The following is a 144,179-nucleotide window of genomic DNA, read 5'->3' as shown; positions in this document are numbered from 1 at the left end:
GGAGGGTGGAGTAGAGATATTGGATAGAATAAAAACAGACAGAAAGGAGATACTAAATATGTTAGTATCACTCAAAGTTACCAAGCTACCCAGTCCAGGTGGGATGCATACTAGGTTGCTGAGGGAAGCTAGGATGGAGATAGAAGGTGGTCTGACCATAATCTTTGGATAAGGGAGTAGTGCTAGAGGACTAGAGAATTGCAAATCTTACACTCCCCATTCAAAAAAGGGGAGAGGGATAAATCTGGTAATCAGTTTAACATCAGTGGCGGGAAAACTAATGGAGACCATTGTCAAGGACATAATGAATTCTCACTTGGAGAGGCATGGGTTAATAAGGGATAGGCAGTATGATTTATAAAAGGCAAATTGTGTCTGACTAACCTGATTGTGTTCTTTGATGAAGTAACAGAGAGGGCTGATGAAGGTAATGCAGTAGATGTTGTATATATGGACTTTCAAAAGTCATATTTGATATTTCTTCTTCTTTGGCGATCTCTCGTATCGAGGATGACTTGCTTCCACATCAAAAACGGATGAGTTCACATGTGTTTCAATGAGGATCTGATATTCCAGGTTGTGAACTACATATTGAAGGCTGGAAGATGCCTGTGTGTGGATTTTTTTAAATGTGTGCTGGCCGTTGCACACCAGCCATCACACAGGCTTGACAGAGCTAGGTATTGGTCCATTGACATGGATTAACTCAGATGACTGGAGACCAGCTCTGCTGCACGTGTCTGGTGTGCACACATATCGCAGTGTGGGCTGGCTCGTGCTGCCCCTGGGCCCATGCCTCTTCTGGGCCCCGAACTCTTGCCTCTCCTGGGCCCCAATCACATTGCTCATGGGCTCTGATCTCTCTCCACTCCTCTGCCCTGGTCATTCATTGCACATCCAATATAATCTCTCGCAGCACCTCCGCGTTTTATATAGTACCACATAACACACTCATTTGAAAACTAGAAGTACTTGGTATTAAAGGGACGATGATAACTTGGGTATGAAGTTGGCTAAGGGATAGGAATGGTGAACGGATCTTTTTCTGACTGGAGGGAAGTATGCAGTGGGGTGCCCAGGGGTCAGTATTAGGACCATTGCTTTTCTTATATATAAATGACTTGGGAATTAATAATGGAGAACAGGGAAATGGCAGAGACATTGAACAAATATTATGTATCGGGTCTTCACGGTAGAAGACACTAAAAACATCCCAATAGTGGATATTCAAAGGATTATAGGGAGAGAGGAACTTAATACAATCACTATCACTAAAGAAGTAGTACTCGGTAAAATAATGGGACTAAAGGTGGTAAAGTCCCCGGGACCTGATGGCTTACATCCTAGGGTCTTATAAGAAGTGGCTGTAGAGATAGTGGGTGCATTGGTTGTAATCTACCAAAATTCCCTGGATTCTGGGGCGGTCCCAGCGGATTGGAAAACCATAAATGTAATGACCCTATTTAAAAAAGGAGGCAGACAAAAAGTAGGAAACTACAGAGCAGTTAGCCTAACATCTGTCATTGGGAAAATGCTGGAGTCCATTATTAAGGAAGCACTAGTGGGACATTTGGAAAAGCATAATTCAATCAAGCTGAGTCAGCATGGTTTTATGAAAGGGAAATTGTGTTTGACAAATTTGCTAGAGTTCTTTGAGGATGTAACGAGCAGAGTGGATAAGGGGGAACTGGTGGATGTGGTGTATTTGGATTTCCAGAAGGTGTTCGATAAGGTGTCACATAAAAGGTTACTGCACAAAATAAACGTTCACTGGGTTGGGGGTAATATATTAGCATGGACAGAGGATTGGCTGACTAACAGAAAACAGAGAGTCGGGATAAATGGGTCATTTTCCTTTTGGCAAACAGTAACTAGTGAGGTGCCACAGGGATCGGTGCTAGGGCCTCAACTATTTACAATCTATATTAATGACTTGGATGAAGGGACCGAGTGAAATGTAGCCAAGTTTGCTGATGATATAAAGATGGGTGGGAAAGCAAATTGTGAGGAGGACACAATAAATCTGCAATGGGATATAGATAGGCTAAACGAGTGGGCAAAAATTTGGCAGTTGGAGTATAATGTGGGAATATGTGAGGTTATCCACTTTGGCAGAAAAAATAGAAAAGCACATTATAATTTAAATGGAGAAAAATTGCAAAGTGCTGCAGTACAGAGGGACTTGGGAGTCCTTGTGCATGAAACACAAAAGTTAGTATGCAGGTACAGCAAGTAATCAGGAAGGTAAATGGAATGTTGGCCTTTATTGCAGGAGGGATAGAGTATAAAAGCAGCAAAGTCCTGCTACAACTGTACAGGGTATTATTGAGACCACACCTGGAGTACTGCGTACAGTTTTGGTCTCCATATTTGAGGAAGGATATACTTGCATTGGAGGCTGTTCAGAGAAAGTTCACTAGGTTGATTCCGGAGATGAGGGGGTTGACTTATGAAGATAGGTTGAGTAGGTTGGGCCTATACTCATTGGAGTTCAGAAGAATGAGAGGGGATCTTATAGAAACATATAAGATAATGAGGGGGCTCGACAAGGTGGATATGGTGAGGATATTTCCACTCATAGGGGAAACTTAACTAGGGGGCATAGTCTCAGAATAAGTGTCTGCCAATTTAAAACTGAGATGAGGAGGAATACATTCTGTCAGAGGATTGTAAATCTATGGAATTCTCTGCCCCAGCTGTGGTGGCTGCGTCATTGAATATATTTAAGGTAGACAGATTTTTGAGCGATAAGGGAATAAAGGGTTATGAGGAGCGGGCAGTGAAGTGGAGCTGAGTTCATGATCAGATCAGCCATAATCTTCTTAAATGTCGTAGCAGGCTCGAGGGGCCAGGTGGTCTACTCCTGCTCCTATTTCTTATGTTCGTACATGAATATAGTGAGTAATGTTTCGAAATTTGAAGAGATCCAAAACTTGGCAACTTAATAAATAGTGAACAGGATAGTCGCTGACCTCAGGAGGATAAAGATAGACTGGTGAAATGGTCAGACGCCTGGCAGATGCATCTTAATGCGGATAAGTGTGAAGTGATGTATTTGGGAGAAACAACATGGAGAGACAGTATAATCTAGTGGTACTATTTTGAGGGGGATGCAAGAGCAGATGGACCTGGGGGTGCACATTTACAAATCTTTGAAGATGGCAGAGCAAGTTGATATGGCAATTAAGAAAGCGTATGAGATACTTGGCTTTGTAAATAGGGACATTGAATACAACAAGGAAATCATGCTAAACCTTTACAAATCACAGATTGGGCCTCAGCTGGAGTATTGTGTACAATTCTGGGCACCACACTTTAGGAAGGATGTCAAGACCCTGGAGCGGGTACAGAGGAGGTTTACCAGGATGTTATCAGGGATGAGGGAGTTCAGTTATGTGGAGGTTAAGGGAAGACTTAATAGAGATACTCAAATTTATGAGGGGTTTTGCAAGAGCAAGTAGTGAGAAACTATTTCTGCTGGCATATGTGTCAGTAACCAGAGGTCATAGATTTAAAATAATTGGTAAAAGAACTAGAGGGGAAATGAGGAATTCTTCACACGGAGAGTTGTTAGGATCTAGAACGCACTACCTGAAAGTGTGGTGGAATCAGATTCCATAGTAACTTTCAAAAGGCAATTGGACATGTATTGAAGAGGACTAATTGGGTATGGGGAAGAAGTTGGCACATGGGATTATATTGAACAACTCTTTCATAGAGCTGGCACAAGCATGACAGGATGAATTACCTCCTTTTATGCTCTATGATTCTATGGTCACAAACACACTTCTGTTGTCTTTCATTAATTAGTAAATGTGTTGGTCTTGATCCAATGTTAGTGAAGAGCCTTGGGAAAGTAATAAAAAGAACCTTGAGATCATTTTGTGCAGAACTTAGTTAACAGGACTAAACATAGATTACAGAGAGAATTTATTTGTTTGTAATATTAATGTCTTCTATGACATTGCTCCTGGTAAGCCAAGAAACAGCAGTGTTATACCTTTTAACTTAAAATGCATTAATATATAATATGCAGTGTTTATGCTAACTCTTTCCTAATAGACCTTGAGGGAAACTGTCTGATGCAAAGTTGGCCTGTGTTTAATGTGACCTGTCTCTTAATGGCCACAAAATGTAAATGAGCAGAACAAAAATCTGATCTTGTACTTGCTCAGGGGGGAGTGCTCTGAATATATACATCCCGATGCCAATTAGAAGCTCATTTCTGTTGCTCCTCTCTTTAGGGGAGAGGCCAAGTTATGATTGTCATCAAAAATCAGGAGGAAATGACTCTTTAGTACTTAAACAATTAACAAATGGAAAGTCTTCTTCTGTTTTCTGAAAATGTTATCAAGCCAATCAAGTGAAAGTATATGTGCTATGCATGTGTGACTTTCTGAGGTGTGGTGGATGCACTCAACACAAGAATTTTAATGTATGTACATTTGTGCATCAGGCATTTTGTTGGATGAAAGATAAAGGAAATTAAGGTAAAGTTCTAACATCCTCAAAAAACATTTATAAATATTCAACCTTTGAGCATGTAGATAAGTGACATTTATTACTATCTAAAATAAATATAGTTTATTAATGCCTGAATCTAGTCATCAATACTGAGCAAAGAATTTTGTTTTAAATAAGCCATCAGTTTGCAAGGCAGTAGGTAACTAATGGGAGAATATCATTCCTTTTATTTTACGACTTAATAAAACTGACATTTTAAAAGAACTGTTCTATCAGTTCAGACAGGAGTCTGACTGGGAAAATTATGTCTTTATTATTTTTATATGCTATCTGTTGAACATGAGAAAATTGTATTATAAAGTTTTTCAAAATTGATTGCCATTTCATTTCTGTTCTTGAAAATCATTGGACCAGAGTTTGTTGGAGCATGCCCTGCTAATTAAAGTTGTCCGTGCATGTTTAGGTTTTAAAAACATTTTGCCCACAAAGTTGCTGGAAGTGCGAACTACTAATGGCGCAGCGAGGGCAACAGAACATCTAGTGAACAACCCACCAAACAGTGTATCTCCTTACCCAATGGGATTGAAGGATTGAGAAATAAACAGAGGAAGGATTGAGAAGGAGGGTGAAATAAAGAGGGTGAATTAAATGTCAAATCAAGTACAGAAAGAGAAATAAAGAGAGTGAAACAAAAATTGGATTGAGAGATAGAGACAGAAAGGGAAAAAAAACATGTAAAATTTGACACTTGTATAATCTCCCAAAATAATTTACAACCTGAAGGAATGTGACTACACTTTTAATCGCATACTTTCTGGGCTAGAGAGGTTGATTGTCAGTCATTATTGATGATCTCATCATACTGTTAATTACTAGACTTAACTCTCTGTGGCGGATTTAATGGGAAATTAATGTGAAAACACAGCTATTTCATGAAAATCACAGGGAGGTTAAGGCGAGATGCCATCTTCGCAAAGTTAATGGCAGAGCCACACAAATCAGCCAGCAATTTGTTCTGATTTGCAATTCATGGGGTAGCTTTTCCTGACTCCAAGCTGCTAGCCAATTTGTGCATTAATAATGGCGTATGTCATTTAATGCCATTATTTTTTCAGCCTGACTTCCATGAGAAGACAAGACCAGCCAATTCTGAATCTTCATTTAAATGGACTAATTAAAGTTCACTTAAAACACCATGAAATAATCTCCTGCACCTCTCCTGCAGTTACAGATTACTGTTGTGATATGATTTCATCGGAACTGCAGCCCTGCTGCATCTTGGTCAGTTAGGTTTCTTAGACAGTGAGTACTAGTAGGCTATTGGATTACAGATGCATCATTACTAAGCCCAGTCCTAATCATGGCTGACATTCACACATATGCACTTTTGATTAGAAGCTATAAGGACTTGTAAGAAGAGGATAAAGCCACTACCCAAACAAGCTTGTATCTTTTTCACCGATTAACCAATCTACCTGCCTTCTCACCAGATCCCTCAATCTCTTCTCCCACTATAAGCTATGTTTTGAACACATTTAGGATATTTTCTTCACTGGCCTTCTGTGGTAACTTATTCCACAAGCTTGTTACAGTTTGGTTGAAAACATTGCGTCTGATACAAAGATGGGAGGAAAAGCAATGCGTGAGGAGGACACAAAAATTCTGCAAAAAGACTGTGTGGGCAAAAATTTGGCAGATGGAGTATAATGTTGGAAAGTGTGAGGTCATGCACTTTGGCAGAAAAAAAAATCAAAGAGCAAGTTAAAGGGCCTGATAGTCTGCATCTCAGAGTACTTAAGAAAGTGGCCCTTGAAATAGTTGATGCATTGGTAGTCATTTTCCAACATTCTATAGACTCTGGATCAGTTCCTATGGATTGGAGGGTAGCTAATGTAACCCCACTTTTTAAAAAAGGAGGGTGTGAGAAAACTGGGAATTATAGACCGGTTAGCCTGATATCGGTAGTGGGGAAAATGTTGGAATCAATTATTAAAGATGTAATAGCAACGCATTTGGAAAGCAGTGACAGGATCGATCCAAATCAGCATGGATTTATGAAAGGGAAATCATGCTTGACAAATTTTCTAGAATTTTTTGACGATGTAACTAGTAGAGTGGACAAGGGAGAACCAGTGGATGTGGTGTATTTGGACTTTCAAAAGGCTTTTGACAAGGTCCCACACAAGAGATTGGTGTGCAAAATTAAAGCACATGGTATTGGGGTAATGTATTGACATAGATAGAGAACTGGTTGGCAGACAGGAAGCAAAGAGTAGTAATAAACGGGTCCTTTTCAGAATGGCAGGCAGTGACTAGTGGGGTACCGCAAGGTTCAGTGCTGGAACCCCAGCTATTTATAATATACATTAACGATTTAGACGAAGGAATTGAATGTAATATCTCCAAGTTTGCAGATGATACTAAGCTGGGTTGCAGTGTGAGCTGTGAGGAGGATGCTAAGAGGCTGCAGGGTGACTTGGACAGGTTAGGTGAGTGGGCAAATGCATGGCAGATGCAGTATAATGTGGATAAATGTGAGGTTATCCACTTTGGTGGCAAAAACAGGAAGGCAGAATATTATATGAATGGTGACAGATTAGGAAAAGGGGAGGTGCAACGAGACCTGGGTGTCATGGTACATCAGTCATTGAAAGTTGGCATGCAGGTACAGCAGGCGGTGAAGAAGGCAAATGGCAAGAGGATTTGAGTATAGGAGCAGGGAGGTCTTACTGCAGTTGTACAGGGCCTTGGTGAGGCCACACCTTGAATATTGTGTACAGTTTTGGTCTCCTAATCTGAGGAAGGATATTCTTGCTGTTGAGGAAGTGCAGCGAAGGTTCACCATACTGATTCCCGGAATGACAGGACTGACATATAAAGAAATACTGGATCGACTAGGCTTATATTCACTGGAATTTAGAAGAATGAGAGGGGATCTCATATAAACATAAAATTCTGACAGGATTGGACAGGTTAGATGCAGGAAGAATGTTCCCGATGTTGGGGTAGTCCAGAACCAGGGGTCACAGTCTAAGGATAAGGGGTAAGCCATTTAGGACCGAGATGAGGAAAAACTTCTTCACTCAGTGAATTGTGAACCTGTGGAATTCTCTACCACAGAAAGTTGTTAGATATATTTAAGAGGGAGTTAGGTGTGGTCCTTATGGCTAAAGGGATCAAGGGGTATGGCGAGAAAGCGGGAATGGGGTACTGAAGTTGCATGATCAGCCATGATCATATTGAATGGTGGTGCGGGCTCGAAGGGCCGAATGGCCTACTGCTGCACCTATTTTCTATGTTTCTGTTTAAGTGGAGAAAAATTGCAAAGTGCTGCAGAACCTGGGGGTACATGTGCATGAAACACTAAAGATTAGTATGCAGGTCCAGCAATTGATCAGGAAGGCCAATGGAATCTTGGCCTTTATTGCAAAGGGGATGGAGTATAAAAGCAGGGAAGTCTTGCTACATTTATACAGAGTATTGGTGAGGCCACACCTGGAATACTGCACCCAGTTTTGGTTTCCATATTTACGAAAGGATATACTTGCTTTGGAGGCAGTTCAGAGAAGGTTCACTAGGTTGATTCCGGAGATGAGGGGGTTGACTTATGAGGAAAGGTTGAGTAGGTTGGGCCTCTACTCATTGGAATTCAGAAGAATGAGAGGTGATCTTATCGAAACGTATAAGATTATGAGGGGGCTTGACAAAGTGGATGCAGAGAGGATGTTTCCACTGATAGGGGGGTCTAGAACTAGGGGACATAATCTTCGAATAAGGGGCTGCCCATTTAAAACTGAGATGAGGAATTTCTTCTCTGAGGGTTGTAAATCTGTTGAATTCGCTGCCTCAGAGAGCTGTAGAAGCTGGGACATTGAATAGATTTAAAACAGAGATAGACAGTTTCTTAACCGATAAGGGAATAAGGGGTTATGGGGAGTGGGCAGGGAAGTGGAGCTGAGTCCATGATCGTATTGAATGGCAGAGCAGGCTCGCGGGGCCGTATGGCCTACTCCTGATCCTATTTCTTATGTTTTTAATTTCTAATGATTTCCTATCTTATTTCAAAGCTCCGAAGGGGAGAAATCGGCTTCCTTTGCGTATCCCGTTAGCGCCTCCGGGGGCAATAATGGGGCACTAAGGCTTACCGACCAGGTGGGCGAAATCACTGACTCCTGCGAACTTCCATAGCGAGTTAGCACTGGCGCTAAAACCTAGTGCCTTGATCTGATGCCCCCCGGAAACCATGACATCATCCAATGCGCAGCACCCCGTTATCACCCGGGATGTAAAATTTGCTTCCGTCCTCAGCAGCATCGCCAAGTGTTAACAAATGCAGTTGCAGGAGGCATTGTAGCCTCGGCTGGCTACTTGAGGAGTGCTAATTAAAGGCAGTGGCGATCAGGTAGGCCAAAATGTAATAATGTCCCTAGTGTGCTGTATTTTGATTTTATTCCAGGCTGCAATTGATCAGCCCTGCACACTCTGTGTGCTTGGGGCTGCTATGCATGTATCACAGGTGCCATTGACAACCATTCCCAGCCTTAGCCTTCAATGCCCACACCATTGGACCTTCCCTCCAAGGGAGGAAAGGAACCTGTAAAACCAGCAACGCTGCATGAGCGTTGTGCAGCGCTCTGCTACTACCACCCCTCTCACTCCCTTTAGCGTTATAAGTGAAGTGGTAGTGCTTGACCTCGCGCTCCACTTACCTCTGGGAGCGCAAAACCAGAAGTTCCCGTTGGAGTGAATTGCGTAGTGCCCACAATAATTTTGCGCTCCAGCAAAAATTATCGCCCAAATGGGGTGCTGCACAATTTCTAGCCCTAACTTGACACTGAATCCTTCACCATAGTGAATAGTTTGCTTTGATTATTTTTCTTGATCTATCCATTTCCTGATCTTGAAAACATTAACTGAAATCTCTGTCTTTTCAAAGAAAACAAGCCCAACTTGCTCAATCTTTTGTCTCAACTTAAATTTATAAAAGGGCATAAAGCTAAGTATAGATGAGGGAGGCCATTCATCACATGTATCTCTGTAGAAACCCACAGTCCCTCCATCACAGCATTCAACTGCTTCGTGAATGATTCCTGAGTATTGTGTTCACTGACCTACTTGGAAGACTATGCCAGCTCTTTATTACTCTGTGTGAAGAAGTTCTTCTTGACATCAATCTTGAACTTGCCTTTTACTTGTCTGTACTTGTTTCCTTGTCCTACAGTTTTGGTTTAACTTGAAATAGTGCTCCAGATGAACTCTTTGGTTCACAGAGACAATGTGAAATCAATCAATATATTAGTCAAATGAACTGAATAGGAATGTTCAGAGTTCACCTAGAGTCCAGAAATCTATCTGTCTCAGCCTTGAATAGACCTGAGCATCCACAGACCTCTGGGGCGGAGAGTTCTAAGGATTCATGGCCCTCTGGGTGAAGAAATTCCTCCTCATCTCTGTCTTAAATGGCTGACTCCTGATCCTGAGACAGTGCCCCCTAGTTCTAGACACTCCTGCCACGGGAGGCAACCTCTCAGCATCTAACCTGTAATCCCCTTTGGAGCCTTGTATGTTTCAATGAGATCACACCTCATTATTTTGGACTTGGGAGCGTATGGGCCCATTCTACACGCTATCTCATCATAAGACAGCCCTCATCCCGGAAATCAATCTTGTGAACCTTTGTTACACCGTCTCCGAGGCAGGTGTTTCCTTTCTTGGATGGGGAGACCAGGACTGTGCACGGTACTCCGGATGTGGTCTCAACGGGGTCCTTTTCCAATTGTAGCGGGACTTCCTTGCTCTTGTGCTCCAACCCCTTGAGATAAGGGACAACATACCATTTGCCTTCCTTATTGATTGCGTACAGAGGGAAGTTGAGGGGAGGCGGGGGCGGGGGATGGAGATGGAGGGGAGAGTGGTGGAGGTGGGGGGTGGAGAAACCCAGGGTGGGGGACAGGAGGGGTCACATTGCAGCGGAGGTCTGGGGGGGCAAAGTGTGTTGGAGGGGCGGGCCTGGGGGCTCTGTGCCTCGGTGCGGGGAGTGTTCAGAGTGGGGTGGACGGGTTGACTGCGCAGATGGCGGTTGGTGGATGTGGTGTGGTTGGCGTCGCGGGGGCGTGGCTCCGGGGTGGCCGGGGCTGGGGGCTCGACATCCGGGGGTGTTCGGCATTTGGGAAGGATTCTCACGGGACGGGGCGGGTTGGGTGCGGGGGGAGTGTTCCCGATGTTGGGTGGGTCCGGAGCCGAGGGGTGGGGGGGGGGGGGCGGGGCATGCTCTTGGGATGGGGGGGTGGGTTGTTTGGGGCTGGGATTGGGAGAGACTTCTTCACTCGGGGAGTTGTTGGCCTGTGGGGTTCCCTGCCGCGGAGAGTTGTTGATGCCAGTTCATTGGATGTGTTCGGGAGGGAGTTGGATGTGGTCCTTGCGGCTGGGGGGGTCGGGGGGTGTCGGGGGGGAGGTGCTGGGGTGGGTGATCAGCCATGATCTTGTTGAATGGTGGTGCAGGCTCGAAGGGCCGAATGGCCTACTCCTGCACCTATTTTCTATGTTTCTATGTTTAATTTGGAAGCAGCAAAGATGAGCTGAGCACAATGAAAATCCTTACACAATTGTTCAAAGTACATCAAAATATATACTCAAAATTTAATCTACAAGTATTCAAATGCTTTTGATAAACCATGTTTGGAACCTCTCATTGCACTGAGAGAAATGCTGGGGCTATGATCTTTCTGGGCTTCGGACCAGGAAAATAAATCTTGTAGTTGGACTCTTCAGTATTGTTGTTGACAATTTGGCCAGTTCTTTGAGAAGTCAGAGCCATTTGTGTGTTATTCCAGGTCTCTTTCTGGTCGATTAAAAATTTGAAGAACAGTTCATCCAAACAAAGGGCTGAGGATTCAGATTATTTGGCTCAATTATCCCGAGTTAGTTGTGCCGTTTTTATTGAGCAGGCTGCTTTTTTTGGCATATGTTTAAAAAAAAACTGTTTCCCCAATCAATTTGCACCAGCGTAACTCAGTTAGTTACGATTATTTTAGGAACGTTTTTTTTCAGCCACCTGTGTAAATTCTGGCCATTTAGGCAAGTTTGGCCAGCTGAGAGTTACTCCAGTTCAGCCAGTGTATGTGGCCTCTGCAAAAACGCTTCTGGAGAGTTAAAGAAATCGGCGCAGGTAAGGAAATCGGCGCAGGTAAGGAAATCGGCGCAGGTAAGGAAATCGGCGCAGGTAAGTGCAGCAGATGGGGCAGGGGTGGGGGAAGCCTTTTGGTTGTAGTTAGCTGTGGGGACCGGGAACGAGGAGGCCATTCGACCTGGGATAGGGGAGGGGGAGCGGACTGTGAGGCCATTCGACCTGGGCTAGGGGTGGGACCAACATGGCAGTCAGGGATGGCGAGGGAGGGGATTGGCGGGGAGCAGGATTGGCAAGCCCCTCGGCCAGGGCTAGGGGCAGGGGAGCAGGACCGGCACCAGCAAGGGGCTCAAGGTTGGGGTGGAAGAACGGGACCAGCAAGGCACTCGAGGCTCAGGGCAGGCAGGGAAGCAGACTGGGAGGCCCTTTGGCCTGGGATAGGTGCGGGGATCAGCACAGGGTTTGGGCGGGGAGGAGAAGGACTTTAATAATTGGAGGTAAGTTGCTGCAATATATTTTAATGTGTTTTTAAGTTGATGCAATGTGTTTTAATGTGCTACAAGCTGGCTGTATGTTTCACTTTCCAGCCTCAGCTTGCATTGTGTCCCTGGTTACTATGGCAACCCCCGATCTTTTTGGCGCAGATCAAGGCTTCACCCCCAAAGCTGAAGGACAGGTTAGGCTGCGCCAAAATGAAGAAATCCAACCGGGAAACCTAGAACATTTTTTTCTGCGTACTTAGGCCCCAAGAAAACGAGCGTAACTCTTCAATTACACCAAAAAAAAGCTTTGGGGAAAATTGAGCCCAATCAGTTAATTTGCACACAGCAGTGTCCCACAAACAGATAAATGTATTGGCTGATTTTGATTGAGTGATAAATGTTGGCCAGCACATCAAGTGAACTCCTCTGCCTCCTTCAAATAGTTGGGATTGTTTACAAGTAGACTGGGCCCTTCAACTGGAGGCTGCCATTTTTGTTCAGTGTAGGAACTTGATCTGGAGAACTGTCTGTACTATTGTAGTATTGGAATTATGATTGATATTTATGGGTTAAAAATACATTCTCACTCTGCAGCAAGGTGCCTTTCTGATTTAGATGCAGGAAAGTATTATACTATGAACAAGGCAGAGCAACGTGGCACAGTAGGTCAGATATCCTGTTTATCCTAAGAAAGGTCAGCACTTTGATTTCTTGTACTGATAGCTTTAATTATATGAACTTTAAAACAGAACAAAACATTTCAGAACAGAATGCCTCCTTCTGTAGTTATTGGCCTGGATTTTGCAGTAAAAATGACGGTAAGGCTATCAGAGCTCACCATTATTAAAGTGTAAATTGGACAGCAATTTCTGGCGATCGCACATGCGCAGTTAAAGCAGAAACCAAAAAGATGCTGTCCGAGTTACCCTGCTCCTCCAGAAGCTTTGCTATATAGGTATCTCACTGAGAGACTCGGCATTAAAATACATGTCACGGCGTGAAATTGCTGTGCTTAGTGATAGCTTAGTGATAGCTAAACTCGCCAGGAAATGAATGAACCGAGTGTAATGTATCCAAGTTTGCTGACGATACAAAGCTAGGTGGGACAGTAAGTTGTGAGGAGAATAAAGCATCTGCAAAGGGATATAGATAGATTAAATGAGTGGGCAGTAAGGTGGCAGATGGAATATAATATGGGAAATGTGAGGCTATTCACTTTGGTAGGAAGAATAGAAAAACAGGATATTTTTTAAATGGTGTGAAATGTTAAATGTTGGCGTTCAGAGAGATTTGCTTGTCCTTGTGCAAGAAACACAGAAAGCTAGCATGCAGGTACAGCAAGCAATAAGGAAGGCAAATGGCATGTTGTCCTTTACTGGAAGGGGTTTGGAGTATAAGAGAAGGAAGTCTTGCTACAATTGTACAGGGCCTTGGTGAGACCACACCTGGAGGGACTATGGAGCGTCCTCCTCCGTTTCGACTGCCCCCAGAAGTTTGTCACCATCCTCTGCCTGCTACATGACAACATGCAAGCCGTGATCCTAACCAACGGATCCACCACAGACCCAATCCATGTCCGGATCGGGGTCAAACAGGACTGCGTCATCGTGCCAACGCTCTTCACGATCTGCCTTGCTGCAATGCTCCATCTCACTCTCCATAAGCTCCCCGCTGGAGTGGAACTAAACTATAGAACCAATGGGAACCTGTTCAACCTTCGTCACCTCCATGCTAGATTCAAGGTCATCCCATCCTCTGTGATCGAACTACTGTGCACAGTTTCGGTCTCCTTATCTAAGGAAGGATATACTTGCCTTGGAGAGGGGGGGGGGAAATTTCATCACTCGGAGAGTTGTGGGTCTTTAGGGAGAGGGAAGAGGGAGAGGGAAGAGGGAGAGGGAAGAGAGAGAAGGAGAGGGAAGAGAGAGAAGGAGAGGGAAGAGAGAGAAGGAGAGGGAAGGAGAGGGAAGGAGAGGGAAGGAGAGGGAGGGAGAGGGAGGGAGAGGGAGCGTGCGAAAGAGAGAGAGAGAGAGAGAGGAGGGGGGAGGTGGGTAGGGAGAGAGAGGGAGAGAGAGAGAGAGAGATGCTGAGTGAATATATTCAAAGCTGAGATAGATAGATTTTTGGACTCTAGGGGAATCGAGGGATATGGAGATCAGGCAGGAAAGTGGAGTTGAGGTCGCCGATCAGCCATGATCTTGTTGAATGGCGGAGTAGCCTCGAGGGGCCGTATGACCTACTCCTGCTCCATTTTCTTACGTTCTTGTGTTCTTATGAAAAAGTCAGGGCTTGTCCATTTCAGTGCAAGTACATTTTTAATGGTATTAATATGTCCTTACGATACAGTACAAATGCAAACGAGGCCCATACTGGAGAGAAGGTCACTCTGTGACCAGTAACCTTTATTTGCCAGCACTGAAGTGATGAAGGTGGGTGGAGCTTCCCCTTTTATACCTGAAAGTCCAGGTTAGGAGTGTCTCCCACAAGTTCACCACCTAGTGGTCAGTGTTCTCACGGTGTACAACCTAGATTACAATGACAGTTGAATACATGACATCACCTCCCCCCGCAAAGTCTTATTGGGATCACAGGTTAAGTCTCTCTGGTGGTTTATGCTCCCTTGTAGAGCACCTGAGTTAGGGCTCTGGTTGTTGGGTGCTGGCCTGAGTGTCTGATGTTTGCGGTGCCTCAGGCCTGTCCGGACTGCCCACAGTGACTAGGCTCTCCTCCACTTGGTTCCGGAGTTCGGTCACCTGTGGTGGAGTGAACTCTACATCGTGTTCTTCCTCTGCTTCTTCTATGGGATTGCTGAACCTCCTTTTTGTTTGATCCACGTGTTTGCGGCAGATTTGTCCATTGATAAGTTTAACTACCAGAATCCTATTCCCCTCTTTGGCAATCACAGTGCCTGCGAGCCATTTGGTCTCTGCAGCGTAGTTGAGGACAAAGACAGGGTCATTGACATCAATACATCGCGCCCTCGCAATCTCGTCATGGTAGTCACATTGTGACTGGCGCCTGCTCTCAACAATTTCTTTCATGGTGGGGTGTATAAGGGATAGAAACATAGAAACCTGGTTTTAAGCATCCTTTTCATTAGCAGCTCTGCGGGTGGAACCCCTGTGAGCGAGTGTGGTTGGGATCTATTCGCCAGCAGGAGGCGTGATAACCGGCTTTGTAGGGAACCTCCTTGGATTCTGAGCATCCCCTGTTTGATTATCTGCACTGCTCATTCCGTCTGGCCGTTTGAGGCCGGCTTGAACGGTGCCGTTCTGACATGGTTGAAACCATTTCCTGCCAAGAAGTCCTGGAATTCAATGCTTGTAAATTGACCAAGACGTCCGGTAGACCATGGGCGGCGAACATTGCCCGTAGACTTTCTACCGTGGCAGAGGATGTGCTTGAATTGAGAATGTCATACTCGATCCATTTGGAGTAGGCATCTACTACAACCAAAAACATTTTTCCCATGAAAGGACCTGCGTAGTCCACATGGATGCGTGACCATGGCTTGGCGGGCCAGGACCAGGGGCTAAGGGGGGCTTCCCTGGGCGCATTGGCCAGCTGGGCACATGTGTTGCACCTGCGAACACAAAGTTCCAGATCTGCATCTATCCCTGGCCACCAAATGTGCGACCTGGCAATTGCCACCTTCATGACAATGCCCAGGTGCTCATGGTGGAGTTCTCGGATGAACGCCTCTCTGCCCATCTGGGGCATGACTACTCTGTTTCCCCATAGTAAGCAATCGGCCTGAATCGAGAGTTCATCCTTGCACCTGTGAAATGGTTTAAATTCCTCAGGGCATGCCCCGTACATGGCTGCCTAGTCCCATTCAGGACACATTTCTTGACTCAAGACAGTAGCGGGTCTCTATTTGTCCAGACTTTGATCTGACGGGCTGTCACGGGTGAGCCTTCACTTTCGAAAGCTTCAACAGCCATGACCATCTCAGCCACATGCTCGGTAGCCCCCTCGGTGGTGGCTAGTGGGAGCCTGCTGAGTGCAACGGCGCAGTTTTCAGTGCCCGGCCTGTGCCGAATTGTGTAGTCATAGGCGGCTAACGTGAGTGTCCACCTCTGTATGTGGGCCGACGCATTTGCATTTATGGCCTTGTCGGCCAAAAGGGGCGTTAGGGGTTTGTGATTTGTCTCCAGCTCAAATTTCCTGCCAAACAGGGACTGGTGCATTTTTTTAATTGCATATACACATGCAAGCGCTTCCTTTTCTACTATCCCGTAGCCCCTTTCTGCATGGGACAGACTTCTGGAGGCATAAGCTACTGGCTGTAACTGACCCTTGGCATTAACATGCTGCAACACACACCCGACCCCATAGGACGACGCATCGCACATTAAAACAAGTTTCTTACATGGGTCATATAGCATTAACAGATTGTTGGAGCATGCAATTTGTTATGCTCCATTAAAAGCCCTTTCCTGGCTGTCCCTGTCATGTATCTCACACTACTGTACATAACTATATCTTACAATGCTATACATGACTGTAATTAGATATGACCTGTAACCACAAGCATACTTTACCACCAGGGGTGCACTTGCAGGAGACACTGCATACCTGTTCCACACAGGTATATAAAGGCAGGTCTCAGGCAAGTGAGGCACTCCAGAGCTGTGAAATAAAGGTGCAGTTCCAGAGTGACCTTGACTTCAGCATGTGCTTCGTGTAAGTCTGTACTGCAGAGTCAGGACTTTAAGTGGCGACGAGATACGGGATCACAGAATCCACAGAATGGCTACCAACGGCTCAGATGAGAAATACAATGCTGGAGACAATTGGGAGAACTTTATAGAAAGACTCCAGCAAAGCTTTGTAACCAAAGACTAGTTGGGCGATGATAAGGCAGACAAGAGAAGAGTTTATCTCTTGACCAGCTGTGGCTCGAAAACATACGCCTTAATGAAGGACCTGCTGGCACCCGAGAAACCAGCAAGCAAGTAATTTGAGGAGTTGAGCACACTGGTGTGAGACCACCTGAAGCCAGCGAGCAGCCTACACGTGGCCAGACACAGGTTCTACAACTACAGACGCTGTGTGGGCGAGAGCATACCCGACTTTGTGGTGGAACTTCGGAGGCTGGCTAGTTTACGTGAGTTCTCTGATGAACTAAGGAGAGAAGTACTAAGAGACTTTTTTATTGAAGGAATAGGCCACGCAGGCATATTCTGAAAACTTATAGAGACCAAGAACTTGACCCGAGAGGCAGCAGCACTGGTTGCACAGACATTCTTGGCAGGAGAAGAAGAAACGAGGTTGATTTATACTGCGGGTACGACAACTAACGAAACATCGGAACAAGGGGTTCACAGTGTGAAACAAGCCGTTACCCCCACACACAGACAAAGGCAGGAGAGCAGGCCTTCAACAGCAGGCAGTGGTGCCAGAAGCCATCAAGGGCCACATGAACGGCTGTTCACACCTCATCAACCCACAATGCGAGCAATCAACTACAGACTGAGAAAAGCTCAAGAGAGATCAGCCAGACGCAGCTCATCCTTCGGAAACAATGGAAGCGGTCTGTGCTGGAGATGTGGGGGAAGGCACTCAACAAGGGGGTGTCGATTTCAGCATGCTGTTTGCAGAAACTGCAACTATACAGGGCATCTGGATCGCATGTGCAGAAAAACAGCAGCTCGGCTGGTATACGAATCGGTAGGGTCGGAAAGTGGACCAGAAGACGGTGGGGACAGTGCCCGGGATACCGAGGTACAGTGAGACAACACGATCAATGTCCACTGTTCTTGCAACAAGATGCCTCCAATAATGATGAGGGCCCTACGCAACGGGATACCCATCAAAATGGAACTGGACACGGGAGCTAGTCATTCTCTCATGAGCGCTCAACAATTTGAACAGCTGTGGCCGCACAAAAGCAACAGACCAAAACTCTCAAGGATCGACACCAAACTAAGGACCTATACCAAAGAAACCGTCCCAGTCCTTGGCAGCACCATGCTCTCAGTCACACACAAAGGGACGGTGAACCAACTTCCCCTGTGGATTGTCCCCGGAGATCTCCCAGCACTGTTGGGGAGAAGCTGGCTGGCAAAACTAAATTGGAAATGGGATGATGTTCACGCCATGTCGTCAGAGGAACGGACCTCCTGCTCAACAGTTCTAAGTCGTTTTGAACATCTTTCAGCCAGGTGTGGGCACCTTCAAAGGGGCTAAAGTTAAAATCTACATCACACAGGATGCCAGACTAGAGCTGTGCCTTATGTGATGAGGGAAAAGATTGAACACTAACTGGACCTGCTTCTGCGGGAAGGCATTATCTCATCCCTGGAATTTAGCGACTGGGCAAGTCCCATCGTCCCTGTCATGAAGCCTGATGGATCCGTACGAATCTGTGGGGATTACAAGTCTACCATAAACAGAGTCTCCCTACAGGACCAATACCCGCTGCCCAGAGCGGAGGACCTATTTGCCACATTGGCTGGAGGAAAACTTTTCTTGAAACTAGATCTCAATTCTGCGTATATGACGCAACAACTGACCGAGTCTAAGCTACTCACCACCATCAACACACATTGAGGCCTTTTTATGTACAATCGATGCCCATTCAGCATCAAGTCGGCAGCTGCTATATTCCAGCGCAACATGGAGAGTCTGCTCAAGTCCATCCCGGGGACAGTTGTGTTTCAAAACGACATACTCATCACGGGCAGTGACACTGACTCCCATCTCCGCAATTTGGAGGAAGTACTAAGTCGATTGGATCAGGTAGGCCTAAGAATTAAGAAATCCAAGTGTCTGTTTCTCGCGCCCGAGTTTGAATTTTTGGGCAGAAGGATTGCCGCTGATGGAATCTGCCCAACAGAATCCAAAACCGAAGCAATTCGTCTGGCACCCAGGCCCCGGAATGTCTCAGAACTGCGCGCCTTTCTTGGGCTACTCAATTACTTTGGGAACTTTATGCAGAACTTGAGCACGCTGTTGGAGCCTCTCCACGTGCTACTCAGAAAGGGGTGCGATTGATTTTGGGGGGACGCCCAGGAACGCGCCTTCAATAAGGCACACAACCTTCTATGTTCCAAGAGTGTTTTAGCCTTTTTTGTCCCAGGTAAAAAGTTAGTTCTTACATGTGATGCATCAGCATACGGGGTCAGGTGCGTTTTACAGCATGTCAATGATGCGGGTAAATTACAACCCATTGCTTATACCTCCAGGTCACTTTCGCGGGCGGAGCGCGGGTACGGTATGGTTGAGAAGGAGGCGCTTGCGTGCGTGCATGGTGTCAAAAAGATGCACCAATACCTTTTCGGGGCCAAGTTCGCATTAGAAACCACAAACCCCTCACGTCCCTGCTATCCAAGAGCAAGGCAATAAACGCCAACGCCTCGGCGCGCATTCATCAGTGGGCACTCATGCTGGCAGCTTACGACTACACAATAAGACACAGACAACTGTGCTGACGCGCATAGCAGGCTACCCCTGGCGACCACGGAAGGGTCCGACGAACAGAACTGTGAGATGGTCATGGAAATCAATGCCTTTGAATCCACAGGTTCGCCCATGATGGCTCGCAAAATCAGAGCCTGGGCGACCAGCGACCCCACGTTATCCTTAGTCAAAAGATGTGTTTTAACTAGTGACTGGGCAGAGGCTCGCGATGCCTGTCCCGAGGAGATCGAACCTTTCCATAGGCGCATGCATGAACTATCACTACAGGCAGACTGCCTGATGTGGGGCAGCCGAGTAGTTATGCCCTTGCAAGGCAGAGCGGGAGCTCCACCGTAAGCACCCGGGGATTGTCCTTATGAAGGCCATAGCCAGATCCCATGTCTGGTGGCTTCGCATTGATGCGGACTTGGAGCTCTGCATCCGGCGGTGCACCATTTGTGCCCAACTCAGTAATGCCCCCAGGGAGGTCCCCCTAAGCCCCTGGCCCTGGCCCACCAAACCGTGGTCGCGGGTGCATGTAGACTACGCGGGTCCATTCATGGGCAAAATGTTCCTCGTAGTCGTCGATGCATTTTCAAAGTGGATCGAGTGCAGCATTTTAAACTCGAGCACCACCACCACCACTGTAGGGAGCCTTCGAACCATGTTTGCAACGCACGGCATTCCTGACATATTGGTCAGTGATAATGGTCCGTGCTTCACCAGCGCAGAATTTCAAGATTTTATAGGTGACCACGGCATAAATCACGTTAAGACGGCACCGTTCAAGCTGGCCTCCAATGGCCAGGCGGAACAAGCAGTGCATTAAACAAGGCATTATAAAAATCCAAGGTCCCACGCTGCAGAGCCGCCTGTCGCGACTGCTGCTGGCTTACAGATCTCATCCACATTCGTTGACTGGGGCTCCCCCCACGCAACTATTGGTGAAACGGACCTTAAAGACTAGGCTCTTGTAAATCCTCCCAGACATGCATGAAATTGTTGAGGCAAAGCGCTGGAAGCTAACTGAGTACCATGACCGAAATTCGAGGGGGAGGTGGAATGAGATAGGGAACAAAGTGTTTGTGCTAAACTATGGCAGGGCTCCCAAATGGCTTTCAGGGACAGTAACAGGCAAGGAAGGAAACAGGCTACTGGTTGTACAAATGGACAATGGTCAAACCTGCCGGAGGCATGTAGACCAAGTAAAAAGTAGATTCACCAACAACACTGCAGAACCAGAGGCAGACTACAATGTGGAACTCACACCACACCTGGTGGACAGACAGAGGGAACAACCTGAGGAAAGGGCAGTCTCAACAGACAGCCCAGGCAAGATACCAGCAATCATACTGATCGAAACAGACAGCCCAGGCGAGATACCAGCAATCACACTGAAAGAAAAACAGGCACCAAGGCAAACAACTGAACCACAACTAAGACGTTCCACGCAAGAGCATAGACCACCTGAGAGCCTAAATCTATATAGACAATAAGATCTTGGGGGAGAGTGATGTCATGTATCTCACACTACTGTATATAACTGTATCTTACCATGCTATACATGGCTGTAATTAAATATGACCTGTAACCACAAGCATACTTTACCACCAGGCTTGCACTTGCAGGAGACACTGCAAACCTGTTCCACACAGGTATATAAAGGCAGGTCTTAGGCAAGTGAGGCACTTGAGAGCTGTGAAATAAAGGTGCAGGTCCAGAGTGACCTTGAATTCAGCATGTGCCTCATGTAAGTCTGTACTGCAGGGTCAGGATTTTACAATCCCCCCAGACCCATCTGCGACCTTTGCGTAGGAGCATTTGTAGCGGCTCTAACAGCATGCTCAATTTGGGAAGAAAGTTACCAAAATAGTTCAGGAGCCACAGGAACGAACGCAGCTCCGTCATGTTGCAGGGTCTGGGTACTCTCTGGATCGCTTCCGTTTTGGACGCAGTAGGTCTGATCCCGTCTGCTGCTACCCTTGTCCCCAGGAATTCTACCTCTGGAGCTAGGAAGACGCACTTCGCCTTTTTCAGTCGCAGACCTACCCAGTCCAGTCTGTGTAGCACCTCCTCCAGGTTGTGCAGGTGTTCTTCAGTATCGCAACCTCTGATGAGGATGTCTTCTTGAAAAACCACCATCCTTGGAATCGACTTGAGGAGACTTTCCATGTTTCGTTGAAATATCGCGGCAGCTGAGAGAATCCCGAATGGACATCTGTTGTACTCAAACAACCCCTTGTGTGTCATGGTTGGGGTCAGCTTCTTCGACTCACTCACCAGCTCCTGGGTCATGTAAGCTGAGGTCAGGTCCAATTTTGAAAAAAGTTTGCCACTGGATAGCGTCGCAAAGAGGTCCTCCGCTCTTGGTAATGGGTACTGGTCTTGGAGTGACACCCGATTGATGGTGGCCTTGTAATCGCCACATATCCTGACCGACCCATCTGCCTTGAGCACTGGCACAATCGGGCTCGCCCAGTCACTGAATTCGACTGGCGAGATGATGTCTTCCCTCAGCAGGCGGTCCAATTCGCCTTCTATCTTTTCCCGCATCACGTACGGCACCGCTCTGGCCTTGTGGTGTACTGGTCTGGCGTCCGGGTTTATGTGAATCACTACCTTGATCCCTATGAAAGTGCCAATGCCGGGTTAGAAATAGTGAGTCAAATTTGTCCAGGACCTGTGAGCATGATATTCGCTCCACAGAAGAAATTGCATTGACATCGCCCCATTTCCAGTTGATGACAGCAAGCCAACACCTCCCCAGCAGTGCGGCACCGTCCCCCAGGACAATCCAGAGTGGCAACCTGTTCTCTGAATCTTTGTGGTTCACGACTACCGTGGCGCTGCCTAGCACCAGAACGATCTCCTTTGTATATGTCCGTAGCTGTGCGTCAATCGGCAATAATTTTGGCCTTCTGGCCTTGGACACCCACAACTTGTCGAATTGTTTGATACTCATCAGGGACTGGCTAGCCCCCATGTCTAGTTCCATTGATACTGGGATGCCATTGAGGAGCACTTTCATCATTATCGGTGGCGTTCTGGTGTATGAACTGTATATGTGTTCCACATGAACTCGCTGAACTTCAGCTTCCAGCGATTTCCCCCAGTGTCCATTTGGCCTCATAGGGCTTACATTGGGCCCGTCCTCCTCGTACATCAACCTGGCTGCAGGCTTCCTGCACATATGCGCCAAGTGACCGCTGATGTTGCAACTTCTGCAGGTATATTGCTGATACCTGCAAGCTCTGGCTGTGTGTTTGCCTCCACACCTCCAACATGAGCCGTTGTTGGAAATTAAGGTCCATTCGCAGTCGATCATCTCTGACTGTCTCTGTAACTGTCCTTAAATGCACCATTGACGGGTGTTGATGCCCCTTTCTGGCCGCATTGTCCCTTGCGATGGCATGAATTGCCGTTCAGCTAGCTATTGTCTCTTGAATTCCCCCTTTGGGTTCGACTACATGCTCGGGCATGTCCGATTGCCCCTGTCTACCTGGAGAACTATGTTTCGCATTAACAATGTTGACTCCCTGTCCATTTGCTGCATTTAAACCAAGATTTTTATCAAACATTATTCTGGTCTCTTCCTCCCTTGAGATAAATTTCTGGGCCATCAAAGCCGCCGTTTCCATGGTCAAGTCAGTTTCCTGACTTGGTCTTAATCAGTTTCCTGAAAACCCCAGCGTGCACGATGCCCTCAATAAAAACAAGTCTCGCAGCATCTCCGCTATGCATGCATCTGGGAACTTACATAGGCTCGCCATTCGCCGGAGGTCTGCCACGAAGTCTGGAACGCTTTGCCTTTCTCGCCGCCGGTACGTATAAAACCAGTGTCTCGCCATGTGCATACTGCTCGCTGGTTTAAAGTGTTCCCCGATCAACTTATTGATCTCTTCAAAAGTCTTGTCCGCCGGCTTCTCTGGCGCTAGAAGGTCCTTCATCAGGGAGTACGTCCTGGATCCACAAACCGTCAGGAGATGAGCCCTGCGTTTGTCGGCTGAATCCTGTCCCAGCCATTCTTTAGTGACGAAACTTTGCTGTAGTCTCTCAATAAAATCATCCCAATCATCACCAACACAGTACCTCTCGTCTGTGCTGCTAGTAGCCATGCTCGCGTGGTTTAAATCCCAGTTTCTCGTCGCCAATAATATGTGCTTACTATACAGTACAAATGCACACGAGGCCCATACTTGAGAGAAGGTCACTCTGTGACCAGATACCTTTATTAGCCAGCACTGAAGCGGAGAAGATGGATGGAGCTTCCCCTTTTATACCTGAAAGTCCAGGTTAGGAGTGTCTCCCACAAGTTCACCACCTAGTGGTCAGTGTTCTCACGGTGTACAACTTAGGTCAGTTTATACATGGATTACAATGACAGTTGAATACATGACAGGTGTGATACGTCTTAATTACTGCTAACAATCTCTCTGGCACTGAAAATTAACCTTTACAAGCGTGGGGTCTCATTCCTTCAGATTTTAATTGTTGGGGATTTTAAAAAAGTGATTATTTTTTTTTACTTTTTCATTCTGTCTCTTAGCTCCCTCTCTTAATCCAGTCTTTCATTTCCTCTCTTTATTTCACTTTTTGTACATGATTTGACATTGAATTAACAATTCGAACTGACACTTCCCGGTTCAGACTCTGCATGCCTCATTAATAATTCTTAAATTTGATTGGTTCAGGAGATGCCAGAGGTTATTTTGGTGAAAGGGTGAAATCAGGCGTTAAGTAGATGCTAATGGGGAAGTCCGCCTCGCCCTCTTGTCTCTTCTGTTTCTTTCTCTTGCAGCAGATGGTGCTGCTCTGTCTGGCTTCATCTCAGATTCTCATTCCTCTTGCAGACCAACAGGGACACCTACCAAGACGAATAGCCCCTTAATGATCCTCCGGTGGCCGTTCCTAGCTTACGCTTCAACTCCTTTACCAAACTGGCTTCCTGTGCTAATCGTGGGCTAAATCGCTGTTGCAACTCAAGACCCTATCTTGGCCACCTTGGAGGCTCTTTGCTGCCTAAAGCGTTCAGGGAAAAGTGCTCCCACAGAGTTGCTTGCCTTGTTCACACATGTCCCAGATTCCCTGTCGAGGGCGCTGCGCTGAATGGCTTTCCAATCATAGCAAGTTCCAGTGCAAAATCCCAGAGAAAGTCTGTGGGTAAGTGTAAGTGTAATGAATGGCTAATGCCGTTTGTTCAACGTTGATTGCAAGATCTGGGCCAATATGTATATTTTTTTGATGTAATGTGGTTATTTTACATTTCAAGGGCTAGTGTTCTTGTTTGATACAGTGGAAGACAGCCGTAAGAATCAGTGTGTTAATGTAAAACACATGTCATTCTCCCCAATGACTCTTCACTCTGTCAACACGACAATACATGGCACAGGTACAGGCTCTTGTTCTAAACTTTAGTGCTGCCAATGGCAGATAGCTCACACAGTACCTTCTCCTAACCATCTGTACATTCTGTTACTATTACACCATGCTTACTGTCAAGAAATTAATATAACAATGCAATTTCTTCCATCCCTTTGTCTCCCAGCAAGTGTTGTATGGGGCCGAGACATCACTTCCTCTGAAGTATTCATGAGAATGATATTATCAGTACCTCACTGTCTAACCTCTCAGATTGCACATGTACATCAGACCATTTGGTTTCATTTGGTGAGGATATATGAGGGACTAACACATATACAATGGAAGTTCTCATTAATGCTTATCATATAGCCCAGAAATCAACATGCAAAAATTAAAATATCATTGGTAAATTATATTCTGAATTCTTAGAAAGGGTACAGAGAATGTTTACCAGGATGTTACCAGGGATGAGGGACTTCAGCTATGAGGAAAGGTTGGAAAAGTTAAGACTGTTCTCCTTAGAAGGTTAAGAGCTGACCTAATAGAGGTTTTCAAGATGATCAGAGGTTTTGACAGACTGGATAGAGAAAAACTATTCCTTCAGGTGATTACCCTAATTTCCCTTTTGGGAATACATTCCGTTGTTTATGTGTTAGTCCCTCATAGAATCATAGGGCTACACTTTGCATTTTGTGCTGCCACCGCCTGTATCTCGGCGGTAGTTGGGCGATTTGAAGAAATGGATTCATCCATACCGCCCAATTACCGCCGAGATGTAATGCCTTCATTTTTACCGTAATCGATCCCGGCACTGGTGGTGGTGGCAGTGTGTGGCAGGGGGGGTTCGTCTTCCTCGTGTAAGGCTGGCTTGATCCAGACCGACCTTACTGTGCATGCGCAAATTCTTTTTCCTTTTTCTCTTTGTGTACATGTGCGATTTCACCCCCCCCCCCACCAAAGCGCATGCGCGTTTTTTTGTTTTGCGCATGCGCAATGTTTTTTCCCCCACATTTTGGGGGTCAGGGGGTCATCCCACGCATGCGCAATTGAGGAAGGGAGAGGTAAGGAGAGAGAGAGAGGAGGAAAGTTGTGTACATTTGACGGGTATTCTATTAAAATTAAAATGGCAGAATACTTAATTGTCACAATGGAAGTGGTGCCTGAAGCGAACGAGGGAGGGAGGAAAAGGGCAAAATGTTTCTCAATGGAAGCCCAAGCTGTGCTAATCCACGAGGTGGAAGCGCGCTGGGACTGATTGACCCGGGGTGGTTGTGGCAAGCCCAGCCCACGAGTATATCAGAGAATATGGGCAGAAATTGATGAGGTGGTGTCCTTGGTCACCCAGATCCATCAGAGGCCAGTCCAGTGCAGAAAGCACTGGAATGACATTGTTTCGGTTACAAGAGTAAGTCAAAACTTTAATAAATTTAATCATACAATGATTTAGTCGTTAAAATGTAAAAGTGCCATACTGTGCATTTCTTAATCTTGCTAAATTTGGAGTTATTATAAATGATATTATATTGTTTTCCTGTAATTAATAAGATGTGTTCATCATGCATAACTTGGAAGGTTATGGTGCATTAATGGGACAGTGTTGAAAAGCATTGGGGGTACTTACTAGTATTTGTGCAATTATATTAACCCATGGTTTTGTCATATTTTCAGAAAAAAATTGCTTTCAACCGAGGCGAACGTTGCCGCACTGGGGGAGGGCCAGCAGAGTTGCAGGAGCTGAGCGACCTGGAGGAGCGGGCCGCAGCCCTCACCCTGGTGCTTGTGGTGGTGCTGATCTGGTGCTGGTATTACATGAGTAAAGCATTATTCCTGGGATGTGCATAATGCATTAATTATACTTTACTGTAAAGCTTGTACCATTATGAAATATTATGAGAATGTCATGCAGTCACTGTAAATTCTGTGCATGTTCATTGCATGTAGTGTATCTCGATGAAATATATAGTAGTAATGTTGCGCCTTCTCATTCATGCACCATGTAAGCTATAAAATGTCACCTTCACCCTCCCTCCCTCCTTCCTCCCACACCCCCTCCTTCCCTCCCTTCCTCACCCTTCTGCTTACCTATTCTGTCTTGTTTTATAGCTGAAGTGCAGCCTTCAAACGCATGCTTTATCGGACAGGTCCAGTTATGACCACTTATCCCTGCAAATGCGTTGGAGGTAAGGTCTCCTCCTCCTCAGCAGTCTGCCACCTCTTTGAGCACATAATGCTCTTCAATAAACCTTCTTCCAGCTGCACGCTGCAGCATGTAATTAGTAGCCAGCATTGGATGAGAAATTACAGTCCCATTTTAAAAAAAAAAAGTAAATTCACTGTAAATTGTTCAAAAATTAATTAAATTTCATTAATCCTCCTCAAATTAAGGCAGATATTTTTATGACCCCCTGGAAATAAAAGTATTCCTGTAAAACAACAATAAAGTGCAGTAAAAATCGATTTAAGATTAACCTGCAATTTAATCCAGCTGTAGCTCTGATTACAAAATTGGGTCCACATCGTTGGGTCAGGGGCACTTAAGTGCACCCTTTTCATAGCGATATTGAGAGCAGGCATAATTCCGGGCGATTCTAAAAAAAAAATCCGAAAATAGCGTTGGGCGGTCTTGCGGGCGGTAAGCGGACAGTGCACGACATCCAGGAAGGAAAATTGATGGCATCTACTGGGTGGGTGGCTGGATTAACCGCCGGCGATCATTTGACCCTGAAAATCCCGCCAGCGGTAATCAGGCGATATATGGGCGCAAGTTTGCTTGTTGATCTAAAATCGGGCGGTAAGGCAATGAAAATGTTAAAAAGGGCACTAAATCGGGTGGTAATTGGACGATAAGAACGTGAAAGTCTAGCCCATAGAAACTTACAGCACAGAAGGAGGCCATTTGGATCATCATGCCTATAGCGACCACAACACAGTCATTGTGAAGACGAAGCATTCATCGTGTTGTGTGGCACTACCACCGAGCTATATAGGATAGATTCAGAACAGACCTAGCAGCTCAAAACTGGGCATCTATGAAGCGCTGTGGGCCATCAGCAGCAGCAGAATTATATTCCACCACAATCTGTAACCTCAAGATCCGGCATATTCTCTACCATTACTATCAAGCCAGGAGACCAACCCTGATTCAATGAAGAATGTAGAAGAGCATGCCAGGAGCAGCATCAGGCATACCTAAAAATGAGGTGCCAACCTGGGGAAGCTGCAGTATGCATGCTTAAAAAGTGGAAGCAGCATGCTATAGACTAGGCTAAGCGATCCCACAACCAACGCATCAATGAAAGCTTTGTGGTCCTGCCCCATCCAGTCATGAATGTTGTTGGACCATAGTGGGAGGAGGAGGCTCCATGAATATCCCCATCCGCAATGTTGGCGGAGCCTAGCACATGAGTGCAAAAGACAAGGCTGAAGAGTTTGCAACCATCTTCAGCTAGAAGTGCCGAGTGGATGATCCATAACAGCCACCTCCTGAGGTCCCCACCAACACAGAAGCTAGTCTTCAGCCAATTCGATTCACTCCACGTGACATCAAGAAACAGCTGAGCACACTGGATACAACAAAGGCTATGAGTCCTGACAACATCCTGGTTGTTGTGCTGAAGACTTGTGCTCCAGAACTAGCCATGCCTCTAGCCAAGCTGTTCCAGTACAGCTACAACACTAGCATCTATCCGACAATGTGGAAACTGCCCAGGAATGTCCTGTCCACAAAAAGCAGGATAAATCCAATCCAGTCAATTACCGCCCTATCAGTCTACTCTCAATCATCAGCAAAGTGATGGAAGGTGTCATCGACAGTGCTATAAAGTGGCAGTTACTTACCAATAACTTGCTCACCGATGCCCAGTTTGGATTCTGCCAGGATCACTCAGCTCCAGACCTCATTACAGCCTTGGTCCAAACATGGACAAAAGAGTTGAATTCCAGATGTGAGGTGAGAGTGACTACCCTTGACATCAAGGTAGCATTTGACCGAGTGTGGCATCAAGGAGCCCAAGTAAAATTGAAGTCAATGGGAATCAGGGGAAAAATTCTCCACTGGTTGGATTCATACCCAACACAAAGGAAGATGGTTGTGGTGGTTGTCAATCATCCAGCTCCAGGATATCGCTGCAGGAGTTCCTCAGGGCAGTGTTCTAGGCCCAACCATCTTCAGCTGCTTCATCAATGACCTTTCCTCCATCATAGGTCAGAAGTGGGGATGTTCACTGATTACTGCAGTGTTCAATGCCATTCGCAACTCCTCAGATTTTGCAGCAAGACCTGGACAACATTCAGGCTTGGACTGATAAGTGGCAAGTAATATTCACGTCACACAAGTACCAGGTAATGACCATCTACAAGATGCAGTGCAGCAACTCACCAAGGCTTCTACGGCAGCATCTCCCAAACCCACGACCTCTACCACTTAGAAGGACAAGGGCAGCAGGCGCATGGGAACACCACCACTTCCACGATCCCCTCCAAGTCAGACACCATCCTGACTTGGAAGTATATCGTTGTTCCTTCATCAAAATCCTGTAACTCTCTCCTTAACAGCACTGTGGGAATACCTTTGTCACACGGACTGCAGCAATACAAGAATGTGGCTCAGCACCATCTTCTCAAGGGCATTTAGGGGTGGGCAATAAATTCTGGCCTTGCTAGTGATGCCCACATCCTATGAACGAATAAAAAAAAAATGGTGGCTCTTTGAAAGAGCAGTCGTGCTTAGTCCAACATGTATGACCTCCCAGAGGACATAGATTTTAAATCATTGGCAAAAGATCTAGAGGGGAGATGATGAGAATTTTTTTCACTCAGAGAATTGTCGGGATCTGGACGTTCTACCTGAAAAGGTGGTGGAAGCAGATTCCATACATAATTTTAAAAGGGAGTTGGACAGATAATGAGGTTGAGGTACTTTTATTGGGTTATGGATAAAATCGGAGATGTGGGGTTAAGCACAACTGCTCTTTCAAAGAGCCAGCACAGGCACAATGGACCGAATAGCCTCTTTCTGTGCTGTAAGTTTCTATGAATCTATGATTCTAATCCAGCTTGGCATCCAATGGAGAAGTTAGGGTAATGCTCCTCTGGGGATTGACCAGGTAACTTGGTATTCCTGATAGTTCAGATGACAATTTGGCCATCTATTTAAGTAACTAGAGTTGTTTGAGTGTTCTGTATTTCTTCTCAATTGATTAAAATTTGAAGAGAATAATCTTTTGAAATCTTAGCTTTCATTAAAACTGAAGTAAAAATGAAAACATTTGTAGTACCAAGCATAACAGTGATAACTTGATGCAACTGCTTCACTGTTTTCTCATCTAGGTATCAGTGAGATATGGTATCTTATGAAATATTTTTCCAAGGAACATTTCCCTTTAAGATGGTACAGTACTGTACAAGGGATATTTTGATTATTCCTTTGCAGTTATGCAGCAGCACATGCAATGAAACAATTCGGAGACTGTGATTGCCAATTCAATTCAAATTAGAAACATTACCAAATTTCAATTGCTACAATTAAAACTGGCAGAAAGCCAAGAGCTGCGATAGGAATCTGAAACAACATCAACATTTCTTTGGTCATAATTTATGATTTTCGTCATCAAATAATGATCGGTCAACCCTATTCCAAAAACTGATGTTTAATATTATGCAACTAATGACAGTTCCCTCTTGTATTCATACAACTTCATAATTGACAACGAATGATAATCAGCTTACCAAAACAAACCCAGCATCTGTGGGAAATGTTTCATGTTCCAGTTATTGTGAAAAACACTGTAAATCTCAAAGGAAAATAATGACGGCCATTTCTAGTAAATCTTTACAGTTTTACTGGACTGCATGTCGGTCACTAGAGAGTCCTGGAATGTTAATCTTGCAATGTAATTTACCCTCTACGATCAGCCCCTGTGCCTATGTTATGAATGCGCACCAAGGTCACATCATTTCAGTTCCATTCCCTGTAATAATATGATTTAGTACACAACAAGTATTTCAGAGTTATTCTTTAGCCTAAGGCATCAGGGTGGAAGTAGGAAAAGGAGGGGAATGTGATATTTGTGTTATGTTTTGTTGTTGATGGACCAATGATTAGATTTATTAAGGTTGAAATATCTTTATATGTGTTGGCATTCAGCAGCTGACTGCTAGCTTACAAATGCATCTTACAGGCATGTTGACTTCTTCAGTTTGGATCTAACTGGTTGCTTAATTGACATTCTAGTGAACATCTCTCTATGATCATAAGTAAATTGAAATATTACAGTAGGGTTGCGGAAACTATGGCTAGTTTTCCCTATGTCAATTATTCCCCTGTTCGTCACAAGCCTATAGAACCTTAGGGTGTAGCTACTGGTGTGAAACCCTTTCTCTTCACACCCCATACAACAGATCCTTCCAGATTATTTACTTTTGCTCTGCCTTGTGTAAATCCCTCGCCAATAAGTCACACTGCAAAAGATCCTCAACCGAGACAACCTCCAGAAGTAAGCACTCTGGCAGCCATATCTCAGGAAACTGTTGGTAGATAGAAACATAGAAACATAGAAACATAGAAAATAGGTGCAGGAGTAGGCCATTCAGCCCTTCTAGCCTGCACCGCCATTCAATGAGTTCATGGCTGAACATGAAACTTCAGCACCCCATTCCTGTTTTCTCACCATACCCCTTGATCCCCCTAGTAGTAAGGACTTCATCTAACTCCCTTTTGAATATATTTAGTGAATTAGCCTCAACAACTTTCTGTGGTAGAGAATTCCACAGGTTCACCACTCTCTGGGTGAAGAAGTTTCTCCTCATCTCGGTCCTAAATGGCTTACCCCTTATCCTCAGACTGTGACCCCTGGTTCTGGACTTCCCCAACATTGGGAACATTCTTCCTGCATCTAACCTGTCTAAACCCGTCAGAATTTTAAACGTTTCCATGAGGTCCCCTCTCATTCTTCTGAACTCCAGTGAATACAAGCCCAGTTGATCCAGTCTTTCTTGATAGGTCAGTCCCACCATCCCTGGAATCAATCTGGTGAATCTTCGCTGCACTCCCTCAATAGCAAGAATGTCCTTCCTCAAGTTAGGAGACCAAAACTGTACACAATACTCCAGGTGTGGCCTCACCAAGGCCCTGTACAACTGTAGCAACACCTCCCTGCCCCTGTACTCAAATCCCCTCACTATGAAGGCCAACATGGAACAGAGTGAGTTTTATATTGCACATGACAGACATGACTGGCTAGTGACCTTATTGCTCCTGAGCCTAATGCTTTTTTTTCAACTGAAGATATAAAACATATCTTATGATTCCCCATGAGTGCCTAATCCCAATGTGACAGCACAAATACTTCCCTGTGGGGACAGAGATAAAATGGAAGGCCAGTCATCTCAGGATGCTTTTGTACAGCTTCTACGCACATGATGCTAGGAGACTCCAAACCATGCAAAAGGGAATATAACTTAAAAAGAAATAAACAAATTGTAAGTCGGTGCTCAATGTATATCCTCTATATCTGAACAGTACCAGTTCAATGGAAGTTCGGTGAAGTAGAGTTAATGGGTTAATATCATACAAAGTAAATATAACTGTGGACCAAAATAATAACCATAGCTTTGGAACATTTCTGAAATATAAATGCCTCAATCCCATGAGAGTCAATTGTTCAAATAAGATAAACAAGTTCCATCTGAATGTTATTACTTTTAAAATGTCAGCTATAGAGGGAATTTTATGCTGCCATCAACCAAACTGATTTTAGTACTAGAGACCACTTGCCTGTACGTAGTACTCTAGGCGAAGTCTCACCAACGCATATCATTGCCTTCACAAGAACACAAGAAATAGGAGCAGGAATAGGTCATTTGACTCCACGAGCCTGCTCCGCCATTTAATAAGATCATGGCTGATCTGATCATAGACTCAGTTCCACTTCCCTGCCCACTTCCCATAACCCTTTATTCCCTTATCGCTCAAATATCTGTCTATCTCTGCCTTAAATATATTCAATGACCCAGCCTCCACAGCTCTCTGGGGTAGAGAATTCCACAGATTTACAACCCTCTGAGAGAAGAAATTCCTCCTCATCTCCCTTATTTTGAGACAATGCCCCCTAGTTTTAGTTTTCTTGATGAGTAGAAATATACTCTCTGCATTTATCTTGTCCAGCCCTCTCATTATCTTATATGTTTCGACAAGATCGCCTCTCATTCTTCTGAACTCCAATGAGTATACACCCAACCTACTCAACCTATCTTCATAAATCAACCCGCTCATCTCCAGAATCAATCTAGTGAACCTTCTCTGAACAGCCTCCAATGCAAGTATATCCTTTCTTAAATACGGAGACCAAAACTGTACACAGTACTCCCGGTGTGGCCTCACCAATGCCCTGTACAGTTGTAGCAGGACTTCTCTGCTTTTATACTCTATCCCCCTTGCAATAAAAGGCCAACATTCCATTTGCCTTCCTGATTAATTGCTGTACCTGCATATTAACTTTTTGTGTTTCATGCACAAGGACCCCTAGGTCCCTCTGTACTGCAGCACTTTGCAATTTTTCTCCATTTAAATTATAATTTGCTTTTCTAATTTTTCTGACAAAGTGGATAACCTCACATTTTCCCACATTATATTCTATCTGCCAAATTTTTGCCCACTCACTTAGCCTGTCTATATCCCTTTGCAGATTTTTTTGTGTCCTCCTCACAATTTGCTTTCCCACCCATCTTTGTATCATCAGCAAACTTGGCTACATTACACTCGATCCCTTCATCCAAGTCATTAATATAGATTGTAAATAGTTGAGACCCCAGCACTGGCCCCTGTGGCAACCCATTAGTCCCTCTTTGCCAACCGGAAAATTACCCGTTTATCCCGACTCTCTGTTTTCTGTTTGTTAGCCAATCCTTAATCCATGTTAATAACTTACATTTCAAGTAAAAACTTACCTCAGCATAGGAAATGCAAATTAAACATCTGTTGTGTTCAATATTTTTGTATGTTAAGAGGGTTCAATAGCTTAATGATGCTTTAAAGTAAAACAGTATTCTGTTAGCATTGGGTGCAGCAGTGTTAAATTATCTTCAAACATTGGCAATGATTGGCTTAATATACATGAAACAGCATCAGCGATGTGATCTTGTGCAAGAGAAGTGGCTCTCAATGAGGAGGATCAAATATAATCATTTTGACAAATATAGCTTTGGAAACAAAGTAGCAGTCATGTGTTTGAAGTACCTTAGGCCACACTGGCTGTGATTTCCCTACCTCAGCAGGTCCAGTGTGGCCGGGGTAGGTGACGGGTCCTGACCTCGCTGTTAGCTTACGCCTGCTGTTGATTGGGCTTGTTAAGCCCGCCCAGCATGTTTCCCGGGCCAATTAAAGGAAGCAGGTCTGATGATGTCATTTGAGGATGCATCATCAGCTGGTTTCCTTAAAGGTACCATGTCCAAATTGATTTTGACAGTTGTGCTGTCAGTGGTCTACAGCACATATGGAGGGAGTCACAGCACACAGGGACGTTCTCTTTTCCAATGGGTGGACGAGACCTCCACAGGAGATCAATGCAGCCTGGTTGCACATTGCACAGGAGGACACAGGCAAGGATGTCGTCAGGAGGACCTGGCTGCAGTGGTGCAAACATTTCAATGATCTCAGTGGATCATGAAACGTTACTGCAAAGCCACACTTAACCTCATCTAGCTATGCCACTTATCACATCCCCATCACTCTGCCTTCCCTACCCTACTCCTGCACATCCTTACTCATACCAACTTATCTTGCACCTCCATCCATTCCTTTCTATCTACATTATCACTTCCCATCTCACTAGCTACCCCTCACACTCACCCTCATCCTTGTCCAATCATACCAACTACCAACACACAAGGCTTGGGTGTTTTAGCCAATGTTCATGTTAAGTTTCTGTCAATGTGGTGTCAAACATTGAAACTTTTATTTTCAACACTTTGCATTCTGGGACAGATTTGTGTGCATCTTTTGAAGTGGGCAAGTGAGTTGCAGTGAAAGGAATGGCTTGGGCATTGTAGGGATGCTTCATGGTGTTGATATGGAGTTGTGCCAACCTAGCGCATCATGTGGCAAGCAGGGTGTACATCGTCAAGTGAAGTAAATCTGGCCATGGTGAGACATCCCTGGCCTCCCGGCCAGCAATGTGCTGATTGATGCCTTACGTCCTGTGCAACATCAGTTGATTGTGGAGAAGGTTGGTGTTGGTGCTGCTGGTGTGCCTGGTGCTACTGGTGTTAGGGATGATTGTGGTGGGATTCTGAGGACTGAGGTGAGATAATTTCAAAGGCACCGATGCTAATGTAATAGATGGTAGGTGAACTTGAGATGACAGAAGCAACCCGTCAATGATGAGAGAGGTTGTTCCAATGAGGTGACACTGGATAGAGAGATTGCTCCAAAGACTTGCAACCTGTATAAAGCTCAATGTGCTTTTCATATGCAGTAAGCAAGAGCTTCTGATCTTGGAAAGTTAACAACTGCGAGTTGGGAGATTTATGGCATGTTTGCAGCTGTCAGGTAAGGAAATGAATTCATGGTCACACAATTCCTGACGTCCTTACCTGACATGATCCCTGAGCAGCGTGAATCTCGTGAACAACCTGGTAAAATGGTAAGTTCAGCTGAAATTTCTTTTTAATATGGTCATAATGACTTAAATTGCCTCCCTTGTTGTTGCATGTCGGGTCTGTTCAATGTTGACAGACTTGACACCTGGGAAAGGGCACCAGCACGCGACCACATTACTGCCTGGGACGCCAGGGATGGCCGCACCATGGCCAGATTTACTTCACTTGACACTGTACACCCTGGCTGCCACATGATACTCCAGATTGGTACCATCCCACACCAACATCGTAAAGTATCCCTACCCTGCCCAAGCCATTCATCAGCATTACAGGGGTCCCGTTATGTCTCACCATTCACTGCAACTCACTAAGCCACTTCCAAAGGTGCACATAAATCTGTCTAAAAACACACCAGGGCCGAAATTTACCCCCTCAGGTGTTTTTATCACCACGGTGGTTGAGGTCGCCTCTTGAGTGAAATTCTGCTCTTTGTTTTTTTTTCACTCGGATCTGGAAGTCGCTCTTAATGCGGGCGGATGAACGGCAGTGGCAACACCTGAGGGGCGGAAGTTGGGGGCGGTGCGGAGTGATTTGCAATTTTAAAACTCCGGCCCACTGGGCCACCAGAGAGAGTTTCGGCCGGACCAGCGGCCTGGCTCCCAAGAGTGGGTGCCAGGCTGCCTGTTGACGGCCCGTCCGAACCCGGGGGCATAATTGTCAGGCTGACATGCCAGTCGTCTGACAAAAAGGGGAGCCGCACCGCCACTGCAGAAGGCCTCAGCCTCACTGGACCATCGGGAAAAAACAGGTTTTTGGCGGGCCGAAGATTTTCACGGTCGAATTGCACTGTCGAGGGATGGTGGGGGGGGGGGGTAGATTGTCAGCGCGCACTGTGATGACGCACTTAACACAGATCAGTAGCAGCGGAGCAATGGGGGGATTGGGTCACTGCTGGGATAAAACGGGAACGGAATTTTGATAATGGTGGCCATTACATGAAAATTCGGTGCCCATTGCACTCCGCAGTGTGGCCGCTGCTAACCAATGTTAAAAGGCCTTGAGGAAAGTGGCAATTTCGGCCCCAATTTGTTGACAATAAAGATTTCAATATATGACAGCACATTAACACAAACTTCACATGAACATTAGCTAAAACACACAAGTGCCTACCCTTTTGTGTTGTTAGTTGGTGTGATTGGACTAGGATGAGCATGAGTGTGAGGGGTGGCTAGTGACTTAGGGAAGTGATAATGTAGGTAAAGAGGGATGGGTGGCGATGCCAGGTATGTTGGTGTGAGTAAGGATGTGCAGGAGTAGGGTAGGGAAGGCAGAGTGATGGGGAAGTGATAAGTGGCACAGCAGGATGAGGTTGCGTGTGGCTTTGCAGTATCGTTCTGTGATCTACTGAGTTCATTGAAATGTTTGCGTTACTGCTGCCAGGTGCTCCTGCTGACATCCTTACTTTCTGCCTTTCTGTGCAATGTACAACCTGGCTGTGTTGGTCTCCTGGGGAGGTCTCTTCTGCCCATTGGAAGGGAAGAGAACCTCCTTGCGTGCTGTGACTCCCTCCATAAGCATCTGGAGGGAGTACGGGAGAGCCTGGGTGCAGCTGTGTGCCTCTGTGCAGTGCGTGTCAGTGTTTGCAGCAGCTCAATGCTATAGACCACTAAAAGCACAAATATCAATATCAGTTTGCACATGGTCCCTTTAATGAAACCAGCTGATGACATGTCATCAAATGACGTCATCAGGCCGGCTCCCTTCAATTGGCCGGGAAACACGCTGGACGGGTCCAATCAGGGGAAAATCATTCTACACAGCAGGTTGGAGCCAGCCGGGATCTGCCATCGATGTTGCCTGCCACGGACCCGCCAAGGTAAGGAAAATCTTGGCCAAAATGCTTCCACTTGTTGCCCTGCCAGTATCCAACATGTTGCCTCAACTCCTGATGACTGGGTCTGCTCCTGCGCAGGTGCAGTTCGAGCAGTCTTTGGAGGGGCCAAAAGCATCTCAGCAGTCAGAGCAGGAATCTGAGCAGCCTGCCTCTACTTCTGCTGAAGCCACATGAGATACATCACATAGAAGCAGTAAGAAGCGTAAGTTAAAGCAACTTTAATTCACCAAGTGTATGTACATGGGTGTTTGACAAAATGTTATGTTGTTAAGTTTTCTTTTTTTATAACCGCACATAAAATGTATTAATTAGCACCATTTACACATCTTACACATTATTGCACCCCCAGTGTCAACTCACCCTTTCACTTGCTTCAAGATTAATGTCCATACATGACGGGACAACAACGACAACTTGTATTTATATAGCGCTTTTAATGTAATAAAACATCCCAAGACGCTTCACAGGAGCATTATCAAACTAAATTTGACACCGAGCCACATAAGGAGATGTTAGGACAGATGACCAAATGGCTTGGTCAAAGAGGTAGGTTTTAAGAAGTATCTTAAAGGAAGAAAGAGAGGTGGAGAGATTTAGGGAGAGGATTTCAAAACTTAGGGCCTTGGAAGCTGAAGGCACAGCCACCAATGGTGGAACGATTAAAATCAAGGATACACAAGAGGCCAAAATTGGAGGAGCGCAGATATCTTGGAGGGCTGTAGGCCTGGAGGGAGGGAAATAGGGAGGGGTGAGGCCATGAAGGAATTTGAAAATAAGAATGAGAATTTTAAAATTGTGGTGTTTCTGAGACCCAATGTAGGTCAATGAGCACTGGGATGTTGAATGAATGGAACTTGATGCGAGTTAGGACAAGGGCAGCAGAGACCCGATGGGCAGATGTGGAATGGGTAGATGCGTGGTTGAAGGAACGTTTTGTGTAAAGTGAGGTTGGGGTGTGGGGTGGTTGGGGTAGGGTAGGTAGTCGTAGTCGTAGTCGGAGTGCACTGGAAGATCTAATTTGTTTCCTTCTGTGAGCCACTAGCTGAACCTTCGAGCTTTTAGGGCATCCCAGGCAGCAATGTAAGCGGCTGGTCTGGCAATGGGTGCCCCATTTTCATGTTGCACATCATCCTCATCCTCATCCTCTTCAATATTCTCATCATCCAAAAATGATTGATATGTGCCTTGGTCTTCCTCCACCTGCAATCCTCTCTGCTGCGCAATGTTGTGCAGGACGCAGCACAGCGCTATCATTCTGGACCCCCTCACTGGTGAATACTGAAGGGCATCTCCAGACCTATCTAGGCACCTGAAGCGCATCTTCAACATTCCGATGGCTTGGTCGATAAGACACATGGTGGTCAAGTGGCTCTCATTGTAGCGCTCTTGTGGGGTTCCTCACAAGTGTCATGAGCCAAGATTGAAGGGGGTATCCCTTGTTATAAGAACATAAGAACATAAGAATTAGGCACAGGAGTAGGCCATCTAGCCCCTCGAGCCTGCTCCGCCATTCAATAAGATCATGGCTGATCTGGCCGTGGACTCAGCTCCACTTACCCGCCCTCTCCCCGTAACCCTTAATTCCCTTATTGGTTAAAAATCTATCTATCTGTGACTTGAATACATTCAATGAGCTAGCCTCAACTGCTTCCTTGGACAGAGAATTCCACAGATTCACAACCCTCTGGGAGAAGAAATTCCTTCTCAACTCTGTTTTAAATTGGCTCCCCCGTATTTTGAGGCTGTGCCCCCTAGTTCTAGCCTCCCCTACCAGTGGAAACAACCTCTCTGCCTCTATCTTGTCTATCCCTTTCATTATTTTAAATGTTTCTATAAGATCACCCCTCATCCTTCTGAACTCCAACGAGTAACGACCCAGTCTACTCAATCTATCATCATAAGGTAACCCCCTCATCTCCGGAATCAGCCTAGTGAATCGTCTCTGTACCCCCTCCAAAGCCAGTATATCCTTCCTTAAGTAAGGTGACCAAAACTGCACGCAGTACTCCAGGTGCGGCCTTACCAATACCCTATACAGTTGCAGCAGGACCTCCCTGCTTTTGTACTCCATCCCTCTCGCAATGAAGGCCAACATTCCATTCGCCTTCCTGATTACCTGCTGCACCTGCAAACTAACTTTTTGGGATTCATGCACAAGGACCCCCAGGTCCCTCTGCATCTCAGCATGTTGTAATTTCTCCCCATTCAAATAATAATCCCTTTTACTGTTTTTTTTCCCAAGGTGGATGACCTCACACTTTCCGACATTGTATTTCATCTGCCAAACCTTCGCCCATTCGCTTAACCTATCCAAATCTCTTTGCAGCCTCTCTGTGTCCTCTACACAACCCGCTTTCCCACTAATCTAAGTGTCATCTGCAAATTTTGTTACACTACACTCTGTCCCCTCTTCCAGGTCATCTATGTATATTGTAAACAGTTGTGGTCCCAGCACCGATCCCTGTGGCACACCACTAACCACCGATTTCCAACCCGAAAAGGACCCATTTATCCCGACTCTCTGCTTTCTGTTCGCCAGCCAATTTTCTATCCATGCTAATACATTTCCTCTGACTCCGCGTACCTCTATCTTCTGCAGTAACCTTTTGTGTGGCACCTTATCGAATGCCTTTTGGAAATCTAAATACACCACATCCATCGGTACACCTCTATCCACCATGCTCGTTATATCCTCAAAGAATTCTAGTAAATTAGTTGAACATGATTTTCCCTTCATGAATCCATGCTGCGTCTGCTTGATTGCACTATTCCTATCTAGATGTCCCGCTATTTCTTCCTTAATGATAGTTTCAAGCATTTTCCCCACTACAGATGTTAAACTAACCGGCCTATAATTACCTGCATTTTGTCTTCCCCCTTTTTTAAACAGAGGCGTTCCATTAGCTGCTTTCCAATCCGCTGGTACCTCCCCAGAGTCCAGAGAATTTTGGTAGATTATAACGAATGCATCTGCTATAACTTCTGCCATATCTTTTAATACCCTGGGATGCATTTCATCAGGACCAGGGGACTTGTCTACCTTGAGTCCCATTAGCCTGTCCAGCACTACCCCACTAGTGATAGTGATTGTCTCAAGGTCCTCCCTTCCCACATTCCCGTGACCAGCAATTTTTGGCATGGTTTTTGTGTCTTCCACTGTGAAGACCGAAGCAAAATAATTGTTTAAGGTCTCAGCCATTTCCACATTTCCCATTATTAAATCCCCCTTCTCATCTTCTAAGGGACCAACATTTACTTTAGTCACTCTTTTCCATTTTATATATCTGTAAAAGCTTTTACTATCTGTTTTTATGTTTTGCGCAAGTTTACCTTCGAAATCTATCTTTCCTTTCTTTAATGCTTTTTTAGTCATTCTTTGCTGTTATTTAAAATTTTCCCAATCCTCTAGTTTCCCACTAACCTTGGCCACCTTATACGCATTGGTCTTTGATTTGATACTCTCCTTTATTTCCTTGGTTATCCACGGTTGGTTATCCCTTCTCTTACCGCCCTTCTTTTTCACTGGAATATATTTTTGTTGCGCACTATGAAAGAGCTCCTTAAAAGTCCTCCACTGTTCCTCAATTGTGCCACTGTTTATTCTGTGTTTCCAGTCTACTTTAGCCAACTTTGCCCTTATCCCACTGTAGTCCCCTTTGTTTAACCATAGTATGTTCGTTTCTGACACAACTTCCTCACCCTCAATCTGTATTACAAATTCAACCATACTGTGATCACTCATTCCAAGAGGATCTTTTACTAGGAGATCGTTTATTTTTCCTGTCTCAATACACAGGACCAGATCTAAGATAGCTTGCTCCCTTGTAGGTTCTGTTACATACTGTTCTAAGAAACAATCCCGTATGCATTCTATGAATTCCTCCTCCAGGCTACCCCATGCAATTTGAGTTGACCAATCGATATGTAGGTTAAAATCCCCCATGACTACTGCCATTCCTTTTTCACATGCCTCCATTATTCCCTTGATTATTGCCCGCCCCACCGTGAAGTTATTATTTGGGGGCCTATAAACTACGCCCACCAGTGACTTTTTCCCCTTACTATCTCGAATACAGAGCTACCCCACCTCCTTTCCCTTCTTGTCTATCTTTCCGAATCGTCAGATACCCCTGTATGTTTAATTCCCAGTCTTGGCCACCCTGCAACCATGTTTCTGTGATGGCCACCAAATCATACCCATTTGTAATGATTTGTGCCGTCAACTCATTTACTTTATTTCGAATGCTGCGTGCATTTAGGTAGAGTGTTTTAATCCTAGTTTTTAAACCATGATTTTTAGTTTTTTATTCCTACTAGCCAGCCCTTAATTCTGTTTCCTGTTACAAAGCATTTTGGAATGTTGGACTGCCACAGTATAAAAGCATCATGACAGCTCGCAGGGAATCTGGCACACACCGGTATGAATCACTTCTTGTCTGAGAACACCTGCTATGTCGATTGATGGACAAATCCTTGTGGTTGAAAAACATCCTGGATGATCTGGAGGTCCTCAGATTGCCATATGTTTACAATCGATGGCACCCTGTACCTGTGGAAAGCCAGTCAGAGATACAAATCCAATGGCCTGCTCATTCTGACTATTGTCATTGCAGAGAAAGTTGACATCACTCACTCCCTGACAAGCAACCTATCCGTGACCTGCGTTATACAATTATGTGCAGCCGACTGAGAGACCCTCAAGATGTCTCTGATGGTGCACTGATGGGAGCCAGAGGAAAAAGAATTGAGGGCAGTGGTGACTTTTATGGTGACCGGCAATGCGTGACCAGGTCCAGTAGGAGCAGCTCCCACTTGAAGGAGGCTACAGATGTCTGAGAACACCTGCTATGTCGATCTGAGCTTGCAGAAGCATTGCTCTTCAGATAGGTCAAGGAAGCTGGGCCTCTGTCTGTAAAGCCTCTCATGTGGTTAGTGCCTTCTGCAAACTCGGCCCCTCTGTTGTTCTCCTCTCTCTGCTGCTGGTCTCCACCCTGCTGCTGGTCTCCACCCTGCTGCTGTTCTCCACCCTGCTGCTGATCTCCACCCTGCTGCTGTTCTCCACCCTGCTGCTGTTCTCCACCCTGCTGCTGATCTCCACCCTGCTGCTGGTCTCCACCCTGCTGCTGGTCTCCACCCTGCTGCTGTTAAACACCCTGCTGCTGGTCTCCACCCTGCTGCTGATCTCCACTCTGCTGCTGTTCTCCACCCTGCTGCTGGTCTCCACCCTGCTGCTGTTAAACACCCTGCTGCTGTTCTCCACCCTGCTGCTGGTCTCCACCCTGCTGCTGTTAAACACCCTGCTGCTATTCTCCACCCTGCTGCTGTTAAACACCCTGCTGCTGTTCTCCACCCTGCTGCTGTTAAACACCCTGCTGCTGGTCTCCACCCTGCTGCTGTTCTCCACCCTGCTGCTGGTCTACACCCTGCTGCTGTTAAACACCCTGCTGCTGGTCTCCACCCTGCTGCTGTTAAACACCCTGCTGCTGGTCTCCACCCTGCTGCTGTTCTCCACCCTGCTGCTATTAAACACCCTGCTGCTGATCTCCACCCTGCTCCTGCTGCTGTTAAACACCCTGCTGCTGATCTCCACCCTGCTGCTGATCTCCACCCTGCTCCTGCTGCTGTTACCATGGATAGTGATTGTCACCCTCATCCGATGCCTTATCGAAAACATCCATGGTGCCCCCCCAACCTCATTTGAAACCCTCCAAACTCCTGAACACGTCTATAATCACTAGAACTTGATACAAAATGTTTGCCAGAGGGAAGTGACAAAGCAGCTGTAAGCACTGAGCCTTTATTGATATTGGGCAATCTGAACTTTAAACAACCCCATGTAATGCCTCTCAATCCGACTCTGTTTTACTTGGGAGTTTCCTGAGCCCTAGGAAAGCCCTGCTGGAGGCGCTAAATGCAAACTCCTGTTGAATCATTTGAAAACCGCCTCATTAGCGTGTGATAATGAGCGAAATGTCTGTGCTAATGAATTCAAACACGCCTCCGTTACACCTGGAAGTGGGCGTGTTCGATGTGGGTTAGAGTTGGGTTTTAGAATTTTACAAATATTACCTTCCTACCCATTGGGGGTTAAAATGCTAAATTGTTTTCAACATGAAGAAATGAACATTGATTATATCACAGTGATTAAATGACATGAATTATTTTGGAACATATCAGTTGCACACAAATGGAAGAAAGGTTTGCCAAACATGTTTTCCTGAAAACTATGGGGGGAAATTACGGTTGGAGGCTTCCTTCGTACGAATGCTTCCGACCCCAAAAAATCTACCAAAATACCTGGTGGTCCCGGAGGAACATAAGATCCCGGTTGGAGGCCTAGATTCGCTGCGCAGCGTACGGTGAGATGTCTTTCGTACGTATGTACATGTTGGAGTCACGTGGGCTTGGACCACCAATCACTATACAGTATTCTCATTGATAAAAATAGGAACTCCGTTTGTACAGGCTCCCATTACTATCAATGAGAATATCCCCTAAAGCATCGAAACACAGCATAATAAATAAAAACCCTCACATATTTAAAATTAATTGTAATTAAATGTTTTAGAAAAAATATATATTTTTTGGAATGTTTTTAATGAGTTTTAATAGGGTTAAAAATAAACTTACCTTAATGGACAAAGTTTTTAATCTAAAGATGAGTGTTTAAATTAAATTTTTATATGTTTAGGGGTCACAGTCTGAGAATAAGGGGTAAGCCATTTAGGACCGAGATGAGGAGAAACTTCTTCACCCAGAGTTGTGAGCATGTGGAATTCTCGACTACAGAAAGTTGTTGAGGCCAGTTCGTTAGATATATTCAAAAGGGAGTTAGATGTGGCCCTTACGGCTAAAGGGATCAAGGGGTACGAAGAGAAAGCAGGAATGGGGTACTGAAGTTGCATGATCAGCCATGATCATATTGAATGGTGGTGCAGGCTCGAAGGGCCGAATGACCTACTCCTGCACCTATTTTCTATGTTTCTATGTTTTAGAAATGTTACGCTGGTAAAAGTAGACTTACGCCTGCTTTTACTAGGCGTAAAAGTTTGAAGGACATTCGCTGGGCAAGAGTTGGGCAAATAGCCTAATCACTGGCCCGTGGATTTCCTTAGAACATAAGAATTAGGAACAGGAGTAGGCCATCTAGCCCCTCGAGCCTGCTCCGCCATTCAACAAGATCATGGCTGATCTGGCCATGGACTATAAGAACATCCTTCTTCCGAGGAGGTACAGATTCTGTCAGAAGAAATCTTGAAGCTAGTTCTCGGCACACACGCATCGCGTCCCGAGAACCGGCTTTTGCGAGGCCTCGCTGGGTGCGTGCATGCCGTACGGACCCGGCGGAGGCCGCAATATTCGGCCCAATATGTTTGACTGAGTGGTGTCTTACTCAAAGACAAACTGGGTCTGTGATGCAATGTTTGGAAAGTCCACTCAAAACTCAAACTTCAATTTGACAACACAAAACAGGTTCCCACATAATTGCAAATAAGAAAGCACTGAATGAGACGGATTTTGTTGTAGAAATCATGGTGAGGCTGACAATAGTCATTGTCATTAAACTTCCAGCAACCGCACATGCGGAGTTAATCGCGGAAATCAAGAAGTTACTGTTCGAATTGTCTTGCTCCTCCAGAAGCTTGGCTACACTGGTATCTTGCAGAGAGACTTGGCACTGAAATACATGGAAGGGCGTGAAGTTGTTGTACCTATGTGATCGATACCCACTAAACTCGCCACAGAAAGTTGGGGCTTGTCCATTCCAGTGTAAGTACATTTTTAACAGTGTGATGTCTTAATTACTGCCAAACAATCTCTCAGGCACAGAAAATTAACTTTTACAAGTATGGAGTCTCCTTCCTTCTGATTTCAATTATTGTTGGAGATTTAAAAAGATAAAGAAAATTAAATACATTCTTTTAGCTTTTCCTTTCTGTCTATTATTTCTCTCTTAATTCGATAAGAACATAAGAAATAGAAGCAGGAATAGACCATTCTACAGGTACATAAAAAGGAAAAGAGTGGCTAAGGTAAATGTTGGTCCCCTGAAGGATGAGACTGGGGAATTAATAATGGAGAATAGGAATAATGGCAGAGACGTTGAACAAATATTTTGTATCAGTCGTCACGGTAGAAGACACTAAAAATATTCCTATAGTGGATAATCAAGGGGCTATAGGTAGGTAGGAACTTAATACAATCATTATCACTAAAGAAGTAGTACTCGGTAAAATAATGGGACTAAAGGTAGACAAGTCCCCTGGATCTAATGGTTACATCCTAGGGTCTTAAGAGAAGTGCCTGCAGAGATAGTGGATGCATTGGTTGTAATCTACCAAAATTCCCTGGATTCTGGGGCTGTCCCAGCAGATTGGAAAACCGCAAATGTAACACCCCTATTTAAAAAAGGAGGCAGACAAAAAGCAGGAAACTATAGACCAGTTAGCCTAACATCTGTCATTGGGAAAATGCTGGAGTCCATTATTAAGGAAACAATAGTGGGACATTTAGAAAAGCATGATTCAATCAAGCAGAGTCAGCATGGTTTTATGAAAGGGAAATCATGTTTGACAAATTGCTGGAGTTCTTTGAGGATGCAATGAGCAGAGTGGATAAGGGGAACCAGTGGATGTAGTGTATTTGGATTTCCAGAAGGCACTTGATAAGGTATCACATAAGAGGTTACTGCACAAGATAAAAGCTCACGATGTTGGGGGTAATATATTAGCATGGATAGAGGATTGGCTAACGAACAGAAAAGAGTCGGGATAAATGGGTAATTTTCCTTTTGGCAAACAGTGACTAGTGGGGTGCCGTAGGAATCAGTCCTAGTCCTCAAATATTTACAATCTATATTAATGACTTGGATGAAGGGACCGAGTGTAATGTAGCTAAGTTTGCTGATGATACAAAGATGGGTGGGAAAGCAAACTGTGAGGAGGACATAAAAAATCTGCAAAGGGATATAGACAGGCTAAGTGAGTGGGCAAAAATTGGCAGATGGAGTATAGTGTGGGAAAATGTGAGGTTATCCACTTTGGCAGAAATAATAGAAAAGCAAATTATAATTTAAATGGAGAAAAATGGCAAAATGCTACAGTACAGAGACCTGGGGGTTCCTTGTGCATGAAACACAAAAAATGAGTATGCAGGTACAGCAAGTAATCAGGAAGGTAAATGGAATGTTGGCCTTGTATTGCAAGGGGGATATAGTATAAAAGCAGAGAAGTCCTGCTACAACTGCACAGGGTATTGGTGAGGTCACACTTGGAATACTGCGTACAGTTTTGGTTTCCATATTTATGAAAGGATCTACTTGCTTTGGAGGCAGTTCAGAAAAGGTTCACTAGGTTGATTCTGGAGATGAGGGAGTCGATTTGTGAGGATAGGTTGTTTAGGTTGGGCTGACACACATTGGAGCTCAGAAGAATGGGAGGTGATCTTATTGAAACTTATAAGATAATGAGCGGGTTCGACAAGGTGGATGCAGAGAGGATATTTCCATTCTTAGGGGAAACTAAAACTAGGGGACATAGTCTTAGAATACGGGGCCGCCCAGTTAAAACTGAGATGAGGAGAAATTCCTTCCCTCAGAGGGTTGTAAATCTATGGAATTCTCTGCCCCAGAGAGCTGTGGAGGCTGGGTCATTGAATATATTTAAGGCAGAGATAGACATATTTTTGAGTGATAAGGGAGTAAAGGGTTAAGGGGAGTGGGCAGGGAAGTGGAGTCCATGATCAGATCAGCCATGATCTTATTGAATGGCGGAGCAGGCTCGAGGGGCCAAATGGCCTTTTCCTGCTCCTATTTCTTTTGTTCTTATTTGGCCCCTCGAGCCTACTCTGCCATTTAATAAGATCATGGCTGATCTGATCTTTCTTTCCCTCTCTTTACTTTGCTTTCTATACATGATTTGACATTTAATTATGTATTCTAACTAATATTTCCTGGTTCAGACTCTGTGCGTCTCCTTAACATTCTTCAATCTGATTGATTAAGGAGATACATAGCTTGTCCTGTTCACATAGGTTCCAGATTCCCTGTAGAGGGCGATGTACGAAAATGGATTTCTAATCACAGCAAGTTCCTGTGCAAAAGCCCATAGAAAGTCTGTGGGCAGGAGCATGTGTAATGAAAGGCTGCCGCTGTTTGATCGTTGTCGACCGCAAATTCCAGGTTAACATATCCTCTTATTTACACATTGGTTCTTCATACATCACCTTTCTGTTCATCTCATAAGATTGCTCCCCAGTTTGATATCCTTGTGATGAACCATGTGCCATTAAACAGAGGACTGTATTACATTCAGACAGTATGGTGTAAGTGCTTTGGTGGCTATCTGTGCACAAGAGCAGATAGACCCTCTTGTAACCATTCCTATTTTCTTCTTTGGAGTCAAAGAAGTCACACAATCGACGTGAGCAGGTGCAGACAGGCGGCGGTCCACCTCAGACCCTGCCATCACGGACATCGAGAAAAGATGGCAGGCATCATCAGCATCACTGATCGGGCAGCTGCCACTGGGGGCTCTGAACCCTGCTCGGAAACTGAGGGTAAATCCTGCACACTTCCTGGGCTGTGTTGGGGCAATATCAAGCACACTCCCTGGTCTGGGTTAGGGCAATGTCCTGCAGTATCTCTGGACTAGATATAATGGAATAGTGGCGGTCCTTCAAATGAGCCTGTGCTATGCGACCTTCCTCATGTCATCCTGCCCTCTCCTCTGTTGCTAACCACTCGTCTGTTGCTTTCTACTTCCAGTTGACCAGTCACAGGTGCAGCAACCCTCAAGGACCACTCCACGTCAGGCCATTGTCTGGAGGTGGAGGAAGAGGAGGATCCCGATGAGCCGACTCCGGTGCAGGATCATGTTCTACCACGGGCACTCAGCTCCTCTGAGGATGATGTGACGTTCTCGGTTCGACGACTCCTGGGACCAGTGGCATGCAGCAACACAGTGCTGGGGTTGAATCCCGCATGCCTATCTCCAGAGAGTGAGTTAGCAAAATTGTTCTGCTGACAGACAGGCAGACGTGGAACTTGACATGGTGGGAATGTCCAGGGAGAGCATCCAGGTCAGCCGTCAGCTTGATGTTTTGGGTAGGACTCCGGTGAGCATCGACGGTCTGAAAGCGACCATTATGGAGGTAGGGTCACAGATTGTCTGTGCGAGCCATGATACCAGCGAGGCCATCAATGCCCACACAAGGCTGGTGGCCTCGAGCAGTGACAGTGGAGTCCCGGAGAGTGTGGCGCGAACCCTTGCGGAATATGGCACATCACAGGCCATATTCAGCTTTGCTTCAGCTTGGGCAGGTGATGCAGTTCATGCCTGTCTCCATACTCTCTGTATTCCCCACTGTCACACCCAAACCACCTGTGACTGGCGACGCCGATGAAGAGGCTAGCCAGTCAGAAGCTGGGCCTTCCATGCCACGAGCTGTTCCAGTGCATCCTCAGATGCCGTCTCCATTATCTCTCCCCCCCACCCCCCCCCCCACTCCCCCCCCCTTGTTGCACGCCATCTTGATGCCATTTTGGGTAGGAGCAGCAGGCAAGGGAGGGGAAGGGGAATGACGGCAAAGGACAGTGGGAAAAATAATGGGGCAGGATATGGTGTTGCTGCATTATGTTGTTGATGCTGGATGAATTGTATGTTTTATGTTACAGTGTTAAGTTACACTGGATTATGTTTTGTTGATAATGTTGTTGAATTCATCATTATCATCATCATCATAGGCAGTCCCTCAGAATCGAGGAAGACTTGCTTCCACTCTTAAAATGAGTTCTTAGTTGGCTGAACAGTCCAATAAGAGAACCACAGACTCTGTCACAGGTGGGACAGATAGTCCTTGAGGGCGCTGTTGGAGCTGTCCATGAGGGTCCTGACATTCCAGGTCCAAACTTCATGTTAGAGGAGTGGAAGATGCCTGTGCATGAGTTCTTTTAACGTGAGGTGGTCGTTGCACACTAGCTACCACATGGACTTAGCTGAGCAAGGTCTTGATCCAGTGGCAAGAGGGTCCAAGACGACTGGAGACCAGGCACTGCTATATGAGCCTAGTTGCCTACGACAAGATGTTGGCCGCAGGCTCGGCGGTGAGTAGCGTTCTTGATGGTAGGTAGTCCGAGGCTTGGTTGGGGGCAAGCATTGGGAGGGTCGGTGGCCCACTGGGGTTGTTGAATTATCACACTGCTGGATGCAGCTAATTTTATTTTATTTAAGTCTCACAATAAAGGTTACAAAGTTTATAATGTTACGATGTTTAATACTTTTTTTGTTCACCTTAACCATTCTTGTGTAGTGTCTCATTTGCAGAATAAGAGGGTGAATAGTCAACATGGTGGTATAGAATGGCCAGACAACGGTCAAACCTGCCGTTCACTCTTCAAGCAAAGCATTCAATTATGAGCTGCCGACATATGGCTTTTGCAGCGGCGAAATCTCCATGATTCCTCCCCTGTGGTTGTGGTGGTGGTGGCATGGGTTCCTTTCCAGGCTCCTCTTCCTCGTCTTCCTCCTCCTCCTCCTCCTCCCCGGCTTTCTTCTGAGGTGGTTCTGCAATCCCCATTGGCAATTCCTGTCCCCTCATGATGGCTAAGTTGTGTAGCATGCAGCACAACACAAGTGTTATGTCCTTGGATGCTCTGATAATGACTCCATGAGCCAATGTGTTGTACTTGAACTGTAGTGACCTTAGTCCTTTATTGATAACTCCAGAGTGAGGATCACACATGGTGGCCTGCCTTTTATACTAGGCCAGGCACACCTGTACAGGTAACCTACGAGCTTCCCACTGCTGTGCCCTCTGTGGCACACCCTGTGATAATACAAACAGTAGCCATGTAGGATAAATGACATCACTCTCCCCCAAGCCTTTAGTGTAAATCGCCTCTGCATTGACTGTGCTCTGGGCTTCGCTCTATCTGGTTGATCTTTAGCGGGTCGTTTCTATCTTGGGTGAGTGGTTAGTGTTTCGTGTGTGTCCCTGACTACCCTCAAAACCATGGTCCAGGGTCCACGTAGATTATGCGGGCCCCTTTCTAGGAAAAATGTTCTTCGTTGTAGTGGATGCCTACTTTAAGTGGATCGAATGTGTAATAATGGCATACAGCACGTCCACCACCACCATAGAAGGCCTCAGGGCCATGTTCGCCACCCATGACTTGCCCGACATTCTGGTCAGTGACAATGGTCTGTGTTTCACCAGCTCGGAATTCAATGAATTCATGACCCGCAATGGCATCAAGCATGTCAGGTCTGCCCTGTTCAAGCCCGCATCCAATGGCCAAGCAGAGTAGGCAGTCCAAACCATAAAGCAGAGCTTGAAACGCATCACGGAAGGCTCCTTACAAACCCGCCTATCCCGGGTGCTGATCAATTACAGGATACGACCCCACTCGCTTACCGGGGTCCCCCCTGTGAAGTTACTAATGAAACGTGCACTCAAAACCAGGCTCTCCTTAGTCCACCCTGACCTCAACGATCAGGTGAAAAAGAGGCGTTATCTGCAAAACATGTACCATGATTGCGACATGACTAAACGACCCGGTGTTTGTGCTGAATCACAGTCATGGCCCCAAATGGGTCGCTGGCACTGTTTTAGCCAAGGAGGGGAATAGAGTGTTTGTTGTCAAATTGCTTAACGGACAAACGTGCGGAAAGCATTTGGACCAGACCAAATTGTGATTTACAGGTAACCAGGAACTACCGGGAGAGGACCTTGCCTTCAGCGATCCACCTACACACACCCAATCAGCAACAGACCTAGCTGCCAACCACGAGGATGATCCCACCATCTCCAACAGTCCAGTCAGACCAACAGCGCTGCAAGACAGCAGTGGCCTGACCAACTTATCCATACCAGACACTCAGACAATCAACCAGAGAGCAGAGAGTTCTGGATCGCCTCAACCTGTAACTAACTTGCATCAAAGACTTTGGGGGGGAATGTTGTCATATATGTATACTCTGTATATATACTATGCTGGTACCACTAGAGGGTGCAACTGTGGGAGGCCCAGGCAGAGGCTGTATAAAAGGCTGGTCACCACGTTGCTGCCTCACTCTGCAGTTACAATAAAGAGACTAAGGCCACAGCAGTTCAAGCAAAGCACTAGGTCTCGTGGAGTTATTCTACAGATAAGTAGAGACATGTTAACTCTAGTTCCAGAACTGCTGGATAGTGTCCAGGCAGTCTGATGGCGGCGTCGTGCCCAGTGCTGGCAGTGGGAATCCGGTTGGCTCAGGTTGCCTGCTCTTGGGGCTGTTGCGGTTGCTCCTAACGTCGGGCAGGTTCACAGATGCCTGTGACCTCCCTGTCCTTTCTTTGTGCCCTGGGTCGCTGCTGCTCCCTGAGGAGCTGTTGTCTGGCAGTGACTTTAATATGCACATAGATTGGGCTAGCCAAACTGGAAGCAATACGGTGGAGGAGGATTTCCTGGAGTGCATAAGGGATGGTTTTCTAGACCAATATGTTGAGGAACCAACTAGGGGGGAGGCCATCTTAGACTGGGTGTTGTGTAATGAGAGAGGATTAATTAGCAATCTCATTGTGCGAGGCCCCTTGGGGAAGAGTGACCATAATATGGTGGAATTCTGCATTAGGATGGAGAATGAAACAGTAATTTCAGAGACCATGGTCCAGAACTTAAAGAAGGGTAACTTTGAAGGTATGAGGCGTGAATTGGCTAGGATAGATTGGCGAATGATACTTAGGGGGTTGACTGTGGATGGGCAATGGCAGACATTTAGAGACCGCATGGATGAAGTACAACAATTGTACATTCCTGTCTGGCGTAAAAATAAAAAGGGGAAGGTGGCTCAACCGTGGCTATCTAGGGAAATCAGGGATAGTATTAAAGCCAAGGAAGTGGCATACAAATTGGCCAGAAATAGCAGCGAACCTGGGGACTGGGAGAAATTTAGAACTCAGCAGAGGAGGACAAAGGGTTTGATTAGGACAGGGAAAATGGAGTATGAGAAGAAGCTTGCAGGGAACATTAAGGCGGATTGCAAAAGTTTCTATAGGTATGTAAAGAGAAAAAGGTTGGTGAAGACAAACGTAGGTCCCCTGCAGTCAGAATCAGGGGAAGTCATAACGGGGAGCAAAGAAATGGCGGATCAATTGAACAAGTACTTTGGTTCGGTATTCACTAAGGAGGATACAAACAACCTTCCGGATATAAAAGGGGTCAGAGGGTCTAGTAAGGAAGAGGAACTGAGGGAAATCTTTATTAGTCGGGAAATTGTGTTGGGGAAATTGATGGGATTGAAGGCAGATAAATCCCCAGGGCCTGATGGCCTGCATCCTAGAGTACTTAAGGAGGTGGCCTTGGAAATAGCGGATGCATTGACAGTCATTTTCCAACATTCCATTGACTCTGGATCAGTTCCTATGGAGTGGAGGGTAGCCAATGTAACCCCACTTTTTAAAAAAGGAGGGAGAGAGAAAACAGGGAATTATAGACCGGTCAGCCTGACCTCAGTAGTGGGTAAAATGATGGAATCAATTATTAAGGATGTCATAGCAGTGCATCTGGAAAATGGTGACATGATAGGTCCAAGTCAGCATGGATTTGTGAAAGGGAAATCATGCTTGACAAATCTTCTGGAATTTTTTGAGGATGTTTCCAGTAAAGTGGACAAAGGAGAACCAGTTGATGTGGTATATTTGGACTTTCAGAAGGCTTTCGACAAGGTCCCACACAAGAGATTAATGTGCAAAGTTAAAGCACATGGGATTGGGGGTAGTGTGCTGACGTGGATTGAGAACTGGTTGTCAGACAGGAAGCAAAGAGTAGGAGTAAACGGGTACTTTTCAGAATGGCAGGCAGTGACTAGTGGAGTGCCGCAAGGTTCTGTGCTGGGGCCCCAGCTGTTTACATTGTACATTAATGATTTAGACGAGGGGATTAAATGCAGTATCTCCAAATTTGCGGATGATACTAAGTTGGGTGGCAGTGTGAGCTGCGAGGAGGATGCTATTAGGCTGCAGAGTGACTTGGATAGGTTAGGTGAGTGGGCAAATGCATGGCAGATGAAGTATAATGTGGATAAATGTGAGGTTATCCACTTTAGTGGTAAAAACAGAGAGACAGACTATTATCTGAATGGTGACAGATTAGGAAAAGGGAAGGTGCAACGAGACCTGGGTGTCATGGTACATCAGTCATTGAAGGTTGGCATGCAGGTACAGCAGGCGGTTAAGAAAGCAAATGGCATGTTGGCCTTCATAGCGAGGGGATTTGAATACAGGGGCAGGGAGGTGTTGCTACAGTTGTACAGGGCCTTGGTGAGGCCACACCTGGAGTATTGTGTACAGTTTTGGTCTCCTAACTTGAGGAAGGACATTCTTGCTATTGAGGGAGTGCAGCGAAGGTTCACCAGACTGATTCCCGGGATGGCGGGACTGACCTATCAAGAAAGATTGGATCAATTGGGCTTGTATTCACTGGAGTTCAGAAGAATGAGAGGGGACCTCATAGAAACGTTTAAAATTCTGACGGGTTTAGACAGGTTAGATGCAGAAAGAATGTTCCCAATGTTGGGGAAGTCCATAACCAGGGGTCACAGTCTGAGGATAAGGGGTAAGCCATTTAGGACCGAGATGAGGAGAAACTTCTTCACCCAGAGAGTGGTGAACCTGTGGAATTCTCTACCACAGAAAGTAGTTGAGGCCAATTCACTAAATATATTCAAAAGGGAGTTAGATGAAGTCCTTACTACTCGGGGGATCAAGGGTTATGGCGAGAAAGCAGGAAGGGGGTACTGAAGTTTCATGTTCAGCCATGAACTCATTGAATGGCGGTGCAGGCTAGAAGGGCTGAATGGCCTGCTCCTGCACCTATTTTCTATGTTTCTATGTTGCACAGGGAACTGCTGACTCACGTGCCTGGGCGTTGTTTGGGTTGGGCTCCTGGCTGGTCGCGGTCCCCTTTGGGAGAACTGTTGTGGGTGGCCCTTCGTTCCCAGGTATGGTTTTGGTGACGATGGGGTCTGGGGGCTGCCTCTTAGCACAATTTGGTTTTTCAGGCTCGTGGCGGTTGGTGCCATCTGGCGCCTGCGAGGCGGAGCCGATCGGGGGCAGAGTATCGATAACGTTGCCGTTGCCCTCCTGAGATCGCTTGCTCTGCAGCTTGTATTTTTTGCTGCTTGTGGCCACACTCTGTGGTGCATTACTCTGGTCCCAGGGACGCAGGCTACAACATTGGGTAGCTCGCTGGACCTGTGTGCTCCCGATGAGTGTTTGCCTGCTGCATTGACTGAAATCCTACATCGCACAACGTTTCATTACTTATTGTGAATAACCTGTAGCTCCGATCGCAATCGTGCGACTTTTCCTTGCTTATTGCATGTATACAACTCTGATCATCAATTATTCATTTTACATCTAACTCACAGTTGCTATTACATTGCTTTAAGTGTATGGAACTGTCCCTTTAAATGTGGTGGGTTGCAGGCCTCCTTTAGGAGAGCCTTGCTTTCTTTACCCCAATCCTCTTCTCCGTTTGGTGCCACGTGTTGCTCCATCAGCGCTGCATCTCGTGGTCTGGCCGCCGCCATCTTTTTCTTCAGCGCATCACCTCGTGGTTTGGGCGCCATTTTTCCTCCATCCACAATGTCGACTGCGGCGATCCTCTTCTCCCGGGTTCTGCCACTGAAGCTGGGGAGTTGCCTTTGGATCCGATTTTCTTCCTCCGAAGCCCTGCCACTGGAGTCTGGAAGGTGCGTTCGTGTCTTCTCAGCTGGATCATCTCCACGCAGTCGTGCTGGGCAGTCTGTGCCTCGGGTGCTGTGCTGGTCTGCTCTCTGGTGCCGGATCCAACCTCGGGTAAGGGTTTGCTTTGTCTCTGAGCACAGCGGACGTCGATTACTGGAGGGGTGAAGTTTTTCCATTTCCAATGGATCTTCTCCATCCACCTTCTTCCGAGCAGCATTGGTCCATCACCTGCAACAATCCACATAGGTAACTTGTGCACCGTGCCATCATGGAGTACCTTTACATCTGCACTACCAACTGGGATAAGTCCATCGGTGTAGGTGCGCAGCTTTGCCTTAACCGGGACCAACTTGAGTTGTTCAGCTTGATTGTCCCATAACCTCTCAAAGGCTTCTTGATACATTACTGACTGGCTCATCCCCGTGTCCACTTCCATGAAGACTGGAACGCCATCTATCTCGACTTCCATCCTCAACAGGGAACACTCGGTGGCGCAGGTAAACATGCTATATACCTCGTTGTGGGGCTGAGCTGCCTCTCTGTCTATCGTTTCATAATCCGTGCTGGATTCATGGCTATCTGCAGACTCTTCATCGACACAGTGAGTCATATTTCTCTTACACATTCTCTGGAGGTGGCCCTTTGTGCTGCAGCCTTTGCATACATAGATTTTAGTGCCTGCACTGGTGAGCCCTGTGATTCCCTCCACAATGCCAGCATGGGGCTACTCGGTTAGCCCCCCTCGGCGGACTCTGAGTTAAGGAACTCGGGGGCCTGTTCTTTCTTCCCTGAGAAGGTTTGCATTCTAAAATGCGCCACTCTGTGCACAGTACTTGCCGGGTTTGAGACCTGAGGATGAGTCATCTGCCTAGAGCCGCAGGTCGAAGTCATGAATGCCTGGCTCACAGAGATGGCCTTCTGCAGTGCAACTGTGGTATCCGCCAACAGTAGCTTAATGAGAAGACCCTCATGGCCAATTCCAATGACAAAAATGTCCCGCAGTGCTTCGGTGAGGTGGCCACCGAAATCACACGGTGCCGCCGGCCTCCTGAGGTCTGCAGCGTATTTTGGGATGTCCTGGCCTTCGGGCCATCGGTGGGTGTAGAACCAGTGTCTGGCTGTGAGGATGCTCTCCTTAGGCTTCAGTTGCTCATGGATCAGTGTTACAAGCTCCTTGTACATCTTGGTCGTTGTCTTCGCTGGTGCCAGCAAGTCCCTGACGAGGCCATAGACGGTGGGCCCACAACTGGTTAGCAGGAAAGCTCTGTGCTTGCCAGCCAGTGTGGCCGGGTTGTCTCCTGCTAGGTCTTTTTGCTGTGAAGAAATGGCCGAGCATCTCCACAAAGGTGTCCCAATCATCACCATCAGCGAACTGCTGCAATGTACTAAGGGTAGCCATTTTTGCGTGAAAGTCCATAATCTCGTCGCCAATTGTTATGTCCTTGGATGCTCTGAAAATGACTCCATGAGGCAATGTGTTGTACTTGAACTGTAGTGACCTTAGTCCTTTATTGATAACTCCAGAGTGAGGATCATACATGGTGGCCTGCCTTTTATACTAGGCCAGGTAACCTATAAGTCTCCCACTGCTATGCCCTCTGGTGGCACACCTTGTGATAGTACAAACAGTAGCCATGAGGATACATGACAACAATGAACTCAAAGACCTGCTGAGGGCCTTATTGCGGGCAGCCTCCAGAGTGGACCAGGCATCAGAAGCGCTGCTTGAGCACTCCAATTGTCTGTTCAGTGATGTTGCGTGCTGCCGCATGGCTCTCATTATAGCAATGCTCGGCTTCTGTCTGAGGGTTCTGGAGGGGGGGTCATGAGCCAGGTGGCGAGGCTGTAACCTTTGTCCCCGAGCATGCAGCTCAGGCCTTGTGGTTGATGCTGGAACATATGTGAGACACTGCTCTCATGCAAGTAAAGCATCATGGATGCTCCCTGGATATTGGGCATTGACTACCATGATGCGCGAGTATGGTCGCAGACGATCTGTACGTTCATGGAGTAGAATCCCTTTCGGTTTTGGAAAACCTCTGCATTCTGTAAAGGTGCTCGCAGGGCGATGTGCGTATTGTCAAGGGTCCCTGAACCTTGGGGGAGTCAGCAAATCATCCAAAGCCTACAGCCCTCTCACTTTGGGGCTCCCTGGTCATTGGAAAGTTTACAAAGTCGATTCTGCATGTGTACAGTACATTAGTCATCTGGTGAATGCAGCAATATGTAGCATGCTGCGAGATGGAGCACATGTCCCCCGCTGATGCTTGAAAGGAGCTGGAGGCATAGAAGGCAAGTGCTACAGTCATCTTCACCTCGACTGGCAGTGCAATCATGTTGCCATTGTTAGGCTGTAGGTCTGCCTTTATGAGCTGGCATATCTCTGTGACCTCCTCTTTTCGGAAGTGCAGCCTTCTAATACACTATGCCTCAGAGAGCTGAAGGTATAAGCAATGTTCCCTGTAAACTCTTAACACTGTTATGCCTGTTCCACATACGTCTGCGACCACTTCGATTACATTGCAAATGATCAATAATAAGCCGCCTTCCAGCTTGAAGCCTTATGAATATAACAGCCGGGATTACTGGCTCCCGACCTAGCATGGCCCCCATCTTTTAAAATGTCCTTTATAAAACAAACTAGAAACTCACAAACTTCACAATCAAAAGTATTTAGTAACGCAGCGTTCTTCTCCCAGTGCTTTTAATCACTCACAACTGTGACATTCTCCTCCGTTTTCAACATGGCACCATTAGCACCTGGTGCGCCCTGGGTCCAACTGGCTTTTCTGGGCGGGTTCTTGGGCAGACGCTAAATCGGGCGAAATGCTCGAAAGTTCCGCCCGGGGAGCTAGCGCAGCGATGCACAGTCGAAACAGCGGCAGGGCGGTAAGCTTTAGCGCCGTTGCAAACCCATTGATGAAAGTTCCGCCTGGGCACAAAATCTTGTGCGCCTCGTTTCATGCCCCCCAAAAAAAATCATTTTTGTGCCCCACCGAAGCGCTAAATGGGGCGCAAATCAGGCGAAAATCAAGCCAAGGGGTTTCTTATAATTTGTGAAGGTTTATTAGCAATATTGCTTGACTTATTCAGCTAACACTCCCACAACTTCAGCATTGTAGAAGTGTGTTTTAAATTATATGAACATGGCATTTTAATCTCACATGGAGTTATTATATTTAAAACCTTTACTTCAATCTGTCATATGTCATCATGAGTTTTCAATGAGACTGTAAATTAGATAGAGCAATCAATCTTTGTATTGTTCAAAGTAAAGATTCTTGCATTCAGATTTATTAGTATTAACAATGTGATGAAATTGGAAAGCTATGTCAGAATGAAATCTGTTACATTGCATTTGTATAAAAGGTGATGTATTTTCTAGAACACAAAGAATTTTTGACACCAACGTAAATTTTTGCATTGGCCTATCTTTTGGATGAGATTTTAAACCTAGGCACCATCTTCTGGTTTCAGGTTGATGTTTACGATCCTATGTCACTATGCAAAAAAGAGCTGGGAGTTCTTCTGGTGTCCTGGCCACTATTTCCCTCTCATCCAACACCATTTATCTCATTTGCTGTTTGTGGGACTTTGCTATGTGCAAATTGGCTGCCACGTTAGCCCACATAACAACAGTAACTGCATTCCAAAAGTAATTCCTTATTTGTGAAGTGTTTTGGGATGTCAACAGGACATTATATAAATGCAAGCTCTTCTTTGGATACCACTGCAATGTGTGAGACATAAAACTGTTCTTTAAAAATTTCTGTTCCTACAGATAACTTGTAACTCAAAATTTCAATATATGAAATAATGACTTCAGTCTCCCAGTAGTTCTGCAGGTTATAAACTAAATAGCAGAACCATAGAGACTCAAAACATCCCTCGGTTTAATCTCCAGTCTGTGTGGCATTATCTGATCTCAGCTAATGTAGCAATTTGAATATTAAAATAGCCTCAATGCCCCTGGGTTTGGGAAGGGAAAAGTAGCCAGGGTTTCTAGATCTGATTGCTATTCAGTAATTTCTACAGAAATGGTGCGTGGACAAGGGGTGAGGACATAATTATGCTTGGCTCTATTGACTTGCAGTTTAGTAGACTGCCAAAAATCATCATCAAGATTCATATATGATTAATTACCATTTGTGAAGATATCAACGGATGACTGGTGCCTAAATCATACCTCAGGGAAGAGTCAATGTCATCAGGAACAGAGGCGAGAAGGGAAAAAAGTTGGTGTCAGTGTGCAAGTGCTATGAGTCCTAGAAAAATGATCACAGAATGTGATTGTTACACATGAAGAAGCCTGATGGGAATCCTGCCAGGACCTTGCCATGAATGTTGAATGACCCGCAACCTGGAAAATGGGCTGGGGTCAAGGCATTGGGCAGAAGTCCTACCCTGATATATAGGAGCAAGAAAATGGAAATCCAGGACATAACGTCAAGTTAAACAATTCCCCAGAAGGCATTGCTAAAAAATATACAAGGATATCTTCGATGTCCCTGACCTCTAGAGCAACATTAAATCATGACATTGCCAAATACTCATTAAACAATTTTAGGGTTGTGAACTCTTAAATTGTTCAAATTTGCAAATATTTTTTACAGTACAAGCTGTTTTTCTTCTGTAAGAGGGATACAGCTGTTTGGAGCAAATATTGTTCACCACTGGCAAATGATAAATTTAATCCTAATGTAGAAACAACAAACGAGAGCCAGAACTCAATCCTTTGTGTAACTGCCACAAGCAACATTCTGTCCATTGCTAGGAACCCAGTACAAACAGTGGGATGAAATTTGACTTGTGGGTGATTGACAGGTGGAGCTTGCCAGCCATGCCGACTGTACCAACAGTGAAAAGGCAGCTGCAATTCTGAGGACCCACCATCATTTTAATTTGACAGGCAAGCTGCGGATGCCAAATGGATGCTCAGGCGCACCTTGCCAATTCTCAGCATGGGGACTGTCAGCAGAGACCTGCAGGTTGGTCCTCTGGCTGGGGCAGAGGGGAGGAGGCAATGCTGAGGTGGGACAAGACCGGGTAGTTAGCCTCCTTCTATATTTTTGTGAAACCAGGAGGCTCCACATAAAATGAATTTTACAAATTTGTCCGTTTCCTGATGGGAATACCAGTACACATGGACAGAGCGTGTATGTCACAAACTCCGCCCATGTGTTCCTTAAAATTGCAATTGGGATCCTCACTGTTATTCGGAGCCCGATTTGAATGGGAAAGTGGCCCAGCGCTTGTTTCAGGCAGAAGTGTTGGCCGCCCAGCAATAGGCCCCCTGTGGAAAATCTGGGGTTGACAGGGAGGGTAAGGCTACCATCCCCAGTTTTCGGCCCTCATCACCCCATTGTCAACTTTCCCAAGTGAAATCGACGCCAGTGAATTTACAAATCGATCATATTAGGAATAGTACATTTGAAACAAAAAGAGTCCAACATTTTCATGTAACTATTTACTGAAGAGAAGTATGACAAATTTCTAGTGAATTTGACTGAAGTGGATCTGATGGCCTCCAATTTATTCTTTCAGGAGTGCAAATATATTCTGTTACAGCACTAACTGTCTTTGAACCTAAATTCATATTTTATTGTTAAACTTTAATGTGGTGCAGAATGACTCAAACGACACATTCTATATTAATGCAGATATCACCCAGAAATGAAAATCACGAGCACAGATGTCCTGCGTGCAGCTTAGCGTGCAGTAGCTGTGACCTGTATTAGTAAGTTTAAGAGTCCTTCTCTGACCTCAGAACTGAAATAAATAAATGATGTTTTATCAGACAGCCACTGGTTTCAGACACGTTGGCACAGAGTTTCTTATGCACTTGGATTAAAATGCAACAGTAACAACTCGGACACTACTGCCACTTAGATACAATGAGTCTAACTATAAGGTTCCCTTTTCAAAGCATATATGGGCATGATATCCTAATAGTTATAATATAGTCCAGAGCTTTTGAGTTCAAATCCCACATTGGCAAGTTGGGAAATTTAATTCATTAAATCTGGTGTGTTGTGGTCTGGCACCAGATAAAATAACCTTGCTTTTAAGGGGGGCCTTCTCTGGAGCCCAGAATATAAATACCAAATCTTCTTTCTTGGACTCTTTTGTCTCGTATGTCTTGAAAATAATTGAAAAATCCAGCTCCTTCTATTTTTCTATTTTCTAGAGAAAATGATATTTTTTAAGTTATAAAAAGAGGTTAATTGTTGTAGGAACCCAACTGGTTCACTGATGTCAATTGGGTCCTTCAGGGAAGGGAACATATTAATTCTATCAGGTCTGCCCTACATTTGACTCCAGTAAGATGACTCTTAAGCCTTAGCGCAACCAAGTTTGTGTATGATATGAAGATATTAGGACTGTGGAGGAGACTGCAAGCAGATTACGATGCATTGGAGGAATGGGCCCATGCTTAGTAAATGGTATTTAACTTAGACAAGGGCAGTGTTATGCATCATCATAGGCAGTCCATCGGAATCGAGGAAGACTTGCTTTCATTTTAAGAGTGGAAGCAAGTCTTCCTTGTTACCGAGGGACTGTCTATGATGATGATTAACTTAGACAAGGGCAGTGTTATGCATCCGGGCAGAAACAATGCTAAGTAAACTTGCACCTTACAAGGAACAGAATTGAAGCCTATGGTGAAAGAAAAAGATCTTGGTATTTTCATGTATGTAGATGCTGTTTGTAGCCACCAGATGGTGTCATTGTTGGAGGCCACTGAGCAGCACGCACATGATGCTGCTCCTGTATAAAAGGCCAGCCATTTTGTGAGTCAGACACTTTGGGCCATAATAAAGCAGAGCCAAGGTTGTACCTTGTTCAGTTAAACAGTACTCAGTTTGAACCTTTATTGCATACATAACATTTGGTGACGAGAATACAAAAAACTTTGTTTGCAAAATGAGCACGATTGGCTTTTTAGAGCGACTCATGGAGGGAGAAGATTGGGAAGACTTTGTGAGCCGTTTGAACCAGTACTTCGTCGTCAACAAATGAAGGGGGTCGACGATGCAAATTGGTGCCGGGCCATGTTCCTCACTGTGTGCGGTCTGATAAAGAATCTACTCATGCCTAGTAATCCAACAGAGAAAATGTACGAGGAGTTATGTACATTGATACGGGAGCACCTCAAGCCAGACGACGACATCATCATCTCGAGATACGGGTTTTATACACACGTTCGATCGGAGGGCCAGAGCACGACGGAATTTGTTGCCGACCTGCGGCGTCTAGCGGGACTATGCAAGTTCGGGATGGTGTTGGCAGACATACTGCGGGACGACTTTGTTATCGGTATCAACCACAAGGTGATCCTGCACAAACTTCAGGTAGTGGAGGAGTTGGATTTAAAAAGGGCCATCCAAATCGCTCAATCATGTATGACGATGGGCAGGAATTTAAAGTAAATATCGGTGAAGAACCGAACCTCAGTAAATACTGTAAATGTGATTGATTCGGCGTTCGGCAGAGCAGCACATGGCAGGGCCTATCTGGCTGCGTTTGTGAAAACTGTGGCTGCTCAAATCCGCCAGCGGGAATGTATCCGACTTCTCCGTCTTGGCTTTGTGGGGAAATCATCGGCACCAGCAGTGCCAATTTAAGCAATATAGTTGCAAAGGCTGTCTGAGAGTGGGGCATCTCCAGCACAAGTGTCCGCAGATGAGCAAGCGAGCTGTGACACACCACGTGGAGGATGAGAGTCAGACTAGCGCGGATCCGGATTTGCAATCCGAGATGCCAGAGGAGGAAGTGTATAGACTGTACTCTTTCATAACCAAGAGTAAACCAATTTTGATTAACGTGAAGTTTAACGGGATACCAGTATCGATGGAACTGGACACAGGGGCGAGTCAATCGATCATGAACAAGAGGGCATTTACTAAGCTGTGGGATACTAAGACTGTGAGGCCCAGGCTGAGCCCTGTTAACGCCAAGCTGCGCCGTAAACCAAAGAACTGATAAAGGTGATTGGCAGTGCACAAATTAATGTGTCGTATAACAGTGCAGATCACTAGTTACCGCTGTGGATTGTTCCAAGCAATGGCCCAATGCTGCTCGGCAGGAGCTGGTTGGAGAAAATCAGATGCGATTGGAACGACATAAAGGCATTGTCGTCGTCGTTGTAAGATACATGTGCCCAAGTATTGAGCAAATTCCCCTCCCTGTACAAACCAAGTATCGGCAACTACACAGGAGCCAAGGTGCAGATCCACGTGGACTCAGATGCAAGACCCGTCCATCATAAAGCTTGGGCAGTGCTGTATATGATGAGGGAGAAGGTCGAAATTGAACTGGACAGATTCCAGCATGAAGGAATCATATCACTGGTCGAATTTAATAAATGGGCCAGCCCCATTGTTCCTGTGCTGAAAAGTGATGGCGCAGTCAAAATCTGTGGAGACGACAAGGCTACGATCAACAGGGTTTCAAAACAAGATCAGTACCCGTTACCGAAGGCTGATGATTTATTTGCGACACTAGCCGGAGGGAAGTCGTTCACAAAACTGGACTTGACATCGGCCTATATGACGCAGGAGTTGGTCGAGACGTCGAAGAGATTTACGTGCATTAACACCACACAAAGGACTGTTTATTTACCACAGGTGCCCGTTTGAAATTCGTTGAAACCCTGTGATCGTAGCCTTGTAGTCTCCACAGATTCTGGCTGTGCCATCACTTTTCAGCACAGGAACAAGCTGCAGCAATATTCCAGAGAAATATGGAAAGTCTACTGAAGTCCGTTCCCAGAACAGTCGTGTTCTAAGATGACATCCTGATCACCGGTCGTGACTCCAAGGAACATCTGAACAACCTGGAAGAGGTTCTACTGCATTTGGATAGAGTGGGACTCAGACTTAAGTGCTCGAAGTGCGTCTTCATGGCACCAGAAGTCGAATTCCTTGGGAGGAAAATCGCCGCTGATGGCATCAGACCTACTGACGTGAAAACCAAAGCCATCAAAAATGCACCCAAGCAAAATGCAGAACGTGACGGAGCTGCGTTCGTTCCTGGGTCTACTCAACTACTTTGGTAACTTCCTACCTAAATTGAGCGCCTTACTTCTACCACTGCACATGCTATTGAGAAAAGGCAACAACTGGGTTTGGGGCGCATTGCAAGACAGAGCTTTCGAGAAAGCCACCAATCTGCTTTGCTTGAAAAAGCTGCTGGTACATTATGACCCATGTAAATGTTTAGTTTTGGCCTGTGACTCATTGTCATATGGAATTGGTTGCGTGTTACAACAAACCAATAAGTCGGGGATACCTGTTGCGTATGCATCCAAAAGTTTGTCTAAAGCAGAAAGAGCCTACAGTATGGTAGAAAAAGAAGCTTTAGCATGTGTGTACGGTGTTAAAAAGATGCATCAATACCTGTTCGGTCTGAGATTTGAATTAGAGACCGATCACAAGCCGCTCATTTCGTTGTTTTCCGAGAGCAAGGGTATCAATACCAACTCTTCATCCCGCATCCAAAGGTGGGCGCTGACATTATCTGCCTTTGATTATGTCATTCGCCACAGACATGACACAGAGAATTGTGCCGATGCTTTGAGCCGGTTGCCATTGCCCACACCAGAGGTGGAAACGCCACAACCGGCGGATCTAATGTTAATCATGGATGCTTTTGAGAGTGAAGGTACCCCTGTCACGGCTCAACAAGTTAAGACCTGGACCAGCCAGGACCCGATTGTATGGGTGGTAAAGGGTTGCATCCTCAAAGGGGATTGGTCTGCCGTACCTAAGCAAATGTGCGAGGAAGCCAAACCGTACATTCCTCGCAAGGTCGAATTGTCTATTCAAGCAGATTGCATATTGTGGGGCAATTGAGTTGTAATGCCTAAGAAAGGGAGAGAGAAGTTTGTGCGTGAGTTACACAGCACACATCCTGGTATAGTGATGATGAAGGCCATCGGCAGGTCCCACGTATGGTGGCCAGGAATTGATTTTGAACTGGAAGCATGCGTGCATCACTGCAACACCTGCATGCAGCTCAGCAAAGCAACAGTGGAATCGCCGCTGAGTCTGTGGTCATGGCCATCCAAACCTTGGTCCAGGATCCATGAAGATTTTGGGCAGGATGTTTTTAGTGGTGGTGGATGCTTATTTGAAGTGGATAGAATGCATAATCATGTCATCCAGTACGTCCACGGCAACCATAGAGAATCGCAATGTCATGTTCGCGACACATGGTCTGCCTGACATAGTGGTGAGCGACAATGGGTCGTGCTTCACCAGTCAGTAGTTTCAGGAGTTTATAAAACTTAATGGCATAAAACATCTAAGGTCAGCACCGTTCAAGCCTGTGTCCAACAGGCAAGCAGAATGTGCAGTACAAATTATCAAGCAAAGCATGAGGAGAGTAAGCCAAGGGTCACTGCAGACCCGCTTGTCTTGCATACTGCTGAGTTACAGGACAAGACCCCACTCGCTCACAGGGGTCTCGCCTGCTGAACTCATGATGAAAAGAGATCTTAAGACCAAGTTATCTCTTGTACACCCGGATTTAAATAATCATGTTGAATACAGAAGACAGTCAACAAGGGTACCACGATAGCGCAACTGTGTCACGCGAGATTTCTGTTAATGATCCTGTATATGTGTTGAATTATGGTCAGGGTCCCAAATGGATCGCTGATAGTCAGGGCCAAGGAGGGCAACAGAGTATTTGTTATTAAGCTCAAGAATAGGCAAACTTGCAGGAAACACATGGATCAAACAAAGTTGAGGCACACAGACGAGCCAGAGCAGTCAGACGAAGAAACCGTCAACAACCAACCAACCTACCAGCAGCCTTCAGTGGACTCCAGGGTCATCAGTGAACCCGGAATTTCCATCACAGACTTGTTCAATAAAAATGGACTTGCAATTCCTGACATGGCTACTACCACCCCAACAAGTCAGTCATCCAGCTACCAGCCAATCCACACATTCACCCAAGGCCAGAATCGAACTGAGCCAGTCAACCCGGGAGCGTAAAGCACTGGACTGTCTCAACCTGTGAAAGACTGTGATAAGATCTCAGAGGAGGGTATTGTCATGTATGTACATACTGTTTGTAGCCACCAGATGGTGTCATTGTTGGAGGCCACTGAGCAGCACGCACATGGTGCTAACTGGTATAAAAGGCCAGTCATTTTGTGAGTTAGATACTTTGGGCCGAAATAAAGCAGAGCCAAGGTTGTACCTTGTTCAGTTAAACAGTACTCAGTTTGTACCTTTATTGCATACATAACAGGTACCATAGTTCATAACTCTCTAGCGGTTCAGGTCCATTGCCGTAAAACTATAGCTGAAGAAAATAGGGTCCAGGGCTGCAATCACAGAGCTAACCATTATAAAACAAAACATACTATTTTGTCCTTATACTAGATTTTGACTAGGCCTCAATTAGAATACTGTATCCAGTTTTGGTCCCTTCATAGGGTGTGTGATATTGAGACTTTGATAATGGCTCCTATGAGGCCACAAAAATGAGTCAGTTTAAAACAGCTTAGTTACCAGATAGGCTTAGGGAGCTGGGTCTATATACGTTAGTTGACTCATGAGTGACGTGTTTTTCAGCTCTTCCAGGAGACTATATGGCACTTGAGGGTAAGGAGTCCCTTAATATGCTGCATCACAACTGTATGTGACAGGCCAGATGGACCAATTGGTCTTTTCCCAGCCAACTTTTTTGTATGTGGTTAATTGGATCTCTTACCTTTTTTAAAAGCCCAAGATGGAGAGGAGAATGCTAGGTAATATAATGCAGGGGGTACGTTGCAGGAATTGTGTATAGTAGCAATGGGGTGTGGAGGGAGATTTAGATTGGTAACATTCTGGAGTCTGGGAACATGAGGATCTGGGAGCAGTGGAAAGGAACTACTAAGGGCCAGTAGTATTAGCAGGGTGGATGTTACAATATGGGGGAGGAGGGGAAAAGATTCCTGGGCAATGGGAGAAGTGGGAGAGAGGTGCTGGTTGAGACAATAGTGAGAGGGTATATTTGGAGGTTGATAGCACTGAGATAGGAGTAAGGGGGTGTGGAGCATTAGGGAGGGGGCTTGTTGGTATGGGATTAGTAGTACTGGCTTCCTGGAAGTTGGGAATGTTGTGTATGCATAAATAACTGACAAACTGAGCCAGGAATAATGTAACTTAAGTTAACTGTGCTTTTATACAACCCAAAAAGGAGTCCTCAAACCAGCATGAACCAGCATAATATATTAGCATGGATAGAGGATTGGCTAACAAACAGAAAACAGAGAGTCAGGATAAATGGTTAATTCTTGGGTTGGCAATCAGTAACTAGTGATAACTAGTGGGATACCGCAGGGATCAATGCTGGGACCCCAACTATTTACAATCTATATTAACGACTTGGAAGAAGGGACCGAGTGTAACGTAGCCAAGTTTGCTGACAATACAAAGATGGGAGAAAAAGCATTGTGTGAGGAGGACACAAAAAATCTGCAAAAGAACATAGACAGGCTAAGTGAGTGGGCAAAAATTTGGCAGATGGAGTATAATGTTGGAAAATGTGAGGTCATGCACTTTGGCAGTTATTATTTAAATGGAGAAAAATTGCAAAGTGCTGCAGTACAGCAGGATCTGGGGGTACTCGTGCATGAAGCACAAAAGGTTAGTATGCAGGTACAGGAAGTGATCAGGAAGGCCAATGGAATCTTGGCCTTTATTGCAAAGGGGATGGAGTATAAAAGCAGAGAAGTCTTGCTACAGTTATACAGGGTATTGGTGAGGCCACACCTGGAATACTGCATGCAGTTTTGGTTTCCATATTTACAAAAGGATATACTTCTTTGTAGGCAGTTCAAAGAAGGTTCACTAGGTTGATTCCGGAGATGAGGGGGTTGACCCATGAGCAAAGGTTGAGTAGGTTGGACCTTACTCATTGGAATTCAAAAGATTGAGAGGTGATCTTATCGAAACGTATCAGATTATGAGGGGGTTTGACAAGGTGGATGCAAAGAGAATGTTTCCACTGATGGGGGAGACTAGAATTAGGGCACATAATCTTAAAATAAGGGGCTGCCTATTTAAAACTGAGATGAGGAGAAATTTCTTTTCTCAGAGGGTTGTAAATCTGTGGAATTCGCTGCCTCACTGAGCTGTGGAAGCTGGGACATGGAATAAATTTAAGACAGAGATAGACAGTTTCTTAACCGATAAGGGGTTATGGGGAGCAGGCAGGGAAGTGGAGCTGAGTTCATGATTGGATCAACCATGATCATATTAAATGGTGGAGCAGGCTCGAGGGGATGTATGGCCTACTCCTGCTCCTATTTCTTATGTTATGTTCTTATGTAACAACTGTGAATAGCTCTCGCAATGTCCTAATGACCGTCCTGTGAGTTGTAACAAACAACTAGAGTGTGAACACAACATATTTCCCCCTTTTTAAAACAACAGTCTATGTACAGACAAAGTAATTGAGATAGCCAGGTTGTGTTCTGATATGCTGAGACCGGTGTGGAGCTTGCGGTGCTTGATCAAGGTTATCGGTTGAGAAACAGAACGGTGCCTCTGTTCCATCCCGCTGGTCTGTTGGCCTGTGAGTTGGGATCAGTCTACGAGCATTCCATCGAGTTCCATCATTGAGCTCGTAGGTGTGAGGGCTGAATTTCCGCATCTAAAACAGATCAGACGAAAGTGAAGATGCGATCTTATGACCACGGTTTGGGTGCTTAACTATGACCCAATCTCCATTCTTCAGTTAGGGCTTTTGAGTGCATCATTTTGTGTCAGTGTACGATTGCACTTTTCGTTGGCGTTCCGAAATCTGGGATGCGAGTGTCATTATCTTCGTGCTAGGTTTGGCTGGAAGTTTGAGAATGTCTAGTAGCCAGTGAAGATTCCGTCCAATTATGAGCTCAGCGGGTGTCTTCCCTGTTAGCGAGTACTTTGTCGACCAGTATGTGTGGAGAATGGTTTGAGCCGTTTTGTCAAAAATTTGGCCTGCTGTGAGGTTGGCTTTCAAACCCTCTTTGATGTGGTTAAAACGCTCAACACCTCCGTTGCTTTGAGGATTGTACCGAGCAGAAAGGCAATGCCTGATAGCATGATGAGTGAGGAAATCCGCGAACTAGTTGAACACAAACTGTGGTCCATTGTCAGTGATTATGACCTCTGGAAGGCCCCATTTCGTGAACATACGCTGCAGCATAGTGACGATCGTTGATGAAGTCACTGAACTTGTTGTAGCGATTTCAGGCCATTTGGATTGCAGGTCATGTACTCCAAGGTGCTGTGGAGCTGCTTCAACTGGACTGAAGATATCCAACTGAAGCTGTTGCCATGGTCTTTGTGGCCATGGGATGGGTTTCATTGGCACTGGTCAGATGTTTCTGGTCTTTTCAATCAGACTGCATGCTCCGCAGTGTGAGACGAACCCCTCGATGCGAGTGTCAATCCCAGGCCACCATACTGAATCGCGACAACTCTGCTTCATGCGGACAATGCCAGGGTGTCCATCATGTACCAATGAGAGAACGCGCTGTTGAAGCAACTTGGGAATTACTGCTCTATCACCACGAGCTAGGCAGCCATCATTCCAAATGGAAAATTAATCGCGAAGTCTGTGAAAGGTTTTCAGCTCCTCTGGAATATGCTTAGGCCACTCAGTCTGGAGGAAGTGGTACATGTGCTGGAGCGTAGCATCACACTGTGATTCGGTTTTGAGTTCGTCGCAGGAGACAAGGTTTCTGATGGACTGAGTGATGATTGACGTGACGTGTGTTGTCATCTGAGAACAAGTCAGCACCAGAGTCCGAAACCGGTGTCTAGTAGCTGATCATGTCAGCTACATGGTTGCGATTGCTAGCGATGTATTATACATCAAAGTTGTACTGATGAAGACGAGCTGACCATCAGCTAATTCGTAGTGGTCTGTGCCTAGATCCAGTTGAAGTGAGTAGCGTAGTTAACACTTGGTGATCCGTACGGAAGGTAAATTTCCTGCCACAGAGGTAGATGTGCCAGCATTCACATGCGTAGATGCAAGCGAGAGCTTCGCGTTCCCGTGTAGAGTACTTATGTTCTGCAGACGACAGCGTGCGAGAGGCGAAGGCTACTGGGCGTTCCAGGCCGTCAATCCATTGCTAGAGCACAGCATCCATGGTAGTGGCATTTTGATCAAAGTGCGTGAGGATAGGAGGGGATGTGATTTTCTCCTTAAGCGTGCTGAATGTCTGAGCCTGGGAATCTGTCCATTCCCAAGGGATGTCCTTGCGCAGCAACTTGTGAAGTAGTTCACCAATGTGCGTGTAGCGCAGGACGAACTTTAGATAGAAGTTTCAAGTGCCGAGGAATGATGAAAGTTCTTTGACGTGGTAGCCTCTTGCATTCGCTGGATCACGTCAATGTTGTCAAGTGTGACTCTGTAGCCCAGAAAGTTTATTTCTCCAGCAGCGAATGTACACTTATCGGCATTAAGTGTAATGTTATGTGTTGCAAGTCTAGCCATAACTGTGTGAAGTCGCTGATCATGTTCTTCCATTGTCCATCCATGAACGACGATATCATCAAGCAGATTGAGGGCTCCCTCTATGCCTGCTAGCATAGTAGTGACAATCTTCTGAAATGCACTTGGTGCAGAAAATAGTCGGTAGGGCATGCGTCAATACTGATACAGATCATCATGCATCATGAATGCCGTGAGCAGTTTGCTGTCCTCCTGAATTCTGAAGACAGTTCGTCGATGGTAGGAAGAGGTTACTTGTCGGCGATGATGGCCTTGTTGACCTCTTTCAGGTCGATGTATAGGTGGATCTCCCTATTTTTACGCCAAGCAATGACTAAGTTCGAGATACAGGGTGAGGAGTCGATGTTCTCAATGATTCCCTGAGATTCGAGTCGCGTTAATTCTGTGGATACTTGGTCATGAACCACGAATGGAAAACGGCGAAGTTGATGCGTAACCGGTTTGACGGAAGGGTCAACACGGGGACAATGGCAGAATTTTGTTGTCACTCCAAACCCTGTGAAATTAAAGGATACTGCTTGTCAAAGTCCACTGTGTACACTGGTGTGCTAGTTGGGTCGTAAACTTTGAACCCAAGCTTGTCAAAAAGGTCAACGCCCATGAGGCTTCGTCCCTTAGCAACATAAAAGGAAAAATTCTCCAATGTTATTCCCTTGTAGTATATCGGGACAGATAGGACACCAAGTACCTCAATTTTGGAGTTGGAGTACGCATGTAGAGTGGAAGTTGCGGGCTGCAGTTGACAGTGCGTGAAGTGGGTTTTGTGCACGGCCTCACTCAATATGGAGACTTTGGCTCCAAGGTCAATGAGGAGGCAACAGAGCGTGCCATCAACATTTACCTCACAGTCCTTGAATTAGCCTGAACTGATGTGTGAAATATCACTATCGGGGTTGTCCACATGTCGACACTAGCAAAATAGTTCATTTTACCACATGCAGAGCACATCTTCCCATGTGCAGGGCAGCTAGGACTCTTTGCTTAGTGTGATTTGTCCCCTCACTTAAAGCAGTGGAACTTAAGCCCGTGATCCATAGTGGGTGGCTTATTACTAGTCCTGGGTCTCTGCTGTGATTTCCGCTTTGGACGAACGCCTTGCACATGGGCTGTAGCTGCAGTCTGCTGCACAGGAGGAGCAGGGGATCTGATCGCTTTTGAATCGGAAAGCGCTGATTCGATTTGGATGGCCAAATTAGTTGCTTTGTCCAATGAAAATTTGTCATTCTCCATTAGCAAGCGTTCCCGAATATGGGTGATTGCTGTTTTCTCAATAATTTGATCCCTGATCATTTCCTCTGTGAGTGCTCCAAAGTTACACGTAGTGGCCAGTTCAGTTAATGAGATGATGTACTGTTTGATTGGTTCACCGTTCCCTTGCTCCCTTTTATAAAATTGGTATCTCTCCATCACAATACTTTTCTTTGGCCCAAAATATTTCTCTCGGGTGCTTACCATTTTGCCGTAGGACTCCGTGTCTTCAATTTGGCCAAAGATGCGTTGATCTTCAGTGCCGAGGCAGTGGATAAGTATTGCATGGCGGCGAGCTGGTGTTACGTTGTTGCCATCTAATCTACTCGTCATGATGTATGTAGAAAAACTTTTTATCCATCTCGGCCACGGAATTGGAGGGTCCCCAGGTGTGGAGAGGAAAAGCGAGGGTCGGGGGTGGGGGAGGTAGGGAGGTTAATTTTAATCATCCTCAGTGCCAAATGATGTTGTGTATGCGTAAATAACTGACAAACTGAGCCAGGAGTAATGTAACTTAACTTAACTGTGCTTTTATACAACCCAAAATGGAGTCCCCAAATCGACATGAACCAGCATGAGTACAGCAACCGTGAATAGCTCCCGCAGGGTCCTAATGTCCGTCCTGTGAGCTTTAATAAACAAATAGAGTATGAACACAACAGGGAACAGGAAGAGATTGCAGCGTGCTGCTGGCAAAAGTGCGGTAACAGAGATTTTCTTGGAGTCAGTTCAACAGTGAGGAATGGTGAGGTGGGGAGGGGCAGGGCGGCAGATGTGCTGGTGTGGAATAGCAGGAAAAAGCAGGGAAAGTAAGTATGCACAGGGCAGGAAGGGAACAGGAGTGGTGAGAGGGTGTGGGCAGGGAATATAAACTGTGGGCACTCCAGGTGGCTGAAAATGGAAAGAGAATTAAATCCTTCACAGCTATGAAGTACAAAAAAAGTATCCCCAGCTGTGACCTGGGAAAAATTATATTATTGCTGAATATTTTAAATAAAACAGGTTTCCCAGGTCACCAGCAGAATAACACTCCCCCCGCCCTCCCGCCCCCTCCCCACAATGACAAGAGCAAGAAAATTATCAAGAACATTTAGAAAGTGTGCTTTAAACATTTGCATCTTGATTTCTTCCCTGTATTGCAGTGGTATAATAGTACAGTATAGCCCAACATAATATAGCATAGAAATCAGCAGTCACTGCACAAGCACAGAACAGCACAACACAGCACTGAGTGACAAACAACTGTAGCTAACAAAACATCTTCATTTTTCACATTTAATTTCATGTAAGACAATAGTTGGGGGAGGGATGCTGCATGCTTGTAATACAGGGACTGAAATTGCCCCTTCTCTTAAGGTCTGTTACTGCCGGAGATTGGCGGCAACACTGTGGAGTGTAATGGCCGCCGATTATTTTGTATAATGGCCGCCAATTTGAAAATTCCGCTCCCGGCGGTGACCTGCTTCCCCCCTACCGCTCCGCTGCTGCTGATCCATCCCAAATGTGCCATAAGAGCGCGCACCACCGATGTTCCCCCCCCCCCCCCCCACCCTGATGACAAAATTCCACTGAAGAAATCTTGCTCCCGCCATGCGGTGCACTGAGGTTGTAGTCCTTCTAAAATGACGGTGCGGCTCACATTAAAGGGCAGGACCTACTACTGTAGTCGCCATGTTTTTTTTTGTCGGCCGCTGCCACGTCAGGCCGACAATTATGCCCCGGGTTCGGCCAGGCCACCAACAAGCAGCCTGGCACCCCCTCTTAGGTGCCAGGCCACTGGCCCGGCCGAGACCCTCCCTGGTGGCCCAGTGGACCAAACTTAAAAGAATCGTGAAGGCTCTCTCCTTTAAGTGAAGGGGAGAGCCGTGGTGACACAGCACCATGATGACGTCATCAGCACTACACTGATGACTGACAGCGGCGGACACTACACCCCCCGCAACTTCCGCTCCTCTAGAGTGCGAATTTCCACTTACCACTGCACATCCCGCCCCAATTATGACCAACTTCCGGTTCGCTGGAAAAAAATGTGCCAAAAAACAGGATTTTGCTCAGGGGGCCACCGCATCTACCGTGCCGGTAAAAACAAGAGAAACAGGGTAGGTGTTCATCGTTTCCAGTAGTGAGCAATTTTGGCCTCTGTGGTCAAATTACTTTATAAAGTGTTTTTTTTAAAATATGTTCCCACAGACAGAACAGACAAACATTTCTCCTTCCACATTCAAAGTCGGTAATGATATTCAAGTCCTGAGGAATCGAGTAATTGTCAGATCTTGACGTGATGCTTGGTTTGAGATCCCCGTCTGAAAATCCTTCCCTTCTAATACCCTGGAAAAGGAGTTTACGCCTTCTAGTACCCTGGCAGAGTGACAGGACCATCACACAGACACCACGAAAACCCAAGAGCGAGAGGACAGACTGAAGACGACGTCCCCTGTGTCCGAGAAGCCCCAGGAACCGAGGTCTGTGAGCAACTCGTCAAACTATCACCTGTTGTTCAGTATATCACACTGTGAATTTAATAAACTCATCATCTATTATTTGAACATCACCAGTTGCTGCCTATTTTTATGTCTTGTCTGAGAAATTTGGTCGCTGAGGTGAAGTCGACCCGGATGTTGGGGGAACCCTCTGCTGGCTATGAGACCGGGCTGGGGACCAAGGGTACGGGAGTGACATCTAGCCTGACCTCTGGTGTTTCTCGGAGAGCTGCAACTTGCGTCTACCTTGGTGCTGGTTGAGTTCAGCATGCAGGAGAATGTTATCCATTATTTAGACTGATGACAGAACCATGGACCTTTTTTATGGTGGGCCTAAAAAATGCAATCAGGCAAACATAAGAACATAAGAAATAGGAGCAGGAGTTGGCCATTTGGCCCCTCGAGCCTGGTCCGCCATTCGATAAGAACATGGCCAATCTGACCTTAGCCTCAACTCCACTTCCCTGCCCATTCCCTTTAACCCTTGACGCACTTATCGTTCAAAAATCTGTCTAGCTTCACCTTAAATATGTTCAGTGACCTAGCCTCCACATCTCTCTGCGGTAGAGAATTGCACAGATTCATAACCCTCTGATCGAAGAAATTCCTCCTCATTTCCATTTTAAATGGGCGACCCCTTAATCTGAAACTATGCCCCCTAGTTCTAGATTCCCCCACAAGGGGAACCATCCTCCCTGCATCTACCCTGCCAAGCCCCCCTCAGAATCTTATACATTTCAATAAGATCACCACTCATTCTTCTAAACTCTAATGAGTATAGGTCCAACCTACTTAACCTTTATCATAAGACAACCCCTTCATCTCAGGAATGACTTCACCCTCTTGAACCTTCTCTGAACTGCCTCCAATGCAAGTATATCCCTCCTTAAATAAGGAGACCAAAACTGTACACAGTACTCCAGGTGTGGTCTCACCAACACCCTGTACAGTTGTAGCAGGATTTTTCTACTTTTATACTCCATCTCCCTTGCAATAAAGGCCAACATTCCATTTGCCTTCCTAATTACATGCTAACAGTTTGTGTTTCATGTACAAGGACCCCCAGATCCCTCTGTATGCAGCATTTTATAATCTCTCCTGATTTAAATAATAATATGCTTTTTTATTTTTCCGACCAAAGTGGATAACCTCACATTTTCCCATATTATACTCTATCTGCCAAATTTTTGCCCACTCATTATCCTATCTATGGGCTCAATTTTGGCCATGACTTGCATCAATTTTTTTGGAGTAAGTTTTTTCTGGCGTAAGTTTAAAAAATCCCATTTTCCCCCCAAAGTCAGTTAGGTATGATTTTTTTTTTTAGGTCAGTTTTTTTTTCAAAAGGGGGCATTCCCAGACACTTATGACAGTTTTGGACATTTATGCCACTTTGGCCAGCAAAAACTTACTCCAAATGCACTTTGGTCAGCGTATGTGGCCAGCTCTGAAAAACCTTGCGGGCAGTGAAGAAAAAGCAGTGCACAATTGGTAGACATTAGGGCAGGGGTAGGGGAGGGAAGGGAACTGGAGAGGACCTCAACAACCAAGCACCAAACATTAAGGAAAAGCTCAAACCATTAATATACAATTTAAAAAAAGAAGTAAATCCTACCTTATCTTTAAAGTCTGCCCGGGAAAGGCAACGGGCCGGCCTGTGCGTGAGGCCATTCAGCCTGGGATAGGGGAGGGAAGACATGCACCGGAGAAGTCACAGCTGCTGGGCCGGGGCGTCTCATGGGGTGGGGGGCCACCGAGCGACCGGAGGAATCACAGCTCCTGGGTCTGGAGGTCTCATCTCTCCCCCCACCCCGCCAAAATTCTCCTCCTCCCCCCCCACCTCCCCCGCCCAAAACTCTCCTCCTCCCCGCCCCCCCCCCCACCTCCCCCGCCCAAAACTCTCCTCCTCCCCGCCCCCCCCCCCCCGCCCCCCCCCCCATCAAAAGTCTCAAGCACAGCCACACAAGCACAGCCACTAAATAAAAAATAAAAGCAAAGTCCTACCTGCCAAGGAACTCAGTGGACCGGCCGGCCGGTGCGGGAGTCCACTCGGCCGGGGATAGGGTGCGGCGAAATTGGGCATCCCTTTGGCCTGGGCTAGGGGCTTCGAGCATTGGGTCCTGCTCACAGCCCACAGGACGTGTTGGGAGGGGGTCGCAGAGCAACAGGCCAGCGTAGGTGCCGGCAGTGCTTTCTGTGCTGGCCTGTTGCTCCCCACCCCTCCCCTTCAGCCTCCATGCCGCGCCACGACTCCGGGGACTCCAAAGAGTGGCCAGGATGGGGCCCCTTTTTTCTGGCACCCTTTCCAGCGCGCAAAGTCATCGCGCTTCAGGTCAATGTTGGGCCCATATATCCCTTTGCAGATTCTTTGCATCCACCTCACAACATGATTTTCCATCTATCTTTGGCTAAATTTGGCTAATTTACTCTCCGTCCCGAGGTCTGGAGGCCAGTGCAAAAGAAGTGGCAGGACCTTGGTCAAGTAGTTAGTGTAAGTAATATTTTCATTTTTCAGTGAAATTGCAATTTGCAAATGTGATCAGCTGTATGTATCCCACCCAGCTGAGAGACACCCTCTCTAAAAAGTTATATTTCCATCTTTGCGGACAAAGGTGGCACAATACAAAAGGGAAAGAACTCGAACAGGAGGAGGCCCAGAAAATCTGCACCCACTGACACCTTTTGAAGAGAAGGTCGCTGCTTTGATGGGTCTTGCCTGGAGAAAAGAAATCACCACTGCACAAGCTGGGCTTACACTCAAGGCAGAGGGTAAGTACTGCAAATTCCAGACTAGTTTTGCTAATTGTTAAGTACTGCACCGGCTAGCCATGCTTCGATTCATGGCAATGTCTCGGCTGTGTGAGCCTACTCATGCCACCCACCCTGCCCCCTCATCTGCAGCTAACCATTTTTCTGTTCTGTTATATTTTGCAGAATTTGTGGCCAACTCTGATGCTGCAGAAGAAGGTTCAGATGAGGACAGGCCTAAAGAGGAGAACATCTTCCAATCCCACCTTCCAGACCAAGAGCAAGGAGGTGAGGGGGAGGTGGAGGGGATGGATGAAGCCCCATCTCTTGTACTCACTTTGGAGGAGGTGCAGGTGCTGCCTATTGAGTTGCTAGCCCCTTCCCTTACTAGTGGTTTGAGTGTTGGTGGGACATTCCATGGTTTCTCATCATCCAGGCTGGGGAATCCAGTGGGGTGCAGCGAGGCACGCCCAGGGCCCCACTATCTGAGGCTGCGAGTCCCAGTGGGAGGCAGCAAGGCACACCCAGGGCCCCACCATCTGAGGCTGCGACTCCCAGTGGGGTGCAGCGAGGCACACTCAGGGCCCCACCTTCCGAGGCTGTGGGTCCCACTGGGATGCTATAGAAACATAGAAACATAGAAAATAGGTGCAGGAGTAGGCCATTCGGCCCTTCGAGCCTGCACCACCATTCAATAAGATCATGGCTGATCATTCCTTCAGTACCCCTTTCCTGCTTTCTCTCCATACCCCTTGATCCCTTTAGCTGTAAGGGCCATATCTAACTCCCTCTTGAATATATCCAATGAACTGGTATCAACAACTCTCTGCGGCAGGGAATTTCACAGGTTCACAATTCTCTGAGTGAAGAAGTTTCTCCTCATCTCAGTCCTAAACGGCCTGCCCCTTATCCTAAGACTGTGTCCCCTGGTTCTGGACTTCCCCAACATCGGGAACATTCTTCCCGCATCTAGCCTGTCCAGTCCAGTCAGAATCTTATATGTTTCTATGAGATCCCCTCTCATCCTTCTAAACTCCAGTGCATAAAGGCCCAGTTGATCAAGTCTCTCCTCATATGTCAGTCCAGCCATCCCTGGAATCAGTCTGGTGAACCTTCGCTGTACTCCCTCAATAGCAAGAACGTCCTTCCTCAGATTAGGAGACCAAAACTGAACACAATATTCTAGGTGGGGCCTCATCAAGGCTCTGTACAACTGCAGCAAGACTTCCCTGCTCCTATACTCAAATCCCCTTGCTATGAACGTCAACATACCATTTGCCTTCTTCACCACCTGCTGTACCTGCATGCCAACTTTCAATGACTGATGAACCATGACACCCAGGTCTCACTGCACTGCCCCTTTTCCTAATCTACTGCCATTCAAATAATATTCTGCCTTCGTGTTTTTGCCCCCAAAGTGGATAACCTCACATTTATCCACATTTATGCCATGTATTTGCCCACTCGCCTAACCTGTCCAAGTCACCCTGCAGCCTCTTAGTGTCCTCCTCACAGCTCACACCGCCACTAAGTTTAGTGTCATCTTCAAATTTGGAGATATAACACTCAATTCCATCATCTAAATCATTAATATATATTGTAAAGAGCTGGGGTCCCAGCACTGAGCCCTGCGGCACTCCACTAGTCACTGCCTGCCATTCTGAAAAGGATCTGTTAATCCCAACTCTCTGCTTCCTGACTGCCAACCGGTTCTCTATCCACGTCAGTACATTACCCCCAATACCATGTGTTGTGATTTTGCATACCAATCTCCTGTGTGGGACCTTGTCTAAAGCCTTTTGAAAGTCCAAATACACCACATCCACTGGTACTCCCTTGTCCACTCTGCTAGTTACATCCTCAAAAAATTCCAGAAGACTTGTCAAGCATGATTTCCCTTTCATAAATCCATGCTGACTTGGACCAATCCTATCAGTGCTCTCCAAATGCGCTGCTATTTCATCGTTAATGATTGATTCCAACATTTTCCCCACCACCGATGTCAGGCTAACCAGTCTATAATTATCCGTTTTCTCTCTCCCTCCTTTTTTAAAGAGTAGTGTTTCATTAGCAACCCTTCAGTCTATAGGAACTGATCCAGAATCGATAGACTGTTGGAAAATGATCACCAATGCATCCACTATTTCTAAGGCCACTTCCGTAAGTACTCTGGGATGTAGAGTATCAGGCCCTGGGGATTTATCGGCCTTCAATCCCATCAATTTCCCTAACACAATTTCCCGCCTAATAAGGATATCCTTAAGTTCCTCCTTCTCACTAGACCCTTGGTCCCCTAGTACATCCGGAAGGTTATTTGTGTCTTCCTTTGTGAAGACAGAACCAAAGTATGTGTTCAATTAGTCTGCCATTTCTTTGTTCCCCATTATAAATTCACCTGAATCCGACTGCAAGGGACCTACATTTGTCTTCACTAATCTCTTTCTCTTCACATATCTATAGAAGCTTTTGCAGTCAGTTTTAATGTTTCCAGCAAGCTTCCTCTCATACTCTATTTTCCCTCTCTTAATTAAACCATTTGTCCTCCTCTGCTGAATTCTAAAATTCTCCCAGTCTTCTGGTTAGCTGCTCTTTCTAGCTAATTTGTGTGCCTCTTCCTGGAATTAATATTATCCTTAATTTCCTTTGTTAGCCACGGGTGAGCCACCTTTCCCGTTTTATTTTTACTCCAGACAGGGATGTACAATTGCTGAAATTCATCCATGTGAGCTATAAATGTTTGCCATTGCCTATCCACCGTCAACCCTTTAAGTGTCATTTGCCAGTCTAATCTAGCCAATTCGCGCCTCATACCATCAAAGTTTCCTTTCCTTAAGTTCAGGACCCTAGTTTCTGAATTAACTTTTTCACTCTCCATCTTAATAAGGAATTCTTCCATATTATGGTCACTCTTCCCCAAGGGGCCTCGCACAACAAGATTGCTAATTAGTCCCTTCTCATTACACATCACCCCAGTCTAGGATGGCCAGCTCTCTGGTTGGTTCCTCGACATATTGGGCTAGAAAACCATCCCTAATACACTCCAGGAAATCCTCCTCCACTGCATTGCTACCAGTTAGGTTAGCCCAATCAATATGTAGATTAAAGTTGCCCATAATTACTGCTGTACTTTTATTGCACACATGCCTTATTTCTTGTTTGATGCTGTCCCCAACCTCACGACTACTATTTGGTGGCCTGTACACAACTCCCACTAGCATTTTCTGCCCTTTGGTATTTTCTGCCCTATGAGCCACACCCCTGGTGAGGAGGGGAAGGAGAGCTCGACCGCACTCTACTGAGGTGCAAGAACTAACAGATGTGGTTCAGATGATGGCAATGAGTGCGGAGAGCATTGACCTTACGTGATCATTCCTGGACATGATTAGCGGGGTGGGTGATGAGGTATCGGGACTGTCCGGAGAAATAACAACATTCTCACGAGAAATGGGAACGATGTTCGGGACCATGAGTGAGGGAATATCTCAGTCAGCTGAAACCATGTCCGTGAACATGAGGGAGAAAATGCCACAGGTAGTTGAAACACTCTCAGTGGACATGAGGGAGGGAATGTTGCAAGTAGTTGAGACATTTTTGCTCAACATGAGGGAGGGAATGTTGGAGGTCGTTGAGACACTGTCAGGGCGCATGAGGGAGGGCATGTTGGAGTTAGCTGCTGCAATAAGGGTATACGCCCAGACCTCGCACGCATTGACCGAGTTAACTGCCACTCCCACTCCATTCCCCAGACCAGCTTCTGAAGAGCCCCAAGCTGAGTTCTCCTCATTGCCGCCTGCCCTCCCCAACAGGTGCGCACTACCCAAGATCTTAGAAAGAATAAACTTAGTACCAACTCGAGAAACACTGCGCCACTGCCTGCGGGCAGGAGTAGTGGAGTCACCAAGACCAAGTGCGGCGGGCAGTCTTAGAATAAGGTGGATGAGAGATGGGTGCCGCCTTACTTTGCTGCTGTTGTTGTTGTTATTGTTACTGTTGTAACTGTTGTTCTCAAGCTAAAAGTTTTTGGTAAGTTATGTAAATTTACAAATTTAAAGTTAGTAAGTGATATTAAAGTTTTTAAGTGATCTTAACTGAAAACTTTAAAGTTTGATACAAGAATATTTTTATTAAAGTTAAGTTAAGTACAAATGTTTGTTAAACATTTGAATAAAATATATTTTAAATTATAACTGAATCAATTACATTATTTGTTCCATTATTAACTCAAATTTTGAAGTAAACAAGAATCATTCCTGTTATGTCTGTAATGCACTTATGAATTGTCATGTATCTCACACTACTCTATATAGCTGTATCTTACCATGCTATACATGACTGTAACTAGATATGACCTGTAACCACAAGCATACCTTACCACCAGGAGTGCACTTGCAGGAGACACTGCATACCTGTTCCACACAGGTATATAAAGGCAGGTCTCAGGCAAGTGAGGCACTCGAGAGCTGTGAAATAAAGGTGCAGGTCCAGAGTGACCTTGACTTCAGCATGTGCCTCATGTAAGTCTGTACTGCAGAGTCAGGACTTTACAGTGGCGACGAGTTACGGGATCACAGAATCCACAGAATGGCTACCAACGGCTCAGATGAGAAATACAATGCTGGAGACAATTGGGAGGACTTTATAGAAAGGCTCCAGCAAAGCTTTGTAACCAAAGACTGGTTGGGCGACGATAAGGCAGACAAGAGAAGAGCCCATCTCTTGACCAGCTGTGGCTCGAAAACATACGTCTTAATGAAGGACCTGCTGGTACCCGAGAAACCAGCAAGCAAGTCGTTTGAGGAGTTGAGCACACTGGTGAGAGACCACCTGAAGTCAACGAGCAGCCTACACATGGCCAGACACAAGTTCTACAACTACAGATGCTGTGTGGGCCAGAGGATACCCGACTTTGTGGCGGAACTTCAGAGGCTGGCTAGTTTATGTGAGTTCTCCGATGAACTAAGGAGAGAAGTACTGAGAGACTTTTTTATTGAAGGAATAGGCCACGCAGGCATATTCCAAAAGCTTATAGAGATCAAGAACTTGACCCTAGAGGCAGCAGCACTGGTCGCACAGACATTCTTGGCAGGAGAAGAAGAAACGAGGTTGATCTATACTGCGGGTGCGACAACTAACGAAACATCAGAACAAGGGGTTCACAGTGTGAAACAAGCCGCTATCCCCACACACAGACAAAGGCAGGAGAGCAGGCCTTCAACAGCAGGCAGTGGTGCCTAAAGCCATCAAGGCCCACATGAACGGCCGTTCACACCTCATCAACCCACAATGCGAGCAATCAGCTACAGACTGAGAGAAGCTCAAGAGAGATCAGCCAGACGCAGCTCATCCTTCGGAAACAATGGAAGCGGTCTGTGCTGGAGCTGTGGGGGAAGGCACTCAACAAGGGGGTGTCAATTTCAGCATGCTGTTTGCAGAAACTGCAACTATACAGGGCATCTGGCTCGCACGTGCAGAAAAAAAGCAGCTTGGCTGGTATACGAATCGGAAGGGTCGGAAAGCGGACCAGAAGATGGTGGGGACAGTGCCTGGGACGCTGGGGTACAGCGGGTCAACACGATCAATGTCCACTGTTCTTACAACAAGACGCTCCAATAATGATGAGGGTCCTACTCAACGGGATACCCGTCAACATGGAACTGGACACGGGAGCTAGTCAATCTCTCATGAGTGTCCAACAATTTGAACAGCTGTGGCCGCACAAAACAACAGACCAAACTCACAAAGATCGACACCAAACTAAGAACCGATACCAAAGAAATCATCCCAGTCCTTGATAGCACCATGCTCTCAGTCACACACAAAGGGACAGTGAACCGACTTCCCCTGTGGATTGCCCCGGAGATCTCCCAGCACTGTTGGGGAGAAGCTGGCTGGCAAAACTAAATTGGAAATGGGATGATGTTCACGCCATGTCGTCAGAGGAACGGACCTCCTGCTCAACAGTTCTAAGTCGTTTTGAACATCTCTTTCAGCCAGGTGTGGGCACCTTCAAAGTTAAAATCTACATCACACAGGCTGCTAGACCGGTCCATCACAAGCCTAGTGCTGTGCCCTATGTGATGAGAGAAAAAATTGAACATGAACTGGACAGGCTTCTGCGAGAAGGCTTTATCTCACCCTTGGACTTTAGCGACTGGGCAAGTCCCATCGTCCCCGCCATGAAGCCTGATGGATTTGTACGAATCTGTGGGGATTACAAGTCTGCTATAAACAGAGTCTCCCTACAGGACCAATACCCGCTGCCCAGAGTGGAGGACTATTTGCCACATTGGCTGGAGGAAAACTTTTCTCGAAACTAGATCTCACATCTGCGTATATGACGCAGGAACTGACTGAAGAGTCTAAGCTACTCACCACTATCAACACACATCGAGGCCTTTTTATGTACAATCAATGTCCATTCGGCATCAGGTCAGCAGCTGCTATATTCCAGCGCAACATGGAGAGTCTGCTCAAGTCCATCCCGGGGACAGTTGTGTTTCAAGATGACATACTCATCATGGGCAGGGACACTGACTCCCATCTCCGCAATTTGGAGGAAGTACTAAGTCGATTGGATCAGGTAGGCCTAAGAATTAAGAAATCCAAGTGTCTGTTTCTCGTGCCCGAGGTTGAATTTTTGGGCAGAAGGATTGCCGCTGATGCAATCCGCCTAACAGAATCCAAAACTGAAGCAATTCATCTGGCACCCAGGCCCCGGAATGTCTCGGGCTACTCAATTAGTTTGGGAACTTTATGCAGAACTTGAGCACACTGCTGGAGCCTCTCCACGTGCTACTCAGAAAGGGGTGCAATTGGTTTTGGGGTACGCCCAAGAACGCGCCTTCAATAAGGCACACAACCTTCTATGTTCCAACTGTGTTTTAGCATTTTTTGACCCAGGTAAAAAGCTAGTTCTTACATGTGATGCATCAGTGTATGGGGTTGGGTGTGTTTTATAGCATGTCAATGATGCGGGTATATTACAACCCATTACTTATGCCTCCAGGTCACTTTCGTGGGCGGAGTGCGGTTATGGTATGGTTGAGAAGGAGGCACCCACATAGGTGTACGGTGTCAAAAAGATGCACCAATACCTTTTTCGGGGCCAAGTTTGCATTAGAAACCGACCACAAACCCCTCACGTCCCTGCTATCTGAGTGCAAGGCAATAAACGCCAACGCCTCGGCGCGCATTCAGCAGTGGGCACTCATGCTGGCATCTTATGACTACACAATAAGGCACAGACCAGGCACAGACAACTGTGCCGACGCGCTTAGCAGGCTACCCCTGGCGACCATGGAAGTGTCCGACGAACAGGACTGTGAGATAGTCATGGCAATCAATGCCTTTGAATCCACAGGTTCACCCATGACGGCTCGCCAAATCAGAGCCTGGACGACCAGCGACCCCACGTTATCCTTAGTCAAAAGATGTGTTTTAACTGGTGACTGGGCAGAGGCTCACGATACCTGCCCTGAGGAGATCAAACCTTTCCATAGGCACATGCATGAACTATCACTACAGGCAGACTGCCTGATGTGGGGCAGCCGAGTAGTTATGCCCTTGCGAGGCAGAGAGGCGGTTGTCCGGGAGCTCCACCGCGAGCATCCGGGGATCGTCCTTATGAAGGCCATAGCCAGATCCCATGTCTGGTGGCCTGGCATTGACGCGGACTTGGGGCTCTGCGTCCGGTGGTGCACCATTTGTGCCCAACTCAGTAATGCCCCCAGGGAGGGCCCCCTAAGCCCCTGGCCCACCAAACCGTGGTCGCGGGTGCATGTAGACTATGCGGGCTCATTCATGGGTAAAATGTTCCTCGTATTCGTCGGTGCATTTTCAAAGTGGATCGAGTGCACTATTTTAAACTCGAGCACCACCTCCACCACTGTAGAGAGCCTTCGAACCATGTTTGCAACGCACGGCATTCCTGACATATTGGTCAGTGATAATGGTCTGTGCTTCACCAGCGCAGAATTTCAAGATTTTATAGTTGGCCACTGCATAAATTACATTAAGACGGCACCATTCAAGCCGGCCTCCAATGGCCAGGCGGAGCGAGCAGTGCAAATCGTTAAACAAGGCATGCTAAAAATCAAAGGTCCCATGCTGCAGAGCCGCCTGTCGCGACTGCTGCTAGCATACAGATCTCGTCCGCATTCGTTGACGGGTTCCCCCCACGCAACTATTGGTGAAATGGACCTTAAAGACTAGGCTCTCGTAAATCCTCCCAGACATGCATGAAATTGTTGAGGCAAAGCGCCAGAAGCTAACTGAGTACCATGACCGAAATTCGAGGAGGAGGTGGAATGAGATAGGGGAGAAAGTGTTTGTGCTAAACTATAGCAGGGGTCCCAAATGGCTTGCAGGGACAGTAACAGGCAAGGAAGGAAACAGGCTACTGGTTGTACAAATGGACAATGGCCAAACCTGCCGGAGGCATGTAGACCAAGTAAAAAGTAGATTCACCAACAACACTGCAGAACCAGAGGCAGACTACAATGTGGAACTCACACCACACCTGGTGGACAGACAGAGGGAACAACCTGAGGAAAGGACAATCTCAACAGACAGCCCAGGCGAGATACCAGCAATCATACTGAATGAAACAGACAGCCCAGGCGAGATACCAGCAATCACACCGAAAGAAAAACAGGCACCAAGGCAAACAACTGAACCACAACTAAGACGCTCCACGCGAGAGCGTAGACCACCTGAGAGACTGAATCTATAAAGACAATAAGACCTTGGGGGAGGGTGATGTCATGTACCTCACACTACTGTATATAACTGTATCTTACCATGCTATACATGACTGTAACTAGATATGAATATGACCTGTAACCACAAGCATACTTTACCACCAGGGGTGCACTTGCAGGAGACACTGCATACCTGTTCCACACAGGTATATAAAGGCAGGTCTCAGGCGAGTGTGGCACTCGAGAGCTGTGAAATAAAGGTGCAGGTCCAGAGTGACCGTGGCTTCAGCATGTGCCTCGTGTAAGTCTGTACTGCAGAGTCAGGACTTTACATGAATGACTCCACGAGGAAATGTGTTGTACTCAATCTATAGTGACCTTGGTCCTGTATTGAAAACTCCAGAGTGAGGTACAAGCATGGTGTGCAGCCTTTTATACTGGGCCCTGCCACCAGGGCAGGAAACCCCCGGTCTCCACCAGTTGCAACCTCTAGTGGTGCCCGTATGTATATACACGGTGTAAACCTTATTGATTGTACATCAGGTAAACAAGTCTCCATCTTATGCAACCACACAGTGACTACACAGAAAGTACATCCATAGTCTGCATATACATCACTCTCCCCCAAGTCCTTTGTGCCAATTACCTTTGCATTATGTGCTCTGGCTTAGCTCTCCCCAGACTTAAGTGCCAATAGTCCTTGCACCTTGGCTGTGCTTTGGCTTGGCCCTCTCCTTGTTAACCCCCAAGCACTTTTGCCACAACGTTGGGTAGTGGTTACCAGTTTGGATAGTTCGATGATGCAGTGGAGATTCCAGTGGGTTCTGGGTGTGATCCATGTGTGTGTCCATGGCAACATACATCCATCCCCTCTGCCCCCCCCCCACACAGCAAGATCATGCAGCAGGCCCGTTACATTAGCATACAGGATCGGACACAGTGCAAGTACAAAGAAAGAAAGAAAGACATTTTTTTTTACAGTTTGTATTGTGACACCTTGGTTCAGTGACTTACATTTGTTACGTTTTACGGTCGTGCGCCAGGATTGGGTAGATTGCAGTCATGGTTCAGTCATGGTCAGTACTGAGGTAGCAGTACAGGTATGCGAGGACGCAGGTTCCAGAGCAACCGGACGGAGTCCTAGTCATCTGATGGCGGCGCTGCAACCCTGCTAGCGGAGTGGGCTTGGTTCGCTCACCTTGCCAGGACTCAGGGCCTTTGCCGTTGCCTAGTGGTGGGCAGAGCCACAGCTATGTGTGTGGCCTCCCTGTCCTCCTTTTAGGGCTGCAGAGTTTTCTGCCTGCTCTCTAACGGTGTTGGAAACCTGGCTGTTCCAGGTCCCGTTTGGAGAACTCGTTGGTTCTGACCTTTCACTCCCAGACATGGCCGAGGTAGCAACTCGGTCTGGGGGCTGCGGCGTCCCCAGCCAGGTGGTGGACAACGGCGGCCGGCTACGTGTATTGGCGCCGTTTTCGTTTCCGGGTCCATGGCGAATAGTGCTATCAGGTGCCTGCAGCGTGGGATAGACCTGGGGCAGGGTATCAGGATCAATGCCTTCACCCTCCTGAGGTCACTCGCTTGCTACTTTTGGGGACACTCTATTCCTGACATCTTGCAACAACATTTTATTCTTTATATTCATAATCGGTTCGTTACATTGATTGCCATGCATACGATGTCTCTTTAAGAGAACCCTGCTGGCTTTACCCCAGTCAAATCTTTTGTTGGACACCACGTGTTAGTCCCTCAGCATTGCACCGCGTGGTCTGGCTGCGGCTATCTTTTTTTTCAGCTATGCTGCCCCTCGCTGCAGCAGACGAGGTCGACTGCCTTGATCCTTCTCTCCCGCGATTCTGTCACAAAAGCTGGAAGAGTGCTTGTGAATTCAATCTTCCTCCCCAGGAGTCCTGCCACTGGAACCAGGAAGGCACTTTTAGGTCAATCCGGTTGGATCATTGCCACGCAGTCGTTGATATGTCCTTACTATACAGAATAAATGCACACGAGGCCCATACTTGGGAAAATGTCACTCTGTGACCAGTCACATTTATTGCCAAGACCTCAAGAGACTGAAGGTGGGTGGAGCTTCCCCTTTTATACCGGAAAGTCCAGGTTACGAGTGTCTCCCACAAATTCGCCCCCTGTGGTCAATGTTCTCAAGGTGTACAACTTAGGTCAGCTTTTACATGGGTTGCAATGATAGTTGAATATATGACATCACCAGCCCCCCAAAGTCTTATTGGGATCGATCACAGATTAAGTCTCTCTGGTGGTTTACGCTCCCTTGTAGAGTGAGCGCCTGAGTTGGGGCTCCGGTTGTTGGACGCTGGCCTGAGTGTCTGCTGTTTGAGGTGGCTCATTAATCTCTTGTGTGGGACCTTGTCGAAAGCCTTCTGAAAGTCCAAATATACTACATCAACTGGTTCTCCCTTGTCCACTCTACTGGAAACATCCTCAAAAAATTCCAGAAGATTTGTCAAGCATGATTTCCCTTTCACAAATCCATGCTGACTTGGACCTATCATGTCACCTCTTTCCAAATGCGCTGCTATGACATCCTTAATAATTGATTCCATCATTTTACTCACTACCGATGTCAGGCTGACTGGTCTATAATTCCCTGTTTTCTCTCTCCCTCCTTTTTTAAAAAGTGGGGTTACATTGGCTACCCTCCACTCCATAGGAACTGATCCAGAGTCAATGAAATGTTGGAAAATGACTGTCAATGCATCCGCTATTTCCAAGGCCACCTCCTTAAGTACTCTGGGATGCAGTCCATCTGGCCCTGGGGATTTATCGGCCTTCAATCCCATCAATTTCCCCAACACAATTTCCCGACTAATAAGGATTTCCTTCAGTTCCTCCTCCTTCCTAGACCCTCTGACCCCTTTTATATCCGGAAGGTTATTTGTGTCCTCCTTAGTGAATACCGAACCAAAGTACTTGTTCAATTGGTCCGCCATTTTTTTGTTCCCCGTTATGACTTCCCCTGATTCTGACTGCAGGGGACCTACATTTGTCTTTACTAATCTTTTTCTCTTTACATATCTATAGAAACTTTTGCAATCCGTCTTAATGTTCCTTGCAAGCTTCTTCTCGTACTCCATTTTCCCTGCCCTAATCAAACCCTTTGTCCTCCTCTGCTGAGTTCTAAATTTCTCCCAGTCCCCAGGTTCACTGCTATTTCTGGCCAATTTGTATGCCACTTCCTTGGCTTTAATACTATCCCTGATTTCCCTTGATAGCCACGGTTGAGCCACCTTCCCTTTTTTATTTTTACGCCAGACAGGAATGTAAAATTGTTGTAGTTCATCCATGCGGTCTCTAAATGTCTGCCATTGCCCATCCACAGTCAACCCCTTAAGTATCATTCGCCAATCTATCCTAGCCAATTCACGCCTCATACCTTCAAAGTTAGCCTTCTTTAAATTCTGGGCCATGGTCTCTGAATTAACTGTTTCATTCTCCATCCTAATGCAGAATTCCACCATATTATGGTCACTCTTCCTCAAGGGGCCTCGCACAACGAGATTGCTAATTAATCCTCTCTCATTGCACAACACCCAGTCTAAGATGGCCTCCCCCCTAGTTTCTTTCATAGTAGGGTGTATAAGGGATAACCTAGTTTTGAGCATCCTTTTCATTAGCAGCTCTGCGGGTGGAACCCCTGTGAGCGAGTGTGGTCGGGATTTATTGGCCAAAAGGAGGCGTGATAAGCAGCTTTGTAGGGAATCCCCTTGGATTCTGAGCATCCCCTGTTTGATTATCTGCACTGCTCGTTCTGCCTGGCCATTTGAGGCTGGCTTGAACGGTGCCGTTCTGACATGGTTGATTCTATTGCCTGCCATGAAGGCCTGGAATTCAGTGCTTGTGAAGCACGGGCCATTGTCGCTGACCAAGACGTCAGGGAGACCATGGGCGGCGAACAATGTCCGTAGACTTTCTACCGTGGCAGAGGATGTGCTTGAATTTAAAATGGCACACTCAATCCATTTGGAGTAGGCGTCTACTACAACTAAAAACATTTTTCCCATGAAAGGACCTGCGTAGTCCACATGGATGTGTGACCATGGCTTGGCGGGCCAGGACCGGGCGCTAAGGGGGGCTTCCCTGGGTGCGGTGCCCAGTTGAGCACACGTGTTGCACCTGCGACAGTTCCAGGTCTACATCTATCCCTGACCACCAAACATGTGACCTGGCAATTGCCTTCATTATGACAATGCCCGGGTGCTCATTGTGAAGTTCTCCGATAAACACCTCTCTGCCCTTCTGGGGCATGACTACTCGGTTTCCCCACAGTAGGCAATCGGCCTGAATCGAGAGTTCATCCTTGCGCCTTGAAATGGTTTAAACTCCTCAGGGCATGCCCTGTACGTGGCTGCCCAGTCCCCATTCAGGACACATTCCTTAACTAAAGACAGCAGCGCGTCTTTATTCATCCAGACTTTAATCTGACGGGCTGTCACAGGTGAGCCTTTGCTTTTGAAAGCTTCAACAGCCATGATCATCTCAGCATCATGCTCAATTTCCCCCCTCAGTGGTGGCTAGTGGGAGCCTGCTGAGTGCATCGGCACAGTTTTCAGTGCCCGGTCTGTGCCGAATTGTGTAGTCATAGGCGGCTAACGTAAGTGCCAAGCTCTGTATGAGGGCCAATGCATTTGCATTTATGGCCTTTTTATCGGCCAAAAGGGACGTTAGGGGTTTGTCATCTGTCTCCAGCTCAAATTTCCTGCCAAACAGGTACTAGTGCATTTTTTTTACTGCATATACACATGCTAGCGCTTCCTTTTCTACCATCCCGTAGCCCCTTTCTGCCTGAGACAGATTTCTGGAGGCAAAAGCTACCGGCTGTAACTGACCATTGGCATTCACATGCTGCAACACACACGCGACTCCATAGGACGATGCATCGCACGTTAAAACTAGTTTCTTACACGGGTCATAGAACGTTAACAGTTTGTTGGAGCATAACAAATTGCGTGCTCTATCAAAAGCCCTTTCCTTGCTGTCCTCCCAGACCCAATCGCGACCTTTGTGTAGGAGCATGTGTAGCAGCTCTAACAGCGTGCTCAATTTGGGAAGAAAGTTGCCAAAATAGTTCAGGAGGCCCAGGAACGAACGCAGCTCCGTCGTGTTACCGGGTCTGGGTGCTCTCTGGATCGCTTCCGTTTTGGATGCAGCAGGCCTGATCCCGTCTGCTGCTACCCTCTCTCCTGTGACAGTTGGAACTGTTGCTCTCCACCCTCCCGTCCTGCGACAGTTGGAACTGATGCTCTCCACTCTCTCTCCTGTGACAGTTGGAACTGATGCTCTCCATTCTCTCTCCTGCGACAGTTGGAACTGATGCTCTCCACTCTCTCTCCTGTGACAGTTGGAACTGATGCTCTCCACTCTCTCTCCTGTGACAGTTGGAACTGATGCTCTCCATTCTCTCTCCTGCGACAGTTGGAACTGGTGCACTCCACACTCCCATCCTTATATATATCAGTAATTAACTCTTAGCATTGTTGTTGCCAATTTAAGTGTATCTAAGGGTTAAGTCATGGCAGGAGTGCTCGGACACGTGTTATGCTCCTCTTATACGATGTGGGAAGTCAGGAACACTTCCGGTGTCTCTGACGACTACGTGTGCGGGAAGTGTGTCCGCCTCCAGCTCCTGACGGACCGCGTTGCGGAGCTGGAGCTGCGGGTGGATTCACTCTGGAGCATGCACGTTGCTGAGAATGACGTGAATAGCACATTTAGTGTGTTGGTCTTACCACAGGTAAAGGGTCCACAGCCAGATAGGGAATGGAAGACCAACAGGAAGAGCAGTGCAGGGAGGGTAGTGCAGGGGTCCACTGCAGTCATCCCCCTGCAAAACAGATACACCGCTCTGGGTACTGTTGAGGGAGATGACTCATCAGGGGAGAGCAGCAACAGCCAAGTTCATGGCACCGTGGCTGGCTCTGCTGCACAGGGGGACAGGAAAAAGAGTGGGAGAGCGATAGTGATAGGGGATTCAATTGGAAGGGGAATAGATCGGCATTTCTGCGGCCGCAACCGAGACTCCAGGATGGTATGTTGCCTCCCTGGTGCAAGGGTTAAAGATGTCTCGGAGCGGGTGCAGGACATTTTGAAAAGGGAGGGTGAACTGCCAGTTGTCGTGATGCATATAGGTACCAAAGATATAAGTAAAAAACGGGATGAGGTCCTACGAGACGAATTTAGGGAGCTAGGAGTTAAATTAAAAAGTAGGACCTCAAAAGTAGTAATCTCAGGATTGCTACCAGTGCCACGTGCTAGTCAGAGTAGGAATCGCAGGACAGCTCAGATGAATACGTGGCTTGAGAAATGGTGCAGAAGGAAGGGATTCAAATTCCTGGGACATTGGAACCGGTTCTGGGGGAGGTGGGACCAGTACAAACCGGATGGTCTGCACCTGGGCAGGATCGGAACCAATGTCCTAGGGGGAGTGTTTGCTCGTGCTGTTGGGGAGCAGTTAAACTAATATGGTAGTGGGGTGGGAACCTATGCAGGGAGACAGAGGGAAATAGAAGTGGGGCAGACGCAAAAGATAGAAAGGAGAATAGTAAAAGTGGAGGGCAGAGAAACACAAGGCAAAAAGCAAAAAGGGCCACATTACAGCAAGATACAAAAGGGGCAAAGTGTGTTAAAAAGACAAGCCCCGAAGGCTCTGTGCCTCAATGCGAGGAGTATTTGGAATAAGGTGGATGAATTAACTGCGCAGATAGCAGTTAACGGATGTGATTGGTATCACGGAGACATGGCTCCAGAGTGACCAAGGCTGGGAACTCAACATCTAAGGGTATTCAGCATTTAGGAAGGATAGACAGAAAGGAAAAGGAGGCAGCGTGGCATTGCTGGTTAAAGAGGAAATCAATGCAATTGTAAGGAAGGACATTAGCCTGGATGATGTGGAATCGGTATGGGTGGAGCTGCGGAATTCCAAAAGGCAGAAAACACTAGTGGGAGTTGTGTATAGACCACCAAATAGCAGTAGTGAGGTTGGGGACAGCATCAAACAAGAAATAAGGAATGTGTGCAATAAAGGTACAGCGATTGGGCTAACCTAACTGGTAGCAATGAGGTGCAGGAGGATTTCCTGGAGTGTATTAGGGATGGTTTTCGAGACCAATATGTCGAGGAACCAACCAGGGAGCTGGCCATCCGAGACTTGGTGATGTGTAATGAGAAGGGACTAATTAGCAATCTTGTTGTGCGAGGTCCTTTGGGGAAAAGTGACCATAATATGGTAGAATTCCTTATTAAGATGGAGAGTGACACAGTTAATTCGGAAACTAGGGTCCTGAACTTCAGGAAAGGTAACTTCAACAGTATGAGGTGTGAATTGGCTAGAATAGACTGGCAGAGGATACTTAAAGGGTTGACGGTGGATAAGCAATGGAAAACATTTAAAGATCAAATGGATGAACTTCAGCAATTATACATCCCTGTCTGGAGTAAAAATAAAACTAGGAAGGTGGCTCAACCATGGCTAACAAGGGAAGTTAAGGATCGTGTTAAAACCAAGGAAGAGACATATAAATTGGCTAGAAAAAGCAACAAACCTGAGGACTGGGAGAAATTTAGAATTCAACAGAGGAGATCTAAGAGTTTAATTAAGAAGGGAAAATAGAGTACGAGAGGAAGTTTGCAGGGAACATAAAAACTGACTGCTAAAGCTTCTATAAATATGTGAAGAGAAAAAGATTAGTAAAGACAAACGTAGGTCCCTTGCAGTCGGATTCAGGTGAATTTATAATGGGGAACAAAGAAATGGCAGACCAATTGAACCAATACTTCGGTTCTGTCTTCACAAAGGAAGATACAAATAACCTTCTGAATGTACTAGGGGACCAAGGGTCTAGTGAGAATGAGGAACTGAAAGATATCCTTATTAGGCGGTAAATTGTGTTCGAGAAATTGATGGGATTGAAGGCCGATAAATCCCCGGGGCCTGATAGTCTGCATCCCAGAGTACTTGAGGAAGTGGCCCGAGAAATAGTGGATGCATTGGTGATCATTTTCCAACAATCTATCGACTCTGGATCAGTTCCTATGGACTAAAGGGTTGCTAATGTAACGCCACTTTTTTAAAAAGGGAGGGAGAGAGAAAGCGGGTAATTATAGATCGGTTAGTCTGACATCAATAGTGGGGAAAATGTTGGAATCAATCATTAAGGATGAAATAGCAGCCCATTTGGAAAGCAGTGACAGGATCGGACTGAGTCAGCATGGATTTATGAAAGGGAAATCATGCTTGACGAATCTTCTGGAATTTTTTGAGGATGTAACTAGTAGAGTGGATAAGGGGGAACCAGTGGATGAAAGTATTTGGACTTTCAAAAGGCTTTTGACAAGGTCCCGTACAAGAGATTGGTGTACAAAATCAAAGCGCATGGTATTGGGGGTAATGTACTGACGTGGATAGAGAACTGGTTGGCAGACAGGAAGCAGAGAGTCGGGATAAACGGGTCCTTTTCAGAATGGCAGGCAGTGACTAGTGGAGTGCCGCAGGGCTCAGTGCTGGGACCCCAGCTCTTTACAATATATATTAATGATTTAGATGATGGAATTGAGTGTTATATCTCCAAATTTGAAGATGACACTAAACTTAGTGGCGGTGTGAGCTGTGAGGAGGACACTAAGAGGCTGCAGGGTGACTTGGACAGGTTAGGCGAGTGGGCAAATACATGGCATAAATGTGGATAAATGTGAGGTTATCCATTTTGGGGGCAAAAACACGAAGGCAGAATATTATCTGAATGGCGGCAGACTAGAAAAAGGCGAGGTACAATGAGACCTGGGTGTCATGGTTCATCAGTCACTGAAAGTGGGCACGCAGGTACAGCAGGCTGTAAAGAAGACAAATGGTATGTTGGCCTTCATAGTTAGGGGATTTGAATATAGGAGCAGGGAGGTCTTACTGCAGTTGTACAGGACCTTAGTGAGGCCTCACCTGGAATATTGTGTTCAGTTTTGGTCTCCTAATCTGAGGAAGGACTTCTTGCTATTGAGGGAGTGCAGCGAAGGTTTACCAGATTGATTCCAGGAATGGCTGGGCTGTCATATGAGGAGAGACTGGATCAACTGAGCCTTTATTCACTGGCGTTTAGAAGGATGAGAGGGGATCTCATAGAAACATATAAGATTCTGACGGGACTGGACAGGTTAGATGCGGAAGAATGTTGTCGATGTTGGGGAAGTCCAGAACCAGGGGACATAGTCTTGGGTTAATGGGTAGGCCATTTAGGACTGAGATGAGGAGAAACTTCTTCACTCAGAGAGTTGTTGACCTGTGGAATTCCCTGCTGCAGAGAGTTGTTGATGCCAGTTCATTGGATATATTCAAGAGGGAGTTAGATATGGCCCTTATGGTTAAGGGAATTAAGGGGTATGGAGAGAAAGCAGGAAAGAGGTACTGAATGAATGATCAGCCATGATCTTATTGAATGGTGGTGCAGGCTCGTAGGGCCAAATGGCCTACTCCTGCACCTATTTTCTATGTTTCTATGTTAACCTCCTCCCCAGGAATTCTACCTCTCGAGCTAAGAAGACGCACTTCGCCTTTTTCAGTCGCAGCCCTACCCGGTCCAGTCTGCGTAGCACCTCCTCCAGGTTGTGGAGGTGTTCTTCAGTATCACGACCCGTGATGAGGATGTCGTCTTGAAAAACCACCATCCTTGGAATCGACTTGAGGAGGCTTTCCATATTTTGCTGAAAGATCGCAGTGGCCAAACGAATCCCGAACGGACAACTGTTGTACTCAAACAACCCCTTGTGTGTCGTGATGGTGGTCAGCTTCTTCGACTCACTCGCCAGCTCCTGGGTCATGTAAGCTGAGGTCAGGTCCAATTTAGAAAAAAGTTTGCCACTGGATAGCATCGCAAAGAGGTCCTCCACTCTCGGTAGCGGGTACTGGTCTTCGAGTGACACCTGATTGATGGTGGCCTTGTAATCGCCACATATCCTGACTGAACCATCCACCTTGAGCACCGGCATGATCAGGTTCACCCAGTCACTTAATTCAACGGGCGAGCAGTTTAATTCGCATTCTATCTTTTCTCGCATCACGTACAGCACCGCTCTGGCCTTGTGGTGTACTGGCCTGGCGTCCGGGTTTGTGTGAATCACTACCTTGGTCCCCATGAAAGTGCTGATGCCGGGTTGAAATATGAGTCAAATTTGTCCAGGACCTGTGAGCATGATACTCGTTCCACAGAAGAAATTGCATTGACACCGCTCCACTTCCAGTTCATAACAGCAAGCCAACTCCTCCCCTGTAGTGCGGAACCATCCCCCCGGACAATCCAGAGTGGCAACCTGTTCTCCGAACCTTTGTGGGTCACGACTACCATGGCTTAGCACCGGAATGATCTCCTTTGTATATGTCCGTAGCAGTGCGTCAATCGGCAATAATTTTGGCCTCCTGGACTTGTACACATACAACCTTTCAAACTGTTTGATACTCATCAGGGACTGGCTGGCCCCCGTGTCTAGCTCCATTAATACTGGGATGCCATTGAGGAGCACGTTCATCATTATCAGTGGCGTCCTGGTATATGAACTGTATATGCACTCCACATGAACTCGCTGAACTTCAGCTTCCAGCAATTTCCCCCAGTATTCATTTGGCCACGTAGGGCTTACATCGGGCCCGTCCTCCTCGTACATCAACCTGGCTGCAGGCTTCCTGCACATATGCGCCAAGTGACCGCTGATGTTGCAGTTTCTGCAGGTATATTATTGATACCTGCAAGCTTTGGCTGGGTGTTTGCCTCCACACCTCCAGCATGAGGTGGAGGCCCCGTTGTTGGAAACAAATGGTCCATTACTAGTCGATCATCTCGGACTGTCTCTGTAACTGTCGTTAAGCACACCATTAACAGGTGCTGATGGCCCCATTACTGGCCGCATTGTCCATTGCGATGGCATGAATCGCCATTCAGCTAGCCATTGTCTCTGTTGAATTCCCCCTTTGGGTTCGACTACATGCTGGGGTATGTCCGATTGCCCTTGTCTGCCTAGAGAACTGTGTGCCACGTTAACAATGTTGACTTCCTGGTCGTTTGCCGCATTTGAGCCAAGATTTTTGCTTTAAATCATTCTGGTCTCTTCCTCTCCTGAGATAATTGTCTGGGCTATCAGAGCCGCCGCTTCCAATGTCAAGTCTTTGGTCTCAAATCGGTTTCCTGAAAACCCCAGCGTGCCCGATGCCCTCAATAAAAAAGTCTCGGAGCATCTCTGCTCTGCATGCATCTGGGAACTTACATAGGCTCACCAGTCGCCGGAGATCTGCCATGAAGTCTGGAATGCTTTGTCCTTCTCGCTGCAGGTGCGTGTAAAACTGGTGTCTCGCCACGTGCATGCTGCTCACCAGTTTAAGATGATCTCCGATCAACCTACTGAGCTCTTCGAACATCTTGTCCGCTGGCTTCTCTGGCACTAGAAGGTTCTTCATCAGGGAGTACATTCTGGATCCACAAACCGTCAGGAGATGAGCCCTGCGTTTGTCGGCCGAATCCTGTCCCAACCATTCCTTAGTGACAAAACTTTGCTGTCGTCTCTCAATAAAGTTGTCCCAATCATCACCAACAGAGTACCCCTCTTCTGTGCTGCTCGTGGCCATGCTCGTCTAGTTTAAATCCCAGTTTCTCGTCACCAATGATATGTCCTTACTATACAGAATAAATGCACATGAGGCCCTTACTCGAGAGAAGGTCACTTTGTGACCAGTCACCTTTATTGCCAAGACCTCAAGAGACTGAAGGTGGGTGGAGCTTCTGCTTTTAGACCGGAAAGTCCAGGTTAGGAGTGTCTCCCACAAGTTCGCCCCCTGTGGTCAATGTTCTCAAGGTGTACAACTTAGATCAGCTTATACATGGGTTCCAATGATAGTTGAATACATGACGGTCATATGGATGGTCTGTGCCTCAGCTGCTGCACTGGTCTGTTCTCTGGTGCCTGGCCCAAGCGAAGGTTAGGTTTTGCTCTCCCTTTGAGCATGGGGACATCGATTGCTGGAGTGAAGAGGTCTTCCCATTTCCACTGGATCTTCCCCATCCACCTTCTTCCGAGTTGAGTTGGACCATCATCTGCAACAATCCACAGAGGTAACTTATGCACCACGCCATTATGGATTACACTTACATCCACACTACCAATGTACCAGCTCCTTGGTGTAGGTGCACAACTTTTCACATACTGGAACCAGCTCAGGTCGTTTTTCATTCCATAGCCTCTTGAAGGCATCCTGGCTCATCACTGACTGGTTCGCTCCCGTGTCCACTTCCATGAAGACTGGAACGCCATTTATCTCGACTTCCATCTTCACTGAAGGACAATCGGTGGTGCAGGTATACATTCCATACACTTCTTCTCGGGGCTGAGCTGCCTCTCTGGCCAAATCATCATACTCCCCGCTGGATTCAAAATCATCTACCGACTCCTCTGCTAGACGGTGAGTCGTATTTCTTTTACACATATACTGGAGGTGACCCTTCGTGTTACAGGCTTTGCATACGTACTCAGCAACCGTCACCGGTGAGCCCTATGGTTTCCTCCGCAACACCAGCATGGTGCTACTCGATTAGCACTCCTCATCGGACTCTGAGTTCTGGAACCCTGAGGTCTGTGCTCTCTGCCCTGGGCAGAGCCACGTTCTACAGTCTTGCCTGTGAAAGGCACCATTCTGTGTACAGTACTTGCCAGGTTTGAGTCCACAGGGATGAATGATTTGCTTGGTGATGCAGGTCGAGGTCATGAACGCCTGACTGATGCTGATGGCCTTCTGCAGGTTGACTGTGGTGTCGTCAGATAATAGCTTGTGAAGGAGGCCCTCGTGGTCAATTCCTAAAATGAAGATGTCTCGCAATGTTTCGTTGAGGTGCATGCCAAAATCACATGGTGCCGCAAGTCTCCTGAGGTCGGCAGCATATTTTGCAATCTCCTGGCCCTCAGGTCTGCAGTGTGTGTAGAATCTGTGCCTGGCCATGAGGATGCTCTCTTTTTGTTTAAGTTGGTCGCGAATTAGTTCAGTCAGCTCGTTGTATGTCTTATCCTTGGCCTTCGTGGGTGTCAGTAAGTCCCTGATGAGGTGGTCAGCAGTATAGCCTTGCGCTTCTCTGCCAATGTGTCCATCTCCCTGCCAGCTCATTTGCCACAAAATATTGCTCGAGCCTTGCTGTGAAGACATCGCAATCATCACCCTCTGCATTGTCTTTTAGTGTGCCAAAGGTAGCCATAATCACGTGAAAGTCCTTATTCTCGTCGCCAGTTGTTATGTCTGAAATGTACTTATGAATGACTCCACGAGGCAATGTGTTGTACTTGAACTGTCGAACCAGAGTCGGGCACAAGCATAGTGTGCAGCCTTTTATACTGGGCCCTGCCACCAGGGCAGGAAACCCTGGTCTCCACTAGTTGCACACTCTAGTGCCAGCATCTATGTACACAGTGTAAACCTTATTGATAGTACATCATGTAAACAAGTCTCCATCTTATGTAACCACACAGTGACTACACAGAGAGTACATCCATAGTCTGCATATACAACAATTTACATTATTTGTTCGATGATTAACACAACTTTTGAAGTAAACAAGAATCATTCCCATCATTTGTTCCATTAAAACAACATAACATTACGGAACAGGTCCAAACAATAAACATGGTCCATGTGAAATAGTTGCCGCTGATCCTTCAGCAGCAAAGCGTTCACGGATGAGCTGCTGGTGCAAGGCTTGAGCAATCGTTAAAGGGGCACAACCGCCTGCCCTCATCCGCCGTCGTGCTCCGGGTTCAGGTAGTTGCATGGCTTCCTCATCCTCGTCCCTGTCCTCCTTGTCATCTGCATCTTCCTTATTATTATCATAAGCCACTCTCACTGCAGGTGGGTCATCTACTATCAGCTGCTGCTACCTCATGGTGGGTGTAAGCATCGAATCCCCAAGGATCTTGACATTGCGTTTTAATCCCCAAGGATTCGTTGGACATATTTTTTCACCGCAGAAAAAGCTGGAGGGGCCCAGGTACTTCTCCATGTTGGACTTAGAATGATGGGCAAGAGGTCTGGGAATTCAATGGTCAAGATAAATCCCCTGACCCTGATGGCTTGCAACCTAGGGTATTAAGAGAAGTAGCGGCAGGGATTGTGGATGCTTTGGTTGTAATTTATCTAAATTCCCTGGATTCTGGGGAGGTCCCAGCAGATTGGAAAACTGCAAATATAATGCCCCTATTTAAAAAAGGAGGCAGACAAAAAGCAGGAAACTATAGACCAGTTAGCCTAACATCTGTGGTTGGGAAAATGTTGGAGTCCATTATTAAAGAAGCAGTAGCAGGACATTTGGAAAAGCAAAATTCGATCAGGCAGAGTCAGCATGGATTTATGAAGGGGAAGTCATGTTTGACAAATTTGCTGGAGTTCTTTGAGGATGTAACGAACAGGGTGGATAAAGGGGAACCAGTGGCTGCGGTGTATTTGGATTTCCAGAAGGCATTTGACAAGGTGCCACATAAAAGATTACTGCACAAGATAAAAATTCACGGGGTTGAGGGTAATATATTAGCATGGATAGACGATTGGCTAACTAATAGACAACAGAGAGTCGGGATAAATGGTTCATTCTCTGGTTGGCAATCAGTAACGAGTGGGGTGCCGCAGGGATCAGTGCTGGGACCCCAACTATTTACAATCTATATAAACGACTTGGAAGAAGGGACTGAGTGTAATGTAGCCAAGTTTGCTGACAATACAAAGATGGGAGGAAAAGCATTGTGTGAGGAGGACACAAAAAATTTGCAAAAGGACATAGACAGGCTAAGTGAGTGGGCAAAAATTTGGCAGATGGAGTACAATATTGGAAAATGTGAGGTCATGTACTTTTACAGAAAAAAATCAAAGAGCAAGTTATTATTTAAATGGAAAAAGATTGCAAAGTGCCGCAGTACAGCGGGACCTGGGGGTACTTGTGCATGAAACACAAAAGGATAGTATGCAGGTACAGCAAGTGATTAGGAAGGCCAATGGTATCTTGGCCTTTATTACAAAGGGGATGGAGTATAAAAGCAGGGAAGTCTTGCTACAGCTATATAAGGTATTGGTGAAGCCACACCTGGAATACTGCGTGCAGTTTTGGTTTCCATATTTATGAAAGGATATACTTGCTTTGGAGGCAGTTCAGAGAAGGTTCACTAGGTTGATTCTGGGGATGAGGCGGTTGACTTATGAGGAAAGGTTGAGTAGGTTGGGCCTCTACTCATTGGAATTCAGAAGAATGAGGGGTGATCTTATCAAAATGTATACGATTATGAAGGGGCTTGACAAGGTGGATGCAGAGAGGATGTTTCCACTGATGTGGGAGACTAGAACTAGGGGGCATAATCTTAGAATAAGGGGCCGCCCATTTAAAACAGAGATGAAGAGAAATTTCTTCTCTCTGAGGGTTGTAAATCTGTGGAATTCGCTGCCTTAGAAAGCTGTGAAAGCTGGGTATTGAGTAAATTTAAGACAGTAATAGACAGTTTCTTAAATAATAAGGGAATAAGGGGTTATGGGGAGCGGACGGGGAAGTAGAACTGAGTTCATGACCACATCAGCTGTGATCTTATTGAATGGCAGAGCAGTCTCAAGGGGCCGTATGGCCCACTCCTGTTCCTATTTCATAAGGCAATTCATCGCAGATGATGAGCAGATGGAGAGTCCATTGTTAAGCAATGTGAATTCGTCAAAGGTAGATCAGGTGAACTGATCAGTGATTGAGCCATTAACTGGATGAGATACCAGACCAATAGAAAGCCATTAAGCCCAGACCGGTCAGAAGCAAAAACCTATCACTGGACTCAAAACAGGAAGCCTTGAAAATAAGGAAAATTTATTGTGCAAAAAAAAGACACACCCACAGGAAGCCTCAAAACAACAACAAACTTTATTCAACCTGAAAGGGCGGACAGTATGAGTGTATAAAAGAGGCCTGGTGGCCACACATCGCTCTCTTGCTCTTGCTCGCTTCGCCTCTACAAGGAGCAAGCCCTTCTTATGGGACGGAGAGAAGAAGCCAGAAGTGACACGTTTTCATCAGGAGAAGCAGCGAGTAAGCAAACAAATCAGTGAGCATCATCTCTGCACACACATCTTTTAAGAACACAGCCACGCTGTGAGGGGGTATCATGGGTTCTGCCAATCAATATCTTAGGTTTTCAGGGGAGATTTTAGACGTGGTTATTTTGTGACAGGGGCCTGTTTAGATGGGCCAGACTGTGTATTGTACTGCATTTGTTTGTTTTACACACTAAGGTCTGTATGATTTTACTGGGTGCAGGTGTGTCTTTTAATTTTAATAAAAGCATTGCTGGTTGAGACCAAGGTATCCGTCCCTGACTCATTCATCTGTTCAGTACAGTAATCACTCCCAGCGCTAGAACTATTGTAAAGTGGGGGTGCTTGAAAAACACCTGAGGCATGCAGCACACAACAGTGATCTGACCGACAATCTCAGGGGAGTATAGCAAGTAGCCTCCGGAATGGTCCAGGCATCGGAAACGCTGTTTCAAGTTGCCAATGGTCCTCTCTATGATGCTGCGTGTCGCAATGTGCGACTTGTTGTATTCCCGGTCAGCTTCTGTCCGGGTTACACATGGGGGCGTCATGAGCAAAATGGCGAGGCCGTACCCTTTGTCTCCCAGTAGTCAGTTTAGCCCTTCTGGCTGCTGCTGAAACATAACTGATATAGCGCTCTCATGTATGATGAACACATCATGGGTACTCCCAGGGTATCTTGCATTGACTGACAGGATGCAATGCATGTCCTCACACACAAGCTGTACATTAATGGAGCAGAAGTCTTTTCTGTTTCTGTACAGCTCAGAATCCTCCAAAGGTGCTCGAAAGGAGAAGTGGGTACCATCAATGCAGCTCTGTACCTTTGGGACGCCAGCAATCCTGGAGAAGCCCACAGCCCTGTCATGCATTGCCAGGGTGGTCATGGGGAACTTTATGAAGTCATTCCTCCTGGCATATAGTGCAGCAGTCACCTGCCAAATGCAGACATGTGTTGGATGTTGAGAAATGGTGCACACATCCCCAGTTGCAGCTTGGAAGGATCCGGATGCATAGAATGAAAGTGCAGCTGTAACCTTCACTTCAACTGACAAAGCAATCCTCCTAACAGTTTTAGGTCTGCTTTCACCAATCTCAGTTACAACTTCTTTGCAGAAACGCAGCCTTTCGACACAGTCTGCATTACTTTGGTGCAGGTACGAACACCTGTCCCGATATACCCGACGTAGGTAAAGCCTCCTGTCCAGCACCTTATGGGTTCTGAGGTTCCTCATGCGATGACGTTGAATCAGTTATCTCCTCTGCATCACCATGATTTTTCGAAGGCTCGAACAAGGTATGGCATTGTCAGTATTGCCCCCATGCTTAAATTTTACCTTTGCAAGAAGCTCAAAATGGCCGGCAGGCAGGCAGGATAGGTTCTTTATTCTCTCTCCCCAAGGTCTGTATAGACCTCCCCAGGTCTGAGCAAGTGCAATGATCGGGAACCCTCTCACCCCTCCCCCACGGTCTCATTTGATGCCTAGTGCAGTCTTGTGATTTCTTCCGATCACCACCTCCTCTCCCCCCGGGCTTATTTTGCAACGAGCCCCGAGCCCCTGTTTCCGGGCACGGGGCTGATTCTGCCGTCCGACGCTCCGACCCACCAGCCCTGTTTGCAGACGCTCGGTGGTGGCATGTGAGTTTAAAGAGAATGAAAACTTCAGAATTCCATCAAACTTCCATCAACTCCATTGTAAGGTAAAACATTTTCATCTTTATTCTGCATATTTAAAATGTTCTTGACTCTCTCCAAATCTTCGATGAAAAACAATGGCGCCTTTCTGCACCGATTTTTCAATGTGCGCTGCTTTCTCTTAACTCACCAGAAGGTTTTTCGGGAGTGGCCATATACTCCGACAAGGGACAAATTTTTGGGAGGAAAACTTTGAAAAATGATAAAAACTGGCGCAGACATGAGGGAATACCCCCCATGACGTAAAAAAAACCGAACCTAAACAAATCGTAACTAACTCAGTTACGCTGGCACAGATTCCTTGGGGAAACTTTAATTTAAAAACTTATGCCCAAAAAAGTGGCCCGCGTCAAAAGAATGGTGCAAATCACCGGGCAAAATTGAACCCATTACCCCCAACCCCGTGAGCTCTTAGCCTTGTAACCTTTTACGTTGCACCTTATTGAATGCCTTCTGGAAATCCAAATACACGACATCGACTGGTCCCCTTTATCTACCCTACTCGTTACATCTTCAAATTTTTCAAACATAAAACCATGCAGACTCTGCTTGACTGTATTATGTTTTTCTAAATGTCCAGCTACTAGTTCCCTAATAATGGACTCTAGCATTTCCAAATGACAGATGTTAGGCTAACTGGTCTGTAGTTAACTGCTTTCTGTCTCCCTCCTTTCTTAAATAGTGATGTAACATTTGCAGTTTTCTAATCCACTGCAGAATCCAGGGAATTTTGGTAGATTACAACCAATGCATCCATTATCTCTGTAGCCACTTCTTTTAAAACCCTAGGATGCAGGCCATCAGGTCCAGGGGACATGTCCACCTTTGCTCCTAATAGTTTGCCAACGTTTACTTTAGCTACTCTCTTCCTTTTTATACACCTGTAGAAGCTCTTACTGTCTGTTTTTATATTTTTGCTAGTTTACCCTTATAAACTATCTTCTCTCTCTTTATTATTTTTTTAGTCATCCTTTGCTGGTTTCTAAATATTTCCCAATTCTCTGGCCTTCCACTATTTTTCGTAACTTTGTATGCTTTTGTTTTCAATTTGATACTAGTCTTTATTTCCTTAGTTAGCCACAGATGGTTCATCCTTCTCTTAGAGTCTTTCTTTCTCACTGGAATATATCTTTGCTGAGAATTATGAAATATCACCATAAATGTTTGCCACTGCCTATTGACCATCTTACCCTATTTTCCCAGTTCACTTTAGCCAACTCTGCCTTCATATCTTTGTAATGGACTTTTCAGGATGCTAGTTTGAGACCTAGCTTTCTCAGCCTCAAACTGAATTTGAAATTCTACCATGCTGTGATCACTCTTCCCAAGACGATCCTTTACAATGAGATCATTAATTAATTCAGTCTCATTACACATTACCAGATCTAAAATAGTCTACTCCCTGGTTGGTTCCACAACGTATTTGTTGTGTAAGTATAATATAAGTATACACCCTGTACACTCAATGTACAGTTGCATAAGACTACTGGATGTACCTTCACACTGTATACACTATGCTTGTACCACCAGAGGGTGCAACTGGTGGAGACCTAGGGGTCACCTGTACAAGACAGGTAACCAGGTATAAAAGGGAGCTCACCATGCTGTACTCTCACTCAGGAGCTGTAATAAATGGACTAAGGTCACCACAATTCAAGTACAATACCTTGCCTCATGGAGTCATTACTAGAGTGCTTACAGACACAACAACTGGCGACAAGGATGGGATCCGAACCCACGCGGACACTCTAGTAATGACTACATGAGGCAGGGAATTGTACATGAACTATGGTGACCTTAGTCCATTTGTTACAACACTTGAGTGAGGGTACAGTATGATGAGCTCCCTTTTATACCTGGTTACCTGTAGTACAGGTGACCCCTAGGTCTCCACCAGTTGAACCCTCTGGTGGTACAAGCATAGTATATACAGTGTGACGGTACATCCAGTAGTCTTATGTAACTGTACATTGAGTGTACAGGGTGTATACTTATATTATACATACACAGCATCACTCTCCCCTAAGTCTTGTGCCACTGGCTTTTGCATTGTGTGCTCTGGCCCTAGACTTGAGTGCCCAAAACCCTTGCACCTTTTCTGTGCTTTGGCTTGGCTCTCTTCCTGTTGTCCCACAAGTCCTTATTGCCACAACATTGGGAAATGGTCAGCAGTGGACAGTTTGAGGTTGCAGTGGGGGTTGTGTGAGTTCTGGGTGTGATCCGTGTGTGTCCATGGCTGCATACATCTATTTCCACCCCCCCCCACCCATCCCCCCATACACAGACCATGTGTGTGGCTCAACACCTGCATGTGCATACATGTACAGAAAGAACGAACAAAAAAAACATAGGATTAATTACATCACTGTTTGGGTTCTGCAGTAGTGGAACAAGTACATTTTACAGGTAAGGTACATAGGTGGTAATACAGTCTTGCCCCTGGGCTGTGTAGATGCAGGTGGGTGAGGACGCTAGTTCCAGAGTGACCAGACTATGTCCAGGTTGTCTGATGACGGCGCTGCACCTCCTGCCAGCTGGGTGGGTTTGGATCGCTCACCTGGCTGAATCTCAGGGCCTTTGCCATTGCCTAGTGGTGGACAGAGCTACTGGAGTGTGTGGCCTCCCTGTCCTCCTTTGAAGGCTGTGGTGTCTCCCTGCTGCCCTTCAGCGATAGTGGGAGCCTGGTCATCCCAGGTCCAGTTGGGAGAGCTATGGGTGCTAGCCTCTTGCTCCCGGTACTGGCCGTAGTGGGCCGAGAGGTAGAGCCGATCAGGGGCAGGGTGCCGGTAATGGTGCCTTTGCTGTCCGCTGATCGCTGGCCCTACAGCTGGTATGCTCCCTCTGTGTGTGGCCATGCTCCCTGGGGCATCACATTGGTCCTGGAGATGCAGGCTACATGATCGGGTAGCCCGCTGGACCTGGGTGAATCTGACGGGAGGTTGCCCTTGGTTTTGTTGGCGTACATGTAGAACTCAGCATCGCACATCATTACTTCATTTACTGTCATAATACATTGGTTCCAACTGCAATCGCCTGACTTAACATGATTAGTTACACTTACAAACTTGCATTTGTCAATTACATCGTTTACATGGGTATCACCGGCATCGCTGAATAAAGAGTGGAACTGTCCCTTTAATTGTGTTAGGTTGCCAGTCTCCTTTAAGAGGGCCTTGCAATCTTTACCCCAATCTGGTTCGCTGCTCGGCATCACGTGTTGCTTCCTCAATGCTGCCCCTCGTGGTCTGGCCACCGCCATCTTTACTTCAGGTGCTTCACCTCTTGGTGCAGCCACCATCTTTTTTCTCTCCACAAGATAGGCTGCGGTGATCCTTCTTTCCCCAGGTTCTGCCACGGAAGCAGGGAAGTTGCCTTCTGCGTCGATTCTCTTCCTCCGGAGTCATTGTTCCAAGGAACCATCCCGAATACATTCCATGAACTCTTCCTCAAGGCTAACTTTGCCAATTTGATTTGTCCAATCAATGATTATTGCCATAACTTTCTTGCAAGCCTCCATTATTTTGTGATTTATATCTGTGTTCGGGGGCTGGGAGACTACTCCCATCAGTGGCTTCTTCCCCTTACTTTTTCTTATCTCCACCCAAACTGATTCTACATCTTGATCTTCTGAGCCAATATCATTTCTCACTACTGCACTAATCTCACCCTGCACTATTGCCTTCTCCTTTCTCTTCGACTTTTTAAGTTTCCGCTCACCTGATTCCCCCCCACCCCACTATTTAGTTTAAAGCCCTATCAACAGCCCCAGTTATTTGACTCGCCAGGACACTGGTCCCAGTTTGGTTCAAGTGAAGCCCGTCCTATCGGAACAGCTCCCTCTTATCCCAGTACTGGTACCAGTGCCCCATGAATCGAAACCCATTTCTCCCACACCAATCTTTGAGCCAAGCTTTCATCTCTCTGATCATATTTACCCTATGTAAATTTGCTCATGGCTCAGGTAATAATCTAGAGATTATTACCTTTGTGGTTCTGCTTTTTAATTTAGCCCCTAGCTGCTCATGCTCCCTCAGCAGAACCTCTTTCTTTGTCCTACCGATGTCATTGGTACCTATGTGAGCCACGACAACTGGATCTTTCCCCTCCCATTCCAAGTTCCTCTCCAGCCCAGAGGAGATGCCCTTAACCCTGGCACTGGGCAGGCAACACAGCCTTCGGGACTCACGTTCTCAGCTTCAGAGAACAGTATCTATGCCCCTAACTATGCTGAAAGCAGCCAGATTTATCAGCATAAAAGCAGAGAGCCTGCACATAGATGGCACTAACATAATCCAAATTAAACATTATCAATGTGAAGATGCCTATAAACTGCTTGGGCTCTCTTTGACCAGCAACTCGTTATAATTCTACATTTTACAATTCTTATCTTAGCTCACCATCTCCACTGGCTTCATTGCAATTTTAAATGTAAAATGTAACTGTTGAAATGTACTATATTGCTACCATATTGTTACATTATAGCTAAAATATTGAATTATAATTACTGAAACTGTCATTTTGGGAACATTGTTATACACTGGCAATTAAGTTAATATTAAACTATTATATTTCAAAGTTTTAAGGCTCCATTTTCATTTGACAGCTACAGACACTAAGGGTGAATTTCAACGTTTCATAGAACCACAACATTTTACGTCACAGAAAGTGTCTACCTGACCCATCACATCTCTACCAACTCTCTGAAGGAGTCTCCTTAATGTTGGCATTTATGAACATTATTTTAAGACAGTTACTTCCACTCCTTGACACAGTAGCTGTGCCTCATAAGAACTAAGTAGAAGATAGAACAACCTGATTACATTCTCTAGTCACATTGCGGGAAGCTTCACTCTGATTTTAATAGTTTATGATTTAAACGTAATGATAATAACATGTCAATCAGTAGGTTCATAAAATCACCATTTATGTACCAGTGGCAGCACTAAGCTAGAAATGGTGAGAATTGCTCCTGCTTCTTCAAGTCCAACCAATTTCCTGTATCAGGCTGGCTTACCTTTTTAAAGGTTAGATTTGATGGAAATGTCACAGCAGCCCTGAAGTACTATGGTTACATGAGCCAGCTCACAAAAGCTCTTTGAAAATCATCACTGTGGAACAGAGCTCAAATTCAGTCAGATGTTCAGCTGTGTTGGTCACACTAAATTGTTTTGGAAAAAGCTATTTTCTGGCATAGGTAATTGTCTTATGTGGGGAAAGTGCATTTGAACAGTTTATTTTTTACTTTTGTCTACCTACTGGGCTAAGCCAAGCATGTTAGCAACAAACTGGTTCATATCACAAAGCATTGTCCTTACCCTGTACAATTTACTACTGCATGCATTCTCATACAACTTTCAGTGTGTTATTGAGATGGAGAATATTTTCTGTATCCGTCACAGATAAAGTCTCTGCTAAATTAAGCATCCAAATGGTGATAGAATAACAATGATCCAACTTCAGACTCTAGTTTTCTATGTGTTGCTGTTCATGGCAAAGTGCTGCTTACTTATTAGCTGGCTTCCTTCAATGGAGAGAAAGTGGGTTGTTCTAACGTGATTATTCCACACAGTTGAAAAGCTTGGTCATGGTTTGTCAACAAGTGATGGAGTAATGGAGTAAGATGCCTCTCCTCCTGCTCTGAACTGCTGCTGGAACATTTTACCAACATAATGTGCTCCACACAGTATGCAGTCCAGAACCAATCAGTCCACTCTCTCCCAGCTGTGTCGACAAATTATATCAACCAATATTCCAGGGACAACCTTTGATCATCTAGTCTGATGGCCGGCCGGCCAATATTTAGCCCTCAATCAACACCTAAAATAGATGATCTGGCCATTCATTTAATTACTGTTTGTGGAACCTTATGTGCAAATTGGCTACGCGTTTCCTCATAGGCAGTCCCTTGAACGAGGATGACTTGCTTCCACTGAGTTCACAGATGTTTCAATGAAGGACATGATGTTCCAGTCCTAAACTCCAATTGAGAGGGTGGAAGATGCCTGTGCATGGATTTTTTTAATGTGTGGTGACCGTTGCACATCAGCCACCACATGGGCTTGACAGAGCTAGGCCTTTATCCAGTGGCAAGGGTTAACCAGGACGACTGGAGACCTGTTCTGCTGCACATAAATCGCAGCATGGGCAGGCCCGTGCTGTCCCAGGGCTCTCGGCTCTTCTGGGCCCCGTACCCTCATTTGCCGCACCTCCGCCACGATCTCTCGCCGCTCCTCCACCACAAAAACACTTGCCGCATCTCCGCCACGATCTCCCGCCGTACCTTCACATCAAACATTTGCCGAACCTCCGTCATGATCACCCACCAAATCTCAGCCACGATCTGTCATCGCTCCTCCGCCCTGATCACTCACCATACCTCCGCCACAACCTTCCCGCTGCTCTGCTTTACCAGGGCCCCATCGATGCTCCTGTACACGCTCCAAACGGCAACCTGGGTCCTGATGATGTCACCCAATCAGCCACCTCGAAGCTGTCGAACATTTGTGTCAGCTCGCGCTGGAAGCTGCAGTGGCATGCTCTAGCTCCTTTTGTAGCGCCAATCCGTGGAGGTGTTCTCTCGCAGGTCGGGGTGGCCAGCGATGTCCCAGGGCCCGGTGCTCCAGCTCTCTTCATAGCCCCGACCTGTGAGAGAACATCTCCGCAAGTCGGGAGTACAAAGAGCTGCAGCACCAGGCCCCGGGACATCGCGGGCCACACCGACCTGCGAGAGAACACTGTGTGTTGTGGTGGCTCGGGAGGGGTGAGGGAGATGGAGAGCTGCACCGTTAGCAACCAGCCAAAAGCAAACTAATCCATGGGGGATGCAAAGATATAGGAAGATCTTCATGTAAAACACTGATAGTTTCAAAGCGTTTCCTACATTATAACAGTGATTACACTGCAAAAGTACTTAATTGGTTGTAAAGCGCTTTGGGACATCCTGAGATTATGAAAGATGCTATAGAAATGCAAATGTTTTTTTAATGTTTTGATCCATAATCTCTGCTGCTTTTGTTGCCCATTCAAAAATATTTAGCAAATTTTTTCATTATTATTTACACATTAAAATGTAATATTTCTTCAGCGACTGATTTTTTTCAATTAAAACTGTAAAATAGGAAAGCAAAGAGAGAGCATGAAAAATTATTGGCAAGTAAAATCAAGGAAAACACAAAGATGTTTTATAAATATATTAAGAGTAAGAAGATAACTAAAGAAAGGGTAGGGCCTATTGGAGGCGGAAGATGTGGGTATGGTTCTTAATGAATACTTTGCATCTGTTTTCACAAAAGAGAGAGGCGATGCAGACACTACTATTGAGAAGAAGTGTGAAATATTAGATGAAATAAACATAGTGAGAGAGGAGGTATTAAGGAGTTTAGCAGCTTTGAAAGTAGATAAGTCCCCAGGCCCAGGCTGCTAAGTGAAGTAAAAGAGGAAATAGCAAAGGCTTTGATGATCATTTTCCAATCCTCTCTGGCTTCAGGTGTGGTACCAGAGGACTGGAGGACTGCTAACATGGTACCTTTGCTTAAGAAGGGAGAAAAGGATAAACCGAGTAATTACAGGCCAGTCAGCCTAACCTCAGTGGTGGGAAAATTATTGGAAAAAATCCTGAAGGACAGGATAAATTTTCACTTAAAAGGACACGGATTAATCAAGCATAGTCAGCATGGATTTGTTAGGAGAAGGTCGTATCTGACTAAATTGACTGAATTTTTCAAGGAGGTAACCAGGAGGGTCGAGGAAGGTAAAGCGTATGATGCAGTATATATGGATTTTAGCAAAGCATTTGATAAGGTCCCACATGACAGACTGGTCACAAAAGTAAAAACCCACTGAATCCAGGGCAAAGTGGCAAGTTGGATCCAAAATTGGCTTGGAGACAGGAAGCAAAGTGTAATGGTTGATGGGTGTTTTTGCTGTATCCAGTGGGGTTCCGCAGGGCTCAATACTAGGTCCCTTGCTTTTTGTGATTTACATCAATGATGTAGACTTGAATGTAGGGAGAAAGAGTAAGAAGTTTGCAGATAATACTAAAATCGGCTGTGTGGTTGATAATGAGGAAGAAAGCTGTAGACTGCAGGAAGATATCAATCAACTGGTCAGGTGGGCAGAACAGTGGCAAATGGAATTTAATCCAGAGAAGTGTGAGGTTATGCATTTGGGGAGGTCTAACAAAAAAAGGAATACACGTTAAATGGTGGGATACTGAGAAGTGTAGAGGAACAAAGGGAGTGCATATTCACAGATCCCTGAAAGTAGCAGGCCAGGTGCATATTGTGGTTAAGAAGGCATATGGAATGCTTGCCTTTATTAGCCGAGGCATAGAATACAAGAGCAGGGGGGTATGCTTGAACTGTATAAAACACTGGCTAGGCCACTGCTGGAGTACTGCGTACAGTTCTGGTCATTGCATTACAGGAAGGATGTGATTGCACTGGAGAGGGTACAGAGGAGATTTACGAGGATGTTGCAGGGAGTGGAGAATCTAAGCTATGAGGACAGATTAGAGAGGCTGGATTTGTTTCCATTGGAACAGAGGAGGCTGAGGGGAGACCTCATTGAGGGGCCTAGATATAGTGGATAGAAAAGATCTATTTTCCTTAGCAGAGGGGTCAACAACCAGGGGGTATAACTTTAAAGTAATTGGTAGAAGGTTTAGAGGAGATTTGAGGGGAAATTTCCTCACGCAGAGGGTTGTGGGGGTCTGGAACTCACTGCCTGAAAGGGTGGTAGAGGCAGTAACCCTCGCCACATTTAAAAAGTACTTGGATGTGCACCTGAAGTGCTGTAACCTGCAATACCTAGAGCTAGAAAGTGGGATTAGGCTGGATAGCCTTTTGTTGGCCGGCACGGACACGATGGGCCGAAATGGCCTTTCTCCGTGATGTAAACTTCTATGATTCTATGATTCTATTCTATGAAAATATTTATCTTGCTACTCAAAGTAATATTTTAAACATTCTAAGTACACAGAAAATTAATTATTGACGAGATGTCATTGTTGTTCACAACCTTTCTTTTCCCCTAGTGATAAGTGTTCTTGTGTTAATCCCATGTAGCTCGTGCATTATCGGAATAGCATTTGCTTTGGCACCAGCTGACCTTTATTCTGTCAGCAATTACAGTTTGTTATTATTAATGTGTCCAAGTCAGCCAGGCTTTAAAGCCTCCAGCCCAGGTTTCTGCATTCTATTCCCTATCTGCTTTATAATATTACACAGGCATTGATGTGTTTTCAGAAAAATTACAAAATCTGTAATGATTTCAAAAATGAGTACAAACACTTTACAGCATTTCTACATAATCCCAAGTATAAAAGTCTGATATGTACTTGTAACATATTAGTTTTATTACATAGATCATTTTAGAATAATACATAGCAATATATTTTCTGTTTATAAAATGTGAAGTTAAGTTACATCAGTGAAATAGATAGTGGGCCCACCTTTCCCTTGGTGCAATGAAGCATGAACTGATTTAAATCTACTTCGAATCATAGCCTTGTCCCTCTTTTCCGAAATTGGATCTATATGGGCATCCTTCCAGTCTAAGGGAACATAGAATCACTTCTTTTTTAAAATATATAATATATATATCATGGTAACTATATTGATTCCATGACAAATTCAGTTTTTATTTCCTTGACTTCAGGGGCTGGATTTTACCAACCTTGGCAGGTCCATGGCAGACGACGTCGGTGGCAGGTCCCGCCCCCACTGCTGGCTCCATCCAGGTTTCCTTAAAGAACCATGACCAACTTTAATTTGACAATTGTGCTATCAGTGTTCTACAGCACTGAAGTACTGCAAACACTGACAGGCGCTGCACAAAGGCACAGAGCTGCACCCAGGCTCTCCCATGTCTCCCTCCATATGCTTATGGAGGGGATTACAGCACACAGAGAGGTCCTCTTCCTTTCCGATGGGAGGAATAGATCTTCCCAGGACACCAATGCAGCCTGGTTGCACATTGCAGAGGAGGGCACACACAGTGATGTCATCAGGAGGACCTGGCTGCAGTGCTGCAAACCTGTCAATGATCACAGTAGATCACAAAATGTTAGTACAAAGCCACAATCAACTGCATCCTGCTGTGCCACTCATCACATCCCCATCACTCTGCCTTCCCTACCCTACTCCTGCACATCCTTACACACACCAACTTACTTTACACCTCTCACCATCCCTCTCTAGCTACATTATCACGTCCCCAAATCAGGCAGTGACTAGTGGGGTACTGCAAGGTTCTGTGCTGGGGCCCCAGCTGTTTACATTGTACATTAATGATTTAGACGAGGGGATTAAATGTAGTATCTCCAAATTTGCGGATGACACTAAGTTGGGTGGCAGTGTGAGCTGCGAGGAGGATGCTATGAGGCTGCAGAGTGACTTGGATAGGTTAGGTGAGTGGGCAAATGCATGGCAGATGAAGTATAATGTGGATAAATGTGAGGTTATCCACTTTGGTGGTAAAAACAGAGAGACAGACTATTATCTGAATGGTGACAGATTAGGAAAAGGGAAGGTGCAACGAGACCTGTGTGTCATGGTACATCAGTCATTGAAGGTTGGCATGCAGGTACAGCAGGCGGTTAAGAAAGCAAATGGCATGTTGGCCTTCATAGCGAGGGATTTGAGTACAGGGGCAGGGAGGTGTTGCTACAGTTATACAGGGCCTTGGTGAGGCCACACCTGGAGTATTGTGTACAGTTTTGGTCTCCTAACTTGAGGAAGGACATTCTTGCTATTGAGGGAGTGCAGCGAAGATTCACCAGACTGATTCCCGGGATGGTGGGACTGACCTATCAAGAAAGACTGGATCAACTGGGCTTGTATTCACTGGAGTTCAGAAGAATGAGAGGGGACCTCATAGAAACGTTTAAAATTCTGATGGGTTTAGACAGGTTAGATGCAGGAAGAATGTTCCCAATGTTGGGGAAGTCCAGAACCAGAGGTCACAGTCTAAGGATAAGGGGTAAGCCATTTAGGACCGAGATGAGGAGAAACTTCTTCACCCAGAGAGTGGTGAACCTGTGGAATTCTCTACCACAGAAAGTAGTTGAGGCCAATTCACTAAATATATTCAAAAGGGAGTTAGATGAAGTCCTTACTACTCGGGGGATCAAGGGGTATGGCGAGAAAGCAGGAAGGGGGTACTGAAGTTTCATGTTCAGCCATGAACTCATTGAATGGCGGTGCAAGCTAGAAGGGCTGAATGGCCTGCTCCTGCACCTATTTTCTATGTTTCTATGTTTCTATGTTTCTAATAGCCACCCCTCACATTCACCCTCATCTGAATGCAGTCACACCAACTAACAACACACATGGTGTTTTATCCAATATTCATGTAAAGTTTCTGTTAATGTGCTGTCGAACATCAAAACCTTTATTTTCAACACCTGCAATGTTCACCTGTGTGAAAAGAATGGCGTGGGCATTGCAGAGATGCTTTATGGTGTTGCAGTGGGGTGGTGCTAACCTGGTGCACCATGTGGCAGCCAGGGTGCACAGCATCAATTGAAGTAAATCTAGCCATGGTGAGGCCATCTCTGGCCTCCCGGGCAGCAATGTGGTCGGGTGCATCAGCTGATTGTGGAGAAGTTTGATGTTGTTGTTGGTGCTGCTAGTGTGCCTGGTGATGCTGGTGTTGGAGCTGGTTGTAGTGAGATTCTGAGGACCAAAGTGAGAGAGTATAAAGTGCTCCGATGCTGATGGAATAGATGGCAGGCGAAGCAAAGATGACAGAAGCGATCTGTCAATGTTGGGAGAGGTAATGAGCCACAATAGATAGAGACTTGTGTAAAGGCTTGCAGCATTCTGAATCTGTAGTGGAAATGCACTTTAGAGAATCTAGTGGCTAAGGGAACATTTCTCAATCAGCTGGGAGCTTTGACTTGACATTTGAAGCTGCCAACTCATCAGCTGAAACAATGGCTAGTGACCTACCACTTCAGCTTCACAGACAAGGTCTAGACTCAGCGGAAAACCTGGCAAATTCAAAAAGCTTGGAAAAAAGCATTGGTAAGTGGCTAAAAACAAGCAACTAATGATTTTAATTGCCTCCCCCGCCGCTGCGTGTTGGTTCGGCTCAGCACTGGCAGACTCACAATTTGGGAAAGGTGCATGGTGGCAGGTTGACAGTGGGGTCCCGACCAGCTGGGGGGAAAAATACGCTGACCTGTCAGAAAATTTCAACCCCCCCCCCCACTCCCCCCCCACCGCCATTAGAAGCATTTTTCTGATCATGGTTTAATTGAGGGAACTTTGTGATACCTGAAAGATGCACTACAAAAGCCTTGACAAGTCTGGGGTGCATTACAATATAGCACACAGAGGACACACCAGATCTTCATGGCATTCTCTGCACTGCACACATCACTTTCTCACTGTGGGATCCTGGTAAGTATTGCACAGGAAATACCAGAGTTTCTCATCAACAAATATCTCAGTTCTACTGACGGAGTTCAAGTAGGTCAGGCTGACATAAAGGCCGCTGGTTCCCCTATCTCAGCGGGCCTGGTGCGGCTGGGGTCAATGGCGGGTCCTGATCTCGGTGCTGGCTCCAGCCCGCTCTCTGAAATGATTTTACCATGATTGGGCTTGTTAAGCCAGCCAGCATTTGTCGGCCTATTAAAGGAAACGGCTCGGATGACGTCATTTGAATGCCAGTTTCCTTAAAGGGAACATGTGCAAATTTAATTTGACTGTTGTGCTTATGGAGGGAGTCACAGCACACAGGGAGGTTCTCTTCCCTTCTCATGTGCGGAAGAGACCTCCCCCGGAGATCAACGCAGCCTGGTTGCACATTTCATAGGACGACACAAGCAGTGATGTTGTCTGGAGGACCAGGCTGTAGTGATGCAAACCTTTCAATGATCTCAGTGGATCCTGAAACGTTACTGCAAAGCCACCATTAACTTCATCCTGCTGTGCTTCTCATCACATCCCATCACTCTGTCTTCCTACCCTGTTCCTGCACATCCTTACTCACACCAACTTACCTTGCACCTCCACCCATTCTTCCCTAGTCACATTATCACTTTCCCATCTTATTGCCACCCCTCATACTCACTCTCTTCCTCATCCAATCATACCAACTAATAACACACAAGGGTAGGCACATGAGTGGTTTAGCCAATGTTCATTTAAAGTTTCTTATAATGTGCAGCCAAACATTGAAACCTTTATTTTCAACACTTTGTGTTCTTGGACAGATTTATGTGCACCTTTGGAAGTGGCTTAGGGAGTTGCAGTGAATGGTGAGACATACCAGTACCCCTTGCAATGGTGATGAATGTGAAAGGAATGGCTTGGGCATTGTAGGGATGCTTTATGGTGTTGGTGTGGGGTGGTTCCAACCTGGCGCATCATGTGACAGGCAGGATGTACAGTGTGAAGTGAAGTAAACCTGGTCATGGTGAGGTCATCCATTGCCTCCTGGACAGCTATGTGCTCTGGTGCTGATGCCATATGTCCTGTGCAGCATCAGCTGATTGCGGAAAGATTGGAGTTGTTGGGCCACCAGGGAGGGTTTTTGGCTGGGCCAGCGGCCTGGCACCCAAGAGTGGGTGCCAGACTGCCTGTTGGCAACGTGGCCGAACCCGGGGGCATAATTGTTGGGCTGACCTGGTAGTCGGCCGACAAAAAAAAACACAGCGGCAGTGGTAGTGCGTCTTCCCCTTGAATGGAAGCTGTACCACCATTGCAAAAAGCCACAGCCTCACTGGACCACTGGGAAAAAGCTTGTTTTGGCAGTGCCGGGTGGGTCAAACATTTTCTGAGGAGAATGTCGCTGTCGGTGGGTGCGGGGCATTGGGGGGGGGTTAGATCTGCGGTGTGCAAGGTGATGACGCGCATAAGATGGATCTGCAGCAGTGGAGCGGTAAGTGAGGATCGGGACATCGCCGGGAAAACTCGGGATGGCAGTTGGGCTAGCAGCGGCCATTCCACCAAAAGTCAGCGGCCACTCCACTCTGCAGCATGGCCGCCGGTTTGCAGTTGTAACTGGCCTTCAGGAAAGGGGCAATTTTGGCCCCTTAGCCATTTACTTAGGAACTAGAAAACAAATGTAAATTCATATCAGAGGTATCCTTTTATTAATTTTTAGATTTATACAATACTACACAGTTTTTGAACTGATGACCCATGGACAGATTTGTGAGTAGTTGGTGATGCAAGTGCAAGACTGTTGAGATTGAAGAGATTTCTAGCAGCACTGTTCACTTCAGGGGTCCCTGCATTACTGTGGATTTTTCACTTTGCTTTCTGGGCATTATTTTCAGTTAAAGATCTACAACATAAACTTTGCACTGATCTATATCAACATAAAGAGAAGTATTACAATACCAAGTGAAAGGATCAATGTGAGGAAGTTCTTCTTCACACCGAGAGGGATCAAAACGTGGAATGAACTTCCAGGTAAAACAATGGAGACAAAAGCTCTGAAATTATTTAAGAAACAATTGGATGCCATGATGTAAGGTGTTTTTGGATGGATGAGAAAACATGAGCCGAATGGCTTTCACATTTATATGTCTCTTCTGACCTTGTGAACAGCTTTGACTCCCACAAAAATAAGCTTTGGTTACAGATGGACTCTACAAATTTCAGAATATAAATCCATCTTATTAACTCACCCAGTGTGCTATTAGCTCAGAAGAAAGTATGGGCCAACAAGATTTTTACAATTTAATTCCTTGAAATGTGCTGAAACAATATAATATTATAAGGTTAGAGGTCTTGGCCTCCATATCTTCCTCTTCTGCTTGTACTCATTTATTTCTAATTTTATATTTATGATTAATAATCTATATTTCAAAATGTCTGTTGATATTTTAAAATCAGTTGAAGTTTTGAAAGTATGCCAAGTTGTTTTTCCTGATTTAAAAAAAACATTTGGAATTGAATAACAAGACTGTAATCTAATTGAACCGTCTAGATGACAGCAATCCATGACAGTAATTACATTTTGCTTTTTGAACACACTCTCCAGTATCTGGTACTTTCTATAAAATTCGTTGTCTGTCTGTTACAAATTAGAACTTTTGTATCTTCCAGTTGTGAAGAGTTTCTGTGCTTGGTTTTATTGTAGGCCTTTCTGATACTGTTTTTATCTTCAAATGTCATTTAGAACATTATCTGAATGCATTGATGGATTACAGCCTTAAATTCATTGAGGTTTCCATTAACTTTCCATGTAATGTGCTTAAATTTGTGAATTTTCTCTTCAAATTATCATAGAGAACAAAATGTTTCTGCTTCCCTTAGAACATGAAAGCAGTATCCATTATCCTCAATGGAGGCTGTCACTCTCAGGATACTTACGTATCATGATGAAGTAATCTGCTCAGTGATTGGACAGCAGCGACATTATGTCACTGAACAACAAGGTCACGCCTAGCCTGTCACTGTCCTTAATTGACAGGGACTCTATCGTGTGTTTACTGTAATTAGAAAGGAAATCCAAATGCTGAATTTAACTAAATATTATGTACAGTGGGGTAAGTCGCAATTGGATAGGTCAATGACTTTTCAACTCTTGATAAATTAGAGTAGTATAGATTGGAGCCTTTTGGAGCAGAATTAAGAGACCTTCACAGCAGAGATATGAACTCCAAATGATTGATGTAATAACAGACTATTGACTATTAATATTTATTTTATTAATTCCAAGGATGAACATTCCAGCTATTTGCACTTTGCTTCAGAAGGGCCAATGCTCAAAGTCAAGGGCATACTGTTGTCAATCATTAGGAGCATATGAATGTACATACTATCACTGAGACATTTAGGATCCTTGCACTTATCATTAAAAGGGTAGTAAGTTTAATTGACAGCTCGGTGGGCAAATCCCCCTATCTCACAGACTTAAGGCAGTGAACAGAGAGTTCTCTTTGGCTCAGATATAGAGGTTGAGCTGTACCCTAGCAAGCCACTGCATGAAATTCATTATCTTTTATATATTTCAAATGGTGCTACATTCTAATAGTACTGCATCTGCAGGTGACACTGCGAGTGCCACATGACATAATTAACTGAGTACAATGGGGCTCCAGCTAATTTTACATGACACCCCCAATGCACTAAGCAGAAACTGAACCTTGCAGTCTATTGAGAAAAAAATGAATGCATTTGAGGTACTCTGATATTTATTGGCGGGCAAGGACATTAAGGCAATGATTTGCTGTATACCTCTCATCCATTTAGAAAGTGTTTCCATCAAAATGTTGACATGATGAAGACTCTCGTCAAAGTATCGATGCAGTCAGTGTTCATGTGCTGGCATGGAATGGACAGTTAGTGCATCAATATTTTCTCCACTACCTTATCTCGAGGAACAAAAGCACAAATGCTGTGCTAGATTGGCAATTTAATTGACCATGAAAAGAACCAGCAGTACACAGAGAAAGAAATGAGTCCTCTCATGTCAGGAAGTGGAAACAGGACAGAGTGCCGAAAGAGCAACATTTCCACAAGCCAATGGAGTAAGGAACATTGTGCCCTTCCCCCAGTGTAGAGCACTAAATTGTTAGGTCATTGGAACAGTGCCCAAGATGCAAGTACCCTCCTTCCACAGAGCATAACATGAGGATGCTGGTCCAAATGTCCACAATGAGCACAATTACTGCAAAGAATCCCACCCCAACAACTGCCTCCCACACCCAACCCCCGGCCCCACCACTAGAGTGCACAACATTTCATAGAGTACAACATTGACAAAAAAGCACTGCCAACTCCTTCCCCAACTTTGCAGCTCTCAGAAACTTTTGTCCCTCACACTGGTTGTATCTCCTCTTTGCAGACTTTCTCACAGATGCATACCCTCCCTGCCCTGATATATATTTTGCTCACAAGCAACACCTCCGCCCCTACCCGATGATCTGAATTCCTACAGTTCAACAATCTCTACCTCATCCCTGTTGGCCGCCTGCCTGTGCCTTACACTCCCTCCGCTAACTAAATGCTTCCTACAACATCTTCAGTCCACCACCTGTGGGTAACCTGATTTGAAATAACTGAAAATGACTTAAAAGAAAATTATACAGAATCATTTACTAGTTAAATTTGTGTACGGTAGTAAATTAAAAAAAAAATGTGCCTATTAATGTCCTTGTACCTAAAACAGCTTAATGTTATGAGCCTCCTTGAGGTCCTGCAAACGGGCGCAATTAGTGGAAACTCGCCATGGTGATTAAGTCGATCTGGGGGCGTGGCCAGTTTTGAGGGCAGGCATGGCTTCCAGTGCCATTTTTTAAAAACTAGTGCAAACTGGCTTTTGTACTCTATGCTTCTGCTGGATGTAATTTGCATGTAAAATTCCTCGATCTATTGCGCTGGTTTGGCTGGTTTCAGGCAAAGTGCACTAAAAAAACAACATATCCTAGTGCACTTTCTGAAAAAGAAAGTTTCTTTTTCAGTCCAGATGGAGCGGCATAACAGCCATACTCTTATGTTTCAAATTCATCTTTATAATCTTAATTCTATATGTCCTGAGCCATATACTTTTGTTGAACATTTCACCTCCTGCATTGAACTTTGCACATTGTATTTAATAAAGAACTTGCAGAAATCTCTAGTTTATAAAAAGATAGTTTATCAGTCTCATCTCTTTTTCTTTCCTGTTGGTTAAAATTTGTTTCTGATTGGCTGGAAAAATAGTTTATTTTCAGCCAATTATAAAACAGATTATTGAATGTTGCCTTTTTTTAACAACTGTGCTGACTCTGGGAAATACAAAATGGAGTAGGAGATAAATAACTAGTGGTTCAAATGCTCACTGTGTTATCTCAGTGACAGTGCTTAGAGAATTAAGAAATACAGAATACAATTTTATTTTAGTTTGTTTTTTGCATTTACAGTATGGCACTCAGTTTCTAGTCTGGAATCCTAACTACAGATTCGAATCAAAAGTCATCATAAAGGAATAAAGCGTGGTTTGGGAAAACCCAAGGGGAAATCTCTCCACTGGCTGCAGTCATACCTAGCACAAAGGAAGATGGTTGTGCTTGAAGGAGTCCCATCACAGTCCCAGGACATCGCTGCAGGAGTTCCTAGGCCCAACTATCTTCAGCTGCTTCATCAATGGCCTTCCCTCCAACATAAGGTCAGAAGTGGGGATGTTTGCTGATGATTGCCCAGTGTTCAGTTCCATTTGCAACTCCTCAGATAATGAAGCAGACCATGCCCGTATGCAGCAAGACCTGGACAACATTCAGGCTTCGGCTGATATGTGGCAAATAACATTCGCGCCACACAAGTGCCAGGCAATGACCATCTCCACCAAGGGAAAGTCTAATCAACTTCCCTTGACATTAAACAGCATTACCATCACTGAATCTCCCACCATCAACATCCTGGGGGTCACCATTGACCAGAAACTTAACTGGAGCAGCCACATAAATACTATGTACAAGAGCAGGTCAGAAGCTGGGTATTCTGAGGCGAGTGTTTCACCTCCTGCCTCCTCAAAGCCATTCCATCATCTCCAAGGCACAAGTCAGGAGTGTGATGGAATATTCTCCACCTGCCTGGATGATTGCAGCACCAACACTCAAGAAGCTCAACACCATGCAGGACAAAGCAACTCATTTGACTGACACCTCATCCATCACATTAAATATTCATTCTCTCCACCACCGGCGCACCAGGTGTGTACCATCTACAACTCGCAAAAGCTTCTTCGTCAGCACTGTTGTGTATGTATGTACTCTGTACACTCAATGTACAGTTACATAAGACCAATGAATGTATTTTTACACTGTATACAATATGCCTGTACCACCAGAGGGTGCAACTGGTGGAGACCTAGAGGTCACCTGCACACCGCAGGTAACCAGGTATAAAAGGGAGCCCACCTTACTGTAACCTCATTCAGGAGCTGCAATAAATGGACTAAGGTCACAACAGTTCAAGTGCAATACCTTACCTCGTGGAGTCATCACTAGAGTGCTCACAGACACTACAAGCACCTTCCAAACCTATGACCTCTACCACCAAGAAGGACAACGGCAGCAGGCGCATGAGAACACCACCACCTCCAGGTTCCCCTCCAAGTCACACACCATCCTGATTTGGAAATATATTGCTGTTCCTTCATTGTCGCTGGGTCAAAATCCGGGAACTCCCTCCCTAATACTGTGGACTCCCTCCTTCACCACAGGGACTGCAGCAGTTCAAAAAGGCGCCTTCCCATCACCTTCTGAAGGGCAATTAGGGATGGGCAATAACTGCTGGCCTTGCCAGTGATGCCCACATCCAAAGAACAAATATAAAAAATGTGGCTAACAACATATAATTAATCAATTTTTGAAAAGAAATGCTAAATGAGCTTTAGAGACTAACATTTTAATGATTCATTTCCCAAAGTGTACAACATTTTCCTCTATTATATAGTTACAGTCTGCTTCCTGACACAGCCCATTGTTCTTATCCCACCTTTGGGAATCTGATGGGCTTCTTAATAGCATTCCTTCATTGAAGCTGTTCATTGTGGTCACCATGCTAAACATTTTCTTTTTGTTTTGTTCCATTTTAGGTAATCTCAGCATAAAGTTCATCTGATTAGTCATCTAACACAAGCCAGGCATAATTGCTAAATGCAGCCACTACAGTTTTTAATGAGAACCTTCTGACCTTCAGAGCCCAGTGATGACATTTTGTTGTCAGATGCTATTTTTGTCTAAGTGGGATAAGCATTAGAAGAGAGCTCCTATTTCTGTTTATACAGATCATGAAGATATATTGAGATTAAAATAACTGGTTTCTGTTTCATTTTGTTATACAGTTACACCCTTAACTTGAAACTTAGAAATTAATATGTTTCCCATTCACCCAATCTAATTAGACAGAAAGTGCCTGCTCTAAATTAAGATGCAAGCATAAAAGTAGAAAGTAGAATGTCTTATCATTTGAGAAATGCTTTCATCATTCAATCCATAATATTTCCCAGGGTGTGTATTAACATTAACATATCAAGCTAACATATATATATGCATACACAAATACAGTTGCCCCAAAACAGTAGGATTTATGTTTTTGCTATGTCTGTTATATAAATTCAGGTTATTCATATGTTCCTTTTAGTGTATTAACACATGCATTTAGTCATTAAATTACCCAACTAAAACCAGGGGCATCATTTCTCATTAAGAATGATGTGTGACTATTTGGTCCATACAAACTGAATCCCTTGCTCAAGGTATTGTAAAGCATTGACAACTTTCTAATTTATATTAGAAAACTCATTAATAAGCTCCAAATGACTGTTTCACTTGTCTCACAGAGGGAGAAATTGCTATTGTGAGCTGAATCACATTCTGATCTCAAAATGCCATGCATAATGCTATTTCAGGTTAGACCAGGGAAAGTAACATTCCAGGTTAGGCCAGGGACAGTAATATCGCAGGTTAGGCTGGGGACAGTGATGTTACAGGTTAGGCCTGGGACAGTGATAGTACAGGTTAGGTCTGGGACAGTGATAGTACAGGTTAGGCCTGGGACAGTGATATTACAGGTTAGGTTGGGGACAGTGATGTTACAGGTTAGGCCTGGGACAGTGATAGTACAGGTTAGGCCTGGGACAGTGATAGTACAGGTTAGGTCTGGGACAGTGATAGTACAGGTTAGGCCTGGGACAGTGATATTACAGGTTAGGTTGGGGACAGTGATGTTACAGGTTAGGCCTGGGACAGTGATATTACAGGTTAGGTCTGGGACAGTGATGTTACAGGTTAGGCCTGGGACAGTGATATTACAGGTTAGGCCTGGGACAGTGATAGTACAGGTTAGGCATGGGATGGTGACATCACAGGTTAGGTCTGGGACAGTGATATTACAGGTTAGGTCTGGGACAGTGATAGTACAGGTTAGGTCTGGAACAGTGATATTACAGGTTAGGCCTGGGACAGTGATGTTACAGGTTAGGCCTGGGACAGTGATATTACAGGTTAGGCCTGGGACAGTGATATTACAGGTTAGGCATGGGATGATGACATCACAGGTTAGGCCTGGGACAGTGATGTTACAGGTTAGGTCAGGGATAGTAACATTACAGGTTAGGCGATAATAGCGCCTCCTGCGGAATTGGGTGGGTTTTGCGGAAGCGGTACAAGGTAGCGTCTCGCTCCTGCCAGATGCACACCGCTTGCCGATAATGGCATCATCGCCGTGCGCAACGCCCCGTTACCACCCCAGAAGTAAAATTTGGCTGTGCACCCTCACTTACCGCCTAGTGGTGACGATGACAGCTTCAACTGTCGACTTGGAGTCGGGAGTTGGCTGGAACAGAGCTATTTAAAGGCGCCATTTTGAAATAGAATTTATCTTGGTCATTACGCTTTGCAGCTTGCTAACACTTAAGCAGAGCGGCTGGTGGACAGATCGCAGCAGTTTTGACTTCAAGGACTGTTCTGCCTCCTAACTATTTCCCTGTATCATTCAGAGCAGATTTCAAATCACAACATTTATCTCGTCTCATGAGGGTTATGTTAGCGCTCGACCTTCTGCTCCGAGGTCAGTGTCGGAGACTGCTCAGCCGAAGACAAAGTCGGAGACAAATGCAGCGAGAAAGGCAGAGAGAAAATCATAGAGAAAGGCAAGGAGAAGGACATGGTGCAAGACAGGGAGAGGCACAGGAAGAAGCACAGAGAGAAAGACAAGGAAATGCACAGGAAGAAAGACAGAAAAAGGTGGCCAGAGGAAGAAGGCCTAACAGGGCTTGCAACAAGAAATCTTACCCTCCCAAGGTAAACCGGTAGCAGTTCTACTCCATCAATTTCAGTGAGGAACAGTGTGCTCGAAGGCTGTGCTTCAGCAAGGACGTAGTCACAGAGCCATCTGCTGCAACCAGACCTCAAGCCGCAGACCAGGGTGAGGACAGTTCTCTCAGTGGCAGTCAAGGTCACCATCGTATTGAATTTCTATGCTAATGGAACCTTCCAGGGAGTGACAGGAGACATCTCCAACATATCCCAGTTTGGCGGCATTGCTCCACCCGCGAGCTCACAGATGCTCTGCACAGAAGGGGGAGGGACTACATCTCCTTCCCCATGACCAGAAGGAAGCAGCATGAGCGTGCATGTGGCTTTGTCAGGATAGTGGGCTTCCCCATGGTGCAGGGTGCCATTGACTGTACCCACGTCGCTTTGTGGGCACCGCATCACAATCTTGAGGTCTTCTGTAACCCCAAAGGTTTCCACTCACTGAATGTGCAGCTGGTCTGCGACCACACATGCTGAATCCTTACCCTCAATGCCCGCTGTCCTAGCAGCAGCCATAATGCCTTCATCCTGTGCCAGAGCAGTTGCCAGCTTTGTGCCAGCTCTGTTCCAGCCAGCACATTAAGCTGGAGGCTGGCTGCTTGGAGACAAGGGCTATCTGCTCTCCACATGGCTCATGACTCCCCTCCACAACCTCGCCACTCCAACTGAGCACTCATACAATGAGAGCCATGTCACCTCTAGGAACATCATTGAGCAGATCATCGGAGTGCTGAAGCAATGGTTCCGCTACCATGAACGTTTGGGAGGAGTCCTCCCGTACTCACCTGAGTGGGTGTTTCTATTCGTCGTCGTCTATTGCATGTTGCAAAATTTCGGCATCATGAGGGCACAGCCATTGCCAGCAGGCATAGCCGCACCACCTGAGAAGGACACAGAGGATGAGGAGCAGGAGGAGCAAGAGTAGGAGGAGGAGCAGGACAATCCCGGAAGGACAGACAGAAAGGAAAAGGAGGTGGGGTAGCTCTGTTGATAAAGGATGGAATCACTGCAATAGTGAGAAACAATATTGGCTCAAATGATCAGGATGTTGAAACAGTTTGGGTGGAGATAAAAAATAATCAGGGGAAAAAGTCACTGGTGGGCTTAGTCTACATGCCCCCTAACAGTAGCAACTCTGTTGGTCAGTGTATAAACCAGGAAATAGTGGGGGCTTGTAACAAGGGAACAGCAATGATCATGGGTGATTTTAACCTCCATATTGATTGGGCAAATCAAATTGGTCAGGGTAGCCTTGAGAAGGAGTTCATAGAGTGCATAAGGGACGGGTTCCTTGAGCAGTATGTAATGGAACCAACCAGTGGACAGGCTATCTTAGATCTGGTCCTGTGTAATGAGACAGGATTAATAAACAATCTCCTAGTAAAGGATCCCCTTGGAATGTTTGAATTTCAAATTCAGATGGAGGGCAAGGAAGTTGGATCTCAAACCAGCGCACTAAGCTTAAATAAAGGAGACTACAAAGGTATGAGGGCAGAGTTGTCTAAAGTGGACTGGGAAAATAGATTAAAGTGTAGGACGGTTGATGAACAGTAGTTTAAGGAGATATTTCACAACTCTCAAGAAAAATATATTCCAGTGAGGAGGAAAGGATGTAAAAGAAAAGATAGCCACCCGTGGCTAACTAAAGAAATAAAGGACGGTATCCAATTAAAAACAAGGGCATACAAAGTACCAAAACTAGTGGGAGGACAGAAGATTGGGAAGCTTTTAAAAGCCAGCAATGAATGACTAAAACAATGATTAAGAAAGGGAAGATTGACTATGAAAGTAAACTAGCACGAAATATAAAAACAGATAGCAAGAGTGTCTATAGGTATATAAAAAGAAAAAGAGTGACTAAAGTAAATGTTGGTCCCTTAGAGGCCGAGACTGGGGAATTAGTAATGGGGAACATGGAGATGGCAGAAGCTCTAAACAAATATTTTGTATCAGTCTTTATGTCATGTATCCTACATGGCTACTGTTGGTACTATCACAAGGTGTGCCACCAGAGGGCACAGCAGTGAGAGACTTGTAGGTTACCTGTACAGGTGTGCCTGGCCTAGTATAAAAGGCAGGCCATCAGGTGTGATCCTCACTCTGGAGTTATCAATAAAGGACTAAGGTCACAACAGTTCAAGTACAACACATTGCCTCGTGGAATCATTATGAGAGCATCCAAGGACATAACACTTTATGGTAGAGGACACTAAAAATATCCCAACAGTGGATAGTCAAGGGGCTATAGAGGGGGAGGAACTTAACACAATCACAATCACTAAGGAGGTAGTACTCAGTAAGATAATGGGACTAAAGGCGGATAAATCTCCTGAGCCTGATGGCTTGCATCCTAGGGTCTGAAGAGAAGTAACAGCAGGGATAGTGGATGCTTTGGTTGTAATTTACCAAAATTCCTTCGATTCTGGGGAGGTCCCAGCAGATTGGAAAACTGCAAATGTAACACCCCTATTTAAAAAAGGAGGGAGACAAAAATCAGGAAACTATAGATCAGTTAGCCTAACATCTGTGGTTGGGAAAATGTTGGAGTCCATTATTAAAGAAGCAATAGCCGGGCATTTGGAAAAACAAAATTCAGTCAGACTGAGTCAGCATGGATTTATGAAAGGGAAGTCATGTTTGACAAATTTGCTGGAATTCTTTGAGTATGTAACAAACAGGGTGGATAAAGGGGAACCAGTGGATGTGGTGTATTTGGACTTCCAGAAGGCATTTGATAAGGTGCCACATAAAAGGTTACTGCACAAGATAAAAGTTCACAGGGTTGGGGGTAATATATTAGCATGGATAGACGATTGGCTAACTAATAGAGAACAGAGAGTTGGGATAAATGGTTCATTCTCGGGTTGGCAACCAGCAACTAGTGGGGTGCCGCAGGGATCAGTGCTGGCACCCAACTAATTACAATCAATATTAACAACTTGGAAGACAGGACCGAGTGTAATGTAGCCAAGTTTGCTGATGATACAAAGATGGGAGGAAAAGCAATGCATGAGGAGGACACAGAAAATCTGCAAAAGGACATAGACAGATTAAGTGAGTGGGCAAAAATTTGGCAGATGGAATATAATGTTGGAAAGTGTGAGGTTATGCACTTTGGCAGAAAAAAATCAAAGAGTAAGTTATTTTTTAAATGGAGAAAAATTGCAAAGTGCTGCAGTACAGCTGGACCTGGGGGTACTTGTGCATGAAACACAAAAGGTTAGTATGCAGGTACAGCAAGTGATCAGGAAGTCCAATGGTATCTTGGCCTTTATTGCAAAGGGGATGGAGTATAAAAGCAGGGAAGTCTTGCTACAGTTATACAGGGTATTGGTGAGGTCACACCTGGAATTCTGCATACCGTTTTGGTTTCCATATTTACGAAAGGATATACTTGCTTTGGAGGCAGTTCAGAGAAGGTTCACTAGGTTGATTCTGGAGATGAGGGAGTTGACTTATGAGGAAAGGTTGAGTAGATTGGGCCTCTACTCATTGGAATTCAGAAGAATGAGAGGCAATCTTATCAAAACGTATAAGATTATGAGGGGACTTGACAAGGTGGATGCAGAGAGGATGTTTCCACTGATAGGGGAGACTAGAACTAGGGGGAATAGTCTTAGAATAAGGGGTCTCCCATTTAAAACTGAGATGAGGAGAAATTTCTTCTCTCAGAGGGTTGTAAATCTGTGGAATTCGCTGCCTCAAATAGCTGTGGAAGCTGGGTCATTGAATAAATTTAAGACAGAGATAGACAGTTTCTTAACCGATAAGGGAATAAGGGGTTATGGGGAGCAGGCATGGAAGTGGACCCGAGTCCATGATCCGATCAGCTATGATCATATTGAATGGTGGAGCAGGTTCGAGGGGCCGGATGGCCTACTCCTGCTCCTATTCCTTATGTTCTTATGTAGGAGGACGAGGAGGAGGAAGAAGAGGAAAAGGAGCAGTAACAATAGCAATGGAGGAGGCAGCGAGCCCATCATGATTCTGCAAGGGAGGTCCGCGATCATGTCATCAGAGTTCGGTTGCAGTGAAATCCATCCCACTTCCCAATTCCTCTGGATGTCTCCATGACCACATCCATTTTCCCTTCCATTCCAAAGCCCCAAAACTGAAATGAGAGACAACAGCAAAGAATAACTATTCCAATCCAAATTTATATCAGAACAACAAACGCTTACAGAATGTATTTACTAATCACCCTTGTGCAATTCCTTATATCCCCTCTTTGCTTTAACTAATCTCAAACTGGGGTTCCAGATCCTACGGGGGTTCACAAGAAGATTCAGATGGCATGAGTGTAATCAGATTTCCATACATCTGTCATCAGATTTCTGTATTTATTGCCTAACAAGCTGATTATTCCTGTTATTACATACAATAATAATAATTTTTTTCTGCAGTGGTCGCTCTGTCTTCCTTTGGGAAGCTGAAATAGTCTTTTGGAAGTTAGGACAAGGGGTCCCTATGATTATCACTATTTGCATCGGATAACACTGAAGAGTTTTCTACCTCACATGGCTGTTTCATATAATGGGCAATATTTGTCCTCACTGGAGGCTTCAAACACACCTCTGCTATTAAATCTGTCAGAAATGGGTTAAAATTAAACAGAGGAAGAAATAATGCCTGACACACATTGTTTGGAATAATATATAGTAATTGGCTGCAAAGATATATGTGGTCTTCGGGTAGTTTTCAGATAGTAGGCCATGGACCTCTGTCACATGATAGGCATAGGGCATTGCTCTGCGAATCCCTCATGCTGTTAGTACTATCATTGTTGTCTGTTCAGATAGATATGAGAAAGAAAGAGAAAGAGGGAGAAACAAGAAAAAAAGAAAGTAAAGAGAGAGAGATTTAAATACATATAAAATAGAAACATTTAAATGTTTACTTGTTTCTAAAATGATAGTTTTCTCATTTCATGACAGGTAGGTTACAAAGAGAAGAAGGGAATTTATAATTTACATAGTGGCTGTTTTTCCATTATTTATTCTATTCGTTTTAATATTTACCTTTTATTTTACTCTGTGAATGTTAGGGTGCACTTACATCACATATATCATTCTGGGACTGGTTCATGTTCAAGCATTCACTGGCTACACATGCTGGGGTTAGACTAGACTGCCACTCATTTTCCTTGAATTTTTCAGCAGCTCAAAAGCTGGCTTTAGGTCCCTTGACTTATGCATTCTACTGATGGCAATGCAATTATGCCTGCATGTTTATGCATGAATGTACAATCATATCATCGCAAGCATTGAAAGTGAAATTGAAAATTTGAGAAATAAACTTCGGCTAGACATCGAATACAGTGTTTTCAATGTCCTCTGTTGCTGAGTTTCAGTATTTCAGTAACACATCGACACAAATAAACACCTGCTTTAAGATCTGGGACTTTGATCAATTGTTGATTACTGATTTTGTATTTAAGGCTATATATACTTTCTTCCATAATATATGAATGTACTCTTTGTTTGGCTTCAAATCTTCCTGTACCAGGAGAAGCATTATCTTTCACAAGTGACACAAAGTCCAGGCGTAGAATTATTGATGTCCAACATAGTCCTGCCTTCCCCAGCCGGATGACTTTTAGCACCACTTTCAAAAGCCTGACGATTATATAAAGAAAGGCTATGCCTCCAATGCCCTACAGTACACCTGAATTCCAGGAGGCCAGAACTCTACCTTCACTTGTGAATTAAAAAGTTGGGTTGATACCTTTAACTCCTGGGGGTCACTGTTCATAGTTTCATATAACGGCAGCCTAAAATTTATTTCCTCATATTGTCATATTTTCCTGTTTACCTTGTCAATATGCTTATCAATATGAAAAAGATAAACTCTCTGTAATCTCCTTCAGCCCTACAACCCCCTGAGATATCTGCTCTCCTCCAATTCTGACCTCTTGCACATCCCTGATTATAATCGCTCAACCATTGGTGGCCGTGCCTTCAGCTGCCGAGGTCCTGAGCTCTGGAATTCCCTTGCTAAACCTCTCCGCCTCTCTACTTCTCTTTCCTCCTTTAAGACGCTCCTTATAGCCTACCTCCTTGACCAACTCTGCCCTAATTTATCCTCATGTAGCTTGGTTTCAAATTTTGTTTCATAATATTCCTGAGAAACGTTTTGGGACTTTTTATTACATTAAAGGCGCTAAATAAACGCAAGTTGTTGTTGTTGTATTTAGCCTGAATGTTTAAGAAACATAGAAACATAGAAACATAGAAAATAGGTGCAGGAGCAGGCCATTCAGCCCTTCTAGAATTCAATGTGTTCATGGCTGAACATGAAACTTCAGTACCCCCTTCCTGCTTTCTCGCCATAACCCTTGATCCCCCGAGTAGTAAGGACTTCATCTAACTCCCTTTTGAATATATTTAGTGAATTGGCCTCAACTACTTTCTGTGGTAGAGAATTCCACAGGTTCACCACTCTCTGGGTGAAGAAGTTTCTCCTCATCTCGGTCCTAAATGGCTTACCCCTTATCCTCAGACTGTGACCCCTGGTTCTGGACTTCCCCAACATTGGGAACATTCTTCCTGCATCTAACCTGTCTAAACCCGTCAGAATTTTAAACGTTTCTATGAGGTCCCCTCTCATTCTTCTGAACTCCAGTGAATACAAGCCCAGTTGATCCAGTCTTTCTTGATAGGTCAGTCCCGCCATCCCGGGAATCAGTCTGGTGAATCTTCGCTGCACTCCCTCAATAGCAAGAATGTCCTTCCTCAAGTTAGGAGACCAAAACTGTACACAATACTCCAGGTGTGGCCTCACCAAGGCCCTGTACAACTGTAGCAACACCTCCCTGCCCCTGTATTCAAATCCCCTCGCTATGAAGGCCAACATGCCATTTGCTTTCTTAACCGCCTGCTGTACCTGCATGCTAACCTTCAATGACTGATGTACCATGACACCCAGGTCTCGTTGCACCTTCCCTTTTCCTAATCTGTCACCATTCAGATAATAGTCTGTCTCTCTGTTTTTACCACCAAAGTGGATAACCTCACATTTATCCACATTATACTTCATCTGCCATGCATTTGCCCACTCACCTAACCTATCCAAGTCACTCTGCAGCCTAATAGCATCCTCCTCGCAGCTCACACTGCCACCCAACTTAGTGTCATCCGCAAATTTGGAGATACTGCATTTAATCCCCTCGTCTAAATCATTAATGTACAATGTAAACAGCTGGGGCCCCAGCACAGAACCTTGCGGCACCCCACTAGTCACTGCCTGCCATTCTGAAAAGTACCCGTTTACTCCTACTCTTTGCTTCCTGTCTGACAACCAGTTCTCAATCCACGTCAGCACACTACCCCCAATCCCATGTGCTTTAACTTTGCACATTAATCTCTTGTGTGGGACCTTGTCGAAAGCCTTCTGAAAGTCCAAATATACCACATCAACTGGTTCTCCTTTGTCCACTTTACTGGAAACATCCTCAAAAAATTCCAGAAGATTTGTCAAGCATGATTTCCCTTTCACAAATCCATGCTGACTTGGACCTATCATGTCACCATTTTCCAGATGCACTGCTATGACATCCTTACTAATTGATTCCATCATTTTACCCACTACTGAGGTCAGGCTGGCCGATCTATAATTCCCTGTTTTCTCTCTCCCTCCTTTTTTAAAAAGTGGGGTTACATTGGCTACCCTCCACTCCATAGGAACTGATCCAGAGTCAATGGAATGTTGGAAAATGACTGTCAATGCATCCGCTATTTCCAAGGCCACCTCCTTAAGTACTCTGGGATGCAGTCCATCAGGCCGTGGGGATTTATCGGCCTTCAATCCCATCAATTTCCCCAACACAATTTCCCGACTAATAAAGATTTCCTTCAGTTCCCCCATGGCACTTCAGCATGACTACTTAAACTCAGATTTGATTTAATAGGTTTCTTTCAACCTGGTTCCAATAGTGAAAGGGTCACTTATCAGAAGAAGGTACTGTACCACTCAGTCATCAAACATAACAGCCCGGATTTTGCATCAGTGGAGAAGGAATGGCGCTTGCCATTCACCACGCTGATAGCTGCCCACAGACTTTTTGTAGGCTTTTGAGTGGCAACTTATGATTCCCAGAGATCAGTTCCAGCGCAGCACCCTCTACAAAGGATGTGTGGAGTGTGTGAGCATGACAAGCAAATGTGTGGCTCTTCAACCACTCTGATTGAAGAATCCCCACTGAGGCATGCAGTTTTAAAGAGGAAGTGTAACTTTTTCAGGGCCAGAGTGGTTGTTTGGTAGTAATTATGACTGACCACATTGTTCAAAATTCACTTACACCTGAATGCACCAGCCCTAACTTTTTCTGCCGTGTTTAGTGGATAACTCGTCAGTAAGTACTGCAACTTCACGCAATTTCACATGGATTTCACTGCCGAGTCACTCGGCGAGGTATTGTTATAGCACTGCTTGTGGAGGAGCAGGGTAACTCAGACAGAAACTTCCTGATTTCCGCGTTTAACTGCGCTTGTGCAGACTTTGGAATTTGCTGTCCGATTTACTCAATAATAACAATGAGCACTGACAGCCTCGCCATTATTCTCAATGTAAAATCTTGGTCAATAGCTTCCTACCTATCTCAGCAGTTATTATAAAAAAGAAACATCAAAACTCATGTGAAGAGGAAGGACTTTAAACTTTTGATAGTAGTGTAAAACAGGCAGTATCAGATTGGCCACCAGATGATCTGATATTGCCCGTGTTACATTTGTCACCAAAAGTTAAAATTACTCTCATGAATCTTTAATGTTAACAAAAAAAAGAGCACCAGTAAAATTTGCCGATTTGTGGATAATAGGATCTGTCTAATATATAAACTTTCTGCAGACAAGTTAAATGTACTAGTGCTTTAATATATCATCAACTACAGTAATTCACTGCTCTAACTCACAGGGCTCAAATAATGGAAAGGGAAAATGGCAAATGTCATTTCTTCTTACAAAATCAGAGTTCTCGGTTCCACTGCACTTGGCAACAATACAAATCCCATACTTCATAAAATGTCACACATGGTATTTATCATTTAAACACTTAATGTAATTCAACATAAAATTCAGATTGTAAGACCTATTCGAGGTTAAATTGGACAGGGCCCGATTAACCCGCGCCTGTTGCTTCTGGTGCAGGCAGCAAGTCAACTTCTTGCTACCTGCTAATCAAAATGATTGCAGTGTGCAGCCAGCACTAACTGTGCAGTTGAGTGGCTACACATCTCAGCAGGTGACCCAAAATTCTGATAGGCTAGCACCACTTAAAGCTAGCCTGCACCACTTAAAGCCAACAAGCACCTCTTAAAGGGGAGGTGCATTATGGCTGGTGCAAGTAATGGAAGTCATTGTGGAACTCATTCTGTCATGGAAAAGGACTGAATAATGGCACAACATGGCAGAAAACGAGCTCCAAGAGTTTTCGACACTGAACTGGAGGTGTTGGTGGAGGAGGTGGAAAGGAAGAGAGATGTGCTCTATCCACAGGGGGCTAGGAGACCCTCCAGAAAAACTCTCAGAAGGCAGTGGGACCAGATAGCCATGAAGACCTGGTGCAGTGCCGCAAAAAGTTCAAAGACCTCACATGAATGGTCAAGGTCAGTGAATGCACCGTCAAATGCCATATCCCACTAGCTGTATCACTAGCCTCACACACTGCTCAATGTACCACAACCCCATCACTCACTGTGGGACCTGATTAACTATTGTGGGACCTGATTAACTGGGACCTGATTAATTTATAATTATAGAGTAGCTGTGTGCTGTGTACATGCTCACTAACAATGGAAAAGGTTGCAGCGTGGTTGGGGCCAAAGCACAGTCACAGGGTTAAGCGCTGTTCTGACCAGATAACAGGAACATGCTGCGAAACAGTGAATAGCAGGAGAAAGGGGCATGATGTGGTAATCACATCATGACCAAGGCGATTGCTATCTGCAATGGACAGCTGGGTCATAACCAGCGGCCAGTCCGGAATCGACAAACTGACCTGAGTAACAGCAGGGGGGCCAATCAGGGAATGGGAAGACCCCACGTTCACGACTATAACTGAAGCTGTAACACACGGTAGAGTGCACTTTATTCTTAATAACTGCAAGATGTAACTGAGCCAATAAAGTTTGCCTGGAAACTACCACCGGACTCGAGTCTCGTCAACTGCTAAGAATATAAGAGACCCTACACTCACCTACCAACTATCTCTATCAATCAAGACTCATACCTAATATTCGTAGCTTCATCTCACCCTCACACACTTAGCAATGCTGCAAGCCCCACACCCACATCTCACAGCCTGCACACACTACCAGCTATTCAACAATAACAGCCAAATCACCAAACAGATTGCACCACAGTCACTAACGCACTTCCGTCTCTCTTGAAGGATAAGGTGGGTCACAACCAGAGGCAGCAGGAACTAATCGGCGAGGGACAAATGTCGCTGTATGTCCTTCCCCCCCATGGAGGAGATGGTGCTTGCCATCATTGCAGCAACTATTGCTGAGGCTGTGGCCAGTGGTGGGGCTGAAACTATAGAAGAAATTGGTTTCTTCATACCTAGTCAACTATCCCATTTCCCCCTCATCCCACAACCTCTTCTGATTTACAAGCTGAGATGGTGAAAGCATGCATCTCTTACTTTCCCCGTCCATTCACCACAATCCTACCTTTGTGCCTTTCTCCTTTCAGATACGAAGAACTGCGACCTGTCCAGGCAGTGGTGGAAGTGCAACAGGTTGAAGAGCAAGAAGACACTGATACTGAAGAAACACCATCACTCGATTTCACACTCGCAGCCACCAATTCAGATACTGACAACGCACGTAAATTAGAGGAGAGCATAGAGGCGGGTGTAATGTATGTAACCTTTATGTAATAACACTGCAATACTGTATATACGTAAGAAATGTACACCTTGACCACAGGGGGTGAACTTGTGGGAGACACTCCTCACCTGGTCATCCAGGTATATAAAGGGAGGTCCAACACAGGGTCATCATGTCTTGGTCCTGTGAATAAAGGTTCAGGTCATGGAGTGACCTTGTCCATAGAATGTGCCTCGTGTGGATTTGTGGTATTGTGTAAGGACTTTACATTGGCGATGAGAAACGGGAATCAACGACCCACGAGGATAGCCACCGGCAGCACAGATGAACAGTACTGTGTTGGTGAGGACTGGGACAATTTCATTGAGAGGCTCCAGCAGAGTTTTGTCACGAAGGACTGGCTGGGAGACGCAGCGGCCGACAAGCGAAGGGCTCATCTGCTGACCAGCTATGGACCTAAGACTTACGTACTCATGAAAGACCTGCTAGCACCCGAGAAGCCGGCGGACAAAACCTTCGAAGAGCTCAGCAAACTAATTGGTGAGCACCTCAAACCGGCGAGCAGCGTATACATGGCCCGACGCAGATTCTATACCCACCGACGTCGGGAAGAACATAGCATACTGGATTTCATTGCGGGCCTCCGGCGCTTGGCCAGCCTCTGTAAGTTCACAGACGCTTGCAGGGGGGAGATGCTAAGGGATTTCTTTATTGAGGGCATTGGTCATGCTGGGATTTTCAGAAAGCTAATTGAGACCAAGGACTTGACCTTGGAAGCGGCGGTGTTGATGGCTCAGACTTTTATGGCGGGGGAGGAGGAAACAAAGATAATATATATGCGCAATTTTGCCTCCAACATGGCGATGGATCAGGGAGACAATATCATAAACGTGACACAGAACCCCGCAGGCAGGCAAGGGCAATTCGACACACCCCAGGCAGCAATAGACCCAAGAGTAAGTCTCCAACAGAGACAATGGCAGGCTGAACGGACATTTACGCCCCCCCCCAGTGGACAATGCGGCCTGGAATGGGGCCATTGACACCCACTAACAGGGTGCTCAAGAGCAGTCAAAGGGACAATCAGCGAGGAATGCCTTGTAACAGCTCTTTTGTTCACAACAGTGAGAATCTCAGTTCATGCTGGAGGTGTGGGGGCAGACATGCTGCCTGGACTTGCAGGTTTCAACAGTTCGCCTGCAGAAATTGTAACCTCAGTGGCCATTTAGTCAGAATGTGCAGAAAGCCTGTAACCAGGCTAATATACGAGGCGGATGAACCAGATGAGGGGTCTGCGAGACAGGATGACGCTTGGGGCAAATCAATGGACGTTGAAGTTCAGCGGGTTCATGTGGCAAACATTCACAGCTCATATACCAAAACGCCACCTATGATGATGAAAGTCGTATTAAACGGCATCTCTGGATGCTTGGAGCTGGACACGGGGGCCAGCCAGTCACTCATGAGTGTTCAACAATTTGAAAAGCTGTGGCCACTCAAAGCCAGCAGACCCAAACTAGAACGCATTGAGACGCAATTACAGACGTACACCAAAGAAATCATTCCAGTGCTAGGCAGTGCAATGATGGTGGTCACACACAATGGATCGGTGAACCGGCTGCCGCTTTGGATTGTCCCGGGCATTGGTGCCGCACAGTTGGGGAGGAGCTGGTTAGCTGAGATGAACTGGAAATGGGGGGATGTGCACGCCATGTCATCTGTGGAGCGAAGTTCAAACTCACAGGTCCAACAGGAATTTGAGTCACTATTTCAACCTGGCGTCGGGACATTCAAAGGTACCAAAGTAGTGATACGCATCACCCCGGACACCAGATGAGTGCACCACAAAGCCAGAGCTGTGCCGTATGTGATGCGGTTAAGAAAATTGAAAGCGAGTTGGACCAGTTACTGAGAGAGGGCATCATCTCACCCGTTGAATTCAGCGACTGGGCGAGCCCCATTGTTCACATCCTAAAAGCGGATAGCTCGGTCAGGATCTGTGGTGACTACAAGGCCACTATCAACCGGGTATCCCTACAAGACCAATACCCGCTCCCGAGAGCGGAGGAACTTTTTTGCCATGCTGGCAGGCGGCAAGCTGTTCACCAAGTTGGACCTCACTTCAGCCTACATGACCCAAGAACTGGCCGATGAATCTAAACTACTGACCACCATCACCACGCACAATGGACTGTTTGTTTACAACAGGTGTCCATTTGGCATTCGGTCAGCGGCCGCGATTTTTCAAAGAAACATGGAAAGCCTGCTCAAATCCATTCCCGGAACGATCATATTTCAGGACGACATCCTCATCAACAGTTGTGACACCGAGGAACACCTCCACAAGCTGGAGGAGGTGCTATGCCGACTGGACTGGGTAGGCCTGCGACTCACGAAGTCTAATTGTGTGTTTTTGGCTCCCGAGGTCGAGTTTCAGGGCAGGAGGGTTGCTGCAGACGGTATTCGGCCTACCGAATCCAAAACAGAAGCGATTCAACGAGCGCCCAGGCCCTGCAACACATCGGAGTTGCGTTCATTTCTGGGACTCTTGAACTATTTCTGGAACTTTCTGCCGAACTTAAGCACATTGTTGGAGCTGCTACACGTGCTCCTGCGAAAGGGTTGCGAATGGTCTTGGGGGGACTGTCAGGAACGGGCTTTCACTCGGGCGCGGAACCTACAAATAAGTTGTTGACCCTGTATGACCCCTGTAAGAAATTAATTCTGACATGTGATGCATCGTCCTATGGGGTTGGCTGCCTGTTGCAGCAGAGTAACGCTGAGGGCCAACTACACTCCCTGGGCGGATATGGCCTCCTGCCGAGAGGCCAACTTTCCCTCCTCTTCCTTCCTCCTCTAGCAGCTTGTCCTGCTCTGTGTCGCTGCTGCTCTTTCTCCCAGTCATGGTGTATTCCCAAAGGAATACTTGCTACTACACCCATGTCTGGGAGCAACTGGTTTGTGCAGAAGCCTTGAAGCCAGGACAAAGTTGTTCAGCACATGCCACATCACTCCCTATAGACTTTAGCAACTTTAAAGAACTCTAGAAAGCACCAAACACTTGTGCAATTGCAGCAACAGCCAGTAGAAATCATTCAGCAACTAAGCTGAAAGTAGTTGACAATACCACCTCCTTCCTGCTGCTGAACGCGTGCTCAACTGTGCGAATTTAAAGGAGGGCGTTAGAACATAAGAAATAGGAGCAAGAGTAGGCCATTCGGCTCCTCGAGCCTGCTCTGCCATTTAATAAGATCATGGCTGATCTTCTACTTCAACTCCACTTTCCTGCACTATCCCCATATCCCTTGATTCCCTTAATATCCCAACATCTATTGACCCCTTATTCTGAGACTGTGACCCCTGGTTCTAGGCTCCCCAGCCAGAAGAAACATCCACCCTGCATCTCCCCTGTCTAGCCCTGTAAGAAGTTTGTACATTTAATAGAAACATAGAAACATAGAAAATAGGTACAGGAGTAGGCCATTCGGCCCTTCGAGCCTGAACGACCATTCAATATGATCATGGCTGATCATGCAACCTCAGTACCCCACCCCTGCCTTCTCTCCTTACCCACTGATCCCTTTAGCCGTAAGGGCCATGTCTAACTCCCGTTTGAATATGTCCAACGAGCTGGACTCAACAACTTTCTGTGGCAGAGAATTCCACAAGTTCACAACTCTCTGGGTGAAAACGTTTCTCCTCATCTCGGTCCTATATGGCTTATCCCTTATCTTTAGACTATGACCCCTGGTTCTGGACTTCCCCAACATCGGGAACATTCTACCTGCATCTAACCTGTCCAGTCACGTCAGAATTTTATAAGTTTCTATTAGATCCCCTTTCATTCTTCTAAGTTCCAGTCAGTATAAGCCTAGCCAATCCAATCTCTCCTAATATGGCAGTCCTACCATCCCGGGAATCAGTGTGGTGAACCTTCTCTGCACTCCCTCAATAGCAAGCACGTCCTTCCTCAGATTAGGAGACCAAAACTTCACACAATACTCAAGGTGTGGTCTCACCAAGGCCCTGTACAACTGCAGAATGACCTCCCTGTTCCTATACTCAAATCTCCTCGCTATGAAGGCCAGCATGCCATTTGCTTTCTATACTGCTTGCTGTACCTGCATGCCTACCTTCAATGACTGATGTACCATGACACCTAGGTCTCGTTACACCTGCCCTTTTACTAATTTGTCACCATTTAGTTAATAATCTGCCTTCCTATTTTTGCCACCAAAGTGGATAACCTCACATTTATCCACGTTATACTGCATCTGCCATGCATTTGCCCACTCACCTAACCTGTCCAAGCCCCCCTGCAGCCTCTTAGCATCTTTCTCGTAGCTCGCACTGCCACCCAGCTTTGTGTCATCTGCAAACTTGGAGAAATTACCTTCAATTCCTTCGTCTAAATCATTAATGTATATTGTAAATAGCTGGGGTTCCAGCACTGAACCTTGCGACACCCCACTAGTCACTGCCTACCCGTTTATTCCCACTCTTTGCTTCCTGTCTGCCAACCAGTTCTCTATCCATGTCAATACATTACCCCCAATACCATGTGCCTTAATTTTGCACACTAATCTCTTGTGTGCGACCTTGCCAAAAGCCTTTTGAAAGTCCAAATACACCACATCCACTGGTTCTCCCTTATCCACTCTACTAGTTACATCCTCAAAAAATTCCAGAAGATTTGTCAAGCATGATTTCCCTTTCATAAATCCATGCTGACTTGGACTGATTCTGTCACTGCTTTCCAGATGCGCTGCTATTAAATCTTTAATAATTGATTCCAGCATTTTCCCCACCACCGATGTCAGGCTAACCGGTCTATAATTCCCTGTCTTCTCTCTTTTTTAAAAAGTGACGTTACATTAGCTACCCTCCAATCCATAGCAACTGATCCAGACTCCATGGAATGTTGGAAAATGACCACCAAATGCATCTACTATTTCTAGGGCCACTTCCTTAACTACTCTGGGATACAGCCTATCAGGCCCTGGGGATTTATCAGCCTTTAGTCCCTTCAGTTTCCCTAACACCATTTCCTGACTGATAAGGATTTCCCTCAGTTCTCCCTTCTCGCTAGACCCTCGGTCCCCTAATATTTTCGGGAGGTTATTCGTGTCTTCCTTAGTGAAGACAGAACCAAAGTATTTGTTCAATTTGTCTGCCATTTTCTTGTTCCCCATTATGAATTCACCTGATTCTGACTGCAAGGGACCTACATTAGTCTTCACTAATCTTTTTCTCTTCACATATCTATAGAAGCTTTTGCAGTCAGTTTTTATATTCGCTGCAAGCTTACACTCATACTATATTTTCGCTCTCCTAATTAAACCCTTAGTCCTCCTCTGCTGAATTCTAAATTTCTCCCAGTTCTCAGGTTTGCTGCTTTTTCTGGCCAATTTATATGCCTCTTCCTTGGATTTAACTCTTTCCCTAATTTCCCTTGTTAGCCACGGTTGAGCCACCTTCCCTTTTTATATTCTTGTGCCACACAGGGATGTTCAATTGTTGTAGTTCATCCATGTGATCTTTAAATGTCTGCCATTGCCTATCCACCGTCAACCCTTTAAGTATCATTCTCCAGTCTATCCTAGCCAATTCACATCTCATACCATCAAAGTTTCATTTCTTTAAGTTCAGGACTCTACTCTCTGAATTAATTGTGTCACTCTCCATCTTAATGAAGAATTCTATCATATTATGGTCACTCTTCCCCAAGAAGAAGATTGCTAATTAATCCTCTCTCGTTACACAAGACCCAGTCTAGGATGGCCTGCTCTCTAATTGTTTCCTCGACATATTGGTCTAGAAAACCATCCCTTATACATTCCAGGAACTCCTCCTCCACAGTATTGCTACCAGTTTGGTTAGTCCAATCAATATGTAGATTAAAGTCACCCATGATAACTGTTGTACCCTTATTGCACACGCCCCTCATTTCCTGTTTGATGCCATCCCCAACCTCCCTACTACTGTTTGGTGGTTTGTACACAAACGTTTTCTGCCTTTTGGCTTTTTGCAGCTCTACCCATATAGATTCCACATCATCCCACTAATGTCGTTCCTTGCTATTGCGTTAATCTCCTCTTTAACCAGTAATGCTACCTCAGGTCCTTTTCCTTCCTGTCTGTCCTTTTTGAATATTGAATACCCCTGGATGTTGAGTTCCTAGCCTTGGTTACTCTGGAGCCATGTCTCCGTAATCCCAATTACTCATACCCGTTAACAGCTATCTGCGCAGTCAATTCATCCACCTTATTACGAATGCTCCTCGCATTGAGACTCAGAGCCTTCAGGCTTGTTTTTTTTAGCACTCTTTGTCCTTTTAGAATTATGTTGTAATGTGGCTCTTTTTGATTTTTGCCCTTGATTGCTCTGCCCTCCACTCTTCCTTTTCTCCTTCCTACCTTTTGCTACTGCCCCCTTTTTACTTCCCTCTGTCTCCCTGCATAGATTCCCATCCCCCTGCCATTTTAGTTTAAACCCTCCCCAACGGCACTAGCAAACACTCTGCCTTGGACATCGGTTTCGGTCCTGGCCAGGTGCAGATCATCCGGTTTGTACTGGTCCCACTTCCCCCAGAACTGGTTCCAATGTCCCAGGAATTTGAATCCCGCCCCCTTGCACCATTCCTCAAGCCACGTATTCATCTGAGCTATCCTGCACTTCCTACTCTGACTAGCACATGGCACTGGTAGTAATCCTGAGGTTGCAACCTTTGAGATCCTACTTTTTAATTTAACTCCGAGCTCCCTAAATTCAGCTTGTAGGACCTCATCCCGTTTTTTGCCTATATTGTTGGTACCTATATGTACCATGACAGCTGGCCATTCACCCTCCCCCTCCAGAATGCACTGCAGTCATTCCAAGACATCCTTGACCCTTGCACTAGGGAGGCAACATACCATCCTGGAGTCTTGTTTGCGGCCGCAAAAACGCCTATCTATTCCCCTTACAATTGAATCTCCTATCACTGTAGCTCCCCCAGTCCTTTCCCTGCCCTCATGTGCAGCAGAGCCAACCCTGATGCCATGGACTTGACTGCTGCTGCCTTCCTCTGATGAGTCATCTCCCCCAACAATACCCAAGGTGGTGCATCTGTTTTGGAGGGAGATGACCGCAAAGGACCCCTGTATTACCTTCCTTCCACCGCTCTGCCTGATGGTCACCCATTCCTTATCTGGCTGTGTAACCTTTAGCTGTCAGTGAGATCACCTCTCACTCTTCTAAATGCTGGAGAATATAGGCCTAGTCTACTCAATCTCTCCTCATAGGACAATCCCCCCATCCCAGAAATCAGTCTGGTGAACCTTTGTTGCACTCCCTCTATGGCAAGTATATCCTTCCTTAGGTACGGAGACCAAAATTGTACACGATACTCCAGGTGCGGTCTCACCAGAGCCTTATATTAGTTAGCTGGAGCGTTGAGCTCCAAAATGGCAGTCTAGGGGTCAAAGTAGCATTACACGTCATGATCTGGCTGCTCTGCATACTTCTGGCACATGTTCAATGCACGCGTGTTCACACCCTCATCAATATAGTGTCCAGTGTGAGTCGCACCAGAATTGTATGTGTGCACCGTGGACGCCATTTTGGACCTCGTAATGGATATGCATACAGTCGGTATGATATATTTCAAACTGACTGCATGCAGTTGCCAGTTCTAAATCAGTCATTGAAGTTTGGCATGCAGGTACAGCAGGCGGTGAAGAAGGCAAATGGCATGTTGGCCTTCATAGCTAGAGGATTTGAGTATAGGAGCAGAGAGGTCTTACTGCAACTGTACAGAGGCCACACCTGGAATATTGTGTTCAGTTTTGGTCTCCTTACCTAAGAAAGGATATACTTGCCATAGAGGGAGTGCAGCGAAGGTTCACCAGACTGATTCATGGGATGGCAGGACTGTTGTATGAGGAGAGATTGAGTCGACTAGGTCTGTATTCATCTATTTTGTTCTCTTGAACTTCTCTATAGAATGTGGCAGCAGTAAATTCTGGAACATTGTCATTCACATCGGTCACAATAATAAGTGCAGTTGCTGTATT

Source organism: Pristiophorus japonicus, chromosome 4, assembly GCF_044704955.1.
Source record: "Pristiophorus japonicus isolate sPriJap1 chromosome 4, sPriJap1.hap1, whole genome shotgun sequence".
Classification (NCBI taxonomy): domain Eukaryota; kingdom Metazoa; phylum Chordata; class Chondrichthyes; family Pristiophoridae; genus Pristiophorus; species Pristiophorus japonicus.
This window is presented reverse-complemented; position numbering follows the sequence as displayed.